Here is a 121,896-nt window from a genome sequence, read left to right on the forward strand (position 1 = left end):
CCACAGTGCTGTTGGAGGGAAATCCCACAGTGTTGTTCGGGGGTAATCACACAGTGCTGTTAGAGGGAAATCCCACTGTGCTGTTAGAGGGAAATCCCACTGTGCTGTTAGAGGGTAATCCCACAGTGCTGTTGGAGGGTAATCCCACAGTGTTGTTCGGGGGTAATCACACAGTGCTGTTAGAGGGAAATCCCACTGTGCTGTTAGAGGGAAATCCCACTGTGCTGTTAGAGGGTAATCCCACAGTGCTGTTAGAGGGTAATCCCACAGTGCTGTTAGAGGGTAATCCCACAGTGCTGTTGGTGGGTAATCCCACAGTGCTGTTGGTGGGTAATCCCACAGTGCTGTTAGAGAGTAATCCCACAGTGCTGATCGAGGGTAATCCCACAGTGCTGTTAGTGGGTAATCCCACTGTGCTGTTAGAGTGTAATCCCACTGTGCTGTTAGAGTGTAATCCCACTGTGCTGTTAGAGTGTAATCCCACAGTGCTGTTGGTGGGTAATCCCACTGTGCTGTTAGAGTGTAATCCCACAGTGCTGTTGGTGGGTAATCCCACGGTGCTGTTAGAGGGTAATCCCACAGTGCTGTTAGAGGGTAATCCCACAGTGCTGTTGGTGGGTAATCCCACGGTGCTGTTAGAGGGTAATCCCACAGTGCTGTTAGAGGGTAATCCCACAGTGCTGTTAGTGGGTAATCCCACAGTGCTGTTAGTGGGTAATCCCACAGTGCTGTTAGAGGGTAATCCCACAGTGCTGTTGGTGGGTAATCCCACTGTGCTGTTAGAGTGTAATCCCACAGTGCTGTTGGTGGGTAATCCCACTGTGCTGTTAGAGTGTAATCCCACAGTGCTGTTGGTGGGTAATCCCACGGTGCTGTTAGAGGGTAATCCCACAGTGCTGTTAGAGGGTAATCCCACAGTGCTGTTGGTGGGTAATCCCACGGTGCTGTTAGAGGGTAATCCCACAGTGCTGTTAGAGGGTAATCCCACAGTGCTGTTAGTGGGTAATCCCACAGTGCTGTTGGTGGGTAATCCCACGGTGCTGTTAGAGGGTAATCCCACAGTGCTGTTAGAGGGTAATCCCACAGTGCTGTTGGTGGGTAATCCCACGGTGCTGTTAGAGGGTAATCCCACAGTGCTGTTAGAGGGTAATCCCACAGTGCTGTTAGTGGGTAATCCCACAGTGCTGTTAGAGGGAAATCCCACGGTGCCGTTAGAGGGTAATCCCACAGTGCTGTTTGTGGGTAATCCCACAGTGTTTTGGTGGGTAATCCCACAGTGCTGTTGGAGGGTAATCCCACAGTGCTGTTGGAGGGTAATCCCACAGTGTTGTTCAGGGGTAATCCCACAGTGCTGTTGGTGGGTAATCCCACAGTGCTGTTAGAGGGTAATCCCACAGTGCTGTTGGTGGGTAATCCCACAGTGCTGTTAGAGAGTAATCCCACAGTGCTGATCGAGGGTAATCCCACAGTGCTGTTAGTGGGTAATCCCACTGTGCTGTTAGAGTGTAATCCCACAGTGCTGTTGGTGGGTAATCCCACAGTGCTGTTAGTGGGTAATCCCACAGTGCTGTTAGAGGGTACTCCCACAGTGCTGTTGGTGGGTAATCCCACAGTGCTGTTAGTGGGTAATCCCACAGTGCTGTTAGAGGGTAATCCCACAGTGCTGTTGGTGGGTAATCCCACGGTGCTGTTAGAGGGTAATCCCACAGTGCTGTTAGAGGGTAATCCCACAGTGCTGTTGGTGGGTAATCCCACAGTGCTGTTGGTGGGTAATCCCACAGTGCTGTTAGAGAGTAATCCCACAGTGCTGATCGAGGGTAATCCCACAGTGCTGTTAGTGGGTAATCCCACTGTGCTGTTAGAGTGTAATCCCACTGTGCTGTTAGAGTGTAATCCCACAGTGCTGTTGGTGGGTAATCCCACTGTGCTGTTAGAGTGTAATCCCACAGTGCTGTTGGTGGGTAATCCCACGGTGCTGTTAGAGGGTAATCCCACAGTGCTGTTAGAGGGTAATCCCACAGTGCTGTTGGTGGGTAATCCCACGGTGCTGTTAGAGGGTAATCCCACAGTGCTGTTAGAGGGTAATCCCACAGTGCTGTTAGTGGGTAATCCCACAGTGCTGTTAGTGGGTAATCCCACAGTGCTGTTAGAGGGTAATCCCACAGTGCTGTTGGTGGGTAATCCCACTGTGCTGTTAGAGTGTAATCCCACAGTGCTGTTGGTGGGTAATCCCACTGTGCTGTTAGAGTGTAATCCCACAGTGCTGTTGGTGGGTAATCCCACGGTGCTGTTAGAGGGTAATCCCACAGTGCTGTTAGAGGGTAATCCCACAGTGCTGTTGGTGGGTAATCCCACGGTGCTGTTAGAGGGTAATCCCACAGTGCTGTTAGAGGGTAATCCCACAGTGCTGTTAGTGGGTAATCCCACAGTGCTGTTGGTGGGTAATCCCACGGTGCTGTTAGAGGGTAATCCCACAGTGCTGTTAGAGGGTAATCCCACAGTGCTGTTGGTGGGTAATCCCACGGTGCTGTTAGAGGGTAATCCCACAGTGCTGTTAGAGGGTAATCCCACAGTGCTGTTAGTGGGTAATCCCACAGTGCTGTTAGTGGGTAATCCCACAGTGCTGTTAGAGGGTAATCCCACAGTGCTGTTGGTGGGTAATCCCACGGTGCTGTTAGAGGGTAATCCCACAGTGCTGTTAGAGGGTAATCCCACAGTGCTGTTAGTGGGTAATCCCACAGTGCTGTTAGTGGGTAATCCCACGGTGCTGTTAGAGGGTAATCCCACAGTGCTGTTAGAGGGTAATCCCACAGTGCTGTTGGTGGGTAATCCCACGGTGCTGTTAGAGGGTAATCCCACAGTGCTGTTAGAGGGTAATCCCACAGTGCTGTTAAAGGGTAATCCTACAGTGCTGTTAGTGGGTAATCCCACGGTGCTGTTAGAGGGTAATCCCACAGTGCTGTTAGTGGGTAATCCCACAGTGCTGTTAGTGGGTAATCCCACGGTGCTGTTAGAGGGTAATCCCACAGTGCTGTTAGAGGGTAATCCCACAGTGCTGTTAGGGGGTAATCCCACAGTGCTGTTAGTGGGTAATCCCACAGTGCTGTTAGTGGGTAATCCCACAGTGCTGTTAGTGGGTAATCCCACAGTGCTGTTAGTGGGTAATCCCACAGTGCTGTTAGTGGGTAATCCCACAGTGTTGATAGTGGGTAATCCCACAGGGCTGTTGGTGGGTAATCCCACAGTGCTGTTAGTGGGTAATCCACAGTGCTGTTAGTGGGTAATCCCACAGTGTTGATAGTGGGTAATCCCACAGGGCTGTTGGTGGGTAATCCCACAGTGCTGTTAGTGGGTAATCCCACAGTGCTGTTAGAGGGTAATCCCACAGTGCTGTTAGTGGGTAATCCCACAGTGCTGTTAGTGGGTAATCCCACAGTGCTGTTAGTGGGTAATCCCACAGTGCTGTTAGTGGGTAATCCCACAGTGTTGATAGTGGGTAATCCCACAGGGCTGTTGGTGGGTAATCCCACAGTGCTGTTAGTGGGTAATCCACAGTGCTGTTAGTGGGTAATCCCACAGTGTTGATAGTGGGTAATCCCACAGGGCTGTTGGTGGGTAATCCCACGGTGCTGTTAGAGGGTAATCCCACAGTGCTGTTAGAGGGTAATCCCACAGTGCTGTTAGTGGGTAATCCCACAGTGCTGTTAGTGGGTAATCCCACAGTGCTGTTAGAGGGTAATCCCACAGTGCTGTTGGTGGGTAATCCCACGGTGCTGTTAGAGGGTAATCCCACAGTGCTGTTAGAGGGTAATCCCACAGTGCTGTTAGTGGGTAATCCCACAGTGCTGTTAGTGGGTAATCCCACGGTGCTGTTAGAGGGTAATCCCACAGTGCTGTTAGAGGGTAATCCCACAGTGCTGTTGGTGGGTAATCCCACGGTGCTGTTAGAGGGTAATCCCACAGTGCTGTTAGAGGGTAATCCCACAGTGCTGTTAAAGGGTAATCCTACAGTGCTGTTAGTGGGTAATCCCACGGTGCTGTTAGAGGGTAATCCCACAGTGCTGTTAGTGGGTAATCCCACAGTGCTGTTAGTGGGTAATCCCACGGTGCTGTTAGAGGGTAATCCCACAGTGCTGTTAGAGGGTAATCCCACAGTGCTGTTAGGGGGTAATCCCACAGTGCTGTTAGTGGGTAATCCCACAGTGCTGTTAGTGGGTAATCCCACAGTGCTGTTAGTGGGTAATCCCACAGTGCTGTTAGTGGGTAATCCCACAGTGCTGTTAGTGGGTAATCCCACAGTGTTGATAGTGGGTAATCCCACAGGGCTGTTGGTGGGTAATCCCACAGTGCTGTTAGTGGGTAATCCACAGTGCTGTTAGTGGGTAATCCCACAGTGTTGATAGTGGGTAATCCCACAGGGCTGTTGGTGGGTAATCCCACAGTGCTGTTAGTGGGTAATCCCACAGTGCTGTTAGAGGGTAATCCCACAGTGCTGTTAGTGGGTAATCCCACAGTGCTGTTAGTGGGTAATCCCACAGTGCTGTTAGTGGGTAATCCCACAGTGCTGTTAGTGGGTAATCCCACAGTGTTGATAGTGGGTAATCCCACAGGGCTGTTGGTGGGTAATCCCACAGTGCTGTTAGTGGGTAATCCACAGTGCTGTTAGTGGGTAATCCCACAGTGTTGATAGTGGGTAATCCCACAGGGCTGTTGGTGGGTAATCACACAGTGCTGTTAGTGGGTAATCCACAGTGCTGTTAGTGGGTAATCCCACAGTGCTGTTAGAGGGTAATCCCACAGTGCTGTTAGAGGGTAATCCCACAGTGCTGTTCGGGGGTAATCCCACAGTGCTGTTGGTGGGTAATCCCACAGTGCTGTTAGAGGGTAATCCCACAGTGCTGTTAGAGGGAAATCCCAAAGTGCTGTTCGAATGTAATCCCACAGTGCTGTTGGAAGGTAATCCCACAGTCCTGTTAGGGGGTAATCCCACAGTGTTTTAGGGGTTAATCCCACAGTGCTGTTAGAGGGTAATCCCACAGTGTTTTTAGGGGGTAATCCCACAGTGCTGTCAGTGGGAAATCCCACAGTGTTTTTAGGGGGTAATCCCACAGTGCTGTTAGAGGGTAATCCCACAGTGCTGTTTGTGGGTAATCCCAAAGTGCTGTACGAATGTAATCCCACAGTGCTGTTAGAGGGTAATCCCACAGTCCTGTTAGGTGGGTAATCCCACAGTGTTTTAGGGGGTAATACCACAGTGCTGATAGTGGGTAATCCCAAAGTGTTGTTAGAGGGTAATCCCACAGTGTTTTTAGTGGGTAATACCACAGTGCTGTTAGGGGGTAATACCACAGTGCTGTTAGAGGGTAATCCCACAGTGCTGATAGTGGGTAATCCCAAAGTGTTGTTGGAGGGTAATCCCACAGTGTTTTTAGGGGGTAATACCACAGTGCTGTTAGAGGGTAATCCCACAGTGCTGTTAGAGGGTAATCCCACAGTCCTGTTAGGTGGGTAATCCCACAGTGTTTTTAGGGGGTAATCCCACAGTGCTGTTAGGGGGTAATCCCACATTGCTGTCAGTGGGTAATCCCACAGTGCTGTAATAGGTAATTCCACAGTGCTGTTCGGGGGCTTAGTCATACAGATGTGTTCAGGAGGAACGTCCAGGATTTTGTCCAATGACAATGAAGGAATGCCTGATATCTGTCCCAGTTGTTGATGGTGTTCCGGTGCTGCCTTTGTCCTGCTGGGTGGTAGATATCACGGGTTTGGGAGGTGCTGTTTAAATCACAAGGATCATCTTTGAGTTCAATTATGTTTCATTTCTAGCTGCTCTGACACTCAATCCACTCACGGCAAATGGATGCCTCCACGTGTTTGATAAAGGGACCCAAGTGATTAATCGGGACATGCAGATTATTGTCTTAGACAATCCGGAACGATTCAAATGCTGGCCCAGTGTCCTGGCATCTGAGGGATTCACCTCAGGAAGACACTACTGGGAGGTCGAAGTCGGGAATAACAATGACTGGCGTTTGGGTGTGGTAAATCATTCTGTTCCCAGGAAGGAGAACTCTAGACGGGAACCTGCAACCGGATTTTGGACAATTAAGAAGCACGTGTTCAATAAGTACTATGAAGTGATGACCTCGCCTCCTACCTCTCTGGCCCCGAAAGTGTGCTTCATGAAGCTCGGGATTTACCTCGACTATGAAGGAGGGCAGGTTTCATTTTACAATGCTGATGACATGTCTCATCTGTACACTTTCACTGACACATTCACTGAGAAACTCTACCCTATCTTCAGCACTGGCTGCAAACATCATCCACTGAAACTCATCACCATAAAGAATAGTTAATCACCAAGAAGTCAAAGACGTGCACAGGTGCTTTATATAAATCAAAAACAAGAAATGCTGGATTCACTCAGCAGGTCTGGCAGCATCTGTGGAAAGAGAAGCAGAGTTAACGTTTCGGGTCAGTGACCCTTCTTCGGAACTGACCCGAAACGTTAACTCTGCTTCCCTTTCCACAGATGCTGCCAGACCTGCTGAGTGAATCCAGCATTTCTTGTTTTTGTTTCAGATTTCCAGCATCCGCAGTATTTTGCTTTTGCTTTATATAAATGCCTTGTTCGGGTCATCACAAAAGATTTCAGAGTCAGAGTGTTAATAAAAGACAGAAACTCTTGCCCTTTCAGGACATCCCAAAGTGCTTTACAGTCAATGAAGTACTTTTTGAACTGTGGGTGCTGTTGTAATGCAGGAACTATCAGAGGAATGTATGATGGCATTAAGAGAGCTTTTGGGCCAACCATCAAGAAGATCGCACCCCTCAATTCTAAATCAGGAGACACGATCACTGACCAACGGAAACAAATGGACCACTGGGTGGAGCACTACCCAGAACTGTACTCCAGGGAGAATGTTGTCACTGAGACCGCCCTCAATGCAGCCCAGTCTCTGCCAGTCATGGATGAGCTGGACGTACAGCCAACAAAATCGGAACTCAGTGATGCCATTGATTCTCTAGCCAGCGGAAAAGCCCCTGGGAAGGACGGCATTACCCCTGAAATCATCAAGAGTGCCAAGCCTGCTATACTTTCAGCACTGTACGAACTGCTTTGCCTGTGCTGGGACGAGGGAGCAGTACCACAGGACATGCACGATGCCAATATCATCACCCTCTATAAGAACAAGGGTGACCGCGATGACTGCAACAACTACTGTGGAATCTCCCTGCTCAGCAGAGTGGGGAAAGTCTTCGCTCGAGTTGCTTTAAACAGGCTCCAGAAGCTGGCTGAGCGCGTCTACCCTGAGGCACAGTGTGGCGTTCAAGCAAAGAGATCCACCATTGACATGCTGTTCTCCCTTCGCCAGTTACAGGAGAAATGCTGCGAACAACAGATGCCCCTCTACATTGCTTTCATTGATCTCACCAAAGCTTTTGACCCCATCAGCAGACGTGGTCTCTTCAGACTACTAGAAAAGATTGGATGCCCACCAAAGCTACTAAGTATCATCACCTCATTCCATGACAATATGAAAGGCACAATTCAGCATAGCGGCGCCTCATCAGACCCCTTTCCTATCCTGAGTGGCGTGAAACAGGGCTGTGTTCTCGCACCCACACTTTTTTGGGATTTTTTTCTCCCTGATGCTCTCACATGCGTTCAAGTCTTCAGAAGAAGGAATTTTCCTCCACACAAGATTAGGTGGCAGGTTGTTCAACCTTGCCCGTCTAAGAGCGAAGACCAAAGTACGGAAAGTCCTCATCAGAGAATTCCTCTTTGCTGACGATGCTGCATTAACATCTCACACTGAAGAGTGTCTGCAGAGACTCATCGAAAGGTTTGCGGCTGCCTGCAATGAATTTGGCCTAACCATCAGCCTCAAGAAAACGAACATCATGGGACAGGACGTCAGAAATGCCCCATCCATCAATATCGGTGATCACACTCTGGAAATGGTTCAAGAGTTCACCTACCTAGGCTCAACTATCACCAGTAACCTGTCTCTCGATGCAGAATTAAACAAGCGCATGGGAAAGGCTTCCTCTGCTATGTCCAGACTGGCCAAGAGAGTGTGGCAAAATGGCGCACTGACACAGAACACAAAAGTCCGAGTGTATCAGCCTGTGTCCTCAGTACCTTGCTCTACGGCAGCGAGGCCTGGACAACGTATGTCAGTCAAGAGCGACATCTCAATTCATTCCATCTTCCCTGCCTCCGGAGAATACTTGGCATCAGGTGGCAGGACCGTATCTCCAACACAGAAGCCCTCGAGGTGGCCAACATCCCCAGCTTATACACACTACTGAGTCAGCGGCGCTTGAGATGGCTTGGCCATGTGAGCTGCATGGAAGATGGCAGGATCCCCAAGGACGCATTGTACAGCGAGCTTGCCACTGGTATCAGACCCACCGGCTGTCCATGTCTCCGCTTTAAAGATGTCTGCAAACGTGACATGAAGTCCTGTGACATTGATCACAAGTCGTGGGAGTCAGTTGCCAGCGATCACCACTGCTGGCGGGCAACCATAAAGGCGGGGCTAAAGAGTGGCGAGTTGAAGAGACTTAGCAGTTGGCAGGAAAAAAGACAGAAGCGCAAGGGGAGAGCCAACTGTGTAACAGCCCCGACAACCAATTTTATCTGCAGCACCTGTGGAAGAGTCTGTCGAACTAGAATTGGCCTTTATAGCCACTCCAGGCGCTGCTTCACAAACCACTGACCACCTCTAGGCACTTACCCATTGTCTCTCGAGACAAGGAGGCCAAAGACAAATAATTCAGGAACTGCTGCAGCCAATTTGCGCACAGCAAGCTCTCACAAACAGCATTGTGCTAATGGCCAGATAAATCTGTTCTTTTTTATTTGGCTGATGTTGTTTGGGAGCTAAATATTGGTCAAGTAACCAGGGAGAAGTCCCCCATGACAGGTATAAGAACAACTAGCTATTATCAGACCCCAGGGGTGTCTGTTATCGGGAGTCACTGCACTGTTGACGACATTTTACGGAGCAGAGTGGCATTCTCCTTGGATTCACATGGGGAAACACGGAGAGGGAGAGAATGAGGAGGAGAGGATGAGGAGGGAGACGATGGGAGGAGAGGATAGAGAGAGTGAATGTGGCAAGGGAGGAGATGGGGAGGGGGGAGCTTTGATGGAGATTAGTGAATGAGTCAACTCTAAATATAATATTCCTCGGCGTGATGTTTATTTAGCATGATGCAAATTCCAAACATAGTGTCATAAAGTCATTTATGGCACAAGAAGGAGGCCATTTGGCCCGTTGCGTCCATGCCAGCTCTTCACGGAGCAATCCAGTCAGTTCCACTCCCCAGCTCGATCCCCGTAGCCCTGCTAGTCTATTTCTCTCAAGTGCTCATCCAACTTCCTCTTGAAGTCAGTGATTGTCCCCGCTTCCGCCACGCTCGTGGGCAGAGAGTTCCAGGTCATTACCACCCGCTGCGTAAGAATGTTCTTCTTCATATTCCCCCTGAGTCTCTTGCCAAAAACCTTCAATCTGTGTCCCCTAGTCCTTGTACCATCAGTTAATGGGAACAGTTTTTCCTTGTTAAACTTATCTAAGCCTGCCATAATCATGTACACTTCTATCAAATCTCCCCTCAGTCTCCGCTGCTTCAAGGAGAACGACCCCAGATTTTCCAACCTAACTTTGTAACTAAATTCCTGCCTCCCTGGAACCATTCTGGTAAATCTACTCAGTACCCTCATAAGGACCATCACATCCTTCCTAAAGTGTGGTGACCAGAACTGGACACAATACTCCAGTTGTGGCCTAACCAGAGCTTTATAAAGGTTCAGCATAACTTCCCTGCTCTAGTACTCAATGCCTCTATTTATGAAGCCCAAAATCCCATAAGCTTTACTAACCACTCCCTCAATATGTCCTGCCACCTTCAAAGATCTATTCACATGCATCACCAGGTTCCTTTATTCCTGCGCACTCTTTAGAACTGTGCCTTTAAGTCAATATTGCCTCATCTTACCCCTTCTGTCAAAATGAATCACCTCGCACTTAGAATCATAGAGTAATACAGCACAGAAACAGGCTCTTCGGCCCAACGCGTCTGCGCCGACCATCAAGCACCTTGTCTGAGCTCATCCCCCAGGAGATATAACTGAGCCATTCACATTTAAATTAGCCCCATATCTACGCTTACATTTTTGCTTTGAGTTCTCTAAAACACCTGTTGAACATTTTGAAACTCAATTTCATATGGGACCAGAGTTACTCCTTGTATCAACCTGAAATGTATCAGACCACACTCTTCTCTGCGGAGTTGGCTTGGACACCAATTCCAAATTTACCTTATAACTATAGTATCACAACTGTGCTGATATTGTACCGATTAGGTATTGTAAATGAAGAGCTATGACTGCCAGACTAATGTGCAAACACTCACTTCAAAACTTTATACTGTATTGTATGTAAAAAATAAAGGTGCCCTTAACAAATTAGATTTTATGAAGATCTGGTTTGATGTTAATGAAAACACAGTGAGTCCTTAGTTAGTTAGTTAGAGATACAGCACTGAAACAGGCCCTTCGGCCCACTGAGTCTGTGCCGACCATCAACCACCCATTTATACTAATCCTACACTAATTCCATATTCCTACCACATCCCCACCTGTCCCTATATTTCCCTACCACCTACCATACTCGGGGCAATTTATAATGGCCAATTTACCTATCAACCTGCAAGTCTTTTTGCATGTGGGAGGAAACCGGAGCACCCGGAGGAAACCCACGCAGACACAGGGAGAACTTGCAAACTCCACACAGGCAGTACCCAGAATTGAACCCAGGTCGCTGGAGCTGTGAGGCTGCGGTGCTAACCACTGCGCCACTGTGCCGCCCCAGTCCTATCAACACGCACCAGTGTGGACTGAAGCCCTCTGCAGTGTTCAGCTTGGAAACAGATGCTCAAGACCATCAAATTAGATAAATGTTGATTCTTGTATTGACTAATGATTGAGTCTTATGGTTTTTGAAATTCACTGCAACAAACTGTCTCTTCAGACATTATTAACACAGCAGCAGCAATCTGCATTTAATTTGTAAAGCATCTCTGGATGTTTCACAGAAGAGTTACAGGACGGCATTTGTCACCAAGCCAAAGAAAGAGAGATTAGGAGAGGCGAACAGAAGCTTGGTCAAAGAGGTGGGTCTTAAAGGAAGAGCGAGAGAGAGAGATAGAGAGGGAATGCTGGAGCATAGGGTTCCAGCAGCTGAAGGTAGGGCCACCAATGGTGGAGCAAACAGGATGCGCAAGAAGCCAGAATTATTGGAAAAACAGAGTTGCTGGAAGGTTGAAGGAGGTTACAGAGATAGGGAGATTGTGAGGCCATGGAGGGATTTGAACACGAGGATGAGAACCTCAAAATTGAGGTGTTGGTGGACCGGGAATCAATGTAGTCAGTGAGTACAGGTGCAACGGCTGAACGGGACTTGGTACAAGTTAATATAGACAGCAGATTTCAGGAAGTGCAATTAATAACATAGAAAGTGTGGCAGCCAATTTGCACACAGTAAGGCCCCACAAACAGCCATCAGATTAATGAGCAGACAAACTGTTTATGGTTATTGTTCAGGGGTAAATATTGGCCAGGATATGCGGGAGAACTCCCCCGCCCTCTTTAAAGTAGTGCCATGGGATCTTTTATGTACACTGAAGAAAGCAGACAGGACCTCAGTTTAATATCTTATCTGAAAGGCAGAACCTCTGACTGTGCAGCTGTCCCTCAATACTGCAGTGGGATCGTCAACCTGGATTTTGTGCTCAAGGTGGGAATTTTATGTCGTCCCCCCCTCCCCCCCCCCGAAGAGCAGGCTGGGAGCAAGTGGGGGGGGTGCGTGTGGCGTAAAATGGAGTGGAAGGCTCAGGGGGCCCTTTCCGACCCAATCCTACCTCCTCCGCCATTTTATGCAGGAAATAGCCCGCTCGTCCCAGGCCAATCAAGCCCTTAAGTGGTCATGACGGCCACTTAAGGGCCTCCGCCACGGGGACTTGGCAGGCGAGCGCCCCAGTCCTGAGAAAAAAGCCGCCTGACAAAAGTAGGGAGTGTGCCCAATGGAGGGCCACCCCCCGATGCCCCAACCACCCCCAATGCCCAACACGCCCCCCCACCCTCCAATCGACCACCCTTGCCTCACCAGGGCCCGACCGATCACCCCAGCCGAGGCCCCAAAAACTTACCTTTTTCCGGGGCCGTCCTTCCTCTTCATGCGGAAGCTGGGTTGCAGCCTCAGTGGTGTCTGCTCTCTTCAGTGGGCACAAAAGATCCCATGGGACTAAGAGCTGCCGCCCGCTGATCAGCTGGCAGCTCCATTAGGTGGGACTACCTGCCTCAATGAGGTGGAAGTCCTGCCAACGACCAATTAAGGGCCTGGGGACTGTAAAATCCGAACTGGATCCCCAGGCCCAGCAGAGGCGGGATCGCCACCAACTTTTCGGTCGGTGGACGGCTCCCGCCTGCCATGCAAAAAATTCCGGCCCAAGTCTCTGGAATAGGTCTTAAACCCACAGCTTTCTGACTGAGTGGTGAGAATGCTACCCACGGAGACACAAGGAGACTGATGCTGATCGGGCAGCGGTTTTGAATATCTTCTCTGCTTCACTTCCGGCTTCCTTCATCCTGTATCAGGAAATGGTGCATCCCTACCTCGGGTGACCAGTAAAAGGGAGGCAGAAAAGACTGGGGGGTAGGGGGGCCACGGTGGCAAAACCGGAGCGATTCGGCAAACCATTTGGTGACCTGGGGTCTGGGGGGTTCACGTTGAGCAGACACCACTGCGAAGTGGACATGACGCAGGGTGTAAACTGGGCCTTGGAGGTGGGCGTAGCCCCTTTGGACGGACAGAAGTGTATCGAAATGGAGCAAACGATTGGAAGCTGGGCCGACGCATTGATTCACTGCGGGTCCGATGTTTGTGTACCTCTGACCTCGCCTCCTTTCCTTATCACTACACATAGGTTACTCATGATGCTCGGAGTTTGCTATGAGGGGGGAACGGGTATCACTTGACAATGTTTTTTTTATTTAATCAGTCATGGGAATTGGGCGTCACTGGCAAAGTCAGCATTTTTTGCCCATCCCTTGAGAAGGTGTTGGTTCTTTAACTGCTGCAGTCCATGTGGTGCAGGTACACTCACAGTGCCGTTGGGAAGGGAGTTCCAGGTTTTTGACCCAGCGACAGTGAAGAAATGGCGATATAGTTCCAAGTCAGGATGGTGTGTGGCAACATGTACACTTTCACTGATGCTTTCACTGAGGGACTTGATCTTTTCTTCAAAATTGACAGTAAGAGGAAGCCATTGACACTGCATATTCGATCCTTCCTGCCTGCTCAGAGTCTCACTGCCTTTGCTGCCCTTGAGGCACCTGCAGTGTGGAAGAGACTGTTGCCCACCTCCTTCTGGAATGTGCCTTCAAAAGCAGGTCTGGAAAGAGATGCAGTAGTTTTTTGTCGCGGTTCATCCCGAGCAGCTCCGTAATTCAGGAGTCTGTGCTCCAGGGACGCACACCGAGATAAACATCAACTGCTGCTGGAGGACCATCAACTCAATGAAAGACGCTCTTTGATCTTTCCGAAGCCTGCTGATATTCCAGTGCAAAGAGCTGTCCACGACCAAGTGCTGCAGACTGGCACATTCCAAGGTCCAGGGCTACGTGCTGAGGGACGCACTAAAGCTTGGGGCAGACGCCGCAAAGGCTCAATGGGGAAAGGCCTCTGTGTAAGATCTTCCTGCTATAGTGCACCAAGGGGCTGGAAACCATGTAAAACCCCTTGGGCTGTCGGCACCAGAGAATGTTTGACAGGGAATGTTAATGTGCATTGTAAATATAACCTGTAAAAGTAAATGTAGTGAGGCATCTCATGTACTGTATTGAAAGAAACTGATCTGTCGCACTTTATGTAATGTCAAATTTTGAATTATGTCATGCATTTTTGCAAATCTTATGAATGAAGTATATTTTTGGAGGGAAAAACTGACACTGATACCTCATTGAGATAAGGGACATTAATTATCAGGCCCTCTCATTGTTTTTAATGGGGAGAAAATGATACTGCTCCTCTCACAGGAATGACAAACATTATTCCCTACTTTCGCATTTTTCTCAGTCTTCCTCAATTTGCCCATTTATAAATTCCTATGTTCCCGTTTATAATGGGCATTGCCTATGTAAACATGTCACACTGTAATTGCACCCTCCTGCCAGTGGCGGCACTTTAGCTGATCAACTGTGTGTCTCCGGGTCCAGTCTGTACTGCAAATAAACCCCTCAGCTCAATAACACCTACCCCTCCAGCTGGTAAAGCTGAACATTGCCCCCAACGTTGCGGAAGAATGCGAGAGGCATCTTTATTGTTTTATGTATCAAGCAATATCTGCTTCAGTATGTTATAGGGTTCATTATTCAATAATGTGCTTTATGCATACAAAATCACATCTTCATTCAAACTCTGAGCCTCAGTCAGATGTGAGCGACACTCAAATGTGAAATAAGAACCGAAAACACTCAACAGGTGAGAAAGCATCTGTAGGGAATGAAACATCGGGACAGAGCAGGCCATTCAGCCCCTCAAGTCTCTTCTGCCATTCAATTAGACTGTCATATGAAAAGGAAGAATGTGTAGGGTTACGGGGAGAAGGCGGGGGAAAGGGAACTGAATGAATTGCTCTTTGGGAGAGCCGGTGCGTACACGATGGGCTGCATGACCTTCTTCTGCGCTGTAACGATTCTGTGAATTAGATTATGGCTGATCCGACAAAAGGGCATCAATCTGAAATGCTGGCACCGGCATTTTGCTGATGATGGCGAAACTGTCAGCATCCGCCACTGTTACCCCTCCGAAACTGACGGCAACTCCTGTGATGTTAAACCCTGAAATTCAGAACTTGTTCAGTGATTCTGCACTTCTCCAGAGGGATGCACTGTTGAGGCTCCCCCCTCCACTCCCACCTACCCACCACCGCCCCCCCACCCCCACAGACTGCAAAAATTAGAAATCACTGAACTGACAAGAACTTCCACTCTTAGGCTCTTAGTCTCCCCTTGAACGCTTGAAAAAGTTACACCTTGTTGAATGAGATGTAACTGGGCTTTTAATGGTGTACTAAGTTCAGAATTATGTCTAAACACCCTCACTAGCTCTGAAAGAGTAATTTCATATTTGTTCAATGTCATATTTCTCCATTATGATAAGAAATCACACATATTTATCAATAATTTTTAAAAACTTTTTTCTGATATTTTAGCTTCTGCCTTAATTTCCTGTTTATGGCCCAATCATTTATTTCACATTGTGTAAAAGTGGGGATAGTAGCAGAGTGGTGATGTTACTGGCCTAGTAATCCAGAGACTGATTAATGCTCAGGAGACATGAGTTCAAATCCCACCATGGTAGCTGGTGGAATTTAAATTCAATTAACTCATAAGTCTGGAGTTAAAAAGCCAGTCTCCTTAACAATAATCATGAAACTACCAGATTGCATTAAAAACCCATCTGGTTCACTAATGTCCTTTAGGAAAGGAAATCTGCTGTTCTTACCTGGTCTGGCCTACATGTAACTCCAGACCCACAGCAAATGTGATTGACTCTTAATTGCCCTCTGAAATGGCCTAACAAGTTACTCTTCAAAGGCAATTCACAGCCCAAGGACAAAAAAATTAAAAGTGAAGAGAATTAATGGTTTTATATCCTTGTTTGCTGTCTGTGAGAATACTTCAATGTGATTGGCTGCTTACCCTGCTTGATGATATCACTGCTGCTGGAAGCCTGGAGGTCCCCTTGACCTGGTACCAGATTCACATTGTTGTTGGGAAAGGGGAAATCCATGCCACAGAGATCACTAGATCTTTTTGGGTAGCTTTCTTCAAGGTCAGTGGCAAGCGCCATCACTTCACTGCTGACTGTGAATCCAGCTCGTTACCTGATATTCTGAGTGTTTCCTGCATTTTCTGCTTTTATTTAAGAGTTGCCATCCCTGGTTCCCTTTATTCTTTCTTCATATATTAGAGAAAAGAAAGACTTGCATCCTATAGCCCCTTTTACCACCTCAAAGTGCCTCCCAGTCAATGAAGGACTTTTGAAGTATTGCTGAAAATAGAGAGATGTTGTCAAAGCTTTCCGTCTTGCACTCATCAGGACAATCTGCAAGAATAGCCAATCAACCAAAGAATATGTACAAACATTGCACCTGTTTCATAGAACATAGAAAATAGGAGCAGGAGTAGGCCATTCAGCCCTTCAAGCCTGCTCCGCCATTCATTATAATCATGGCTGATCATCCAACTCAGTAATCTGTTCCCGCTTTCGCCCCATACCCTTTGATCCCTTTAGACCCAAGAGCTACATCTAACTCCTTCTTGAAAACATACAATGTTTTGGCCTCAACTGCTCTCTGTGGTAGTGAATTCCACAGGCTCACCACTCTCTGAATGAAGAAATCTCTCCTCAACTCAGTCCTGAAAGGTTTACCCTGTATCCTTATTCTGTGACCCCTGGTTCTGGACTCCCCCATCGGGAACATCCTCCCTGCATCTACCCTGTCAAGTCCTGTTAGAATTTTATAGGTTTCGATGAGATCCCCCGTCACTCTTCTGAACTCCAGCGAATATAATCCTAACTGACTCAATCTCTCCTCATACCTCAGTCCCACCATCCCAGGAATCAGTCTGGTAAACCTTCGCTGCACTCCCTCTATAGCAAGAACATCCTTCCTCAGATAAGGAGTCCAAAACTGCACACAATATTCCAGGGGTGGCCTCACCAAGGCCCTGTATAATTGCAGCAAGACATCCCTGCTCCTGTACTCGAATCCTCTCACTATGAAGGCCAACATACCATTTGCATTTTTTATCGCCTGTTGCACCTGCATGCTTACCTTCAGCAACTGGTGTCCGAGAACACCCAGGTCTCGCTGCATATTTCCCTCTCTCAGTTTATAGTCGTTCAGATAATAATCTGCCTTCCTGTTTTTGCTACCAAAGTGGATAACCTCACATTTATCCACACTATACTGCATCTGCCATGCATTAGCCCACTCACTCAACTTGTCCAAATCACCCTGAAGCCTCTGCATCCTCCTCACAACTCACCCTCCCACCCAGTTTTGTGTCATCTGCAAATTTGGAGATATTACATTTAGTTTCAGCTGAACAAAATAAGTGACAGCCATTTGCTGGTTCATTCCTCTGGGCAAGGCCCTGACCAATCAGAGTCAAGCTGCCTGGTTAAAATTTCAAACAAAGCCTGGCAGTTAACTGTCAGTCACTGTAAACTGGTGCATTCTCCATGGCAATGCCTCTACCAATCAGAGTTCACTTGCAAACCAATCAGCACTCTCTTCTCATGCAATATAAGTTATTGTTTTCCCTTACATCGGTTATTCTTGCGGATTGTCCTGATGAGTGCAAGATGAAAAGCTTCGACAACATGTCTCTATTATCAACAATACTCAAGTTCTGTACTGCTAGACAACTATTTAGTTATGAAGTGTAGTCACTGCTGTAATGCAACTTTGCTTACTTTTCCAACACTATCCAAGGAGTTTTAAATTTGTTTTTAAAGTTTTTTATCGCAGTTATCAGTTAATTATAAAGGGATAAACATTTTAACTTGCTGGTTCCAGCTTGCGCTGACTAAGCATACTATTTAACAACATAATATAGGGATAGGGTGGGGGATGCGACGATGGGGTCAGCCCCAATACAACCCATATCACACCAGTCTTCAACTGGGATTCGACCCCAGTCTCTGATCAGTCCTACTCCAATTCACCAAATCCCACCTTCACTTCCCTTCCTGATCATGCTTCAACTCTTTTTTAAAAAATAAAAATACGGTTTATTCGTAAAGTTTGTAAAAGTACATTATATAACAATTCAAATCTGACATTACATAAAGTGGAATACGGCGCAATTTCTTTCAGTACAGTGTGTGGCGCTCGAAGGTGCCTCACTACACTTAAAATTACAGGCTATATATACATCTCATGTCAAACATACAGCCCTACATACACGTGCTCCAGCCCCTCGGTATACTATGGCACGAACGCCTGGCCCAGTGGCCTTTCCCCACGTATGTTCGCATGTTCGTTCTGCCAAATGAGTTTGACAGTCTGCTTGGGGAACCATCCGACAGGATCCACCATGTTCTTTTCCCGCAGGGCCTTGAGGACATTACGTGCGGCTCACTGCCTGATGGACTTGTGGTCAGAGGTGTTTTTCTGCACAAACTTTCCCACGAGGGATAGGTGGTACGGCATGGTCCAACTGGATGGAGTGTTCCGTTGCAATGTGGCCAGACCCATCCTTCGCTACGCCGGAGACAGGTCAAACCTCAGCACGTAGTGACACCTGGAGTTTGCATACTGGAGGTCTACAGACAGCTTGATGCAGCCGCACACGAAGGTGGCCATCAGGATGAGGGTGACATTTGGTACGGTTTATTCCCCCTTTATATGGAGGTTTGACTATCATGTCCCTGTGGACACGGTCCATATTTGATCTCCAGTTAAAGCGGAAGATAGCTCGGGGTGACTGCCATGGCACAGGAGTGGTGTATGGGCCAGACCTGCACCACATACAGTAACACCAAGATGACCAGGTCCTTACCCGCAATGGAGAGGAAGCGTCGGTCCCACATGGCCAGTTTCTGTTTCACCATGGCTGTTCATCCCCTCCAGGTTTTGGCACATGCCCTGGACCTTCCAAACCATATCCCCAGCACCTTCAGGTAGTTTGACCTGACAGTGAAGGGGACAAAGGATCGGTCAGCCCAGTTCCCAAAGAACATGGCCTCGCTCTTGCCGCGATTTACTTTGGCTCCCGAGGCCAGTTCGAACTGGTCGGAGATGCTCATCAGTCTGCAAATGGACAGCAGATCCAAGCAGAAGATGGCGACGTTGTCCATGTACAGGGAGGTTTTCACCTGAGTGTCTCCGCTGCCTGGGATTGTCACCCCTCTTATACCCACGTCCTTCCTAATAGACTCAGTAAAAGGTTTAATACAGCAAACAAACAAGACAGGGGAGAGAGGACAGCCCTGTCTGACTCCAGATTTGATTGTAAAATTTGCCAATTCCCACCCATTGATTGAGACTGCACTACTGATGTTTGTGTAGAACGGTTGGATCCAATTGCAGATTCCCTCCCCAAACCTCTTTTTGGAGAGCGTGTCCATCATGTAGGAGTGCGATATCCTGTCAAAGGCCTTCTCCTGGGCCAAGCTGATGAGGCAGGTGCCCACCCTCCTATCCTGCACATAGGCGATCGTATCCCTGAGTAGCGTGAGGCTATCTGACATCTTCCTGCTGGGTACAGTACAGGACCACTAACTCACTTCCTTGCACAAACCAATAATTGGTAATCGGGCATCTTGTGCAAGGTGAACAGATACATTCGGACACTTGAGACAGCAAGGCTCCTAGTCTCTGCCACCAAAACATCCAAAAAGGTTAATGGTACACAGAATTACATAGAATATATTTATATTTATATTATATTTATATTTAGAGATACAGCACTGAAACAGGCCCTTCGGCCCACCGAGTCTGTGCCGACCAACAACCACCCATTTATACTAATCCGACATTAACCCCATATTCACAGAAACAGGCCATTTGGCCCAACCATTCCATGCCAGTGTTTCGGCTCCACTCGAGTCTTTTCCCATCCTTCCTCATCTAACTCTATCAGCATAATCCTCCATCCCTATCTCCCTCTGATGCTTATCAAGCCTCCCCTGAAATGCTATTCATTTCAACCACTCCCTCTGGTAGTGAGTTCCACATTCTCTCCAGGTGCAGAAGTTTCTTCTGAATTCCCTATTTTCTTTTTTTATTCGTTCATGGGATGTGGGCGTCGCTGGCCAGGCCAGCATTTATTGCCCATCCCTAATCGCCCTTGAGAAGGTGGTGGTGAGCTGCCTTCTTGAACCGCTGCAGTCCATGTGAGGTAGATACACCCACAGTGCTGTTGGGAAGGGAGTTCCAGGATTTTGACCCAGAAACTTTCTCCGCTGGTGGGGGTGGGAAGTGTCGGACAAGTGGACATAATCTTAAAATCGGAGTCAGGCCATTAAGGAGACAAGTTAGGAAATATTTCTTCACACGAAGGCTGGTAGAACTCTCTCCCACAAAAAGCAGTAGATGCTGGCTCAACTAATAATTTTAATCTGAGATTGATAGATGTTTGCTAGCCAAGGGTATTGAGGAATAAGGAGCCAAGGGTCCCCTGACCTGTTCTTAGGAAAGGAGCTTTCAGATTTTCCTCCTGACCAGCCTCGTTCCAATTTCATCATCTTACAGAGTGACCCCTCTATCAGCCTGAATGAATTGCATGATCAGTTTCAACAACAATTAAAACTTGCATTAATAAAGCACCATTACCATCCCAAGGCACCTCGCAGCAACGTTATCAGACAACATTTGACATCGAGCCACAAAAGGAGATATTTGGACGGGGGAAGAGGTAGGTTTCACGGAGCATCATCAACTCCACTCACTTCCTTCAAGTAAAAGGTGTCGCAATGGGGACCCACATGGGTCCTAGTTATGCCTGTCTTTTTGTGGGATATGTCGAGCATTCTTTGCTCCAGTCCTACTCAGGCCCCCTCCCCCAACTCTTTTTCCGGTACATTGATGACTGTATCGGTGCCGTTTCCTGCTCCCGCCCGGAACTGGAAAACTTTATCAACTTTGCTTCCAATTTCCACCCTTCTCTCTCCTTTACATGGTCCATCTCTGACACTTCCTTTCCCTTCCTCGACTTCTCTGTCTTCATCTCTGGGGATAGGTTGTCTACTAATATCCATTATAAGCCCACCGACTCCCACAGCTACTCGACTACACTTCTTCACACCCTACCTCCTGTAAGGACTCCATTCCATTCTCCCAGTTTCTCCGTCTCTGACGCATCTGCTCTGATGATGCTACCTTCCATAACGGTGCTTCTGATATGACCTCCTTTTTCCTCAACCGAGGATTCCCCCCCACTGTTGTTGACAGGGTCCTCAACCGTGTCCGACCCATTTCCCGCACCTCTGCCCTCAACCCTTCCCCTCGCTCCCAAAACCGTGACAGGGTTCCCCTTGTCCTCACTTTTCACCCCACCAGCCTCCATATCCAAAGGATCATCCTCCGCCATTTCCGCCACCTCCAGCGTGATGCCACTACCAAACGCATCTTCCCCTCCCTTCCCTTGTCAGCATTCTGAAGGGATTGTTCCCTCCGCGACACCCTGGTCCACGCCTCCATTACCCCACCACCTCGTCCCCGTCCCATGGCACCTTCCCCGGCAATCGCAGGAGGTGTAATACCTGCCCATTTACCTCCTCTCTCCTCACTATCCCAGGCCCCAAACACTCCTTTCAGGTGAAGCAGCGATTTACTTGTACTTCTTTCAATGTAGTATACTGTATTCGCTGCTCACAATGTGGTCTCCTCTACATTGGGGAGACCAAGCGCAGACTGGGTGACCACTTTGCGGAACACCTCCGCTCAGTCTGCAAGCAGGATCCTGAGCTTCCGGTTGCCTGCCATTTCACAACTCCCCCCTGCTCCCATGTTCACATCTCTGTCCTGGGATTGCTGCAGTGTTCCAGCAAGCTCGAGGAACAGCATCTCATTTACCGATTAGGCACACTACAGCCTGTCGGACTGAACATTGAGTTCAATAATTTCAGAGCATGACAGGCTCCATTTTACTTTCATTTTTAGTTAATTTTTCTTTTTTTCTTTTTTATATTTTTTACAATCTTTTTTTTTGCATTTATTTCATTTCATCTCAGTTTGTTCAGTTTGCTTACCCACTGTTTTTTTTCATGTTGTACTTGCTGCTGTTTAATCTTCAGTCCGTTAACACCTTATCTGTACTAATGCTTTGTCTTTCAACACACCATTAACATATTGTTTGCCTTTGCTCCATGACCTTTTGGTCAGCTATGTGGCCTTGTCCAATCTACACCTTCTCCTTTGTTATCTCTTGCCCCACCTCCACCTCACTTGCTTATAACCTGTGACATTTCTAATATTTGTCAGTTCCGAAGAAGGGTCACTGACCCGAAACGTTAACTCTGCTTCTCTTTCCACAGATGCTGCCAGACCTGCTGAGTGGTTCCAGCATTTCTTGTTTTTATATCAGTGATACTGTACCCCGGCAAGAGTCAGTGATACTGTATCCCAGCAGGAGCCAGTGATACTGTAACCCGCAGGAGCCAGTGATACTGTACCCCAGCAGGAGGTAGTGATACTGTACCCCAGCAGGAGGTAGTGATACTGTACCCCAGTAGGGGGTCAGTGATACAGTAACGCAGTAGAGACCAGTGATACTGTACCCTGGCATGAGTCAGTGATGCTGTATCCCAGCAGGAGCCACTGATACTGTAACCCGCAGGAGTCAGTGATACTGTAACCCAGCAGGAGCTAGTGATACTGTACCCCAGCAGGAGTTAGTGATACTGTACCCCAGCCGGAGTCAGTGATGCCGTACCCCAGCAGGAGGTAGCGATACTGCACCCAGCAGGAGTCAGTGATACTGTAACGCAGTAGAGGCCAGTGATACTGTACCCCAGCAGGAGTCTGTGACATTGTACACCAGCAGTAGTCAGTGATCTCATACTTCAGCAGGTGTCAGTGGTACTGTAACGCAGCAGGATCAGTGATATCATACCCCAGTAGGAAATAGTGATACTGTACCCCAGGAGGAATCAGTGATACTGTACATCAGCAGGAGGCAGTGATACCATATACCAGTAGGAGCCGGTGACACTGTACCCCAGCGAGATTCAGTGATACTGTACCCCAGCCGGTGTCACTGATACTGTACCCCAGCAGGAGTCAGTGACACAGTCTTCTTTGGCCTCCTTATCTCGAGAGACAATGGATAAGTGCCTGGAGGTGGTCAGTGGTTTGTGAAGCAGCACCTGGAGTGGCTATAAAGGTCAATTCTAGAGTGACAGGCTCTTCCACAGGTGCTGCAGAGAAATTTGTTTGTCGGGGCTGTTACACAGTTGACTCTCCCCTTGCGCCTCTGTCTTTTTTCCTGCCAACTACTAAGTCTCTTCGACTCGCCACACTTTAGCCCCGTCTTTATGGCTGCCCGCCAGCTCTGGCGAACGCTGGCAACTGACTCCCACGACTTGTGATCAATGTCACAGGATTTCATGTCGCGTTTGCAGACATCTTTAAAGCGGAGACATGGACGGCCGGTGGGTCTGATACCAGTGGCGAGCTCGCTGTACAATGTGCCTTTGGGGATCCTGCCATCTTCCATGCGGCTCACATGGCCAAGCCATCTCAAGCGCCGCTGACTCAGTAGAGTGTATAAGCTGGGGATGTTGGCCGCCTCGAGGACTTCTGTGTTGGAGATAAGGTCCTGCCACCTGATGCCAAGTATTCTCCGGAGGCAGCGAAGATGGAATGAATTGAGACGTCGCTCTTGGCTGACATACGTTGTCCAGGCCTCGCTGCCATAGAGCAAGGTACTGAGGACACAGGCCTGATACACTCGGACTTTTGTGTTCCGTGTCAGTGCACCATTTTCCCACACTCTCTTGGCCAGTCTGGACATAGCAGTGGAAGCCTTTCCCATGCGCTTGTTGATTTCTGCATCTAGAGACAGGTTACTGGTGATAGTTGAGCCTAGGTAGGTGAACTCTTGAACCACTTCCAGAGCGTGGTCGCCAATATTGATGGATGGAGCATTTCTGACGGCCTGCCCCATGATGTTCATTTTCTTGAGGCTGATAGTTAGGCCAAATTCGTTGCAGGCCGCCGCAAACTTGTCGATGAGACTCTGCAGACACTCTTCAGTGTGAGATGTTAAAGCAGCTTCGTCAGCAAAGAGGAGTTCCCTGATGAGGACTTTCCGTACTTTGGTCTTCGCTCTTAGACGGGCAAGGTTGAACAACCTGCCCCCTGATCTTGTGTGGAGGAAAATTCCTTCTTCTGAAGACCCAATGGTTAATTTCAACCTAACCCGCACATAGGGGAAGTGACAAGATCGGGGCAATGCTGGTTTTATAATCTGCCTCATTTTACTTTTCATTGAAGTCAGTGGGGAGTAATATTGGGCAAGATATAACACTGACGTTCCACCTGATCCTGTGCGATTCCCACCCGGACAGTAAAGATAAAATCACCTTCTGGTCTGTTGTACACTACTTTCACCTGCGCCCTGTTTCAGTGTAACGTGTGAATAAAAATTGCAATTCGTGCTGTATTCTTTATCAAAAGTATCTGAGCACTTTCCACGTAACTTTTGAAAAAAATTAGTATCGGGATGTGTGAGTTACTGGCCAGGCCAGTATTTATTGCCCATCCCTAATTGCCCTTGAGACGGTGGTGGCGAGCTGCCTTCTTGAACCGCTGCAGTCCATATGTAGGTACACCCATGGTGCTGTTAGGCAGGGAGTTCCAGGATTTTGAGGCAGCGACAGTGAAGGAACGGCGATATAGTTCCAAGTCAGGATGGTGTGTGACATGGAGGGGAACTTGCAGGTGGTGGTGTTCCCATGCATCTGCTGCCCTTGTCCTTCTAGGTGGTAGAGGCTGTGGGTTTGGGAGGTGCTATCGAATGATCTGATACCTAGAGCGACACAAGAAGGAAAAATATATATTTTGCCATCTTTTACTTGCTTTAACTGCTTCATGCCCATTTTAGATTCCACAATTAGTGTCAAATAACGAGGAAGGATGGGGTGGATATTCATCTTGGCAGGGTAATGCACACTGGGTGATATCACATTAGGCACCCATTATATGCTTTTCATGATTTTCAGTTCCATTGACTACAATAGAATGTAAAATCGATATGTGGCATACAAGCAGTGGCCAATTCGATAGACCGCATTTTAGATTATACCCAAGGTTAATATTACCCTCATTGACTTCAATGGAATTGTATTTTAGGTAGGGCATATAGCAGACAGCTGATGTGATATCACTTGGTTATCATTATTATCCAGTGGCGCAGTGGTTAGCACCGCAGCCTCACAGCTCCAGTGACCCGGGTTCAATTCTGGGTACTGCCTGTGTGGAGTTTGCAAGTTCTCCCTGTGTCTGCGTGGGTTTTCTCCGGGTGCTCCGGTTTCCTCCCACATGCCAAAGACTTGCAGGTTGATAGGTTAATTGGCCATTATAAATTTCCCCTAGTATAGGTAGGTGGTAGGGAAATATAGGGACAGGTGGGGATGTGGTAGGAATATGGGATTAGTGTAGGATTAGTATAAATGGGTGGTTGATGGTCGGCACAGACTCGGTGGGCTGAAGGGCCTGTTTCAGTGCCGTATCTCTAAACTAATTTCTACTGCAATGTTCCTCGGACAGTCTCAAGCAAACGGGAAAGATCAGACATGCTGCAGAAAACAAGGAACGAACACAGACGTTAGTTACGTGCACAACCATTAGGGAATGTTACCGGATCCACCATTAGACCTCAGGATGATACAGCACAGAAGGGGACCATTCGACCCATCGTGTCTGAGCCAGCTCTTTGATTGTCCAAGTTGCCCTGCTCTCTCCCCAGAGCCCTGCAAATTTTTTCCCCTTAAATCGACTAACCTTAGGCTCCTCACGACGCAAAGGGAGAATGGTTTTGCGTTTGCCTCCAATGGGATTTTACTCAGACATTAGTCTAGGCAGACTATTGGCTTCATCTAAGGTGAAAATTGTCGATTTGAGCGAGACCTCGGGGGCATATCACCCCTTACAAACGGTAGATACTGCATAGAGTGATCTCCTGGTCGAATTTCGATCGCGAAGGGTAGGTGGGAGGGGGTCGTGGTGTCAAATTGAATTTTTCCCCTAAATTAGCCTGGGTTTTTATCTGGTTTCTTGCCTCTCCCAGGAGATCACTTGGTTTCCATGGGGTGTGGAGTCTATGTATTGTGATGCACCAAGTATCACAATTGTATGGAACAGGCTGGATGGAGCAGAGGGCATTATCTTGCCTGTCAATGTGTTATGTTGTATGTTCAACTACATCCTATGACAAAGACTGACATGAATATGACAACTGGACAAAACGGCATTTAATTCACTTAAATCGATTTCTGATCAAATTCCAGCTTATTTCACTAAATTAAATAGGTTTTAATGGCCAGTTATTTACTAATCAGGTTTATGGTAGCGATGGATCAAATGGGGAGCCACAATAAAGAGGATTCTGAGTCAAGTTATAACATGAAACTGACACCACAATAAAAGGCTTCAGTGTGTAAAACTCAGTTACAATCCAGGCCTTTTTTTTTTCCAAATTATTAATGAAATAGCATGTTTGTTTTGTGTTTAGAACACAAATATAATGACCTGAATTTTGAGGCCAGTGGGAAAGGAACAGAACTCGCTGCCCATCAGGTCACCCACAGACTTATTGCAGGCTTTTCTTAGAGATCCCTTTCACCAAGGCGCCCTCTGCAGGGGATCTATGTGAACAGGGGAAGCAACAGTGGGTGGAATTTTAAGGGAACTGTGGCAATGGGCTGGGAAGCGGGAGGGTGCAGACAAAATGGTGTGGGGTGCAGTTGGTCGGCGTGCCCGATGTTATCGTGCCCCCATGCCACTTTGTCCGCAGTGGGCACTGTGGCGGACAGGAAGTCTGTTGGGAGGCCAACTGAGCCACTTAGCCAACGCCAGAGGGGCCTGCCCGGTGGTGGGACTGAGTCGAGAGCTGTCCCGACATGGCGTCCCACTATTTTACCAGCCTGCCTCTCAGCCCGTAACCTGGGGCTAGTAAAATTCCGTCAGCAGATTCTAGACCAGGAAACGTCAATTCAAATAGTTCATTCACTGCAAAATGATGCACAGAAAGTGAAATAAAAAGAAGGAAACAATGGGGAGACGGTGGTGTAGTGGTATTATCACTGGACTAATAACACAGAGACCCAGGGTATTGCTCTGGGGACATGGGGTCAAATCCCACCATGTCAGAAAATGGAGTTTGAGTTCAATTAATAAATGTGGAATTAAAAGCTAGTTTAGCGATTGTCTTAAAAACCCATCTGGTTCACTAATGCCCTTTAGGGAAGGAAATCTGCTGTCTTTACCTGGCCTGGCCTACATGTGACTCCAGACCCACAGCAATGTGGTTGACTCTTAAATGCCCTTTGGAATGGCCTGGCAAGCTACTCAGTTGTATCAAACCACGACAAAGTCAATAAGGAATGAAACCAGACAGACCACCTGGCATTGACCTAGGCACTGGAAATGACAACGGCAAACCAACCCTGAAAAGGCCTCCTTATTAACATCTGAGGGCTTGTGCCAAAGTTGGGAGAGCTGTCCCACAGACTAGTCAAACAACAGCCTGACATAGTCATACTCACGGAATCATACCTTACAGACAATGTCCCAGATACTGCCATCACCATCCCTGGGTATGTCCAAATCCAGCAAAGGTGGCGGCACAGTGGTATACAGTAGGGAGGGGGTTGCCCTGGGAGTCCTCAACATCAGCTCCAGACCCCATTAAGTCTCATGGCATCAGGTCAAACATGGACAAGGAAACCTCCTGCTGATTACCACCGACTGCCCTCCCTCAGCTGATGAATCAGTACTCCTCCATGTTGCACACCACTTGGAGGAAGCACTGAGGGTGGCAAGGGTGCAGAATGTACTCTGGGTGGGGGACTTCAATGGTCCAAGAGTGGCTTAGTAGTACCACTACTGGCAGAGTCCTAAAGGACATAGCTGCTAGACTGGGTCTGTGGCAGGTGGTGAGGGAAAAGCATACTTTGTCCCCAGCATCACAGATACTATTGCAGATACATCTGCCCACGACAGTATTGGTGGGAGTGACCACCACACAGACCTTGTGGAGACCCTCCGTCATGTTGTGTGGCACTACCACCGTGCTAAATGGAATCAAATAGATCTAACAATGCAAAACTGGGCATCCATGAGGCACTGTGGGCCGTCAGCAGCAGCAGAATTGTACTCAACCACAATCTGTAACCTCATGGCCCGGCATATCCCCCACTCTACCATTACGATCAAGCCAGGGGACCAACCCTGGTTCAATGAAGAGTGCAGGAGGGCATGCCAGGAGCAGCACCAGGCATACCTCAAAATGAGGTGTCAACCTGGTAAAGCTACAACACAGGACTACTTATGTGCCAAACAGCAAATGCAGCATGCGATAGGGTTAAGTGATCCCACAACCAATGGATCAGATTTAAGCTCTGCAGTCCTGTCACATCCACTTGTGAATAGTGTGGACAAATTAAACAACTAACTGGAGGACGTGGCTCCACACATATCCCCATCCTCAATGATGGAGGAGCCCAGCACATCAGTGCGAAAGATAAGGCTGAAGCATTTGAAATAATCTTCAGCCAGAAGTGCCAAGTTGATGATCCATCTCGGCCTCCTCCTGAAGTCCCCAGCATCACAGATACCAGACTTCAGCCAATTCAATTCACTCCGCGTGATATCAAGAAATGAATGAAAGCACTGGATACTGCAAAGGCTATGGGCCCTGGCAATATTCCGGCATTTTTGCTCCATTTTTGTTAATATGAAAGCATTTGCAGTGTCTTTATCAGAGTATAGAATACCACCTCCAGGCGCGTATCCATTGTCTCTCGAGATAAGGAGGCCCAAAAGAAAGAATCACCTTTACCAGAGGCTTGAGAAGCCTTTGTGAACAAATACCCTGCAGCTGTGGACTGCAATGACTCATTTATTCCCTCACCAGGCTATTCCAGTACAGCTACAACACTGGCATCTACCCTGCAATGTGGAAAATTGCCCAGGTATGTCCTGTACACAAAAAGCAGAACAAGTCCAACCCGGCCAATTACCGCCCCATCAGTCTACTCTCAATCATCAGTAAAGTGATGGAAGGTTCGTTCAACAATGCCATCAAGCAGCACTTGCTTAGCAATAACCTGATCAGTGATACTCAGTTTGGGTAACATCAACTCTCTCTACTACTGGCGTGCCGTGGCTGCAGTGTGGGCTATTCATAGGCTGCACAGCAACAACTCACTTTGGCTTCTTCAACACCACCACCAAGAGAAAAAGGGGTGAACTCTGCACTTTGTGTATCGGGAAGAGGGGGAAAGGGAGAACTCTGCACTTTGTGGATATGGAAGCGGGGGAAGGGGTGAACTCCGCACTTTGTGTATACGGAAGGGGGAGGGGGTGAACTCTGCACTTTGTATTTAGTGAAGAGGGGAGGGGGTGAACTCTGCACTTTGTGCATAGGGAAGAGAAAAAGGGGTGAACTCTGCACTTTGTGTATCGGGAAGGGGGGAAGGGGGTGAACTCTGCACTTTGTGTATCGGGAAGAGGGGGAAAGGGAGAACTCTGCACTTTGTGGATATGGAAGCGGGGGAAGGGGTGAACTCCGCACTTTGTGTATACGGAAGGGGGAGGGGGTGAACTCTGCACTTTGTATTTAGTGAAGAGGGGAGGGGGTGAACTCTGCACTTTGTGCATAGGGAAGAGAAAAAGGGGTGAACTCTGCACTTTGTGTATCGGGAAGGGGGGAAGGGGGTGAACTCTGCACTTTGTGTATCGGGAAGGGGGGGAAAGGGAGAACTCTGCACTTTGTGGATATGGAAGCGGGGGAAGGGGTGAACTCCGCACTTTGTCTATAGGGAATGGGGGAAGTGGTGAACTCTGCATTTTGTGTATAGGGAGGCGGGGGAAGGGGTGAACTCTGCACTTTGTGTATAGGGAAGAGAAAAAGGGGTGAACTCTGCACTTTGTGTATACGGAAGGGGGAGGGAGTGAACTCTGCATTTTGTGTATACGGAAGGGGGAGGGAGTGAACTCTGCACTTTGTGCATAGGGAAGAGAAAAGGGGGTGAACTCTGCACTTTGTGTATCGGGAAGGGGGGAAGGGGGTGAACTCTGCACTTTGTGTATCGGGAAGGGGGGGAAAGGGAGAACTCTGCACTTTGTGGATATGGAAGCGGGGGAAGGGGTGAACTCCGCACTTTGTCTATAGGGAATGGGGGAAGTGGTGAACTCTGCATTTTGTGTATAGGGAGGCGGGGGAAGGGGTGAACTCTGCACTTTGTGTATCGGGAAGGGGGGCGGGGGTGAACTCTGCACTTTGTGCATAGGGAATGGGGTGAACTCTGCATTTTGTGTATCGGGAAGGGGGGCGGGGGTGAACTCTGCACTTTGTGTATAGGGAAGAGAAAAAGGGGTGAACTCTGCATTTTGTGTATAGGGAATGGGGTGAACTCTGCACTTTGTGTATAGGGAAGAGAAAAAGGGGTGAACTCTGCACTTTGTGTATAGGGAATGGGGTGAACTCTGCATTTTGTGTATAGGGAGGCGGGGGAAGGGGTGAACTCTGCACTTTGTCTATAGGGCAGGGGGGACGGGGTGAACTCTGCATTTTGTGTATAGGGAGGCGGGCGAAAGGGTGAACTCTGCACTTTGTGTATAGGGAATGGGGTGAACTCTGCATTTTGTGTATAGGGAGGCGGGGGAAGGGGTGAACTCTGCACTTTGTCTATAGGGCAGGGGGGACGGGGTGAACTCTGCATTTTGTGTTTTGGGAAGGAGGGAAGGGGCGAACTCTGCATTTTGTGGATAGGGAAGCAGGGGGAGGGGGTGAACTCTGCATTTTGTGTATAGGGAGGCGGGGGAAGTGGTGAACTCTGCATTTTGTGTAATGGGAAGGGGTGAACTCCGCATTTTGTGTATAGGGAGGCGGGCGAAAGGGTGAACTCTGCACTTTGTCTATAGGGAATGGGGGAAGTGGTGAACTCTGCATTTTGTGTATAGGGAGGCGGGGGAAGGGGTGAACTCTGCACTTTGTCTATAGGGAATGGGGGACGGGGTGAACTCTGCATTTTGTGTTTTGGGAAGGAGGGAAGGGGCGAACTCTGCATTTTGTGTTTAGGGAAGGGGGGAAGGGGTGAACTCTGCATTTTGTGTTTAGGGAAGGGGGGAAGGGGTGAACTCTGCATTTTGTGTTTTGGGAAGGGGGGAAGGGGTGAACTCTGCATTTTGTGTTTAGGGAGGCGGGGGGAAGGGGTGAACTCTGCATTTTGTGTTTTGGGAAGGGGGGAAGGGGTGAACTCTGCATTTTGTGTTTAGGGAGGCGGGGGGAAGGGGTGAACTCTGCATTTTGTGTTTTGGGAAGGGGGGAAGGGGTGAACTCTGCATTTTGTGTTTAGGGAAAGGGGGAAGGAGTGAACTCTGCATTTTGTGTTTTGGGAAGGAGGGAAGGGGTGAACTCTGCATTTTGTGTTTTGGGAAGGGGGGAAGGGGTGAACTCTGCATTTTGTGTTTAGGGAAGGGGGGAAGGGGTGAACTCTGCATTTTGTGTTTAGGGAGGCGGGGGGAAGGGGTGAACTCTGCATTTTGTGTTTAGGGAGGCGGGGGGAAGGGGTGAACTCTGCATTTTGTGTTTTGGGAAGGAGGGAAGGGGTGAACTCTGCATTTTGTGTTTAGGGAGGCGGGGGGAAGGGGTGAACTCTGCATTTTGTGTTTAGGGAGGCGGGGGGAAGGGGTGAACTCTGCATTTTGTGTTTAGGGAGGCGGGGGGAAGGGGTGAACTCTGCATTTTGTGTTTTGGGAAGGGGGGAAGGGGTGAACTCTGCATTTTGTGTTTAGGGAGGCGGGGGGAAGGGGTGAACTCTGCATTTTGTGTTTAGGGAGGCGGGGGGAAGGGGTGAACTCTGCATTTTGTGTTTTGGGAAGGGGGGAAGGGGTGAACTCTGCATTTTGTGTTTAGGGAGGCGGTGGGAAGGGGTGAACTCTGCATTTTGTGTTTAGGGAGGCGGGGGGAAGGGGTGAACTCAGCATTTTGTGTTTAGGGAGGCGGGGGGAAGGGGTGAACTCTGCATTTTGTGTTTTGGGAAGGGGGGAAGGGGTGAACTCTGCATTTTGTGTTTAGGGAGGCGGTGGGAAGGGGTGAACTCTGCATTTTGTGTTTAGGGAGGCGGGGGGAAGGGGTGAACTCTGCATTTTGTGTTTTGGGAAGGGGGGAAGGGGTGAACTCTGCATTTTGTGTTTAGGGAGGCGGGGGGAAGGGGTGAACTCTGCATTTTGTGTTTAGGGAGGCGGGGGGAAGGGGTGAACTCTGCATTTTGTGTTTAGGGAGGCGGGGGGAAGGGGTGAACTCTGCATTTTGTGTTTAGGGAAAGGGGGAAGGGGTGAACTCTGCATTTTGTGTATAGGGAAGGAGGGAAGGGGCGAACTCTGCATTTTGTGGATAGGGAAGCAGGGGAAGGGGTGAACTCTGCATTTTGTGTATAGGGAAGCGGGGGAAGGGGTGAACTCTGCATTTTGTGTTTTGGGAAGGAGGGAAGGGGTGAACTCTGCATTTTGTGTTTTGGGAAGGGGGGAAGGGGTGAACTCTGCATTTGTGTATAGGGAGGCGGGGGGAAGGGGTGAACTCTGCATTTTGTGTTTAGGGCTGCGGGAGAAGGGGTGAACTCTGCATTTTGTGTTTCGGGCTGCGGGAGAAGGGGTGAACTCTGCATTTTGTGTTTAGGGCTGCGGGAGAAGGGGTGAACTCTGCATTTTGTGTTTAGGGCTGCGGGAGAAGGGGTGAACTCTGCATTTTGTTGAACTGTCTGCAGGGCTGGCAGACTTTTAAATTGGCACCGCCAGCTCTTCCACATTAGTCACACTGTGAATGGCATCGCCAGCACCGCTCCTGTCATTGGCGGGGGGGGGGTGGTTTCAGATGGTGGGGGCAGCCGCCGTGAATATGTAATTAGCCACCCGCCGCAGAATTGCGGCAGTGCTGCGGCACGGGTCCTACCCGGGGCGGCCGCCATTTTCTGTGCACGCCGTCACTCCCGGCAGCGGGACTACAAAATCCAGCCTGTTAAGTATAGACAGGGCTGGTTAGTGTGGGCCGTGGGTAAGGTGAGCTCCAGTTTATACATTCCTCGTCCTTGGGTTGGTTACTTTATGCTTGATCTGTTCGTCGTAATGTAACTGAATTTTATTAAATGAAATTTCTCTGCAAACACGATTATTTCTGATGTAAATCCAAAGGCATTGATTCCACAAACAAGCACTAATGTTGTCAAGATGTCCAAGCAATCTCACATTGAAAGTATCAGATGGGGCTGTAGCTGCACATCTCTTGATAGATTTCCAATGGTTGGACTGGACGTCCATTCTACAATCACACCCACCCCCTCCCCGCCCCTCACCCCCTCACCCTGATATTCATTTCCAGAGCTCCTGCCTCTCTCCCACTGGAGCTATGATACCCAGAGAACGCCTGCGGAATTTTGGGGCCATTATATTTGCTGAGCGAGGTTGAAAGACAGTCACAGAATGGGGGCAACACCAGGTATAAGGCTGGACGTTCAGAGAGGTTGAGTGTAGTCTCACGACCAGAGGAAAGGTTCGTAATTCACTTACATACAGAACAAATGCAAGGTTCTTCACTTCTTTTGATAAATACAACTGATTTGAAAATAAAATTGCCACATTTACTGAGAGAGGTCACGAGAATGGTGGGTATAGGAAGTGGAAACTCATTCTGACAGGTATCATCTGTGCCTCTGAATCTGAAGATCCTGCAGGTGCTGTTTTTTGTGCTTTTTAGGGTTTTTTTTTTAGGGGTTTCAGCGCCATTTTTACAACATTTTGCCCTTTGGGATTGGAGATTTACAGTGGTTGTTGTTTTCCTGTTGGTTGGGGTTTTAGTGCCTTTCCCATGAAAGCTTCAAGCAAAAAATGACTGCAACCAACACCAGAGCTCCAGGCAAGGGGTTGCGTAACACCATTAGGATGTTGGAGAAAGATAATGAAGAAGATGCACCCATTGACCATACCTTCTCCATCAAGAAAATTCTGATCGAATGCTGTGGATTCCAAGCTACAGACATCTTCTGCCTGCAGGACTTCCCCAACAGTGGATATTGCGACGTGACATTCAAGAATATGGTGGGATGCATCAAGTTCCTGAAGGTGTTCAAGGAGAGGGGAAACCTCCTCACAGTGGAGCCACTCTTCACGCTGCCGTCACAACGTGACCGGGTGGTGACAATCCACCTCGACAACCCCCATGTTCCTGTCGTGGATGTACCCACCTTCCTCGCCAGGTACGTCGAAGTGGCCGGCAGCAGCATTGATGTCAAGGACCCATTTGGGATTTGGACCAGCAAGCGACAGGTCAAGGTGACCTTGAAGGTCGGTGCCAATGGAGCCGTCGTCCACCCTCCTTCCAGCTTCACTATCGGGGGAAGTTGAGGCTTCTTGGTCTATGCGGGGCAGCCCAGAGTTTGTCACACCTGTGGCGAATCTGGTTAAGTGGCAGCTAACTGCAGCACAGTCGTCTGCAAGAAATTCAAGAATGAAGGCCATCAGATCAAGGACTGTAAACAGAGTAAGTGCTGCAATCTGTGTGGTGGGGCAGGCCACCTCTACAAGACCTGCCCCAAGCACTGCCTCAGTTACGCACAGGCGGCAAGTTCCAAGGAAAGGCCAGGAGAAGGAACAGTGAACATGCCTCGTGTTGCGAAGGAGACCAGCATCGCCTCCCCACAGCGAGGAAAATCCATCTGCGAAGGAGAGGAAAGGGGAGGAAACTGCACCCGGCGACCTAACACCTACCCCGTGCAGTGGTACAGTCGGATGAGTGGACCAATCTCAAAAGGAAAACCACAAAGAAAAAACCTCCAAAAACGGAACAGGTCACCACCCAAACCAGTGGCAAGAGGAGGCTACTGTCTGAGACAGACTACGGCAGCTCCTCCTCACTGGATGAGGAAGTGCCGGAACGACGGCACCTGCAAAAGAAGCGGCCAGCCCCCGGGCACTGGAAGCTGTGATGGGCCCAGCGTGCCCCAAACCCAAAACGCTGAACCCAACGACATACCCAGTGCACCCCAGCTCCGGGACACAAGAACAAAGAAGCATCTGGCGCACTCCAGCACAGGGAAGCTGGGAGCAGTGATATCTTCAAGGAGGAACAGAGGGGAAAGACACTAACAGCAGAGGACAGTCCAAGCCTTGCTGCCTACAAGAGCCCCCCGATGTCACCCCAGTAGAGCAAACCCGGCATGAGAAACCAGGAGGCACCTACAGGCAGTGGTCGCGATGGTGGTCCCACGGTCCATCGATCTGGTCTGGGGGTAATGGCTCCCGTTCCTCCAGCCTGGGTATTTTGCTGCGGGGAGGCAACTTCACCATCTCCGAAGTTAAGGAGGTGGTGGGCGGTCGCCTCCTCGTAGCAGATGTAATGTACAACAATGCTCTGCTCCAGTTAATCAACGTGTACGCCCAGGTTCAATGCAGTGAGCAGCTGACCGTCTTCCAGCAGCTTCCACTGCTGCTGGCAACGTCCAGGCTGGTCATCCTAGGTGGTGACTTCAACTGTATCATTGATGCAGCTGGACGATCCAGCAGTGACGACAGCAAACAGGACACTATGTCCAGATTCCTAATGGAAGCAGTAAAAGATGTCAATCTGCACGACTCCTTCAGCAAACCTGCAGACCGAGTGCAGCGTAGATACACCTGGTCAAGACTGGACGGGTCTGCCCGTTCCAGGATTGACTTCCTGTTTATGTCCCATGCTTTCATGATCAGATCCACCGACTTCAAGCCGGTGTTCTTCTCCAACCACTGCCTCTTACTGGCCGACTGTCACTTACAGGATGACCATCAGGTTGGCAGGGGGACATGGAAGCTCAATGTTACACTGCTAACCCCAGAGAACGTTCAGGAACTCAAAAGGGATTACAAAGGTTGGAGAACCGTGAAACCCCTCTTTGAGTCTCCAGTTCACTGGTGGGAGGCGATCAAGGAGAACATCAAGAGGTTCTTTATCTTCAAAGGTGTTCAGAGGGCGAGAGAGAGGCAGCGAAAAGAATGCAAAATCTGCTCCAGCTGCAGTCGATGGCGGTCGAGGTCAAGGAGGATCTCCAAGAGGTGAAGAGCCAGCAGGTCTCGCTCTTTGACACGGAGGCCTCCAAGATCATCTTCCAGTCCAGAGTCTGCTCCATTGAGCAGGATGAGACATGCTCGCGTTACTTCTTCCAAAGGTTACACAGAGAGAGCTCTGTGATCAGCAGCCTGAAGGAAGAGGATGGCTCGGTAACGTCTTCGCAGTCTGACATACTAAGGATCAGCAAATTCTTTTATGCTGGGCTGTATGACGTGAAGCCCACAGACAGCAGAGCCTCTCAGTCCTTCCTGTCATCTATCACAGAGGTCTTAGATGACAGCATGAGGGAGAGACTGGACAAGCCGCTAACTCTAGACGAACTGACAAACGCCGTCAGGTCCTTCGAGATGAGTAAAACTCCCGGAAGTGACGGCTTACCGGTTGAGTTGTATTCGGCTCTTTGGGACTGGATCGGCCCAGACCTGCTGTAAGTGTACAAGAGTATGCTTCTGGCCGGCAGCATGTCAGAATCCATGAGGAAAGGCATCATCATCCTCATCTACAAGCGGAAGGGGGAGAGGGTGGAAATCAGAAATTGGAGGCCCATCTCACTACTTAATGTAGACTACAAGATTCTGTCCAAAGTCAGGTCACATCAAGTCTGCTCTGGAGTTGGTGATTCACCCTGACCAGACCTGTACTGTACCCGGCAGGAGGATCTCTGACAGTCTCGCGCTACTCAGCGATACGATCGGAGGATGTGAGGGTGGACACCTGCCTCATCAGCTTGGACCAGGAAAAGGCTTTTGACAGGATATCACACACCTACATGATGGACGTGCTCTCCAAAATGGGGTTTGGGAGGGAATCTGCAATTGGATCAAACTGCTCTACACAAACATCAGTAGCGCAGTTTGAATCAATGGGTGGGAATCAGAAAGTTTCCTGATCCTATCTGGAGTCAGACAGGGCTGTCCTCTCTCCCCTGTCTTGTTTGTTTGCTGTATTGAACCCTTTGCTGAGTCCATTAGGAAGGATGCGGGCATAAGAGGGGTGACAATCCCAGGCAGTGGAGGCACTCAGGTCAAAGCCTCCCTGTACATGGATGAGGTCGCCATCTTCTGCTCGGACCCGCTGTCCGTGCGCAGACTGATGAGCATCTGCAACCAGTTCGAACTGGCCTCGGGAGCCAAAGTTAACCACGGCAAGAGTGAGGCAATGTTCTTTGGGAACTGGGCCAACCAATCCCTTGTCTACCTGAAGGTGCTGGGAATATGGTTTGGAAGGGCGGGGGCATGTGCCAAAACCTGGAAGGAGTGAGTAGCCAGGGTACACCATAAATTGAGCATGTGGGAGCAGCGATCTCTCTCCACTGTGGGTAAGAACCTAGTCATCAGGTCCGAGGTGCTCACGTTGTTGCTGTATGTGGCACAGATCTGGCCCACACCCCACTCCTGCGCCGTGGCGGTCACCCGAGCCATTTGCCGCTTTATCTGGAGATCCAAAATGGACCGTCTCCGGAGGGACATGATGTTCAAACCTCTGGATAAAGGCAGAAAAAACGAACCCAACATTGCCCTCATCCTGATGACCACCTTCGTGTGCGGCTGCATCAAGCTATGTGTAGAACCCCAGTACGCAAACTCCAGGTGTCACTACGTGCTGAGGTTCTATCTATCCCCGGTGTTGTGAAGGATGGGTCTGGTCACATTGCCGCGGAATGCTCCATCCAGTTGGACTGTGCCGTACCACTTATCCTTCGTGGAAAAGTGTCTGCAGAAAAACACCTTTGACCATACATCTATCAGGCAGTGGGCTGCACGGAATACGGGAAAAGGAGACGGTGGATCCTGTCAGATCATTCCCCGAGCAGACTGCCAAAGTCATTTAGCAGAACACCTCACCACCAGAACTTTCAAACAAGCACCAAGACGTAGCTCAGCTGGTGGTGAGAAGGGCCCTCTCCGTCAGATCCTTCCTGCACACCCAGAGTCTCACCTCCTCCGCACGTTGCCCTCGAAGTGGCTGTGGGGGGGAAGAATCTGTTGTCCACATCCTTCCGGAATGTGTCTTTGCAAAGGAGGTGTGGAAAGAGATGCAGTGGTTTTTGTCGCGGTTCATCCCAAGCAGCTCTGTAACACAGGAGTCTGTGCTCTACGGGCTGTTCCCAGGGACACACACTGAAATAAACATCAACTGCTGCTGGAGGTCCAGCAACTCGGTGATCGATGTATTTTGATCTGCCTGAAACTTGCTGGTCTTCCAGCGCAAAGAGCTGTCGACGAATGAGTGTTGCAGACTGGCACATTCCGAGGTCACCACGTGCTGAGGGACGCACTAAAGCTTGGGGCAGCCGCTGCAGAGGCTCAGTGGGGAAAGACCATTGTGTAGGGTCCTCCCACCAAAGTGAACCGAGGGTCTGGAACCCGTGTAAAACCCCTCGGGCTGTATACCCCAAAAATGGTTTTGCTGTGTAATGCAAATGTACATTGCACGTAAAATCGAATGGACAGGTTGTGACAAAACTGACGTTCTGTATTGAAGAAAACTGATTTTCTTTTGCACTTTCTGGAATGTCAGCTTGGTGCTGTTTTGTAATTGTATTTTTCCACAGATTTTTATGAATAAAGTATATTTTTGGAAAAAGAAAGATTTAAGTCCCACTCCAGAGTCTTAAGCACAGAAATCTAGGCTGACACTCCCAGTGCAGTACTGAGGGAATGCTGCACTGTCAGAGGTGCCGTCTTTCGGATGTGGTGTTAAGTCGAGGCCCCATCAAATCACAGAACGTCTAAGGCGCAGAAAGAGGTCACTTGGCCCATCGTGTCTGTGCTGGCCAAAAAGCGATCCACTTATTCTCATCCCACCTTCCAGCATTTGGTCTGTAGCCCAGCAGATTACGGCACTTGAGGTGCATATCCAGACTGCTTTTGAATGAGTTGAGGGTTTCTGCCTCAACTACCCACTTAGGCAGTGAGTTCCAGACCCCCACCACCCTCTGGGTGAAAAAGTTATCCAAAGAGAGATATACATAAACTATGCATTTTTCCATGGACTGGAGAAGATTAAGGTGTAATTAGGGCTTTGAAAGGAATTGATAGGTTAGAATCATAGAATGGTTACAACACAGGAGGCCATTCAGCCTTTTGAGTCCATGCTGGCTCTCTGCAAGAGTAACTCAGCTAGGCCCACTCCCCTCCCTCGCCCCATAGCCCTGCAAATCCTTTCTCTTGAGGTACTTATTCCCTTTTGACAGCCCCGGTTGTAGATAGAGAGACACTTTTTCTGCTGGTGGGGAGTCTAAGACAAGGGAAGACAGCCTTCAAAGGAGAGCCAGGCTAGAGCAGTTAGGAAATACGTCGTCACGCAAAGGGTGGTAGAAGTTTGGAAATCCCTCCCACAAAAAGCAGCGGATGTTCATTTAAGGAAGGATTCAGTTGCTTTGGAGGCAGTTCAGAGAAGGTTCACTCGGTTGATTCCTGGGATGAAGGAGTTGTCTATGAGGAATGGTTGAGCAGGTTGGGCCTGTAATCGTTGGCGTTTAGAAGAATGAGAGGTGATCTTATTGAGACACAGAAGATTCTGAGGGGGATTGACAGGGTAGCTGCTGAGAGGATGTTTCCCCTTGTGGGGGAAATCTAGAACTAGGGGGCACAATTTCAAATAAGGGGTCTCCCATTTACGATGGAGATGAGGAGGAATTTCTCCTCTCGGATGGTGGCTAATGTTTGGAATTCTCTTCCCCAGAGAGCAGTGGAGGCTGGATCATTGAATATATTCAAGGCTGAGGTTAGATAGATTTTTGATCGACAGGGGAGTCGAGGGTTATGGGGGGCAGGCAGGAAAGTGGAGTTGAGGCCACAATCAGATCAGCTACGATCTCATTGAATACTGGTAGCTGACCTCTGGGGCTGTAGGGCCTATTCCTGTTCATATGTTCATCTCGCGCCATACAGGGTTCCAAGCGCCTCTCTCGGCAGCTCAATCCCAGAGGAGCTACGAGCCTTTTGTTGCATATTTTCAAAGCCCCGTTGGAGGATTTGGCTGCTCATGTCAACAAACAAAGGCTTGCATTTATATAGCACCTTGCCTGCTCCCGAGACGTCCCAAAGCATTTTACAGCAAAGATGCAGTTTTTTTTTTTTGCATCGTCGTCACTGTTGTGTGAAGCACAGCTGTCCGTTAGTTCTGTGTTTTGGCTGAGGTGGCGTTTTTCGGCTGGGACATTAAGCCGGGGCCCTGTCTGCCTTCTCAGGTGGATGTAAATACTGCGAGGCACTGGTTCTCCCCGGAGTCCTGGCCAATATTTATCCCTCAACCAACATCACCAAAACAGATCACCTGACCATTATTTCCTTGATATTGGTGGGAGCTTGCTGTGCACCAATTGGCTGCTGCCTTTGCTACATTAGGGCACTTCAAAACATACCTCATTGGCTGGAAAGGGGTTTGGGGTGTGTTGAAAGATGCATTGTTAAAATGCAAGACTTTTTTTTAACATGAGAGGAATTTATCTTACTTCCTCCGGGGGCGGGAAGGTAGCTGCAAAATAATTTAAGGTACTGCCCCTTTAAATTTGTTCCCAGACCTATAAAGGCGGCAGACAGGCTTCCCATTCTGTGTTGAAAGTGACCAGTCGATGCTGGAATGGCCTCTGGTCATGAGCTTGAACCGACCTGCTCGGTCTGCCTGGATTTGTACAGGGACCCGGTGACCACAGACTGTGGCCACAGCTTTTGCCGAGGCTGCATCCTGAAATGCTGGGACAGAGTCAGAGGGCGGCTGCCCTCTTGCCCGGTGTGCAGAGCCCAGTTCGACCAGTGCAATGTCCGGCCCAACCATCTCCTGTCCGAGCAGGTGGAGAGCGTCCGGAATGCGAGCGAGAAGCCAGCGATGGCCCACCGCCAAGAGCGGGAGGAAGCCCCCGGGTTAAATTGTCCAGGATCGATTTGCTCAATGTCCCACCCCAACGAGGAGCAGAGTGAGGGTCCGACAGGAGATCTGTACCAGGTACAAGGCTTTCTCATGTTCACACTTCATTGTAAACAGGGTATAGTGTAACTGGTAGCAGTGGTAGACAGTAGCAGACAATGAGGACGTCCCAAAGCATTTTACAGTCAAATAAGTGCTTTAGAAAAATAAGTGTAAAGTTGCTGTTGGCAACCAATTTATGCACAGCAAGCTCCGCAAACAGCAATGTAATCATGACAGGGTAATATGTTTTTGTTCTGTTGATTGGGGAATAAAGATTGGCCAGGAGACTCGTGATAACTCCCCGGCTCTCCTCCGAAATAGAGCCATGGGATATTTACTGCCCATATGAGAGGGCATGCGCAGCCACAGAATAATATCTCATCTGAAAAGGGGTGCGTCTGACAGTGCAGCACTCCCTCAGTACTGCACTGGCTGCGTCAGCCCGAGGTTTGGCTCAGGTCTGTGGATTGGGTCATCAGTGATGTCCCAGCGTGGCCAGTTTTAAAATTGAATTTCATCAACTTGGTAATAATATAAAAGCAAAATACTGCAGATGCTGGAAATGGGAAATAAAAGCAACAAATGCTGGAAATACTCAGCAGGTCTGGCAGCATCTGTGGAGAGAGAAGCAGAGTTAACGTTTCAGGTCAGTGACCCTTCATCAGAACACAATCCTCCCACTGCCTCACTCTGTCCCTCCTTCCCCCAACTCCCCAATCCTCCCAATGTCTCACTCTGTCCCTCCTTCCCCCAACTCTCCAATCCTCCCACTGTCTCACTCTGTCCCTCCTTCCCCCAACTCCCCAATCCTCCCAATGTCTCACTCTGTCCCTCCTTCCCCCAACTCCCCAATCCTCCCAATGTCTCACTCTGTCCCTCCTTCCCCCAACTCCCCAATCCTCCCACTGCCTCACTCTGTCCCTCCTTCCCCCAACTCCCCATTCCTCCCACTGTCTCACTCTGTCCCTCCTTCCCCCAACTCCCCAATCCTCCCACTGTCTCACCCTGTCCCTCCTTCCCCCAACTCTCCAATCCTCCCACTGTCTCACTCTATCCCTCCTTCCCCCAACTCCCCAATCCTCCCACTGCCTCACTCTGTCCCTCCTTCCCACAACTCTCCAATCCTCCCACTGCCTCACTCTGTCCCTCCTTCCCCCAACTCCCCAATCCTCCCACTGTCTCACCTTGTCCCTCCTTCCCCCAACTCCCCAATCCTCCCACTGTCTCACCCTGTCCCTCCTTCCCCCAACTCCCCAATCCTCCCAATGTCTCACTCTGTCCTTCCTTCCCCCAACTCCCCAATCCTCCCACTGTCTCACTCTGTCCCTCCTTCCCCCAACTCCCCAATCCTCCCAATGTCTCACTCTGTCCCTCCTTCCCCCAACTCCCCAATCCTCCCAATGTCTCACTCTGTCCCTCCTTCCCCCAACTCGCCAATCCTCCCAATGTCTCACTCTGTCCCTCCTTCCCCCAACTCCCCAATCCTCCCAATGTCTCACTCTGTCCCTCCTTCCCCCAACTCCCCAATCCTCCCAATGTCTCACTCTGTCTCTCCTTCTCCCAACTCCCCAATCCTCCCAATGTCTCACTCTGTCCCTCCTTCCCCCAACTCCCCAATCCTCCCAATGTCTCACTCTGTCCCTCCTTCCCCCAACTCCCCAATCCTCCCAGTGTCTCACTCTGGTCCTCCTTCCCCCAACTCCCCAGTCCTCCCAATGTCTCACTCTGTCCCTCCTTCCCCCAACTCCCCAATCCTCCCAATGTCTCACTCTGTCCCTCCTTCCCCCAACTCCCCAATCCTCCCAATGTCTCACTCTGTCCCTCCTTCCCCCAACTCCCCAATCCTCCCAATGTCTCACTCTGTCCCTCCTTCCCCCAACTCCCCAATCCTCCCAATGTCTCACTCTGTCCCTCCTTCCCCCAACTCCCCAATCCTCCCAGTGTCTCACTCTGGTCCTCCTTCCCCCAACTCCCCAATCCTCCCAATGTCTCACTCTGGCCCTCCTTCCCCCAACTCCCCAATCCTCCCAGTGTCTCACTCTGGTCCTCCTTCCCCCAACTCCCCAATCCTCCCAGTGTCTCACTCTGGTCCTCCTTCCCCCAACTCCCCAATCCTCCCACTGTCTCACTCTGTCTCTCCTTCCCCCAACTCCCAATCCTCCCAATGTCTCACTCTGTCCCTCCTTCCCCCAACTCCCCAGTCCTCCCACTGTCTCACTGTGTCTCTCCTTCCCCCAACTCCCCAATCCTCCCAGTGTCTCACTCTGGTCCTCCTTCCCCCAACTCCCCAGTCCTCCCACTGTCTCGCCTGCTTCCTGACCTCACTCCTGAACAGCCTAGCTCTAAATTTAAGGTTAAATGAAACTATGTCCATCCACTCCACAACTGGTGGGGTTAACATAATGCTCTGGGATACCTATACCCATGCGTTAATCCGCCCTGTTCCCATCAGAATTATAACGGGAGCCTAATCGTCCAGTACTGGCAAATGTTAAATCTTGGGGCTGAAATTCCCTTTGATAGATTATCATTTGTTATAAAGACATTCATGAATGCGAGTGTTGCTGGCTAGGACAGCATTTATTGCCCATCCCTAATTGCCCTTGAGAAGATGGTGGTGAGCTGCCTTCTTGAACCGAAGCAGTCCTTGGGGTATAGGTACATCTACAGTGCTGTTAGGAAGGGAGTTCCAGCGTTTTGACCCAGTGACAGTGAAGGAACGGTGATATAGTTCCAAGTCAAGATGGTATGTGGCTTGGAGGAGAATCTGCAGGTGGTGGTGTTCCAGTGCATCTGCTGCCCTTGTCCTTCTTGTGGTAGAGTTTGTGGGTTTGGAAGGTGCTATCTAAGGAGCCCTGGTGAATTGCTGCATTGCATCTTGTCGATGGTACACACTGCTGCCACTGTGTGTCGGTGGTGAAGGGAGTGAATGTTTGTAGATGGGGTGCCAATTAAGCGGGCCGCTTTGTCCTGGATGGTGTCGAGCTTTTTGAGTGTTGTTGGAGCCGCACCCATCCAGGCAATTCATGACATGGCTTTCAATTATAATGGCCCCTGCCCAACCAAGTCAAATAATGTTCTGCGTAAACCCCTGTTGAACCGCAGCCAATTGTTTTTGTTCCAGGAAAGCTTGCAAGGAATACTGGTTGCTCTGCCGAAACAAATGGAAGACATCTTCAAAAGTCAATTCGAAGACAAGGAGAATCTAATAAAATTGAAGGTGAGGTTGGTTTGATTGTTGAGGGCCGCTCTGACATTCGTGTGACAAACAGATATTGGGCCACTGGGAAATATTCCCAACAGAGGCCGAGGGGTTATTTCAAAACTGCGGTATGACTTTGAGCGGAATTTACTGACCCTCCCCATCCAATCATCTTTTATTTTCGTGATATTGGTTGAGGGATAAATATTGGGCAGGAGACTGGGGGAGAACTCCCCATCTCCTCAGAATCGTGCTGTGGGATGTTTTATGTCTACCTGAGAAGCCGACGTGCCTCAGTTTAATCTCTGCTCCGAAAGACGGCACCTCTGACTGTGCGACGCTTCCTCAGTACTGGAATGGGAGTGTCAGCCCAGACTTTGTGCTTCAGTCTCTGGAGCGGGATGTGAACTCACAACCCACGACTCTGAGGCTAGAGTGCTGTTGACGGATATCCGTCCTTCCTCACGGACACAGGCTCAGCCACTGAAGGAGGGGGAAGGGGTAAGGGAAATCTGCCCAGCTATTTTCAATACCTCTGTCAATCTGACTCCAAGGCCGGAATTTTACAGCCCCCCCCGCCCCCCACAAAGAAGAGTGGGTTGGTGGCGCGGGGGGGGGGGGGGTAAAATGGAGTGGGAGGCTCGGGGGCGCTTCCTGAACCGCTTCCCCCTCCGTTGCCATCTTGCGTGGGGCAGGGGGCAGTGGGAAACAGCCTGCCTACCTCAGGCCAATCAAGACCCTTAAGTGGCCAATTGACATAATTTGCCCATGGCCGGTCAGGCGGACCAGGCCCGAGAAAAGCCACCTGACAAAAGCAGGCGGCTCTCTGATGGCCTGTGAGGGGTTGGGGGGTCCATCCTGGTCAGACACCCTGTGCCTGACAGAGGGCTGTCCCCAATGCCCCAGTCACCCCCAACATCCAGCACGCCCCTCGCCCCTCCAGTCGACCACCCTTGCCTCGCCGGGGCCTGACCAATCACCCCCCGGCGAGGCCCCAAAAACCTACCTTCTCCCGGGGCCGTCCCACCTCCTCTTCGCAAAGCTGGGCTGCAGTCCCAGCAGTGGCCACCACTCCCGGTGGCGCTGCTGGGCCTACGAGCTGCCGGCCCGCTGATTGGCCGGCAGCTCCATTAGGCGGGGCTTCCTGCCTCAATGAGGTGAAAGTCCCGCCTCAGACCTATTAAGGGCCTGGGGAGCGAAAAATCCAGACTGGATCCCCAGGCCAGGCGGAGGCAGGATCACCAGCGACTTTTCAGTCGGTGGACGGCTCCCGTCCGACGAGGGAAAAATTCAGCCCCAGATCTCTCAACCTGTGTCTTTCCCCCAGCCACTGCTGCCCACAGTTACACACAGTTGATCCCAAAGTAGCTGAACGACATCAGAAAAGAAAGGGGGAATGCACTTTGCAAATGCAACACTGAAACGAAGTCTGTAACAACTTACAAAAAGATCACCCGCCAGCAAAGTTAGCAGAAAGTAGCGAGAGAGAAAGCTTTCACAAATTGTCCTTCAAATATAATCCAGGAACACTCCATGAGGACTCATCGTCTCTCAATCGGGGCAACAAAATAATTTTCTGAGTTCCCTGGTTCTCTTTTGTTAATATGGCGGATGCTGGAAACCTGAAAGGAAACAGAAAGTGCCGGAAATACTCGGCACGTCAGGCAGCGATCAGTGGAGAGACAAACAGTGTTAGCGTTTCAGAAAGATGGATCTTTCCTGAGAGCGGGAAAAGGTTCGTGATGGGTTTTTTTGAGCAAGTACAGAGGCAGGGAAGTGGGGAGGGGAGGAAAGAACAATCGGGGAAGGTCGGTGATGGGATGGAAGGCAGGAGAGATTAAATGACAAAAAAAGGCGGATGGTGCAAGGCAAAAGGGAATGGTAATGGGACAAGAAACAAAAATGAGGAGGTGTAAATGGGAAAGCGGAATCATTCCCAGCGGCTGCCATCCAAAAGCAAACAAAAAAATAATGGGGGCAGAAATTGTGATCTGCTTAAGTTATGGGAGCAGGATAAGGCCATTCAGCCCCTCGAACCATCTTGGCCTCAACTCCACTTTCCTGCCTGCTCCCCATAACCCTTAACTCCCCTGGAATTCAAAAATCTGTCTGCCGCAGCCTTGAATATTTTCAATGACTTGGCTTCCTCAGCTCTCTGAGGTCAAGAATTCCAAAGATTCATGACCCTCTGAGAAGGAGAAATTCCTCTTCATCTCCATCTTAAATGGCCTACTCTTGCTCCTATTTCTTGCGTTCTTACGCCTGGAAGGAATTCTTCACGCAAAGGATTGAGGAAATCTGGAACTCTCTTCCCCCATAAAGCTGTTGAGGCCGGGGGTCAACTGAAATTGATACATTTTGTTGGGTAAGGGATACAGAACCAATTGGGTAAATGACATTGGGATACAGCCATGAACTAATTGAATGGTGGAACAGGCTCGAGGGCTGAATGGCCTATTCTTTACCTATGTTTCATAGCTGAGGCGGCCTATTAGCCCAGGGCCGCTCTTAGCACGTGGGCTTATGGGTCCTCTGTTGAGGACTAATTAACACGATCATTTTCAACTCCAGTCTGACCGAGGAAGGTCTATTTTGAGGACACATTTAAAGGACGTCCTGAGGACAGTTTGGCTACAAACTTTGACAATGTGCTCAGCTGGTTGCAAGTCACGGAGATAAAAAAATCCTCATTGCAAACAGAAAATGCGTGAGGAATGTATTTTTGTTTCAATATGTAAAAAAAAAAAGCTGGGGTGTTGTCTATTTTATTTTGATATTAATTCTTGGGATTAAGGTTGTCGCTGATCAGGCTGCTATTTATTGTCCAATCTCTAGTTGCCCTTGAGAATCTTGCAAAGTATCACATAGCCATGCCAGTGTTTGTACTCCACATGAGCCTCTTTCTGCTCTTCTTCATCTTGATCTTATTAGCGTATCTTTTTATTCCTTTCTCCCTCGTGCACTTATCTAGCTTCTCCTTAAATGCATCTGTACAATTCACCTCAACTATTTCCTGTGGTAACAAGTTCCACATTCCACACACTCAGCTGAGTCAAGAAATCGCTCCTGAATTACCTATTGGACTTATTAATTTTTTTTATATATGCTTGTGGGATGTGGGTGTCACTGGTTATGCCAGCATTTATTGCCTATCCCTAATTGCCCTTAACTGAGTGGCTTGCTGGACCATTTCAGAGTCAACCACGTTGCTGTGGGTCTGGAGTCACATGTAGGCCAGACCACGTAAGGACGACAGATTTCCTTCCCTAAAGGACATTAGTGAACTGGATGGGATTTTATAACAATCGACAATGGTTTCATGGTCATCATTAGACTAGCTTTTTAAAATTCCAGATTTATTAATTGAATTCAAATTTCACAATCTGCCGTGGTGGGATTTGAACCCATGTCCCCACAGCATTAGCCTGGGCTCTAGATTACTAGTCCAGTGAGATTACCACGACGCCACCGCATCCCCACTATCTTACTTTTATAGCTCCTAGTTCTGGTTTTTGCTGCAAGTGGAAACATCTCTATGTCTGCCCTATCAAGCCCTTTCATAATTAAAAACAAAACCTCTATTAGGTCACCTGTCAGTTTTCTCTTTTCTAGAGAAAAGACCTGCAGCCTATTCAGTCTTTCCTGATGGGCATAACCTCTCAGTTCTGGCATCATTCTAGTTAATTTTTTTGTACCTTCTCTAGTGCCTCTATGTCCTTTAATATGATGTTATGACCAACGCGGAAGGAGTGCACTGTTAATTCAGTCCCACTTCTCCACAGGTCAGTGTATATTTAAATTCTCCCCCTTACTGATATAGTCAATCATATACTCTACTTTTCCCAGAATAAAGCACACCAACCAGGTTTCTTTAATAAATAACAAAATTATCAGTTTATTATAAACCAAGTCTTAACCAATAATGAAGTAAAGCATACAAACACAACTTGCAATATTAAAGCCCCTTATTTCTTCTAGCCCCTCACACAGACACACACAAACACACTCCCACAAATATACACCAGTTAGCTGGGAAAATAAAGGGGAGTTTTGTTTATAGTTGTTACAAAGTATATAGAAGGAAAAAATCGCATAGGCTGAAAAGAAGGTATGGAAAGATGTCCTTTGTTTTGGTTAGGTGTCCCAAATGCGAATAGGTGGCTGTCACTAGGATCTTCCTACAATAGTTCCTTCCAGGCGATGTTGAAGATCAGTTTGGGTAGGCTTTCCAAGAGATGCAACTACAGAGGCGCCAAATAGGTCTTACAGCAGGAATGCAGCAACAAGGTTTTAGTTCCCACACAGTTGATATGCGAGGTTTCTTCAAACATGCAGGATTTCTTCAAATACAGGAGGAAATAGGAACCTGACATACTGGATGCAGGATTTGTTTCCAAGAGAGGGAGAGTTGAGCTGTTCTTCTTCTGGCAGGAAAAATCCAACTGTCTGTTGTCACAATTCAAAATGAAGCTAAAAACATTCCAGAAGTCAAACCTCCTGACATCTATAAATTGTGGCCCGTCACTTCTTTGTAAGCATCTCTCCAAGTCAAAAACAACCCCTGCTGGGTGATTATCCACAGCAGGTGCCTTTCAGTAATACTTGTTTACTAGCTAAATCCAGAAGACTTCTGGTGCCTTCTTTTTTTAAATAAAACACAAAGTTCAGCAACCTCTTCAAACTTCCATTTGAATCAGTGTCCATAATTCAACTATAAGTTTGTAAAACATATTTTACAGAAGAATTAGAAGCAATCTGATAACAATGGAGACCAGAACCATTCACAGTACTCTAAGTGTGGTCTAACCAAGGTTTTGTACAAGTTTAACATAACTTCTCTGCTTTTCAATTCTATCCTGTTAGGAATCCCAGCCCCAGTGCTGCATTTGCTTTTCTTATGGCCTTATTAACCTGTTGGTGGTGAGCCACTTTCTTGAACCGCTGCAGTCAGTGTGGTGAAGGCACTTCCACAGTGCTGTTAGGGCAGGAGTTCCAGGATGTTGACCCAGTGAGGTTGAAGGAACAGAGATGTGTGTCTATGATAGGAGGGTTCTGATTCTGAAGGAAACTTGGAGTCTCCATGCAGCTGCTGCCCTTGTCCTTCTAGGGGAAGGAGGTCATGGGACATTAAACCCACAGCCTCTGATTCCAAGGCATGAGTGCTACCAATAAACCACACTACATCCCACGTCCACATTGTAGTTAATTAAGGGGCAATGATGTTGCAGGTTTCAAGATACAGTCCTCTAATTAACTTAATGTTGTTTTATTCTCTAATCGAGCGAGTGAGATCACCCTTGTTGTGTTTGTCAGAATCTCTGTCTCATTCTGCAGAGAAAAGCTGACAGTTTGAGGGCGAACATTGCTTGCGAATTCGCTAAATTGCACCAGTTTCTGAACGAAGAGCAACAGGCCCTGCTACCCAAACTTGCTCAGAAGGAGGCGGCCGTGCTCAGGGAAATAGAAGAGAATGCGAGGAAAGCTTCAGCGCTGGGTGCCTCCCTGAATCAAACCATAACAGATATACAGAAGAGGCTCCGACTGCGAGAAACAGGATCACTGGAGGTATCAGTATTACTGGAGCACCAGCAAACGTCAATTGGATTAACACAGGGTCATCTTGATACATCCAGCTAATAGTTAGTTAAAGCACTGAAGTACAAGGTGTCAGCTGCAGCTCAGTAGGTAGCTCGCTTGCCTTTGAGTTAGAAGGTTGTGAGTTCAAATCCTACTGTAGAGTCTGGTGTGCCTAATTCAGGCTGGTATTCCCAGTGTAGTACTGAGGGTGTGCTGTACTGCCAGCAATGCTCTCTTCTAGATGAGGTGTTAAACCAAGGCCCCGTCTGCCTTCTCAGGCATACGTTAAAGATCCTATGGCTCTGTTTCAAAGAAGAATAGCGAGTTCTCCCTTGTGTCCTGGTTATTGTTTACAAAGTGACTCCTGACAGCGCAGCCCAGCGCCGACGTCTTCAGAGCGCACATGCACAGAACCGACTCTTGCTGTCAGTACAGTGCTGCGCATGTGTAGTCTACGTCAGCACCCGGCTTTCCAGGACTAATTCACGCATGCGTGTGAAAACGTGATCACGTACTGCAATGTCTGCTCCCCGCCTCGCCACTTCTCCTCCCTCAGCCAGTCACTCTCCACGTCACCACCACCCGCTCCCCACCTCCCCCCCCCCCCCCCCCCCCCCCCCACCATCTATCTGTGGGCCGCTCCCTCTCAGCCTCGCTGCTTTCTTCCCTCTGCTCCCCGCGCTCGCTTGCTTCTGGTCCCTGCTCTCTACGGCGATCACCACCTTTCTTCCCCACAGGAGGGAAGTGGGGGAGAGAAAGAGTGACAAGATAGGGAGGGGAGGGCGACTGCGAGCGGGACAGAGCAAGGAGTAGAAGCGGGAGGGAGCGGGAAGCAGAGGCAGAGCAGAGGGGATGAAGCGGTGAGGCCGGGAGTGAGTGGCCCACAGGTGGGGGGGGGTGGGGAAACGGTGAAGCGGGCAGCGAGTGGCCGAGGGGGGGAGACATGGCGAGGCGTGGAGCAAGCGGCGAGCAGATGGGCGCGGGAGGCAGCGGCGAAGAGAAGCACGATGGCAGGAGGGAGCAGGGTACTGTTGGGGGTGGGATGGAGGTGGCGATCGCAGCTACTGTGGCCATTTGGGTTTCATTTGGTTTTGTTTTTGTGATAAATTGAGCAGCGGCATCTTTATTACTGGCAGCTGCCTGAGACGTCACAAGACAGTGACGTATCAGTGGAAGAGGCTGCATTTGCAAGTACTCCGCCACCTAGTGGTTGCGTTGTCAGCATGCGCAGCCTATTGTTTATCCCTCAACCAACATCACTAACAAACAGACTATTTGGTCATTATCACATTGTTTGTGGGAGCTTGCTGTGCACAAATTGGTTGCCAAGATTCCTACATTACAACAGTGATTGGACATCAGAAATATTTAATTATCTACAAAGCGCTTTGGGACATACTGGGGTTGAGAATGGTGTTGTCTAAATGCAAGTTTGTCTTTCTTTTCTATAAATCCAACATCAAACATTCAAGTTTTACTTCAACAAAAAAGTGCAGAACCAATCAGCGCAAACACCAGTTCCATTATTCAAGTTTTCTGATGCGTCTCTCTGTCTCTCGCTGTCATTTTCTCGAAGCTTCCCGCTAACCCGCTGCATTTTTATTTACTTTTCAGGACATCGAGTCCATCACTGACAGGTCTGTTCCGTTTACTGGCGACATTCACAATGTAGAGTGTACACACATTCTTGTTTTACACTGCGGGACCGAGGTGAATATTGACGACTCTTAAAACACCAGGGATGGAAGAGGAGGAAATGTAACAAGATGAAGTAGTGATGATAAGCATTAAAAGCATTGAGCAAGCAGAAGGAAAGTTCTGAGGGAAGTGTGGGAGTTGCATAGATTTGGATTCCTGAGGAAGAAACAGTTAGGAACAGGAGGAGGCCATTCAGTCCCTCGAACCTGCTGCCCCACTCAATGAGAGTGGCCTGTCTGTACTTGCACTCCATTTATCTGCCTTAACTCCACATCCCTTAATACCCTCATCCAACAAAAAGCTGTCACTCTCAGTCTTGAAAGCAGCAATTGTTTGAGCGTCTGCAGCCTTTTGGGAGAGAGTTTCAGATTTCCCTCACCCTTTGTGTGAAGAAGTGCTCCCCGATTTCGCTCCTGAAAGGCCCATCTCTCATTTTAAGATCATGTGCCCTTGTTCTTAATTCACCCACCTCAGGAAATAGGGTAGATGCAGAGAAACTGTCGAATTCTTTTAACATGTTGAACGCCTCGATCAGCTCACCCCTCACTCTTCTGCACTCAAGAGAATACAAACCAAGTTAATGCCAGCTGTCCTTATAAATTAACCCTCTAAGCCCCGGTATCATTCCAGTCAGCCTGTGCTATACCACCTCCAAATCCAATATATCCTTCCGAAGGAGCAGCGGCCAGTACTGTACGCAATACTCCAGATGGGGCCTGACCAAAGCTTTCGACAACAAAGGTATCACTTCCTTCCCTTTATATTCCAGCTTCTTGAGATAAAGACCAATATTCCGTTCGCCTTTTTGATTGCTCTATGTACCTGTCTATTACCTTTAAGTGATTTGTGCACCTGGAGTCCCAAATCTCTATGCTCCTCCCTCGACAGTTCATAATTTCTCATCATTTGGAGTGGGCGATATGCTTTGATGTCAATACAGTGATGTTGCAGGGCGAAGGAGGGCCAACAAGATGATATATTTGAAGCTTGCAGGGAATACAAAAGGGCAGACCAAGAAACAGCGGGTGTGCTAGCTTCAGTGACACCGCGAGAGGCAAAGGTTGGACCTGAGATTGGATAGTATAAGGTCAGATGTAGAAGACTTGCATTTTTCTTGTCCTCTCTGAAGAGCATCAGAGAGGTGCTGCTAGAGATTGAGGCCCCAAAACTAGTGCCTTAGCAACAAACATTGATCAGTACAAATAAATCCTATTAATGAACATTTATCAGTATAAGTCATGGCCCTGTCATCTTACATTGAACGATATAAGGAAGTCTGGGGTGACCCTGATAGCGGTCTTTGAGGTTATGAAAAGGTTTGATAGGGTAGACGTAGAGAAGATGCTCCACTTGTGGCAGAGGCCATAAATTTAAGGTCATCACTAATAAATCCAATAGGAAATTTGGGGAGAGTCTTTACCCAGAGAACAACGTAAGAACTAGGAGTAGGCAATTCAGCCCCTCGAGCCTGCTCCGCCATTCAATACGATCATGGCTGATCTCATCTCGGCCTCAACTCCACTTTCCCGCCCGTTCTCCATAACCCTTCAACCCATTACTAATTAAAAAATCTATCTCCTCCTTAAATATACTCAGTGTCCTGGCATCCACCGCACTCTGGGGTAGTGAATTCCACAGACTCACGACCCTTTGAGAGAAGTAATTTTTCCTCATCTCTGTTTTAAATCTGCTCCCCCTTATCCTAAAACTATGACGTCTCATTCTAGATTGCGCCACCAGAGGAAACATCCTCTCTACGTCTACTTTGTCAATCCCCTTAATCATCTTATACACCTCAATTAGATCTCCTCTCATTCTTCTAAACTCTAGAGAGTAAAGGCCTAAGCTGCTCAATCTCTCTTCATAAGACAAACCCCTCACCCCGGAATCAGAGTGGTTAGAATGTGGAACATGCTACCACAAGGAGTGTTTGAGGTAAATAGTATAGGTGCATTTAAGAGGAAAGCTAGATAAACACATGAGAGAGAAAGGAATAGAGGGTGATAGGGTGAGATGAAGAAAGGATGGGAGGAGACTTGTGTGGAGTATAAACACCAGCATGGACCAGTTGGGCCGAATAGCCTGTTTCTATGGTGGACGTTCTATGTAATAAATAGCACGATATCAACAGACCTTGATAAGTATTTCTGGAACCCCAGTGCCCACCTGACTAGCCAGGCCCTTTAGTTATTTGAAATAAAAACAGAAAGTGCTGGAATTACTCAGCACAGTCAGGCAGCATCTGCGGAGAGAGAGAAGCAGAGTTAACGTTTCAGGTCTGTGACCTTTCGTCGAGGTTTTGATGAAAGGTCACAGACCTGAAACGTCGGCTCTGTTTCTGTCTCCACAGATGCTGCCTGACCCTGCTGAGTAATTCCAGCACTTTCTGTTTTTATTTCAGATTTCCAGCGTCTGCGGTATTTTGCTTTCCTTTAGTTATTGACACTGAGACCAGGTTCTCTCCAAAGACCTGGGTGACCCTGGTTTCCATAGTAATTATGTGGTAACTCTCAGTCCCCCACACCGCTCTTCCTGCCCCGGTCTATTTCATTTACAGGATATAATATTCAGTCCAATATTTTAAAGTTATACAAATCTGATCTTTTTTTATGAACAGAATTGTTGTCGAATCCAGCAAACCCAGCAAAGCTTTTGTTGGTCTTGATCTTAGTGAATTTGGCGGACCTTCAGAGTACAGATTGTGGAAAAGGATGCTGAGGATTCTGGATCCAGGTAAAACTATGCTTCTTGTAGAATTTTATAGCACAGAAACAGGCCATTCGACTCAACTGCTCTATGCCAGTATTCAAGTTAGGAGTTAAGTTAAGCTGATTTATGCGGGGGAACATGGCACGTTCGTTATTTTTTATACTATTACGAAGACAAGTTGTCCTGATTGAACTAAAGTGCGTTCCATCATTGCTGCTGTTCTGCATGTCCAGTTACTGTGAAATAAAGCAGCTTAACAATTCATATCTGGCCTTGTTCTATCGAGTAGTTTCTTTGTGCTTTGAAGGGTATGAGGTCAAAATGTGGACCGTCTGTTCTCTTCACAGATGCTGATTGACCTTTTGCGTGTTTCTCTCTGTGCTTTTGTTTTGGATGATAAAGCGTTGTTTTTTTTGTTATCATTTTAAGGTCTGCTGAGAGTTCGCGAGCAAATCCTAGGCTAGAGTCTCTGTTATACCTTCAAAACCTTTTATAAATCAGTGGTTAGGTTCAATCTAGAGTATTGTGCCCAGCTCTGGGAACCACAATTGAGGAAGGATGTCCAAGTCTTGGAGAGGACGTGGAGGAGATTTACTTGGGTTGAGCGACTTCAGTTTTGTGGGGGGACTAGAAAAGTTCTCCTCAGAGCCAAGAAGGTTAAGGGGAGATTTAACAGAGGTGTTCGAAATTAGGCGGGGTTTTGATTGGGTAGAAAGGGAGAAACTGTTTCTACTGGCAGGAGGGTCAGTAACCAAAGGACAAAGACTGAAGTAATTACGTCAAATTTTTACCCATTTTGTTGCATCTTACTCTACTGTCGATAGATTTTAGGTTTAAATCCAAAGGAATTAACCTCCATCTGTGCTGTACCATTTTGCAAAGTTGTGTCCCTCGAAAGCTTTTGACCTTTCATTGTCCATTTCAGTTCCAGCTCCATTGACCATGGATCCCCGATCAGCGCACCCCCTGCTCCTCTTGTCCGACGACCAGACCCAGGTGATGGTCTCCAGTGACCCCGAGCGGCAGCTTTCAGACGGCCCGGAGAGATTCAGCGACTATCCCAGCGTCCTGGGGTCGGAGGGCTTCGCCTCGGGCAGGCACTACTGGGAGGTGGAGGTTGGGGGGAACACGGCCTGGGACGTGGGAGTGGCCCGGGAGTCCGTCCGGGGCAAGGAGCTCCTCACGCTGGAGACGACAAGCGGGGTGTGGGCCGTGGCCCTGTGGTTCGGCAAGTATATGGCCCTGACCTCGCCCCGCAGTCAGCTCGCCCTGAGCGTCAAGCCCAAGAAGCTGGGTGTTTACCTGGACTATCCGGCAGGTCAGGTATCTCTGTATGACGCCGACGGAATGACCCACCTGTACACTTTCACCGACCACTTCACCGAGAGGATATATCCTTACTTCAACACTTACTGCAGCTCAGAATCACTCAAAGTGACCGCTTTACAGATTTAGCAAACAACTCTAGAGGGTGGGGCAATTTTAACAATCATTGCCGGGCACCCACTTTTCCCTGCCACTATTCCCCATCGGAGAGGAACATCGGGTGAAGTGTTGTGAGACCAGCACGTTTGCCATGGCTTTTCAGTAGACTAGGCCTTTTAGATTCCCAGTTGTTGATGTGCAGCTGCTTCAGGAGGCATTTCACCGTCTGTCGTTGTCTTGGGGTTATGGAACTCATGGGAGTCTTCTGTTGGCTGTGCTGCCTGTCTTGTAATGTATGGCAGTAGTTTGAAGGCTGTTCGGAGTGGGGAAACACTGAAATCTATTAAAGTATATAAGGCAGATATGAAAATATAACCTGTTAGAGTGCTCTTGGAGTGGAGTGGGGCAAGGCCAGTGCGAGATTTTTTATTCGCTCACAGGATGTGAGTGTCATTGGCTAGGCCAGCATTTATTGCCCATCTCTAATTGCCCGTGAGAAGGTGGTGGGGAGCTGCCTTCTTGAACTGCTGCAGTCCATGTGGGGTAGGTAGACCCACAGTGCTGTTAGGAAGGGAGTTCCAGGATTTTGACCCAGCGACAGTGAAGGAACGTCGACATAAATCCAAGTCAGGATGGCGCGTGACTTGGAGGGGAACTTGCAGGTGGTGGTGTTCCCATGCATCTGCTGCCCTTGTCCTTCTAGGTGGTAAAGGTCACGGGTTTGGAAGGTGCTGTCTAAGTGCTTTGGTGCGTTTGCTGCAGTGCATCTTGTAGATGGTACACATTGCTGCCACTGTGCGTCGGTGGTGGAGGGAGTGAATGTTTAAGGTGGTGAATGGGGTGCCAATCAGGCGGGCTGCTTTTGTCCTGGATGGTGTCGAGCCTCTTGAGTGTTGTTGGAGCTGCACTCGTCAGGTAAGTGGAGAGTATTCCATCACACCCCGGACTTGTGTCTTGTAGATGGTGGACAGGTTTTGGGGAGTCAGGAGGTGAATTACTCACCGCATTGATCACTTTGTTACCGTGTTGCATTATATCAGGTTGTATACCAACAGCTATTCCCTGTTTAACAATTATAAGCACTTTAACTTGTATTGTAGTTTCTTTCATGTGTATTAAAAAAAAATCCTTTGTACAAGCCTCTTTCCAGTCTCCAAGTATCAACCACCAAGAAATAATCAACAGACATGAACCAGGCTATAGATTCGCTATCACGTCCTTTTTCCCCCCATTATAAAAGCTAAATTTACCCCCTATTAAATTGTCGTTGATGGCCAGAAGTGTGTGTTAAAGCTCAAACATCAGGATCAGCACATCGAACAATTTAATACTATTCCCATGATCTCTATTTAAAATTATAATTTAGCGCCACGTTTTCAATGTTGCCATATTTCACTCTCAATAATTGGGATTCATTAATACATCTGAGTGTGTGTCCTATCTCTTCCCCTGCACCCCTTCGATACCAATCTTCACGTTCCGAACACCTGCATCACTGCGTCCACACATCTGGAATATATTGCCGCACATTCTGCACCCCGAACCCATAATTTTTCCAATGATGTGAGTGTTTGGGTTGGGTGCGCTCCTCGGGAATGCTGATGTGAAAATTCCCAGACCACGGGCTGTGCTGACTGTTGAAAAAGATCCACTGTCCGTTCAGCTCCTTCTAACAGACCCTGAGAGGGGGGCACCCTCTAGTGGTAGATACATAAGAGTTGCTGATGGCACCTGGACCGCCTTCTGTAGGTTTAATCATTATGGTGAACAGAAACCTGTGTGCATTACAGCAGCTTTCTATTATCTAGTTCCCTTAGCTTAAATGTGACTTTGGTACTGTGGCTTAGTTCATGACGTTATTGATTCTTAGTCTGCAGATTGTAGGTTCAAGCCCCACTCCAAAAGACGTAATCTAGGCTGACACTCCAGTGCTGTCCCGAAGGGTTGCTGCATTGTCAGAGGTGCCGTCTTTTGGATGAGGCATTTTTTTTTTGAAAAAGAAGAGCAGGGGAATTCTCCCCGGTGACCTGGCCAATATTTATCCTTCAACCACCATCCCTAAAAAAAACAGATTATCTGGTTATCACATTACCGTTTATGGGATCTTGCGTGCAAATTGGCGGCTGTGTTTCCCTGCATTACAGCTGTGCTTATGCTTCAAAAGTACTTCATTGGCTGTAAAGTGCTGTCCTGACGTCTGCAAAAATGCAAGTGCTTTTTTTCCCCCGTCCTGCTTAACGTATTTAGAGATTCTTGAATTCTAAGGATATGTTTTTCCCTTGAAATTCAAACCATTTCTTTTGAAGTTGGTATTGTCTGTCAGGCTTGATTGCACTGTGCATCAAAGCAACATTGGCATCTCGTTCTGTAACAGTAACGCCAATAGTCATTCGCTATTTATATTCGAGCTACATGCACTCAGCTGCCTTGTAAAGAAAGGGCTATATGCCTCCATCCGTTCATGCATAAATATCGGAATACCTTCCTCATTATTGCTAGACAATCCAAAGAGTATGGAATGATGAGGGCACAGTGTGGCAATGTCAATTAGCAAGGTACTTGGTTGGCCCATATGACTTGGGACAACCAAACAAAGACATATATTCTTGGGACACAAATGCCACACCAATTGCAAGCATTCTTGACTGGGATGCGGCTAACTAAATGATCATTCTGGGGGGGGGAAAAAAACCCCTTCTGCAAAGATGGCCTTTAACTTGACTAATTCTTCATCAAAGGTTTTTGTGTCTCTGATAGAAACAACAGCTTGCATTTATATAGCGCCTTTAAAGTCAAATACCCCCAAGGCACTTCACAGGAGTGTCATCAAACAGAAATTTAATGCCGAGTGCCTTAAGGAAATACTGGTGTACAAAAGCTTGGTCAAAGAGGGAGGTTTTAAGGAGAATCTTAAAGGAGGAAAGAGAGGTCGAGAGGCGGAGTGGTGTGGGGAGAGAATTCCAGTGTTCGAGCTTAGTCAGCTGAAGGCAGGGCCACCAATGGTAGATCGAAGAAAATCAGCGATGTACAAGCGGCTGGAATTAGAGGGGCGCAGAGTTCTTGGAGTGTTGTGGGGCTCGAGGACGTTACAGAGATAGGGAGGGGTGAGGTAATGGAGGGATTTGAAAATGAGGTTGGGAACCTCAAAATGGAGTCATTCAGGGACCAGAAGCTAATGTCAGTGAGCGAGCGCAGGGGGGCAATGGGTGAATGGGACATGATGGGAATTAGGATATGGGGAAGCAAAATTGTCTCGCTGACACTGAACAGTAGTTTCACTGTGGAATATGTCTCCAGGAAACCATTTTGAGTCGGAGTACCACAATTTTGAAAAGGTATTTACACGTCTAATAAGATTAAGTTGTATACATTTCCAAAGGGAAATGTGTGGTGCAGAGTTACAATGCAACCATATCATAGCTCATTCCTCAGGATCCCTTACAGCAGGGGGGGGGTTCTCAACCAGAGAGGTCTGCGAGAAGGTTACAAGCAAAATACATCCAATCAGAGTGCCCAGAGGTACCGAATGGTGAACTGAAAATCAAACAGAGGCAAGGTGACTGGTGTACCAACGGGTGGCAGCCCTGCCCCGCAGTTTTAACAGGTCCACATTGATAGGTTTCAGGGGCTGCCACCTATCGTCCTGATGGCTGACCAGGTTAGTTTCAGAATCATTGTACCCCTTCACCCTGGCTGCACCAAATGACACACCCAAGATGGTCGGTAGCGGACCCAGGGATTTCTCAGTCGGAAAGTGGTCCTCCACTTTACAGCTGTCACTCTTTTCGGCAAGGGCACAGCCACGCGGGCTCAGTACTGCCCTCCCCAGCTCAGCAAGCCCCTTCACCTGCCATTGCCCCGGAGGAGATCCGATATTCTGACCCGAACTCACCGACGGAAAGCTGGGCCGGCACACCTGTCCTGACAGGGGATCAGCTGTTTCACCCTCTTCCCTTGCTGTTCTGTGGCCAGTGCAGTCAAATAACACACGGCAACGCCAGTGCTCTCCAATGAGCCATTCCCAGAGGAAATCAGACTTTGTAACTCTGGAACAAAAACACGTCCTGCTGCAGGAATCAAGGGGAATTGGGGGTTCATTAACTGAGGTAATGACAGACCCCCACCCGCTAAAGGGCAGCACTTTCTTTCAGGCAAGCGCTTGGCTAACCATTTCGTACTTCAGAATTTGGAAATTTTTTTTTTTTTTTTGGTTAACCATTTCACACAGTTGGGGTGGGATTTTATGTAGGCTCTCGGCCATTGTCTGAAGGACCGGCGAGAGACCCCCCCCCGCCCCCGCATTACACACCAATTAGGCACTGAAGTGGACAGTAGCGGGCCTTCCTCGGGATTAAGGACCCCGGCGACGGAAGTCCCGCCTGCTGAGAACTGCTGGCCAATCAGACGCATGGAGGCGGTGGCTGCTGACGGTAATGCACCCACTGGTGGACGAGGATGGTCGAGGGACCCGGGGCACAGATGAGTCAGCGTGGGAGGGGTTTTGCGGAGTGGGGGTTGTGGTGGGGTGGATTGTAGGAGGGTTGGCAGCAAGGACTGGGGGGTTTGGCTCTCATTAGGGTCCCCTAATCAGGCACTAAGTGCCTTTTAACAAAGGATTCCCTCGCAATGCGCATGGGTTTGCTTGACGTGCTCACCATGTGGCGACAGGCCCGCCCGCCGCTGGACTAATACTGGCACTAATTGCCCACTTAAGGGCCTCAAATGGGGAGGCGGGTGGAGCAGGAAGGCTGGCCATGGGCCTTCCCACGACGGACTTGATTGGGGTGGTGCGGTCCCCACCACCGCCACCATCCCGCCTGATTAGATGCTCTCTCCGCCTCAAAACTCACCGCAGAGGACAGCATAAGATCTCACCCCCCACCTTGGCGTCTGCAGATAATGATTTTGCAGCACTTACAAACTTTTGCAGCTTTTGGTTTACCGTTCTCCTGCTTTTCGGTTACCCATTTCTCCTTTTGGACTTCGTCTACGTGCAACTTTTGACCTTTCGGTTAATGATTTCCCACTTCTTACTGATTTTTGTCAAAGATACTAACACGTCTTTTCAGAGTTGTTGCTCGGCACTAGCTACAAGTTTGACGTGAAGTAGATGAAAATAACAATTGATATATAATGCTTAATTGTCTAACTAGTGTTTATACAGAAAAAATACCCGTGTTGTGTTATGGGATTGGGGTGGGGAGGTGGGTCCTTGGAATTTTTATAACATGGGAGGGGGTTATTCTCAGAAACAAAGTGGTTGTGATCCCTTGCCTTACAACACTGATTCTATGGGACCAGTACCAAAAAGCAGAAGTTATCAAGTTTGTAGGCATCCAATTTCACATTGTGAAACGTTACAGTAAATCTGTACATTGGTGTCACATGGGAAAGCATGAACCTGAACAACAACCTTCATAGTTTTAAACTTCCCAAAGTGCTTCATAATCAACAAATTTATTCCCGATGTGACGACTGTTGTCATGGGGTCAAACGTGGCAACTAATCTGCACGCAGCAAGGTCCCACAAATGAGATCGACGACCAAAATAAAAGTAAAATACTGCAGATGCTGGAAATCTGAGATAAAACCAAGAAGTGCTGGAAATACTCAGCAGGTCTGGCAGCATCTGTGGAGATAGAAGCAAAGTTAGCGTTTCAGGTCAGTGACCTTTCATCAGAACTGGCAAAGGTTAGAAATGTAATAGGTTTTAAGCAAATAAAGTGGGGGTGGGGCAAGAGATAACAAATGGGAATCAAAGAATCATAGAAAGTTTAAGGTGTTGATAGGACAGAGGGTCACAGAGAATAACTGACAAGGAGGTCATGGGGCAAAGGCAAAGGGTGTGTTAATGGTGTGGTGAAAGACAAAGCGTTAGTGCAGAGAGGGTGTTAAATGACAGAATAATGAAAGCCCTAGCCAAAAGCACAAACATGAGAAAAAAAAAACAGTGGGCAGGCACATGGTTTAAAAAAAAGTGTAATGATGAATCAAACTAAAACAAAATGAAATAAAAAAAGGGGTGGGGCACTCATGCTCTGGAATAATTGAACTCATTGTTCAGTTCGGTAGGCTATAGCATGCCTAATTGGTAAATGAGGGAGTTCAATGACCAGTTCATGTTTCTGTGGGAGGAACATTGGCTAGAACTTTGAGAGAACTCTTCAAATTGTGTCGTAGAATCCTTGATGCCCACTTGAACAGGTAAATGGGGCTAAAAGAAGATGATGGCTCCATCAACGACTAGATTTTGTGCTCAAGTCTGGAGGTGGAAGTTGAACCCATGACCTTCCAACTCCGAGGTAACGTTGATTGATTTTTGTTGGGGAAGAGTATTAAGGGATATGGATCAATCTTGCGAATCTTCAGCGGGCCTGCCCACTGCCTTTCTCAGGATATAGTGATGCAGTGCTTATATCACTGAGCTCCTGATTTCGAGGATGTAGGCTCAAATCGCACCGTAGCAACTTGAGAACTTAAATTCGGTTTTTAAAAATCTGGAAATAAAAAGCTAGTTGTCAGTAAAAGTGATCATGAAGTTGTCGGATTGTCGCATAGACCCATCTGGTTGACTGACGTCCGTTGGGGAAGGAAAGCTGCCTTCCTTACCCAGTCTGACCAACACGTTGCTCCAATCCCACGCCAATGTGGTTGACTCTTAACTACCCCCTGAAGTGATGGAGCAAGCGACATAGTTGTATCAAATCATTCTCACAGTGGCTCAAGAAGGCAGCCCTATGTCACTTACCTGAGAGCAACTCGGGATTGGCAAAAAGGGCTAGCCTGGAATGAATTGAGCCTGTCGTTTTTCCAGCTATTAACTTTAATCATTTGGGTGAACAAAATTCAGACATTTATTCCTATCATAAGACAGCAGGAAGTGGAAAAGCTTCTCTCTGATCTCTGAACAAAAACACAATTTCTGTTTTGAACGCAGTGTTTAAGAGTGCGATTTTAAAATGAAGCCAAAAAGTGAGAGGCTAACATACGTTCAACAACAACTTTCATTTATGTGGTGACTTTAATGTCATTAAACATCCCAAGACACTTCGCAGGGGCATAATCAGACATAATTTAACACTGAGCCATGTAAGAAGGCAGGTGACCAAAAGCTTAGTCAAAGTGGTAGGTTTTTCAGGAGCAAGTTAAAGGAGAAAGGTGGCAAGGTTTAGTGAGGGAATTTCAGAGCTTAGGGTCGAGATGGCTGAAGACACGGCCACCAATGGGGGAGCTATTAAAATCAGAGATGCGCCAGAGGCCAGAATAAGATGAGCGCAGATTTCTCGGAGGATTGCGGAGCTGGAGGAGAAAGGGAGGGGCGAGGCCATGGAGGAATTCGAAAATAAGGATGAGAATTTTAAAATCAAGGCACTCGTGGCCCGGGAGCCAGGGTAGGTAAGCAACCACAGAGAGTGCTGGATGAACGGGGCTTGGTGTGAGTTAGGACATGGCAGAGTTCTGGATGAGATGACAGTTTTTTGTTCTTTTCTTGGGGATGTGAGCATCGCTGGCATTTATTGCCCATCCCTAACCGTTCTTGAGAAGGTGGTGGTGAGCTGCCTTTGAACTGCTGCAGTCCATCTGGTGTGGGTACACCCACAGTGCTGATAGGAAGGGAGTTCCAGGATTTAGACCCAGTGACAGTGAAGGAACGGTGATGTAGTTCCAAGTCAGGATGGTGTGTGGCTTGGAGGGGAACTTGCAGGTGGTGGTGTTCCCATGCATCTGCTGCCCTTGTCCTTCTAGGTGGTAGAGTTCGTGGGTTTGGAAGGTGCTGTGGAAGGAGCCTTGGTGCATTGCTGCAGTGCATCTTGTAGATGGTACACACTGCTGCCACTGTGTGTCAGTAGTGGAGGGAGTGAATGTTTAAGGTGGTGGATGGGGTGCCAATCAAGTGGGCTGCTATGTCTGGGTTGATGTGGCTTTGCACCCAGATAGATATAACACCATGTGGAATTCACGCTGAGAGTCAACGGCCAGGAATTTACCCCGAGCTGATTGCACTCCACCATCATAAATACTGTTGCTACAAGAGCTGGTCAGAGACTGGGAATTCAGCGGCGAGTAACTCACCTCCTGACTCCCCAAAGCCTGTCCACCATCTACAAGGCACAAGTCAGGAGTGTGATGGAACACTCTCCACTTGCCTGGATGGGTGCAGCTCCAACAACACTAAAGAGGCTCAACACCACTGTCGTTCCTTCACTGGCGCTGGATTTAAAATCCTGGAACTCCCTCCCGAACAGCAGTGTGGGTGTAACTACAGCACAAGTACTGAAGCAGTTCAAAGGCAGCTCACTACCACCTTCTCATGGGCAATTCGGGATGGGCAATAAATAAATGATGGCCTAGCCAGCGACGCTCACATCCCACGAACAAGTAAAAAAAAAACTCAGTGGAAGCGTGGGTTACGACAAGGTTATGGTGGCGGAGTAGGAGAAATCCAGAAGAAATTCCTGACCACTGTGGCAAGCGCTAATAGAAAATGTGCTTTACAGGGAAGTCAAAGGGTTGAGGTTGGCAGATGGGGGGTGGGGGGGTGGGGGGTGGTTGGTGGGGTTAGGGAGTGGAGGGCAAAGGGTTGAACAGACAGGGAGCAGCAGTAAGGAGCGAAGGGGGAATGAAGATGGGGATGGAGGTGGGAAAATGTTAATCAGCAACAAGGTGGGAAGGAAGCTTTTGAAGAGGCTTTTAAAAGGTTTGGAGGGCGGGCAAATGTAGCAAAGTCTTGGGAGTTAAAGTTCAGCTCTCAGACTTAGCAGCACCAACAACGACCACATAGATCGCCAGCAATCTACTATAAAACAATCAGCTTGGGGACTGGCTCTCCCTACATCATGTTGTTGCCTGCTCTGCATAGTTTACATTTTATTTCAATGGCTAAGGACATCTTTAAAACAAAGACAATCATTGTGGAATTTGAAAAGGGAGTGACGCAGTGAAAACTTGGCAACTAAACGCGCAGACGGTAACAGGTTTACATACCTGATTTTTAAATATTTAATGCTTGGGGGAGCTCAGCCATAAAGCTAGGCTATTAACGCTGGTATAGCAGGGGCAGTGCAGCCTTCTTTTGCAAAGGTTTATTACTATGTACATAGAGAGCATTATTTGCATGCATGTATTTTTGGACAATTGTACTAACATAAGACTTGTAAATGAAAAGATTTGACAGTAATGTCTGTATGAAACTTGCGTGCCCTGTCAAACCCTGCCTATGATGTTGTAGCATTTCTCCGTCAACAAAGCACAGAAGGAGGCCATTTGGCCCATCATGCCTGTGCTGGATCTTTGGGGAGAAGTTTAATATACCTGCCTGTCTGGAAACTGCCAGAGGTTGTAGAGTCAGTACAGAAGAAGGCTATTCATCCCATCGAGTCCATGCTGGCTCTCTGTTGAGAGATTGGGTGTATCGCTAGATTGACTCCCCATTGAAGTCAGTGACAAATAATGTCAGGTGGGCTGTAACACCAGCATTCCACCTCATCCCTTGGGTTTCCCACCTGGCAAGTTAGAATAAAATGATCCCCTTTTGAAAGAGCTATTTAATTAGTCCCACTCCCTTGCATCTGCCGCTTTCCTCCCCAGCCTCTCCATTGAGGGAGAGCTGCACTGTCAGAGGTGCCATCTTTCATGTAAGACGTCTTAACCAAGGCTCCGTCTACCCTCTCAGTTGGACATAAAAGGTCCCGCGACACAACTTCAAAGAAAAGCAGGGGAGTTCTCCCCAAATGTTCTGAGCCAATACTTATCCCTCTGTTTGGTCACCCCACAAACTTCTCTTTTCTAGGGAAAAGAGCCCCAGCCTGTTCAATCTTTCCTGAAAGTTATAAATGATGCAGAGGCAGAAGGTTGATTCAGCAAGTGGACCAGCAAGGAAAGGGTTAACTTTCACTGAAGCTCCACTGCCAATCTCTGCAGCCTGTAGGAGCACCCAGTTGATAGGAGAAGTGATCTTGTACTTGAGCTGGAATCGGCAACGCTTAGTAAACACATCTTCAGTTCCTCAGTTTCCTCTCAGCATGGCCACAGCTTCTGTTCTGATCTGTGGACTTCTTATCTCAATTTATGCTCCTGTAGCTTCTCCCCAGGGTAAGTACTCCACTGCCGATTTATCCTTTCTCATAGAAAGATTGATGTTGTTTATGCTGGTGTCTTAGGGTTAGAGGTTGGGTTAGGTATAGGGATAGTGGTAGGGTCAGAGTTAGGGGCAGGGTAGGGCTAGTGTCAGACAGAGCATTAATTTATGGTTAGGGTTAGAGTTAGGTTATGGTTAGGGTTATGGCTAGGGTTAGGGACAGGGTTAGGGATAAGGTTAGGGTTTGGGATAGGGTCGTGGTTAAGGTTAGGGTTAGAATTATGGTTAGCATTTGAGATAGAGTTAATGTTATGATTAGGGTTAGGGATAGAGTTAGTGTTCAGATTGTGGTTAAGATTGGGTTCAGGTTATGGTTATGGATAGGATTAGGGTTAGAGTTAGTGTTAGGTTAGGGTTAGGGATGCTGTTATGTTTTGGGTTATGGTTAGGGTTACAGTTATGGTGTGTGTTATGCTTAGGGATAGGATTAGGGTTGGGTTAGGGTTGGGGATGCGGTTAGGTTTTGGGTCATGGTTAGCGTCACGGTTATGGTGCTGGTTATGCTGCGGGTTAGATTTAGGGCGAGGGTGCTGGTTAGGATTATAGTTTGGGTTTGGAGTCCCTCACTCTGTCTCCCGACAGTGTTTCTTTTTCGAAGCTTATGAGAGCAGGATTGCTACTTAACCCTGCCGGTATCTGACAGCATTTGGGTTTAAATAACTTGTCTGAATGATTCTGCTTCCAACGGCACAGTGCCTTTTAACTGATGCATTAATCTGATTCATCACATACATTTTAAATGGATCTGAAAATGCTCCTGGCATTTAGTCCTTTTGTGAGCTTCTGGTTAGAATCGTGGTTCCCGTCGCTGCCGGACCCAGGGTTCAATTTCCCACCATGGAGTGACAGACAACTTAAAATTCTCCATTGTCACGCACCTATGCTTTACAGCTGTTGGCCGGAGATTTTCAGTGAGCTGAGTCCCCCCTCACCTCCCTGCAGTGGCGCATCGAGGGGGCTTTCAACTTTACCACAGAGCCACCACCGTTGAGAGCTGAGCAGACAGTAGCACAAGCTGAAAGATAGTCAAATAACAGTTCAGAAGGAAAGAGGCGGATCATGGGAAAGGGTGAAAGAAGACTGAAGGATAAGAGCAGAGGTATAATGCTCAGTACGATGTCAACCATGGCGCGGAATAGCACTCGCTCCCTCCCTCTGAGTCACAAGGCTGTGGGTTCCAGTCCCACTTCAGAGACGTAAGCACAAAATCCAGGCTCCCTAAGGGAATGCTGCACTGCCGGGAGGTGCCAGCTCTTGGATGGGATGTTTAACCGCGGCACTGCCTGTCCCCACAGGCGAACGCAAAAGATTCCCATGTCGATGTTCGAAGGAGAGCAGGGGCGCTCACCCTGTCCTCTTAGTCAATCTCTATCCCTCAACCAACAGCGCAGGAGAAACGAGATTATTTGGTCATTATCACGCTGCTGTACACGGGAGCTTGCTGTGTGCAAATTGGCTGCTACCTCTCCTATATTGTACTTGATAAAAGAACTCGAGTCTCTGGAGTGCAACTTGAACCCAGGACCTCTATGACTCCGAGCTGAGGGTGCTACTCACTGAGGTCACAGTGTCAGCCTTTGTTGGGTGAACAGCGGCCAGATGTTTTGGGGAAGGAGCTTTTTGTGTGTGTGTGTTTTCACATGTAACCAGTTCAATTGACGAGGGGATGAGGCGGGACTCAGAAAGTGTGCAGTAAAAACAACAGCACCCCCTCTGACTCAGCGCGGTGCCCGAAGTGGGATGGCGCCTGTCTGGCTCTTATTGAGTATCCGAGGGGGCTGGGGCTGTTATGATTGACCTGAGTCAGGCACAATCTCCTTTGATTAGCCTGAAAGAGGAAGGAACAAGCAGCGTCGCACGACAAGGCACAGATTGGGCGCTGATATGGCCCACAGCTGCCCTCCTACACCGCAGAGAGAAACATTTCAGAAACATTCTTTGTGTCAATCTTGAAAGACTTACTGGTATCAGTAATCAGATCTGCTGCATTATCGCATGCCGGCTTCTTTCTGTTTTTCTGACTCACCTTCAGCTCCCATTCATCCCAACAAGTTGTCTTTTTCTTTCCTAGAATGTGGGTGTGGCTGGTGAGGCCCAGAATTTACTGCCTGTCCCTTAGTTGCCCTGAGAAGAGGTGGAGGGCCCTTTCGGAGGGCCATGACAAGCCAATCAAGTTGCTGTGGGTTTGGAGTCTCATACAGGCCAGACTGGGACACACACGGGTCGTACATTACCTAAACGGGAGTTAATCGTCCCCTTTTACTGGCTGTGTACTGTACCTGTACAGGAGCTGACACTGAGACACACACGGGTCGTACATTACCTAAACAGGAGTGAATCGTCCCCTTTTAGTCAATCTACAGGAAATGGCATTAAGACTCACACCAAACACATTAAACAAAATCTAGAAGGATTTAATTAAATGGACCGCGATTAGAACTAAAAGTATTATTTTTTTGAAATGATGTTGCTATCAAACAGGGCAAAGGGAAATCGCATCCCAAACCGTCTCTGCTGTATTCGGGGCGAAACTCCAGCTGCCCTGTACTGTACCCCACCGGAAGAATGCACAGATCATACGATGGCTTCTGGTAAGTGTCTCTCCAGGTGGCTCTGGCTGTCGTGCATTGATATTGTTCGAAGGCTAACACTGTGCGACTCTTGCTTTACTTCTGGGACTCACTCAGTGGGTAGCTGTTACAACCAGGTGAGCAATGTCTAGTGGGTCTCTTGCTGTCTTCACCTGGTCGCATTGTAACAGGGTTTGATTTTAAACACACTGTGTTTTGAGCTCCCCCTTTGTGAATTCTTGTTCACAGTTTCCAATTATCAGGCAAATAACTGAGCACAAACAGGCTTTCTTTGGTTTAAAGCAGAAACAGGAGATTTACTGTGAGATGCACTGCGGGAGGACACCTCAGAGAGGTCATGCAGCGAGGCAATATGGGTGGAGCTCAGGAATAGGAAGGGTGCAGTCACGATGTTGGGGGTTTACTATACAGGCCTCCCAACAGCCAGCGGGAGGTAGAGGAGCAGATATGTAGACAGATTTTGGAAAGATGTAAAGGTAACAGGGTTGTAGTGGTGGGTGATTTTAACTTCCTCTATATTGACTGGGACTCACTTAGTGCGAGGGGCTTGGATGGGGCAGAATTTGTGAGGAGCATCCAGGAGGGCTTCTTGAAACAGTATGTAGATAGTTCTGGACCTGGTATTGGGGAATGAGCCCGGCCAGGTGGTCAAAGTTTCAGTGGGGGAGCATTTCGGGAGCTGTGACCATAATTCCATAAGTTTTAAGGTTTTTGTGGATAAGGATAAGAGTAGTCCTCGGGTGAAGGTGCTAAATTGGGGGAAGGCTAATTATAACAATATTAGGCAGGAACTGAAGAATTTAGATTGGGGGGCGGCTGTTTGAGGGTAAATCAACATCTGACATGTGGGAGTCTTTCAAACGTCAGCTGATTAGAATCCGGGACCAGCATGTTCCTGTGAGGAAGAAAGACAAGTTTGGCAAGTTTCGGGATGCTTGGATAACACGGAATATTGTGAGCCTAGTCAAAAAGAAAAAGGAAGCATTTGTAAGGGCTGGAAGGCTAGGAACAGATGAAGCACTTGAGGAATATAAAGACAGTAGGAAGGAACTTAAGCAAGGAGTTAGGAGGGCTAAAAGGGGTCATGAAAAGTCATTGGCAAACAGGATTAAGGAAAATCCCAAGGCTTTTTATACATATATAAAGAGCAAGAGGGTAACCAGGGAAAGAGTTGGCCCACTCAAAGACAGAGATGGGAATCTATGCGTGGAGCCAGAGGAAATGGGTGAGGTACTAAATGAGTACTTTGCATCAGTATTCACCAAGGAGAAGGACTTGGTGGATGATGAGTCGAGGGAAGGCAGTGTAGATAGTCTCAGTCATCTCATTATCAAAAAGGAGGAGGTGTTGGGCGTCTTGCAAAGCATTAAGGTAGATAAGTCCCCAGCGCCTGATGGGATCTACCTTCGAATACTGAGGGAGGCAAGGGAAGAAATTGCTGGGGCCTTGACAGAAATCTTTGCATCCTCATTGGCTACAGGTAAGGTCCCAGAGGACTGGAAAATAGCCAATGTTGTTCCTTTGTTTAAGAAGGGTGGTAAGGTTAATCCAGGAAATTATAGGCCGGTGAGCCTTACGTCAGTGGTAGGGAAACTATTAGAGAGGATTCTTCGGGACAGGATTTACTCCCATTTGGAAACAAACAAACTTATTAGCGAGAGACAGCATGGTTTTGTGAAGGGGAGGTCGTGTCTTACTAATTTGATTGAGTTTTTTAAGGAAGTGACGAAGATGATTGATGAGGGAAGGGCGGTGGATGTTGTCTATATGGACTTTAGTAAAGCCTTTGACAAGGTCCCGCATGGCAGACTGGTGCAAAAGGTGAAGTCACACGGGATCAGAGGTGAGCTGGCAAGATGGATACAGAACTGGCTCAGTCACAGAAGACAGAGGGTAACAGTGGATGGGTGTTTTTCTGAATGGAGGGATGTGTGGGGACCTTCCGCAGGGATCAGTGCTGGGACCTTTGCTGTTTGTAGTATATATAAATGATTTGGAGGAAAATGTAGCTGGTCTGATTAGTAAGTTTGCAGACGACACAAAGGTTGGTGGAGTTGCGGATAATGATGAGGATTGTCAGAGGATACAGCAGGATATAGATCGGTTGGAGACTTGGACCGAGAAATGGCAGATGGAGTTTAATCCTGACAAATGTGAGGTAATGCATTTTGGAAGGTCTAATGCAGGTGGGAGGTATACAGTAAATGGCAGAACCCTTAGGAGTATTGACAGGCAGAGAGATCTGGGCATACAGGTCCACAGGTCACTGAAAGTGGCAACACAGGTGGATAAGGTAGTCAAGAAGGCATACGACATGCTTGCCTTCATCGGTCAGGGCATAGAGTATAAAAATTGGCAAGTCATGTTGCAGCTGTACAGAACCTTGGAAACAAACAAACTTATTAGCGAGAGACAGCATGGTTTTGTGAAGGGGAGGTCGTGTCTTACTAATTTGATTGAGTTTTTTAAGGAAGTGACGAAGATGATTGATGAGGGAAGGGCGGTGGATGTTGTCTATATGGACTTTAGTAAAGCCTTTGACAAGGTCCCGCATGGCAGACTGAAGAAGTTCAGAGTTCCGAAGAAGGGTCACTGACCCGAAACGTTAACTCTGCTTCTCTTTCCACAGATGCTGCCAGACCTGCTGAGTGAATCCAGCATTTCTTGTTTTTGTACAGAACCTTAGTTAGGCCACACTTAGAATATTACGTGCAATTCTGGTCGCCACACTACCAGAAGGACGTGGAGGCTTTGGAGAGGGTACAGAGGAGGTTTACCAGGATGTTGCCTGGTCTGGAGGGCATTAGCTATGAGGAGAGGTTGGAAAAACTCGGATTGTTTTCACTGGAACGACGGAGGTGGAGGGGCGACATGATAGAGGTTTACAAAGTTATGAGTGGCATGGACAGAGTGGATAGTCAGAAGCTTTTTCCCAGGGTGGAAGAGTCAGTTACTAGGGGACATAGGTTTAAGGTGCGAGGGGCAAAGTTTAGAGGGGATGTGCGAGGCAATATTTTTACACAGAGGGTGGTGAGTGCCTGGAACTTGCTGCCAGGTGAGGTGGTGGAAGCAGATACGATAGTGACGTTTAAGAGACATCTTGACAAATATATGAATAGGAAGGGAATAGAGGGATATGGGCCCCGGAAGTGCAGAAGGTGTTAGTTTAGGCAGGCATCAAGGCTTAGAGGGCCGAATGGCCTGTTCCTGTGCTGTACTGTTCTTTGTTCTTCAGCTTAACCTTTAATATGATTCACACCTACGGATATGTGACGCGCTCACGCTAGCATGCACACGTGATATAAACACGCAGATAGGAGTAGAAAAGAGCAGGAGAAAAGATAAGTAGAGCAGTTTGAGGCAATATGTTGTTACTGTTTCTCGAGCTCACTGTAGTTCTTGATTGAAGTTATATTCTTGCATTTCATTAGGGCCCAGTAATCTTTTTAAAACTTTGTTCACGTGGCAAACCTTTCTCTCCTTGAGTTTCATGTCTTCAATGGTTTTAGTTCCCTGAGAGATGAGCAGGATGTCAGGCGGGCAGGAGATGTTTTTGCTTCAGTTCCAGAAGCACACGGCATTCTGCCCTCAAATCCCCTTTTTTGAGAGTTCAAATTCAAAAAAAACTCCCAAGTTGCCCAGCAGACTAGTCATGTGACTAGCTCCTTATATGGAACAGTCTCTTCAAAAATCCTTTGTGGGAAGTGCAAATTCTCTGCAACAGCTATAGTCATGTGACTAAAACTGGTCTGGCCACATCTGTGTATTGGGAAGCAACTGTTGGGGTCCCCATTGTTTCAACATTGTCTGGTATTATGTAAATGTCCTTCCACTCAGGGCTTGCGATTTTAAGTTTCTGTTCATGTGGCGAAATAATGTGTGCCTTAGTCTTGGCAGGTGGGGGGGGTTTGCCTGACAGTGGCAAACTTTTCGCCTCTGGATCAGAAGGTTTTGGGGTCAAGTCCCACTCGAAAGATCTGAGCCGCTTAATCTAAGCTGAGACTTTCAGTGCAGTACTGAGGGAGGGCTCCACTGTCAGAGGTGCCACCTTTCAGATGAGATGTTAAACAGAGGCTTCATCCACCCTCTCATGTGGACGTAGATGATTCCATGGCACTATTTCAAATACAAGCAGGGGAGTCCTCCCCAGTGTGCTCACCAATGTTTATCCCTCAACCAGTAACCCCCGGACACAGATTATCAGTTCGTTATCTCACTGCTGTTTGTGGGATCTTGCTATACACAAATTACTTGCTGTGTTTCCCACATTACTACACTTTAAAAAGTACTGCATTGGCTGTAAAGCTCTTTGGGGTGCCCTGAGATCGTAAAGGCGCGATACAAATGCAAGTATTTCTTACAGAACCTGGGCTGCAAATGCTGTGTGTAAAATCGGAAAAAATTCTAGTGACTCACCTGCCAACAGGCTGCTTCGTTTCTGTTTCTGGTGATGGTGTTTATGCCACTGGGGGGGATTTCAATTTGGCAGGGCTGGCAATCTGCTCTCACTGCTACACTGGAATTCCTTCCCTAAACCTCTCCGCCTCTCTCTCCTCCCTTTAGGCACCCCTTAAAACCCACCTCTTTGACCTGTCCTAATATCCCACCACGGCAGATGGTGAAATTTGAATTCAATTAATAAATCTGGAATTAAAAGCTAGTCTAAAGGTGACCATGAAACCATTGTCGATTGTTGTAAAAACCCCTCTGGTTCGCTAATTTCCTTTAGGGAAGGAAATCTGCTGTCCTTACCTGGTCTGGCCTGCATGTGACTTCAGACCCACAGCAATGTGGTTGACTCTTACATGCCCTCTGAAATGGCCTAGCAAGCCGCTCAGTTCAAGGGAAATTACAGATGGGCACAAATGCTGGCCTAGCCAGTGACGCCCACATCTCAGAACGAATACAAAAAAAAAAATCTCCTTATGTGGCACCGTGTCAAATTTTGTTTGATAATCGCTCCTGCGAAGCACCTATGGGGGAGGGGGGTTCTACTCCGTTACGGGCGCCAGACAAATGCAAGTTATCGTTGCTTTGTTGTATTCTGGTCCTTCACGCATCAAGGAAAATCACCGCGTCAGTGAGAAGGCTTTCATCATCCTTAACCTCTCCTTGCTTCTGCCTTTCTCTACCAGAAAACAAGCTCCACGGAGCAGTGGGAGAAGATCGCTGTGGTAAGGGGAGTGAAGACGCTGACCGACACGGGCCAGTTCGAGGTGCTGGGGAACGGGACGCTGCTCGTCAGATCCATGGGCATCGAGGATGAGGGAGAGTTCAAATGTCAAGTGGTGAAGAACGGCTTGGAGCACCACTCTGTGGTCAATGTCTCGGTCTTCAGTGAGTACCACTCCTCGCTTGCTCTGAAAGAAGGTGGTTGCCACTGGTACACTGAGCGCCCATTAACCGTCTCAAAACTCTGCCAATCTTTAAATACTCCCATATCCGGGAGGCTACGCTAACAAAACTGACTCTCTCCACCAAAAGCTTTGAGGCTGATGTTAAAACTGAGATGGATAGATTTTGGTTAAGCAAGGCAATCGGACAGTTATGAAACCACGGCAGGTGGATGGAGTTAAGATGTGGATCATTACCAACCGAATTGAATAGCGGATCGAGAGCCTGTTCCCATGTGCTTGTGTTGTCTTGTTCCTCTCACATTACAGCCATGATGTAAGAAGCACAGGGTGCAGTGGCTAGCGTGGCACAGTGATGCAGTGGTTAGCACCGCAGCCTCACAGCTCCAGCGACCCAGGTTCAATTCTGGGTACTGCCTGTGCGGAGTTTGCAAGTTCTCCCTGTGACTGCATGGTTTTTCGCCGGGTGCTCTGGTTTCTTCCCACAGCCAAAGACTTGCAGGTTGATAGGTAAATTGGCCATTATAAATTACCCCTAATATAGGTAGGGGGAAGGTGGTGATATGAGAGGGTAATGGGATTAATGTAAGATTAGTATAAATGGGTGGTTGATGGTCGGCACAGACTCAGTGGGCTGAAGGGCCTGTTTCAGTGCTGTATCTCTAAATAAAATAAAAATAAATAAAGCAGCTTCTCATATGGTAGATATACCCTCTCTCCTCTACCTTCTATATTCCCTCCATTGCAATTTTTCCTGTCTCTCTCTCTCATTGTTTTATTCATACAGGTATTGTCACTATTCCTCTAAGCTTTGTTCCCTTGTTCTAAATAGGAACATATGAACAGGAGGTCGGTTCACTCCTTGAGCCTATTCTCCACTGCTGTTAAATCATGACTGCTCTGTAACTCAAATCCATTTACCTGCCTTTACACCATAAGCCTTGACACCCTTACCCAATAAATACCTGTCGATCTCAGTCTTGAACATTTCAATTCAAACGCACTCATCCTCCTCCCTACCTCCTCTCACTCTGTTCAATCACTAGCTCCAGCTGTGCCGTCCTCTGATCTGCCATTGAATGACAGACCAGGCTCGAGGGGCTGAATGGCCTACTCCTGTTCCTACGTTCTCCGCGTGTAAAAAAAAAAAAAATCTCCTGCTTCCTGTTCTAAATCTCTCACATTTAATCTATGCCCCTCGTTCTAACACCCTCAATAACTGCAAACAGTCTGCTTCTATCTACTCTGTCCCATCCCTTGACAATTTGACATACCTCTATCAAATAATCTTCTATGTTCCAACCAACAGTCCCAATTTCTTTGTATTGGTACTTCCTCGTGCCAGACAGCATCCTAGAGAATCTGTGCTGTTCACTCTCTCTTGCCTCAATATCCTTCCTCTAGCGTAGAGCCCAAAACCACACAGTAGCCCAATTATTGTCTTGCTCAAGGTTTTACACTGATGCACTCTTACGTCTCGACTTTTATATTCTGTATATCTTGCCATGAATCTCAGTATTTCGTTAGCTTTTTTTAAATCTCTTTATCCACTTGCGGAGCTGCTTCTAATGTCCCATGAACCTGAACCTCCAAATTACACGAAAATAAAAGCGAAATACTGCAGATGCTGGAAATCTGAAATAAAAACCGAAAGTGCTGGAAATACTCGGCAGGTCAGGCAGCATCTGTGGAGAAAGAAGCAGAGTTACCACATTACTCAACATTCTGCCATTTAGAGTATAGTTATTACTTTTATTTAACTATAATATATCACCTCATACTTTCAGCATTGAATTCCATCTGCAACATTTTTGACCATTTCACTGGCTTATCGCTATCCCTTTGTAGCTTCCTTTCGTCCTCATAGGTAGTTTCTACGCTGGACGGATGGACAGACATATAGATAGAATGATCAGTAAATAAATAGATAAAATAATGGGTAGATAAATTGCTATCTACAACATCTGCAATGGGTTTTCTGTTGTCGTCTGTAACATTTTGGAGAACTGTGGAAGTGCTGTGGTAACTGTGACAGACTCTGTGCAGCTGAGGGCTAACATAACTATGTTCATTTGCAGAGTCTCCCACCAAACCTGAGCTGATAGAAAGCTACTTGACGTTTACCGCTGGAACACATTCTGAGGTAGTGATATTTTCAGATGGGCTGGTTTGGGATTCTGGTTGCGACAGTGAACTGCAATGTAATCGCTTGTGAATTCCTGCCTCAGTGTGGGCGAATGTTTGCAATCAGACCTACCTGTCCTATTGACAGAGCATGTAACAGGCTGCCTAGGGAGACAGTGGAAGAAGTTAGTGTTGATTCATTCGAGGGAAATTAGGGAGATTTCTTTCAGAAAGTAACATTTTGGGATATAGTACATGAGGAGTTTGAGACACGACGTATGATAAGTGTAGCAATACATTGGAGGAAGAAATAACTTTGGACCAAAGCTCTCCATCACTGGTGTTTTCCTCACCTCATGTCTCTGACTAATTGATGGATCATACGAACATATGTACGAACATATGAACATATGTACGAACATGCGAACATACAAATTAGGAGTTGGAGTAGGCCACTCATCCCTTCGTGCCTGCTCTGCCATTCAATAAACTCATGGCTGATCTGATTATTCCACATTTCCACCTACCCCCGATAACCTTCCACCCCCTTGCCTATCAAGAATCTATCTACCTCTGCCTTAAAAATATTCAAAGACTCTGCTTCCACTGCCTTTTGTGAAAGAGAGTTCCAAAGACTCACGACCCTCTGAGAGAAAAAATTTCTCCTCATCTCTGTCTTAAATGGGCAACCCCTTATTTCTAGATTTGCCCACAAGGGGAATCACCCTTTCCACATCCACCCTGTCAAGACCCCTCAGGATCTTATATGTTTCAATCAAGTTTTCTCTTACTCTTCTAAATTCCAGTGATACAAGTCTAGCCTGTCCAAACTTTCCTCATCAGACAGCCTGCCCATTCCAGTATTAGTCTAGTAAACCTTCTCTGTACTGTCTCCAACGCATTTACATCCTTCCTTAAATAAGGAGACCAGTACTGTACCAAATGTGGTCTCACCAATGTCCTGTATGACTGAAGCATAACCTCCCTACTTTTGTATTCAATTCCCCTCATGATAAACAGTAACATTCTCATAGAGAGATACAGCACTGAAACAGGCCCTTCGGCCCACCGAATCTGTGCCAACCATCAACCACCCATTTATACTAATCCTACATTAATCCCATATTCCCTACCACATCCCTCAATTCTCCTACCACCTACCTACACTAGGGGAAATTTATAATGGCCAATTTACCTATCAACCTGCAAGTCTTTGGCTGTGAGAGGAAACCGGAGCACCCGGCGGAAACCCACACAGTCACAGTCTATTAGCTTTCCTTATTACGTGCTGTAACTAACCTTTTGTAATCCATGCACGAGAACACCCAGATCCCTCTGCATCTCAGAGCTCTGCAATCTCTCACCATTTAGATAATATGCTTCTTTTTTATTCTTCCTGCCAAAGTGGGCAATTTCACACTTCCCCACATTATACTCCATTTGCCAGGTCTTTGCTCACTCACTTAATCAATCCAATATCCCTTTGTAGCCCAGTTATGTCCTCTTCTCAAGTTACTTTCCTACCTATCTTTGTGTCATCAACAAATATAGCAACCATACCTGCGGTCCCTTCATCTAAGTCATTTATAGAAATTGTAAAAAGTTGAGACCCAGCACAGATCCCTGTGGTAAAGGTGTGCAAAGGAAACCCGATCCCAGTCCGAATGCTGGAGCTGGAAGCCCGACATGACCCAGCCTGAACCCGACACGTGTCGTCGGATCCCGTCGGGGTCAGGTTGGGTACCAAGGCCTTTACATCAGTACATGGGTAAAGGCCTGCTACCCGACCTGACCCCAACAGGTCCCGACGACATGTGTCGGGTTCGGGCCAGCTCGGGTTGGACATCCGGGTCTGACATTCGGGCTTGGTCGGGTTTCCTTTGCAGACCTTTACCCTGTGGCACACCATTCGTTACATCTTGCCAACCAGAAAATGACCCATTTATGCCTACTCTCTGTTTCCTGTTAGCTAGCCAATCTTCTATCCATGCCAATATGTTACCCCCTACACCGTGAGCCTTTATTTTCTGCAATAACCTTTGATGTGGCACCTTATCAAATGCCTTCTGGAAATCTAAGTACAATACATCCACCGGTTCCCCTTTATCCACAACACATGTAACTCCCTCAAAGAACTCCAATAAGTTGGTTAAACATGATTTCCCTTTCACAAGTCCATGTTGACTCTGCCTGATTACCTTGAATTTTTCAAAATGCCCTGCTATAACGTCTTTAATAATAGCTTCTAACATTTACCCTAAGACAGATGTTAAGCTAACTAGTCTGTAGTTTCCTGCTTTCTGTCTCCCTCCCTTTTTGAATAAAGGAGTTTCATTCAGTATTTTCAAATCTAATGGAACCTTCCCCGAATCTAGGGAATTTTGGAAAATTAAAACTTAACGCATCAACTATCTCACTAGCCGCTTCTTTCAACACCCAAGGATGAAGTCCATCAAGAACCAGGAACTTGGCAGCCAACAATTTGTTCAGTACCACTTCCCTGGTGATTGTAATTTTCTTGAGTTCCTCCCTTCTATTTCCTGATTTACAGCTAATACTGAGATGCTACTTGAATTCTCAGTAGTGAAGACCAATGAAAAATATCTGTTCAATTCATCTGCCATCTCTTTATTGTCCATTATTAATTCCCCAGGCTCACTTTCGAGAGGACCAACGCTCACTTTGGAGATTGATTGTCCTGAAAGGGACATCTAAACATTTTCCCTTCGGCCAGTGGCACTGGTTGCTCAATGAGTAGCTTGGCCAGCACAGCTATTCCTACGCCCTCCCTCACTGTACCTGATCCCGAGATGCCCCCATAGTGGAGCATGCACTTGCCAGCTGAAAGCAAACTGGTTGACCTCGCCATTAGCCAATATACCTGGCAGAGGTCAGGTCTGTGACAGGTCAGTTAAATGAAGGTTGTCCATTCCCCATTTCCCCTTGGCCAACATCCTCCTCCTTAATGAGCCCAAAATGAACTCAAAAAGCACTCTTTTTATCGTTTGCTCAGCTTGCCTTCAATTTTGTGCCTCTTTTCTGCAGATTGGGAAGTGTATTGCGAAGGACGGTTATCCCGTTGGGAACATTACCTGGTATAAGAATGGCAAAGTTCTACTTGCTAATGGAAATGGTGAGAAACCTACTGGTCCAATGCTACCTTTCACTTTCAAATCTCTCCACTGTCTCACCCCTCCCTATCCAGCACTCAAACCCTCCGAGGTATTTGTGCTCCAATTCTAGCCTCTTGCTCACCTTATGTGGCTTTGTATCTGATTTTGGTTGATTAGGTTCCTGTGACGCTTTGTTTCATTAAAGGCGCTGTATAAGTGCAATGTGTTGTTGTTCACTGCTGTTAAAAGACTTGCATTTATATGGTGCCTTTCACAACCTCAAGTCCTCAATTACAGGCAATGAAGTACTTTTTGAAGTGCAATCGCTGTTGTGATGTCGTAAAAGCAGCAGCCCCAATGTGCGCACAGCAAGCTCCCACAAAGGGCAAAGTGATAATGATCAGATAATCTGTTCTTTTTAAGTGGTGTTGGTTGAGGGATATGTATTGGACCCAGGGCACTGGGGAGAACTCCTCTGCTCTTCTTCAAAATGGTGCCTCAGGATCTTTTACACTCACCTGAGAGGGCAGACTCTCTCAGAGGCAAACGTGCTACCACTAAGCCACAGCTGACACCTGAACCCTTTCAGGTTGTGGCTTTGTTAACTGCCCCGTGCTCCAGTCAATACATTTTTGCGGTGCTGAAGTTGATTGTGAGACAACACGGCTAACAGTTGAAGCCCAATTTTAGCCCACGTGGGCGCTGCACTGAGGGCAGATGCCCGAGTTTGCCTTCCACTGAGCTCAGAAGGCAATGTGGACAGGGTTTGATACAATCAAGTGCTTTGCTAGGCCACTTCAGAGGGCAGTTAAAAGTCAGCCACATTGGTGTACAACGATGGACATATATAGAGTGGACTGGGTTAGGACAAGCAGATTCCTTCCCTCAGGCACATTCGTGAGCCAGTTAAGTTTTTCTTATGACAATCCAAAGGCTTTATTTTTACCTTTACTGAGACCACTAGTTCATCTCCAGACTTTTTTTTTGTAAAGCTCAACTCTCACATGGCCATGGGTGGAGTTTGAACTCATGTTCTTTCTGACTTATTGGTCCAGTAACGTAAACACTGCACTACTGTACCCTCACAGTGACAGCCAGGTTACTGCAATTCACCTCAAGGCCATTGAGTGGTGAAAATTCTGAGAGGGCTTGACAGGGTAGATGCTGAGCGACTGTTTCCCCTGGCTGGATAGTCGAGAGCTAGTCTGAGGATAAGGGGTCGGCCATTTAGGACTGAGATGAGGAGAAATTTATGCACTCAGAGGGTTGTGAATCTTAAGGAATTCTCTACCCCAGAGTGAAGTGGATGCTCGGTCACTGTGCATATTCAAGGCTAAGATCAATAGATTTTTGGACACTATGGGAATCAAGGGATGTGGGATAGGGCGGGAAAATGGAGTTCAGATAGATGATCAGCCATGATCTTACTGAATGGCGGAGCAGGCTTGAGGGGCCGAATGGCCTACTCCTGCTCTTATTGCCTACGTTCGAAGTGGCTTCTAACTATTATTGAGTGACCTCCCCACCCACATGGTTGTCTGTTGATTTCAACTGAGTAGCAAAACTGGAGTCAATGGGAATCAGGGGGAAAACTCTCCGCTGGTTGGAGTCATACCTAGCGCAAAGGAAGATGGTTGTGGTTATTGGAGGTCAATCATCTCAGTTCCAGGACATCACTGCAGGAGTTCCTCAGGGTAGTGTCCTCGGCCCAACCATCTTCAGCTGCTTCATCGATGACCTTCCTGCAATCATAAGGTCAGAAGTGGGGATTCGCTGATGATTGCACAATGTTCAGCACCATTCGTGACTCCTCAGATACTGAAGCAGTCCGTGTAGAAATGCAGCAAGACCTGGACAATATCCAGGCTTGGGCTGATAAGTGGCAAGTAACATTCACGCCACACAAGTGCCAGGCAATGGCCACCTCCAACAAGAGAGAATCTAACTATCTGCCCTTGACATTCAACGGCATTATCATCGCTGAATCCCCCACTATCAACATCCTAGGGGCTACCATTGACCAGAAACTGAACTGGAGTAGCTATATAAATACAGTAGCTACAAGAGCAGGTCAGAGGCTAGGAATCCTGCAGCGAGTAACTCACCTCCTGACTCTCCAAGGTCTGTCCACCATCTACAAGGCACAAGTCAGGAGTGTGATGGAATACTCTTCACTTGCCTGGATGGGTGCAGCTCCAACAACACTCAAGAAGCTCAACACCATCCAGGACAAAGTATCCCGTTTGATTGGCACCCCATCTACAAACATTCACTCCCTCCACCACCGACGCACAGTGGCAGCAGTGTGTACCATCTACAAGATGCACAGCAGCAATGCACCAACGCTCCTTTGACAGCACCTTCCAAACCCGCGTCCTCTCCCGCCTGGAAGGACAAGAGCAGCAAATACATGGGTACACCACTGCCTGCAAGTTCCTCTCCAAGTCACACACCATCCTGACTTGGAACTGTATCGCCGTTCCTTCACTGTCGCTGGGTCAAAATCCTGGAACTCCCTTCCTAACAGCACTGTGGGTGTACCTACCCCACATGGGCTGCAGCGGTTCAAGAAGGCAGCTCACCACCACCTTCTCAAGGGCAATTAGGGATGGGCAATAAATGCTGGCCTGGCCAGTGACACCCACATCCCCTGAATGAATTAAAAATAAAGGCTCGGCTGTGATGCCATTCATGGTACAATAGCCTGCTGACATTCAATAGGGCAGATGTTCCTGTGCATATTGGATGGCCTGGGTGCATGGAACAGAGGGAATCCGGCAGGGAGGAATCAGACTGTAACCGACCCCATGTGTCCTCCGTCCGCTTAAGCTAGTAGGCCGATATCAGGCGGCCTCCATTCGAGGGGCTTGGAGCCCATGACTGGTTTTCCCTGTATTTGCCAGCCTGGCCAATCCAATAGCCCCATACGCTGCAGATGCCCCATTTCATCTGGCGTCAGGAGTCAGTGCCTTCAGGAATCAGTACTTGCCGGACAGGAGCAGAGAATACTGGGGCGGAACTGGCTCTGAATTGCCTCTGACTTCCATCTCAACTTTTTCGACACGCTTCCAGCAAAGTTGTGACGCTGCAGCGGCAGAAGGCCATAGAAAATTCAGTGTGCTGCAGTGTTGTTATCAGTTTTAAATCCGTCAGTAATTTTCTCCAGTTACAATGCAAGAACAGACCTGTTATCTCTGGAGTCTGTTATGTGTTGAGCCTCACTCACACGTAAGAAGCATTCTGCAGTGACTCGGTATATGGGTATTCCATATTAATATAGATGTTATCTCCACTTGCTTGATATCGAAAGGTTTGATTAACAGTCCCAGTTAAAAGAACGTCGCATTGCCTAATTCTGCTTGGCTGGGTTTAAGGAATGCACCTTGGATGCCTCGGAGTCCTATCCAGTGTGGGAAACAACAGCTTAGTTTTAAACAGCTTTAACAGCGTAAAATCTCCCAACCAAAAATTTGTGCAGTGCCTTCCAGAGCCTCGAGCTGCCCCAAAGCGTTTTACAGTCAATGAGGAACTTTGTTGAGTGGAGTCACTGTTGTCATGTCAGAAGCACGGCAGCCAATTTGCACCCAGCAAGCTCGCACAAACATCAATGTGATAAATAGCCAGATAGGCCGGAATTTTATAAGGTCTCCGGCGGCAGGGGTCGTGGTGAGGGGGGCCCGGAAAATTCTTCTGGGAGAGGCTCGCCACGACCCCCGACGCCGAGAAGGCCCTGCCGCATTTTACCGGCGGCTGCAAGGCCTCGGTGTGGCCCCGCCCCCCCGGCTGGTCGGCGCGCGGGGCCTTCATTTCAATATGGTAATGAAGGTTAATGCATGCAAATGAACTTACCTTGTCCCGGCGGCCATCCCACTCCGACATTCCGGCTGCCGGCCACAACTCCCATTCGGAGTTCCAAGGCGTGACACTGGTGGGGAGGGGGGGCAGGAGGAGTGAAATTATCAGGGCAGGGGGAGGGGGGAAAACACTTTTTATTGGCTGTGGGGATGGTGAGAAGAGGTTGAAGGGCAAATGTCACGAGGTTGGGGGGGTGGGTGGGGAGCGTTCAGGTTGGGAGTAAAGTGGTGGGAAAGGGTCTCCAGCTTTTATTTAGCTTTTTTGAGGACAATGTACTGTGATATAACTTTAAAAATTAAAATTGCTTCTAAGGGCTTGAAGCCCTTTAAATATGGCGCCAACGCCTGTGCAGTGACGCCGGACACCGTTGCCTGGGATGGTGCGGCCAGTCCCTCTACATCATCGGGGGCGGCTGCTCCGCCCCTCCATTTAAGTGAGCCCCCCGCACGAAGACCGCCGAAATCAGAGCCCGGCGCCGCAATTTGCGGCACGCTGATAAATTTCAACCCGTCGTCTGTTTGACACAAGAGTGTAAACAACCAACATCTGACACCGATACAAAAGCAAAAACTGCAGATGCTGGAAATATCAAACAAAAGCAGGAATTGTTCAGCAGGTTCACTAGCATCGGTGGAGAGAGAAACAGAGTTAACGTTTCAGGCCTGTGACCTTTCATCAGAACTGCTGAGCATTTTCTGTTTTTTATTTAACCTTTGACAGCAAGTCACATAAGGAAACATTCGGGCAAGGTCAAAAAAGTTAGATCTTCTTCTTCTTCTTTGGCCTCCTTGTCTCGAGAGACAATGGGTAAGCACCTGGATGTGGTCAGTGGTTTGTGGAGCAGCGCCTGGAGTGGCTATAAAGGCCAATTCTAGAGTGACAGACTCTTCCACAGGTGCTGCAGATAAAATTGGCTGTTACACAGTTGGCTCTCCCCTTGCGCCTCTGTCTTTTTTCCTGCCAACTGCTAAGTCTCTTCGACTCGTGACTCTTTAGCCCCGCCTTTATGGCTGCCTGCCAGCTCTGGCGAACGCTGGCAACTGACTCCCACGACTTGTGATCAGTGTCACAGGACTTCGTGTCGCGTTTGCTGACGTCTTTAAAGCGGAGACATGGACGGCCAGTGGGTCTGATACCAGTGACGAGCTCGCTGTACAATGTATCCTTGGGGATCTTCCATGCGGCTCACATGGCCAAGCCATCTCAAGCGCCGCTGACTCAGTAGTGTGTATAAGCTGGGGATGTTGGCCGCCTCGAGGACTTCTGTGTTGGAGATACGGTCCTGCCACCTGATTCCAAGGATTCTCCGGAGGCAGGGAAGATGGAATGAATTGAGACGTCGCTCTTGACTGACATACATTGTCCAGGCCTCACTGCCATAGAGCAAGGTACTGAGGACACAGTCTGGATACAGTCGGACTTTTGTGTTCCGTGTCAGTGCTCCATTTTCCCACACTCTCTTGGCCAGTCTGGACATAGTAGTGGAAGACTTTCCCATGCGCTTGTTGATTTCTGCATCGAGAGACAGGTCACTGATGATAGTTGAGCCTAGGTAGGTGAACTCTTGAACCACTTCCAGAGCGTGGTCGCCAATATTGATGGATGGAGCATTTCTGACGTCCTGCCCCATGATGTGCATTTTATTAAGGCTGATTTTTAGGCCAAATTTGTTGCAGGCAGCCATAATCCTGTCGATGAGTCTCTGCAGACACTCTTCAGTGTGGGATGTTAATGCAGCATCGTCAGCAAAGAGGAGTTCCCTGATGAGGACCTTCCGTACTTTGGTCTTCGTTCTTAGACGGGCAAGGTTGAACAACCTGCCATCTGATCTTGTGTGGAGGAAAATTCCTTCTCCTGAAGACTTGAACGCATGTGAGAGCAGCAGGGAGAAGAAGATCCCAAACAGTGTAGGTGCGAGAACACAGCCCTGTTTCACGCCACTCAGGATAGGAAAGGGGTCTGATGAGGTGCTGCTATGCTGAATTGTGCCTTTCATATAGTCATGGAATGAGGTGATGATACTTAGTAGCTTTGGTGGACATCCGATTTTTGCCAGTAGTCTGAAGAGACCACGTCTGCTGACGAGATCAAAGGCTTTGGCGAGATCAATGAAAGCAATGTAGAGGGGCATCTGTTGATTGCGGCATTTCTCCTGTAGCTGGCGATGGGAAAACAGCATGTCAATGGTGGATCTCTCTGCTCGAAAGCCACAGTGTGCCTCAGGGTAGACATGCTCAGCCAGCTTCTGGAGCCTGTTTAAAATGACTCGAGCGAAGACTGTCCCCACTATGCCGAGCAGGGAGATTCCATGGTAGTTGTTGCAGTCACCGCGGTCACCCTTGTTCTTATAGAGGGTGATGATATTGGCATTGCACATGTCCTGTGGTACTGCTCCCTCGCCCCAGCACAGGCAAAGCAGTTCGTAGAGTGCTGAAAGTATAGCAGGCTTGGCACTCTTGATTATTTCAGGAGTAATGCCGTCCTTCCCAGGGGCTTTTCCGCTGGCTAGAGAATCAATGGCATCACTGAGTTCCGATTTTGTTGGTTGTACGTCCAGCTCATCCATGACTGGCAGAGACTGGGCTGCATTGAGGGCGGTCTCAGTAACAACATTTTCCCTGGAGTACAGTTCTAGGTAGTGCGGCACCCAGTGGTCCATTTGCTTGCGTTGGTCAGTGATTGTGTCCCCTGATTTAGATTTGAGGGGGGCGATCGTCTTGATGGTTGGCCCAAAAGCTCGACTTAATGCCATCATACATTCCTCTGATGTTTCCGGTGTCAGAGGCCAGCTGAATATGACTGCATAGGTGTTGCCAGTAGTCATTTGCGCAGCGCCTGGCTGTTCTTTGTGCAGCGCTTCTGGCTGCTTTAAGTGCTACGGATGTTAACTCGTTGGGGGCTTTCTTGTAGTTCAACAGTGAAATGCTTAAGGAACGTCTTAAAGAGGGAAAGAGTGGCAGAGCAGTTTAGGGAGGGAAATCCAGAGCTTCGGACCTGGGTAGCTGAAGGCATGGCCTCCAATGGTGGAGCGATGAAAACTGGGCATGCTCAATAGGGTGGGGCTGGAGGAGGTTACAGAGATAGGGAGGGGGCGAGGCCATGGAGCAAAGGCCTGCGACATGACCCGAACCCGACGGGACCCGACGACATGTGTTGCGTTCGGGTCGGGTCGCTCTTCCGGGTCCTGTTTTCGGGCTCGGGTCAGGGCGGGTCTGGGTCGGGCCAGGTCTGGGTCCGGGTCAGACACACACACACAGTAAGTATTATATTTGGCTGTGCTAGGACGTTGAGTTTAGTAAGTGTTAAAAATTGAAAAGCCTACCTGAGCTGGGAATCTGGGACGTCAAGGAGGGAAACTCTGAGTCTGCGCGGTGAGCGAGTGAGCGTCTCTATGACGTCACCGTGCTCCTGCTGCAGCTTCCTGCAGATTCAGAGTCGGAAGGTAGGTAAAGTGAACATTGCGGTTGTCGGCTGGGGCTTGGGTCGGGTCGAGCGCAGGAAAAAATGGAGGGACTCGGGCCAGGTCGGGCTCGGGTCCGATGTGGCTCTGTCAGGTTCGGGTGGGGTTTTTTTTTTCCTGACCTGAGCAGGCTTTTACCATGGAGGGGTTTGTAAACAAAGATGAGAATTTGAAATTCGAGGTATTGGTGGATTGGGAGCCAGTGTGGGTCAGCGAGCACAGAGGCGATGGGTGAATGGGACTTGGTGAGAGGAAGGATACGGGTAGCAGAGCTCTCAAAGAGCTCACAGAACAGGACGTTGACAGCTAGGACAGTGGTACGTTAGGTGAATGGGTGTAAAGAGGAGTGTGTTACACTTGGTCTAAGCTAGGGAATGGGGGAGTGGTGGTGGTAGATGGTGGGGTTGGGGGGGGGTGGCGTTGGGGAATGAGCCCCCCTCATAATTGCAATCCAGAGACTTGCAAAGTGGGCATCAGTTGAGCAAGATAGTGGGGCTCAGTTTTATTTTACTGCCTCACCCTCTCCGCCATCATGGTGTATCAGCCAGCTGATACTCACTGTCAAGCCTGTTGCTGGTAGAACCGTACCCCAACAAGGCCCAGCCTCTTTATGTTTAATCCATTCTGGGCATGTGGGCTTCATTAGCTAGCTGCCCTAAGAAGGTGATGGTGAGCTGCGTTCTTCTTGAACCATGCTCCTCCAATGCTGATATCCTTTGTGTCAGTTTGCTACAACTGCCGGCAATGTTCTCTCTCGGGTGCGCAGCTGCAAAGCAATCTTAAAGGCACCGCGCCGTGCAACAAACAGGCCGCGCACCACAAAGAGGGAACGTTGATCATTCGGCTGCTGCAGAGGGCAGGTAAGAGTCACATTGGTGTGGGACTGGAGTCACGTGTGGGGCAGACCGGGTAAGGGTGACAAGTTAGAATCATCGAATGATGATACAGCACAGAAGGAAGCCCTTCAGCCCATCACGCATGTGCCAGCTCGTTGACTATTGGTCCTATTCCTCTTTAAAGGACATTAGTGAACCAGTTGGGTTTGTACGGATAATCTGACAGCATCATGATCACTCTTCCTGACACCAGATCTATACTTCCAGATTTTTGTTTTTCAATTCTCAAACTGGTCTTTGACTCACATTCTTCTGTATTCTGTGTCGGGGTTCTGGGTGACCAGAAACATAACCACTGCACCATACTATCCTACTTTAGCAGAGTAGGCAGACAAATAGAGGGAGCGTTTGAGAAAAAATAAAGCAATTCCTCCCATAGTATTATGTTTCCAATACAAGGCCACACCCTCCCAGAATTATGTGGGGAACGTTGATCAGAATTTGTTTCTGGAATTAAAGTATCAGGTAATCCACTATCTCTCCAACTTGTGTCTGTATAATTTAAACACTGAAAGCCAAAGGTTAGAGATTAATATGATTACCATCTTGGTACCAACTGAAGGTATCAGTTAACCCTTAACTCAATTGGGAGTTTGGTGGTAGTTGTGTTACTGGACCAGGAACGTGAGTTCAAAATCCCACGATGGCAGTTTGAGAATTTGAACTCAATTAATAAAGAGATGATAATTCTGGAAATAAAGATATGGTATCAGTAAAAGTGACCATGAAGCTGTCGGATTGTTGTTAAAAAAAAAACCCAAAAGGTTCACTGATGTTGTTTAGGGATTGAAACTGCCGTCCTTCGCAGTCAGGCCGATGTGTGAGGTCAGTCTCTCACCAATGTGGTTGCCTCTTAACTGCACTCTGAAGTGGCCTACAGGATGCTCAGTTATATCAAACCGCTACAAACAGTAAGCAGAATAAAATCAGACGGAATAAAATCAGAATAATATCATCAGAATAAAATCCTACTATCCGGTGGATGTGGTATACTTGCATTTTCAGAAGGTTTTTGATAAAGTCCCCCTACAGGAGGTTGGTTAGCAAAATTAAAGCACACGGGATAGGAGGTAATATACTGGCATGGATTAAGGATTGGTTAACAGGCAGAGAGCAGAGAGTAGGAATAAACGGGTCATTCTCGCGTTGGCAGGCTGTGACTAGTGGGGTACCGCAGGGATCAGTGCTTGGGCCACAGCTGTTCTCAATATATATCAATGATTTGGATGTGGGGACCAAATGTAGTATTTCCAAGTTTGCGGATAACACAAAACTAGGTGGGAATGTGTGTTGTGAGGAAGAGGCAAAGCAGCTTCAAGGAGATTTGGACAGACTTAGTGAGTGGGCAAGAACGTGTCAGATGGAATATAATGTGGAAAAATGTGAGGTTATCCACTTTGGTAGGAGGAATAGACGTGCAGAGTATTTCTTAAATGGCAGGAGATTAGAAAGTGTTGATGGACAAAGGGACATGGGTGTCCTCGTCAATAAGTCACTGAAAGCTAACATGCAGGTGCAGCAAGCAATTAGAAAAACTCATGGTATGTTAGCCTTTATCGCAAGAGGATTTGAATACAGGAGTAGGGAAGTCTTGCTTCAATTGCAATGAATCTTGGTTAGATCGCACCTGGAGTATTGTGTGTAATTTTGGTCCCCTTAACTTAGGAAGGATATTATTGCCACAGAGAGAGTGCAATGAAGGTTCACCAGACTTGATCCTGGGATGATGGGATTGTCCTATGAAGAGAGTTTGGGCAACCTGGGCTTGAATTCTCAAGCATATCGAAGAATAAGAGGTGATCTCATTGAAACCTACAAAATACTTAAAGGGGTAGACATGGTAGATGCAGCTAAGATGTTTCCCCTGGTTGGGGATTCTACAATAAGGGGACAAAATTTCAAAACAATGGAGGAAGTCACTTAGGACAGAGATGAGGAGAAGTTTCTTTACTCAGAGGGTTGCGAATCTTTGGAATTCTCCACCCCAGATAGCTGTGGTAGCTCAGCCATTGAGTATGTTTAAAGCAGCGATTGACACATTTCTAAATACAAATGACAGAAGTGGATATGAGGAAAGAATGGGAAAAAGGCACTGAAGTGGAAGATCAGCCATGATCATACTGAATGGCAGGGTAGGCTTGATGGGCTGAATGGCCCAATCCTGCTCCTATATTCCAATACAACATAGCCACAAATTCGGAGACATTCTCGAGAATATAGAGCTGGACTAGTTTTCAGAATACAGAGCTCAGTAACAATCTCCAGAATATAGAGCTGCACAAGTTTCCAGAATACAGAGCTCAGTAACACTCTACAGAATATAGAGCTGGTCTAGTTTCCAGAATACAGAGCTCAGTAACACTCTACAGAATATAGAGCTGGACTAGTTTTCAGAATACAGAGCTCAGTAACAATCTCCAGAATATAGAGCTGGACTAGTTTCCAGAATACAGAGCTCAGTAACACTCCACAGAATATAGAGCTGGACTAGTTTCCAGAATACAGAGCTCAGTAACACTCCACAGAATATAGAGCTGGTCTAGTTTCCAGAATACAGAGCTCAGTAACACTCCACAGAATATAGAGCTGGTCTAGTTTCCAGAATACAGAGCTCAGTAACACTCTACAGAATATAGAGCTGGACTAGTTTTCAGAATACAGAGCTCAGTAACAATCTCCAGAATATAGAGCTCAGTAACACTCTACAGAATATAGAGCTGGACTAGTTTCCAGAATACAGAGCTCAGTAACACTCTACAGAATATAGAGCTGGACTAGTTTTCAGAATACAGAGCTCAGTAACACTCTACAGAATATAGAGCTGGACAAGTTTCCAGAACACAGAGCTCAGTAACACTCTCTACAGAATATAGAGCTGGACAAGTTTCCAGAATACAGAGCTCAGTAACACTCTACAGAATATAGAGCTGGACTAGTTTCCAGAATACAGAGCTCAGTAACAATCTCCAGAATATAGAGCTGGAGAAGTTTCCAGAATACAGAGCTCAGTAACACTCTACAGAATATAGAGCTGGTCTAGTTTCCAGAATGCAGAGCTCAGTAACACTCTACAGAATATAGAGCTGGACAAGTTTCCAGAATACAGAGCTCAGTAACAACCTCCAGAATATAGAGCTGGACTAGTTTCCAGAATGCAGAGCTCAGTAACACTCTACAGAATATAGAGCTGGACAAGTTTCCAGAATACAGAGCTCAGTAACACTCTACAGAATATAGAGCTGGACTAGTTTCCAGAATACAGAGCTCAGTAACACTCTACAGAATATAGAGCTGGTCTAGTTTCCAGAATGCAGAGCTCAGTAACACTCTCCAGAATATAGAGCTGGACAAGTTTCCAGAATACAGAGCTCAGTAACACTCTACAGAATATAGAGCTGGACAAGTTTCCAGAATACAGAGCTCAGTAACACTCTACAGAATATAGAGCTGGTCTAGTTTCCAGAATACAGAGCTCAGTAACAATCTCCAGAATATAGAGCTGGACTAGTTTCCAGAATACAGAGCTCAGTAACACTCTACAGAATATAGAGCTGGACTAGTTTCCAGAATACAGAGCTCAGTAACACTCCACAGAATATAGAGCTGGTCTAGTTTCCAGAATACAGAGCTCAGTAACACTCCACAGAATATAGAGCTGGTCTAGTTTCCAGAATACAGAGCTCAGTAACACTCTACAGAATATAGAGCTGGACTAGTTTTCAGAATACAGAGCTCAGTAACAATCTCCAGAATATAGAGCTCAGTAACACTCTACAGAATATAGAGCTGGACTAGTTTCCAGAATACAGAGCTCAGTAACACTCTACAGAATATAGAGCTGGACTAGTTTTCAGAATACAGAGCTCAGTAACACTCTACAGAATATAGAGCTGGACAAGTTTCCAGAACACAGAGCTCAGTAACACTCTCTACAGAATATAGAGCTGGACAAGTTTCCAGAATACAGAGCTCAGTAACACTCTACAGAATATAGAGCTGGACTAGTTTCCAGAATACAGAGCTCAGTAACAATCTCCAGAATATAGAGCTGGAGAAGTTTCCAGAATACAGAGCTCAGTAACACTCTACAGAATATAGAGCTGGTCTAGTTTCCAGTATGCAGAGCTCAGTAACACTCTACAGAATATAGAGCTGGACAAGTTTCCAGAATACAGAGCTCAGTAACAACCTCCAGAATATAGAGCTGGACTAGTTTCCAGAATGCAGAGCTCAGTAACACTCTACAGAATATAGAGCTGGACAAGTTTCCAGAATACAGAGCTCAGTAACACTCTACAGAATATAGAGCTGGACTAGTTTCCAGAATACAGAGCTCAGTAACACTCTACAGAATATAGAGCTGGTCTAGTTTCCAGAATGCAGAGCTCAGTAACACTCTCCAGAATATAGAGCTGGACAAGTTTCCAGAATACAGAGCTCAGTAACACTCTACAGAATATAGAGCTGGACAAGTTTCCAGAATACAGAGCTCAGTAACACTCTACAGAATATAGAGCTGGTCTAGTTTCCAGAATACAGAGCTCAGTAACAATCTCCAGAATATAGAGCTGGACTAGTTTCCAGAATACAGAGCTCAGTAACACTCTACAGAATATAGAGCTGGACTAGTTTCCAGAATACAGAGCTCAGTAACACTCTACAGAATATAGAGCTGGTCAAGTTTCCAGAATACAGAGCTCAGTAACACTCTACAGAATATAGAGCTGGACTAGTTTCCAGAATATAGAGCTCAGTAACATTGTGCAGAATATAGAGCTGGACTAGTTTCCAGAATACAGAGCTCAGTAACACTCTACAGAATATAGAGCTGGACAAGTTTCCAGAATACAGAGCTCAGTAACACTCTACAGAATATAGAGCTGGTCTAGTTTCCAGAATACAGAGCTCAGTAACAATCTCCAGAATATAGAGCTGGACTAGTTTCCAGAATACAGAGCTCAGTAACACTCTACAGAATATAGAGCTGGACTAGTTTCCAGAATACAGAGCTCAGTAACACTCTACAGAATATAGAGCTGGACAGGTTTCCAGAATACAGAGCTCAGTAACACTCTACAGAATATAGAGCTGGTCTAGTTTACAGAATGCAGAGCTCAGTAACACTTTACAGAATATAGAGCTGGTCTGGTTTCCAGAATACAGAGCTCAGTAACACTCTACAGAATATAGAGCTGGACTAGTTTCCAGAATACAGAGCTCAGTAACACTCTACAGAATATAGAGCTGGACTAGTTTCCAGAATACAGAGCTCAGTAACACTCTATAGAATATAGAACTGGACAAGTTTCCAGAATACAGAGCTCAGCAATACTCTACAGAATATAGAGCTGGGCTAGTTTCCAGAATACAGAGCTCAGTAATACTCGACAGAATATAGCGCTGGACAAGTTTCCAGAATGCAGAGCTCAGTAATACTCTACAGAATATAGAGCTGGACAAGTTTCCAGAATGCAGAGCTCAGTAACACTCTACAGAATATAGAGCTGGTCTAGTTTCCAGAATACAGAGCTCAGTAACAATCTCCAGAATATAGAGCTGGACAAGTTTCCAGAATACAGAGCTCAGTAACACTCTACAGAATATAGAGCTGGACTAGTTTCCAGAATACAGAGCTCAGTAACACTCTACAGAATATAGAGCTGGACAAGTTTCCAGAATACAGAGCTCAGTAATACTCTACAGAATATAGAGCTGGTCTAGTTTCCAGAATACAGAGCTCAGTAACAATCTCCAGAATATAGAGCTGGACTAGTTTCCAGAATACAGAGCTCAGTAACACTCTACAGAATATAGAGCTGGACTAGTTTCCAGAATACAGAGCTCAGTAACAATCTCCAGAATATAGAGCTGGACAAGTTTCCAGAATACAGAGCTCAGTAACACTCTACAGAATATAGAGCTGGACTAGTTTCCAGAATACAGAGCTCAGTAACACTCTACAGAATATAGAGCTGGACAAGTTTCCAGAATACAGAGCTCAGTAACACTCTACAGAATATAGAGCTGGTCTAGTTTCCAGAATACAGAGCTCAGTAACAATCTCCAGAATATAGAGCTGGACTAGTTTCCAGAATACAGAGCTCAGTAACACTCTACAGAATATAGAGCTGGACTAGTTTCCAGAATACAGAGCTCAGTAACACTCTACAGAATATAGAGCTGGTCAAGTTTCCAGAATACAGAGCTCAGTAACACTCTACAGAATATAGAGCTGGACTAGTTTCCAGAATACAGAGCTCAGTAACACTCTACAGAATATAGAGCTGGTCTAGTTTACAGAATGCAGAGCTCAGTAACACTCTACAGGATATAGAGCTGGTCTGGTTTCCAGAATACAGAGCTCAGTCACACTCTACAGAATATAGAGCTGGTCTAGTTTACAGAATGCAGAGCTCAGTAACACTCTACAGAATATAGAGCTGGACAGGTTTCCAGAATACAGAGCTCAGTAACACTCTACAGAATATAGAGCTGGACAGGTTTCCAGAATACAGAGCTCAGTAACACTCTACAGAATATAGAGCTGGTCTAGTTTACAGAATGCAGAGCTCAGTAACACTCTACAGAATATAGAGCTGGTCTGGTTTCCAGAATACAGAGCTCAGTAACACTCTACAGAATATAGAGCTGGACTAGTTTCCAGAATACAGAGCTCAGTAACACTCTACAGAATATAAAGCTGGACTAGTTTCCAGAACACAGAGCTCAGTAACACTCTATAGAATATAGAACTGGACAAGTTTCCAGAATACAGAGCTCAGCAATACTCTACAGAATATAGAGCTGGGCTAGTTTCCAGAATACAGAGCTCAGTAATACTCGACAGAATATAGCGCTGGACAAGTTTCCAGAATGCAGAGCTCAGTAATACTCTACAGAATATAGAGCTGGACAGGTTTCCAGAATACAGAGCTCAGTAACACTCTACAGAATATAGAGCTGGTCTAGTTTCCAGAATACAGAGCTCAGTAACACTCTACAGAATATAGAGCTGGACAAGTTTCCAGAATACAGAGCTCAGTAACACTCTACAGAATATAGAGCTGGACTAGTTTCCAGAATACAGAGCTCAGTAACACTCTACAGAATATAGAGCTGGTCTAGTTTACAGAATGCAGAGCTCAGTAACACTCTACAGAATATAGAGCTGGTCTGGTTTCCAGAATACAGAGCTCAGTAACACTCTACAGAATATAGAGCTGGACTAGTTTCCAGAATACAGAGCTCAGTAACACTCTACAGAATATAGAGCTGGACTAGTTTCCAGAATACAGAGCTCAGTAACACTCTATAGAATATAGAACTGGACAAGTTTCCAGAATACAGAGCTCAGCAATACTCTACAGAATATAGAGCTGGGCTAGCTTCCAGAATACAGAGCTCAGTAATACTCTACAGAATATAGCGCTGGACAAGTTTCCAGAATACAGAGCTCAGTAATACTCTACAGAATATAGAGCTGGACTAGTTTCCAGAATACAGAGCTCAGTAACACTCTACAGAATATAGAGCTGGACTAGTTTCCAGAATACAGAGCTCAGTAACACTCTACAGAATATAGAGCTGGTCTAGTTTCCAGAATACAGAGCTCAGTAACACTCTACAGAATATAGAGCTGGACAGGTTTCCAGAATACAGAGCTCAGTAACACTCTACAGAATATAGAGCTGGTCTAGTTTACAGAATGCAGAGCTCAGTAACACTTTACAGAATATAGAGCTGGTCTGGTTTCCAGAATACAGAGCTTAGTAACACTCTACAGAATATAGAGCTGGACTAGTTTCCAGAATACAGAGCTCAGTAACACTCTACAGAATATAGAGCTGGACTAGTTTCCAGAATACAGAGCTCAGTAACACTCTATAGAATATAGAACTGGACAAGTTTCCAGAATACAGAGCTCAGCAATACTCTACAGAATATAGAGCTGGGCTAGTTTCCAGAATACAGAGCTCAGTAATACTCGACAGAATATAGCGCTGGACAAGTTTCCAGAATGCAGAGCTCAGTAATACTCTACAGAATATAGAGCTGGACAAGTTTCCAGAATACAGAGCTCAGTAACACTCTACAGAATATAGAGCTGGTCTAGTTTCCAGAATACAGAGCTCAGTAACAATCTCCAGAATATAGAGCTGGACAAGTTTCCAGAATACAGAGCTCAGTAACACTCTACAGAATATAGAGCTGGACTAGTTTCCAGAATACAGAGCTCAGTAACACTCTACAGAATATAGAGCTGGACAAGTTTCCAGAATACAGAGCTCAGTAACACTCTACAGAATATAGAGCTGGTCTAGTTTCCAGAATACAGAGCTCAGTAACAATCTCCAGAATATAGAGCTGGACTAGTTTCCAGAATACAGAGCTCAGTAACACTCTACAGAATATAGAGCTGGACTAGTTTCCAGAATACAGAGCTCAGTAACAATCTCCAGAATATAGAGCTGGACAAGTTTCCAGAATACAGAGCTCAGTAACACTCGACAGAATATAGAGCTGGACTAGTTTCCAGAATACAGAGCTCAGTAACACTCTACAGAATATAGAGCTGGACAAGTTTCCAGAATACAGAGCTCAGTAACACTCTACAGAATATAGAGCTGGTCTAGTTTCCAGAATACAGAGCTCAGTAACAATCTCCAGAATATAGAGCTGGACTAGTTTCCAGAATTCAGAGCTCAGTAACACTCTACAGAATATAGAGCTGGACTAGTTTCCAGAATACAGAGCTCAGTAACACTCTACAGAATATAGAGCTGGTCAAGTTTCCAGAATACAGAGCTCAGTAACACTCTACAGAATATAGAGCTGGACTAGTTTCCAGAATACAGAGCTCAGTAACACTCTACAGAATATAGAGCTGGTCTAGTTTACAGAATGCAGAGCTCAGTAACACTCTACAGGATATAGAGCTGGTCTGGTTTCCAGAATACAGAGCTCAGTAATACTCTACAGAATATAGAGCTGGTCTAGTTTACAGAATGCAGAGCTCAGTAACACTCTACAGAATATAGAGCTGGACAGGTTTCCAGAATACAGAGCTCAGTAACACTCTACAGAATATAGAGCTGGACAGGTTTCCAGAATACAGAGCTCAGTAACACTCTACAGAATATAGAGCTGGTCTAGTTTACAGAATGCAGAGCTCAGTAACACTCTACAGAATATAGAGCTGGTCTGGTTTCCAGAATACAGAGCTCAGTAACACTCTACAGAATATAGAGCTGGACTAGTTTCCAGAATACAGAGCTCAGTAACACTCTACAGAATATAAAGCTGGACTAGTTTCCAGAACACAGAGCTCAGTAACACTCTATAGAATATAGAACTGGACAAGTTTCCAGAATACAGAGCTCAGCAATACTCTACAGAATATAGAGCTGGGCTAGTTTCCAGAATACAGAGCTCAGTAATACTCGACAGAATATAGCGCTGGACAAGTTTCCAGAATGCAGAGCTCAGTAATACTCTACAGAATATAGAGCTGGACAAGTTTCCAGAATACAGAGCTCAGTAACACTCTACAGAATATAGAGCTGGTCTAGTTTCCAGAATACAGAGCTCAGTAACACTCTACAGAATATAGAGCTGGACAAGTTTCCAGAATACAGAGCTCAGTAACACTCTACAGAATATAGAGCTGGACTAGTTTCCAGAATACAGAGCTCAGTAACACTCTACAGAATATAGAGCTGGTCTAGTTTACAGAATGCAGAGCTCAGTAACACTCTACAGAATATAGAGCTGGTCTGGTTTCCAGAATACAGAGCTCAGTAACACTCTACAGAATATAGAGCTGGACTAGTTTCCAGAATACAGAGCTCAGTAACACTCTACAGAATATAGAGCTGGACTAGTTTCCAGAATACAGAGCTCAGTAACACTCTATAGAATATAGAACTAGACAAGTTTCCAGAATACAGAGCTCAGCAATACTCTACAGAATATAGAGCTGGGCTAGTTTCCAGAATACAGAGCTCAGTAATACTCTACAGAATATAGCGCTGGACAAGTTTCCAGAATACAGAGCTCAGTAATACTGTACAGAATATGGAGCTGGACTAGTTTCCAGAATACAGAGCTCAGTAACACTCTACAGAATATAGAGCTGGACTAGTTTCCAGAATACAGAGCTCAGTAACAATCTCCAGAATATAGAGCTGCACAAGTTACCAGAATACAGAGCTCAGTAACACTCTACAGGATATAGAGCTGACTAGTTTCCAGAATACAGAGCTCAGTAACACTCTACAGAATATAGAGCTGGTCTAGTTTCCAGAATACAGAGCTCAGTAACACTCTACAGAATATAGAGCTGGTCTAGTTTCCAGAATACAGAGCTCAGTAACACTCTACAGAATATAGAGCTGGTCTAGTTTCCAGAATACAGAGCTCAGTAATAATCTACAGAATATAGAGCTGGTCTAGTTTCCAGAATACAGAGCTCAGTAACACTCTACAGAATATAGAGCTGGTCTAGTTTCCAGAATACAGAGCTCAGTAACACTCTACAGAATATAGAGCTGGTCTAGTTTCCAGAATACAGAGCTCAGTAACACTCTACAGAATATAGAGCTGGTCTAGTTTCCAGAATACAGAGCTCAGTAACACCCTACAGAATATAGAGCTGGTCTAGTTTCCAGAATACAGAGCTCAGTAATAATCTACAGAATATAGAGCTGGTCTAGTTTCCAGAATACAGAGCTCAGTAACACTCTACAGAATATAGAGCTGGTCTAGTTTCCAGAATACAGAACTCAGTAACACTCTACAGAATATAGAGCTGGTCTAGTTTCCAGAATACAGAGCTCAGTAACACCCTACAGAATATAGAGCTGGTCTAGTTTCCAGAATACAGAGCTCAGTAACACTCTACAGAATATAGAGCTGGACTAGTTTCCAGAATACAGAGCTCAGTAACACTCTACAGAATATAGAGCTGGTCTAGTTTCCAGAATACAGAGCTCAGTAATAATCTACAGAATATAGAGCTGGTCTAGTTTCCAGAATACAGAGCTCAGTAACACTCTACAGAATATAGAGCTGGTCTAGTTTCCAGAATACAGAGCTCAGTAATAATCTACAGAATATAGAGCTGGACTAGTTTCCAGAATACAGAGCTCAGTAATAATCTACAGAATATAGAGCTGGTCTAGTTTCCAGAATACGGAGCTCAGTAACACTCTACAGAATATAGAGCTGGTCTAGTTTCCAGAATACAGAGCTCAGTAATAATCTACAGAATATAGAGCTGGTCTAGTTTCCAGAATACAGAGCTCAGTAACACTCTACAGAATATAGAGCTGGTCTAGTTTCCAGAATACAGAGCTCAGTAACACTCTACAGAATATGGAACTGGACTAGTTTCCAGAAGACAGAACTCACCGACACTGCAGATTTCAATCAGACTAAGTCAATAAAACGCCCCTTGTGCTGATCATGATTAAAGTTATGTTTGAGAATTGACTGTACTTTTGATAATTCAATGATAACCTAGTTCTTTGTGCTTTTCACCAGTACTTTCTTTGTGCCTTCAATGATTATTAAATTTTGTATCTCTATATTTCCAGAGACACAGATGAAAGTTCGTATCACGAAGAACCAGAACACCAGGCTTTACACAATAGAATCGAAACTGTATTATACACTGAGCAAGAATGACATTAATGCCAAGTTCTTTTGTGAAGTGGTTTATCCTTTCGAAGATGGTAGTGAAACGCAGAGCTCCGAACCTGTTAAAATCGATGTGTATTGTAAGTATTGACTTTTAACTGTTTGTGAATACTTGAAAACTGGTCCCATATGCGAGGTGCTTATTCTGCACCCTCTCTCACATTGTCGGACAGTGTACAAGATAAAGCTCATTGTCTGATAAGTGACTGTTCTCCCCCTTACTCCAGTCACTCTCTACTTTCATTCTTAGTTTCATCTTCTCAATACCATTACTCCTCAGGACCCTGTCTCCCACCTATTCCTCCAAACAGCGGCCAGGTCTCTGGCACTGAGCCTGGCTCAGTGGCTCAAAAGGAAAGGGCGGAGAATAGGAGAGCGATAGTGATAGGAGATTCAATGGTTAGAGGAACAGACAGGAGATTCTGTGGTCGCGAACGAGACTCCCGGATGGTATGTTGCCTCCCGGGTGCCAGGGTCAGGGATGTCTCGGATCGAGTCTACGGGATTCTTAAGGGGGAGGGGAGCAGCCAGAGGTCGTGGTACACATCGGTACCAATGACATAGCTAGGAAAAGGGATGAGGACCTGAAAAGCGAATATAGGGAGTTAGGTTGGAAGCTGAACGGCAGGACGAGCAGAGTAGTAATCTCATGATTGTTACCGGTGCCACATGCAAGTGAGGCTAGAAACAGGGAGCGAGTGCAGCTGAACACGTGGCTACAGAACTGGTGCAGGAGGGAGGGATTCAGATATGTAGATCATTGGGATACCTTCTGGGGAAGGTGGGACCTGTACAAGAAGGACGGGTTGCATCTGAACTGGAGGGGCACCAATATCCTGGGCGGGAGGTTTGCTAGAGCTCTTCGGGAGGGTTTAAACTAGTTTGGCAGGGGGATGGGAACCGGAGCTACGGATCAGTGGATGGGGTAACTGTTGAACAGGCAGATACCGAGTGCAGAGAGTCTGTGAAGAAGGTTAGACAGTTGACAGGGCAAAATTGCAGCCAGTGTGATGGGTTGAAGTGTGTCTATTTTAACGCAAGAAGTGTCAGGAATAAGGGTGATGAACTTAGAGCATGGATCAGTACTTGGAGCTACGATGTTGTGGCCATTACGGAGACTTGGATATCACAGGGGCAGGAATGGATGTTGGATTTTCCGGGGTTTAGATGTTTCAAAAGGAATAGGGAGGGAGGTAAAAGAGGTGGGGGAGTGGCATTGCTAATCAGGGATAGTATCACAGCTGGAGAAAGGGAGGTCGTCGAGGAGGGTTTGTCTACTGAGTCATTATGGGTGGAAATCAGAAACAGGAAAGGAGCAGTCACTTTGTTGGGAGTTTTCTATAGACCCCCCAATAGCAACAGAGACACGGAGAAACTGATTGGGAGGCAGATTTTGGAAAGGTGCAGAAGTAACAGGGTTGTTGTCATGGGTGACTTCAACTTCCCTAATATTGATTGGAACCTCCTTAGTGCAAATAGTCTGGATGGAGCAGTTTTTGTCAGGTGTGTCCAGGAAGGTTTCCTGACTCAATATGTAGATAAGCCGACTAGAGGGGAGGCTATGTTGGACTTGGTGCTTGGCAACGAACCAGGCCAGGTGGCAGATCTCTCGGTGGGAGAGCATTTCGGTGATAGTGATCACAACTCCCTGACCTTTACTATAGTCATGGAGAGGGCCAGGAGCAGACGGGATGGGAAAATATTTAATTGGGGGAGGGGGAATTGCTATTAGGCAAGAACTGGGGAGCATAAATTGGGAACAGATGTTCTCAGGGAAATGCACGACAGAAATGTGGAGGTTGTTTAGGGAGCACATGCTGTGACTGCTGGATAGGTTTGTCCCGATGAGGCAAAGAAGGGATGGTAGGGTGAAGGAACCTTGGATGACAAGAGATGTGGAACAGCTAGTCAAGAGGAAGAAGGAAGCTTACTTAAGGTTGAGGAAGCAAGGATCAGACAGGGCTCTAGAGGGTTACAAGGTAGGCAGGAAGGAACTGAAGAATGGACTTAGGAGAGCTAGAAGGGGACATGAAAAAGTCTTGGCGGGTAGGATTAAGGAAAATCCCAAGGCCTTCTATGCTTGTGTGAGGAACAAGAGGATGGCCAGAGTGAGGGTAGGGCCGATTAGGGATGGTGGAGGGAACTTGTGCCTGGAGTCGGAGGAGGTAGGGGAGGTCCTAAATGAATACTTTGCTTCAGTATTCACTAGTGAGAGGTACCTGGTCGTTTGTGAGGACAGCGTGGAACAGGCTGATATGCTCGAACAGGTTGAGGTTAAGAGGGAGGATGTGCTGGAAATTTTGAATGATATGAGGACAGATAAGTCCCCGGGGCCAGATGGGATATACCCAAGGATATTACGGGAAGCGAGGGAAGAGATTGCTGCGCCTTTGGCGATGATCTTTGTGTCCTCATTGTCCACTGGAGTAGTACCGGATGATTGGAGGGTGGCAAATGATGTTCCCTTGTTCAAGAAAGGGAATAGGGATAACCCTGGGAATTATAGACCAGTCAGTCTTACATCGGTAGTGGGCAAATTATTGGAGAGGATTCTGTGAGACAGGATTTATGATTATTTGGAAAAGCATGATTTGATTAGAGACAGTCAGCATGGCTTTGTGAGGGGCAGGTCATGCCTCACAAGCCTTATTGAATTCTTTGAAGATGTGACAAAACACATTGATGAGGGAAGAGCAGTGGATGTGGTGTATATGGATTTTAGCAAGGCGTTTGATAAGGTTCCCCATGGTAGGCTCATTCAGAAAGTGAGGAGGCATGGGATACAGGGAAAGTTGGCCGTCTGGATACAAAATTGGCTGGCCCATAGAAGACAAAGGGTGGTAGTAGATGGAAAGTATTCAGCATGGAGCTCGGTGACCAGTGGTGTTCCGCAGGGATCTGTTCTGGGACCTCTGCTCTTTGTGATTTTTATAAATGACTTGGATGAGGAAGTGGAAGGCTGGGTTAGCAAGTTTGCCGATGACACGAAGGTTGCTGGAGTTGTGGATAGTGTGGAAGGCTGTTGTAGGTTGCAAAGGGACATTGACAGGATGCAGAGCTGGGCTGAGAAGTGGCAGATGGAGTTGAACCTGTAAAGTGTGAAGTGATTCATTTTGGAAGGTCAAATTTGAATGCAGAATACAGGCTTAAAGACAGGATTCTTGGTAGTGTGGAGGAACAGAGGGATCTTGGGGTCCATGTCCATAGATCGCTCAAAGTTGCCACCCAAGTTGATAGGGTTGTTAAGAAGGCGTATGGTGTGTTGGCTTTCATTAACAGGGGAATTGAGTTTAAGAGCTGCGAGGTTATGCTGCAGCTCTATAAGGCCCTGGTTAGACCACACTTGGAATATTGTGTTCAGTTCTGGTCGCCTCATTATAGGAAGGATGTGGAAGCTTTAGAGAGGGTGCAGAGGAGATTTACCAGGATGCTGCCTGGACTGGAGGGCATGTCCTCCGAAGAAAGATTGAGGGAGCTAGGGCTTTTCTCATTGGAGCGAAGAAGGATGAGAGGTGACTTGATAGAGGGGTACACGATGATGAGAGGCATAGATAGAGTGGATAGTCAGAGACATTTTCCCAGGGTGGAAAGGGCTATCACCAGGGGGCATAATTTTAAGGTGATTGGAGGAAGGTTTAGGGGAGATGTCAGAGGTAGGTTCTTTACACAGAGAGTGGTGGGTGCGTGGAATGCGCTGCCAGCGGTGGTAGTTGAAGCAGATACATTAGGGGCATTTAAGCGACTCTTGGATAGGTACATGGACGATAGTAGAATGACGGGTAGGTAGTTAGTTTGATCTTCGAGTAGGTTAAAGGGTCGGCACAACATCGTGGGCCGAAGGGCCTGTACTGTTCTATGTTCTTCAAACTTCCACATATACGACCATTCTTCCACCCTGTATGTTCAGTGTGTTGAAATCAAGACTCATTGATGGCCTTCTAATCCAATTATTCATTCCTGGGGCCTCAACGCCTCACATTCTTCAGGCCGGGAAACACTTCACACAAAGTGTGATTGACACACAGAATGGACATTGGATTGAGTGGCACAGTCGAATGTCCCTGGAATCATTTAAGGAAGAGCTGGCTGCAAAGTGCTTTGGGACATCCCGAGGTCCTGAAAGGCATGATATATAAATGCAAGTCTTTCTTTCTCTTGAGCCCTAAGGAATATTTGTTTCCCCCGCCTGTGTATAGATCCAATAGAGCATGTTATGATAGAAGTGGACCCCTCCAGTGAGGTGATCAGAGAAGGTGATACCATCACCCTGAATTGTTTGGCTGACACCAACCCTTCACCAGCAGAATACCTCTGGGAAAAAGATGTAAGTTGAAACAATTCAATGGTCAAACAGTGTTGATCAACGATGGCGGTCAATTTTCTTAAAGCGTCTGGGCAGGACTCTTTTTCTGGTAATGAAGCAGCTGACTGCTCCCTCAGTGGTTGTCGGGTAGTGGGGGAGGGGGGGATTCTGACTAAGAGGTGTTCAGTCATAATCCCCACAAATGTTAGCTACACGCCATAGGCTCCTCAGTCAAGCACATGTACCAAATGCCTGAACCTGCAGCTCCTCTCTTACTGAGCAGGGGCCATAGTGTCATTACCACCGAGAAGGAGCCATTCGGCCCATCGAGTACATGCCGGTTCTCTTTACAGCAACCCATTCCCCCTGCTGTATTCCCATAGCCCTGCAAGTTTATCTGCCTCAAGTGCCCATCCCATTTTCTTTTGAAATCCTCAGATTACAATTCCAACAACAGAGCAGGTCAGAGGCTGGGAATCCTGCGGTGAGTAACTCACCTCCTGACTCCCCGAAGCCTGTCCACCATCTACAAGGCACAAGTCAGGAGTGTGATGGAATACTCTTAACTTGCCTGGTTGGGTGCAGCTCCAACAACACACAAGAAGCTCGACACCATCCAGGACAAAGCAGCCCGCTTGATTGGCACCCCATCCACAACCTTCAACATTCACTCCCTGCACCATCGACGCACAGTGGCAGCAGTGTGTACCATCTACAAGATGCACTGCAGCAACGCATCAAGGCTCCTTAGAGAGCACCTTCCAAACCCACGACCTCTACCAACTAGAAGGACAAGGGCAGCAGATGCATGGGAACACCACCACCTGCAAGTTCCCCTCCAGGTCATACACCATCCTGACTTGGAATTATATTGTCGTTCCTTCACTGTCGCTGGGTCAAAATCCTGGAACACCCTACTTAACAGCACTGTGGGTATACCTACCCCAAATGGACTGCAGCGATTCAAGAAGGCAGCTCACCACCACCTTCTCAAGGGCAATTAGGGATGGGTGATAAGTGCTGGCCTGGCCAGCGACGCCCACATCCCATGAATGAAAAGAAAATGTCATTAATAGGGTAAAACTAACGTGTTGCTTTGTTTTGCAGCTCGTAGAATCAGTAGAAATGTTGCTGTACTGATGTCAGTCTTGCAAATTAATATGCTGGTGGGTTCAGGGTGAATCTGGTCGGTTTTCAACTCACGTACTGAAGGCCCAATTGTAACCTAACCCCACCCGACAAGAGCAGGTTTTATACCCCCCCCCCCACCACCCCCCCCAGCAGATCTCACTCTCCACTGAAGTGAATGGAGTACAAAATCGGGTGGGTGTAAAACGAGCACTTGATTCCAACTCGCCCCAGTCTGGCCAGGTTAGGTTATTGACTCTGAATCCCACCACTCCTTTTTTTTTTATTTCCAAAATATACTTTATTCATAAAAATCTGTAAAAATTACATTGCCAAACAGTTTCCAAACAGCACCAAAAAATACAAACATTGCAAGGGAGATCAGTTTCCTTCAATACTGTCATGAGTTTCTTCCCAACCCTTCCGTTTCACAATTGTCATGTCAATTACAGTTTTACATTTACAGCAATTGAGAATATTAACGATACAGTTCGAGGGGTTTCCCATGGATCCAGCCCCTCAGTCCAGCTTGGTGGGGGAACCTTACACTGTGGTCTTTCCCCATTGAGCCTTTGCTGCGGCTGCCCCAAGCTTTAGTGCGTCCCTCAGCACGTAGTCCTGGACCTTGGAATGTGCCAGTCTGCAACATTCGGTGGTGGACAACTCTTTGCGCTGGAAGACCAGCAAGTTTCGGGCAGACCAAAGGGCGTCTTTCACCGAATTGATAGTCCTCCAGCAGCAGTTGATGCTTGTCTCGGTGTGCGTCCCTGGGAACAGCCCGTAGAGCACAGACTCCTGTGTTACAGAGCTGCTTGGGATGAACCTCGACAAAAACCACTGCATCTCTTTCCACACCTGCTTTGCAAAGGCACATTCCAGGAGGAGGTGGGCGACCGTCTCTTCCCCACCACAGCCAACGCGGGGGCACTGTGCGGAGGGGGCGAGACTTCGGGTGTGCATGAAGGATCTGACGGGGAGGGCCCTTCTCACCACCAGCCAAGCTACGTCTTGGTGCTTGTTTGAAAGTTCTGGTGATGAGGCATTCCGCCAAATGACTTTGACGGTCTGCTCGGGGAACCATCCGACAGGATCCACCGTTTCCTTTTCCCGTAGGGCCTTGAGGACATTCCGTGCAGACCACTGCCTGATGGACCCACCACTCCATCCCTCCCACCCTCAGTTTCTAACCCCTCCCCCAACTAAACCACAGGGGAACAGTATTGAGGAGGGGGTGGGATCTTACTTTTAACTTAACCCGCCCAACAGGAATGGGGCGGTTTGTGTCTGTTCTACACTTCCGCTCGATTTGACGCTTAAATTCGACCCAATCTCACTCTGTTCCCACTGGGAGAGTTGGACTAATCTTCCCCACCCGCCCCAGTGTTTAAAATGATGTGCTGTTCGAACTATACTAACTGTTGGATCTGGATCTCAGGGAAAGCAGCTCAGTGCCTTGGCCCAGTACATATTGCAGGCGGTGACGAAGAGGGACGAAGGAGAATACTGCTGCACTGTCTTTGACTTCGACTTCAACACAAAATCAGCTGTAAGGAAGATCCAAGTGAAAGGTAGGCGGTTCCCTCCTGTACACCAATTGCACGAGTGAAAAGAAGATTTGCATTTACAGCATGCCTTTCACAACATCAGGATATCCCCAGCACCAGTGAAATATAATGTAGCGATTGTCGAAATGGAGGAAACTTGGCAGCCAAATCGCACACAGCAAACTCCCGCAAAAAGCAATGAGATGTATCACCAGATGATCCTTTTTATTAATGCTGGTGAGGAATAAAGGTTGGCCAACTCTCTCTTCTTCTGTGGAAATTACCATGGGTTCTTTTGCATCCACCTGTGAGGGTCTTGCTTTAATGTCTGATCTGAACGACAGCAGTCCCGACAGTGCAGCACTCCCTCGGTACTGCTCAGCCTAGATTTTGTGCTCAAGTCTCTGGGGTGGGACTTGAACCTTCTGACTGAGAGGCGAGAACCGCTGAGCCACGCTTAGTCACTTGAGGCTAATCTCCGCCCCGCTATTTTAATGGTGAGCCCGCCTACTTCACACCGGTGGAGGAGTTAAACCCTCTTCCCCATCACCCCCCACCCCCCCCGTTCATGTCTGTACATGTCATCATCAAGCTAACAGAGTGGTTTTAACAACAGCAATCCACACTTAACGTAGTAAAAGGTTTTTCTCAGGACGATTGACCAGCAGAATTTGACACCGAACCACATAAAAGTGACATTAGGATAGGTGACCAAAAGCTTTGTCAAAGAGGTACGTTTTAAGGCGTGTCTTAAAGGAGGAGAGAGAGAGAGGCAGAGAGGTTTCGGGAGGGAATTCAGAGCTTAGGGCCGAGGCAGCTGAAGGCACAGCAGCCAATGGTCGAGTGATTAAAATCGGGGATGTGCAAGAGGCCAGAATTGGCAGATACTTCAGTGGGTTGTGGGGCTGGAGGAGATTACAGAGATAGGGAGGGGCGAGGGTATGGAAGGATTTGAAAACAAGGATGAGAGCTTTAAAATTGAGGTGCTGCCGGACCGCAAGCCAATGTAGGTTGACGGAGATATTATTACCTGTGATTTTCCGATTTAATTATTTTCTTTCTGTACTTTTTGCAGCAAGAGAAGACAACAATGAGTTAGATGGAGGAGGAGGTAAGCTTTCCAATGATTTATCAAGAGTTGCTCGATACTCGATCCAGTGTGGAGTGAGAACTAATTCATTGGTGTTACAAGTTAAGATCAGAACAAGGGGTAAATTTGGTGATCCTGTGCTTCAAGTGTGTGTCAGTGCCCAGGACGGGGCACAGTGCTGAAAGTCAGAACACTGTGTAGTATCATTATGGCTTCCTCTGCCTCTTTTCTCTATGTCGTTCAACATCCTTTTGGCTTTATTGACTGCTGCTCTGTGTTGGTTGGAGATATTTGACGTTGTGTCAGCTAAGGCTCCAAGATCCCTTTCAGCTCCATCCTTAGTTACTTCAGAGAATGATACAGTATAGAATGAGGTCATTCAGCCCATCATACTTGTGCCCGTTCTTTGAAAGAACAATCCAATTCTTTCCCCATAGCCCTGCAAATGTTTTCCTTTTCAAATATCTATCCAATTCCCTTTTGAAAGTTACTATTGAATCTGCTTCCACGGCCCTTTCAAGCAGCGCATTCCAGATTGTAACTCCTGCGTCACTGACCTGAAACGTTAACTTTGCTTCTCGCTCCACGGATGCTGCCAGACCTGCTAAGCATTTTCCAGCACTTTTTGTTTTTAATTCAGACTTCCAGCATCTGCAGTATTTTGCTTTTATTTTACTCCCCATAACCTTCCCTGCTCCCTGGTCTTCACTATTGAGGATACAAGTAACATACCAGTATTAGCTGTAAGTCAGAAAATGGAAGGGAGGGAGGAACTCAAGAAAACTACAATCACCAGGGAAGTGGTGCTGAACAAATTGTTGGAGCTGCGGGCTGACAAGTCCCCGGGTCCTGATGGACTTCATCCTAGGGTGTTAAAAGAAGTGGCTCGTGAGGTAGTTGATGCGTTAGTTTTAATTTTCCAAAATTCCCTAGATTCGGGGAAGGTTCTGTTAGATTGGAAAATAGCGAATGTAACTCCTTTATTCAAAAAGGGAGACAGAAAGCAGGAAACTACAGGCCAGTTAGCTTAACATTTGTCTTAGGGTTAGAAAAATTCAAGGTAATCAGGCAGAGTCAACATAACTTTGTGAAAGGGAAATCATGTTTAACTGATTTATTGGAGTTCTTTGAGGGAGTTACATGTGCTGTGGATAAAGGGGAACTGGTGGATGTATTGTACTTAGATTTCAAGAAGGCATTTGATAAGGTGCCATATCAAAGGTTATTGCTGAAAATAAAAGCTCATGGTGTAGGGGTAACATATTGGCATGGATAGAAGATTAGCTAGCTAACAGGAAACAGAGAGTAGGTATAAATGGGTCATTTTCTGGTTGGAAAGATGTACTGAGTGGTGTGCCACAGGGATCTGTGCTGGGGCCTCAACTTTTTACAATTTATATAAATGACTTGGATGAAGGGACCGAAGGTATGGTTGCTAAATTTGCTGATGACACAAAGATAGGTAGGAAAGTAACTTGTGAAGAGGACATAAGGGGGCTACAAAGGAATATAGATAGGCTAAGTGAGTGGGAAAAAATCTGGCAAATGGAGTATAATATGGGAAAGTGTGAAATTGTCCACTTTGGCAGGAAGAATAAAAAAGAAGCATATGATCTAAATAGTGAGAGATTGCAGAGCTCTGAGATGCAGAGGGATCTGGGTGTCCTAGTGCATGAATCGCAAAAGATTTGTGTACAGGTTCAGCAAGTAATTAAGAAAGCTAATAGAATGTTATCGTTTATCATGAGGAAAATTGAATACAAAAGTAGGGATTTTATGCTTCAGCTATACAGGGCATTGGTGAGACCATATCTGGAGTACTGTGTACAGTACTGGTCTCCTTATTTAAGGAAGGATGTAAATGCATTGGAGGCAGTACAGAGAAGGTTTACTAGACTAATACCTGGAATGGGTGGGCTTTCTTACGAGGAAAGATTGGACAGGCTAGGCTTGTATTGCTGGAATTTAGAAGAGTAAGAGGCAACTTAATTGAAACATATAAGATCCTGAGTGGTCTTGACAGAGTAGATGCGGAAAGGATATTTCCCGTTATGGGCAAATCTAGAACTAGGGGTCACTGTTTAAAAATAAGGGGTCGCCCATTTAAGACAGAGATGAGGAGAAATTTTTTCTCTCAGAGGGTCGTGAGTCTTTGGAATTCTCTTCCTCAAAAGGTGTTGGAAGCAATATTTTTAAGACAGAGGTAGATAGATTCTTGATAAGCAAGGGGGTGGAAGGTTATCGGGGGCCCTTCGGCCCACCGAGTCTGTGCCGACCAACAACCACCCATTTATAGCAATCCTACATTAATCCCATATTCTTTACCACATCCCCACCATTCTCCTACCACCTACCTACACTAGGGGCAATTTACAATGGCCAATTTACCTATCAAACTGCAAGTCTTTGGCTGTGGGAGGAAACCGGAGCACCCGGTGGAAACCCACGCGGTCACAGGGAGAACTTGCAAACTCCGGACAGGCAGTACCCAGAACTGAATCCGGGTCACTGGAGCTGTGAGGCTGCGGTGCTAACCACTGCGCCACTGTGCCGCCCAATCAGTTCAGCCATGAACTTATTGAATGGCGGAGCAGGCACGAAGTGCTGAGTGGCAGTCCTAATTCATATGTTCTTATACTCCCAATCCCAGCTTCTCCAGTCTCTCCACATAACAGAAATCTCTCATCCCTGGTACCATTCTGGTAAATCTCTTCTGCAACCTCTCCAAGGCCTTGACTTCCTTCCTAAGGTGTGTTGCCCAGAATTGAGCACCCTGCTGAAGCTGAGATTTAACCAGTGAATAGAGGGTTTGGCTGTAGCTTGCTTTCTTTTGTACTCTATGGCTCAACATTGGCCCGACTGTTTCAAAACCGGCTTACAGCTTTCATTGGGGCTTAGTGTGGATGCGTACCCTCAGGTGTGAGAGCAGGCCATAGAGAACTGTGCTGACTTCGGTGATGTCAGCTGAGTCACCACTGAGGGCACTAGATTGACCTTGGTGCTTCTGAGTTGGAGGGGAGGGGAGGGGTGAGCTCTAACCAGGATTCCTGGTCCTGGTACAGTGACTCCGGTTGGAACCTTGCCATGTGTGGGTGGGGGATTGAGGATAAGGTCATGATGCCCATGTGACCAAATAGCCTGCCAGTTGTTCACATGTGAGGAACAGCCAATTGTGTGAGGTATAACTCGGTGCCCTTGGAACGATACCCGTTAGAGATATTACCTTCAGGAGACAAAGGCAAACCAGGGGAAAATAGTCAGGGGAAAAATAAAATGGACTTGTACTTCTATATCAACTTTCAACAACTACAGGACATCCCAAAGTTCTTTAGAGTAAAGGCCTGCTCGGGTCTGCAAATGAAACCCGACCCGAGCCCGACAGAACCACATCCGACCCGACCTGACCCGACCCGACCACAGGAATAAAGTTGATTATATTAAAGAAGTTGTGCTCTATCTTGAATGGAATCGCTCACTGCAGACTAGTGTGGAGTGTTTCCCGCCTTGATGTCCTGGCTGTCACTGTGTCCAACGCGGCCCGACCCGACCTGAGCCCGGATGCCAGACCCGGAAGGGCGACCCGACCCGAACCCAACGCATGCCGTCGGGTCCCTTCGGGTTCGGGGCGGGTCGCCACGCTCCAGAGAGTGCTACTCACTGGAGCCACAGCAGGAAGATAGGGGAATGACGAGGGGGTTAAACTTGCCACTTCTGTGAAATTGCCTGTCCGAATGTTAGCCCTCACACAAGAGGTAAAGCAAATCAGCGTCGAATGGGGGGACGTGAGAAAGGATTTTTCTGTAACATTTTATCGTTCTCTTCCTCAACAGGTATTCCAGCCATTGCTGAAGGAAGTCATTCTGGAGGTATGAAACACGTCAGGAGAACAGGGTTTGACTTCCACTGTCCGCTTAAATCTTACCCGGGCATTAATTTCTCAATCAGAGTGAGATTAACGGACGAGCGTTTAAGGCAGTCATGTGACATTCCTCTCTCTGCCAGTTTAACAGAGGCGGTAACCTACCCCCAAGCAGATAACAGACAGAGGGCTGCCACTCAATACTGCTTATCCGTGAATGTTGCCAGCAGGAACTTATAGCCCATCATTTCTGCGATAGGATTATTTTTGTTACGGCAACATAAGATACGCAACTAAATAAACAAAGTGACAGATGGTTGTATAGGGTGGTTTAGGGTGCTCACCGTTAACAATGTGATTCAGATTGGGTGTTTCTATAATGGGTGGCTGATCTGTCATCTCCGCTGTGCCACCAGATCTTCAACATAAAAATCAGACCAGTATTTATCTGTCTACTCTGTACTCAATCCCCCTGTGCCCCAATTGGTATCCTCTATTGCCCATCTGACCTCTGTGTTGTACCCTCTCTGTCTAACTCTATCCTATTGTGTAGTCTCTATATCCCACTGGACCCCACTTTGTGCCCTCTCTATCCCACTCTACCTCACTCAGTATCCTCTATATCCCACTGAACTCCACGTTGTGCCCTCTGTATCCCATTTTACCTCACTCAGTATCGTCTTATAGGAGGGAGGGAGGTGAAGAGGGGGACAGGTTTAGAGAGACAATTCCAGAGGTGGCTTCATTTCCTGCGAGCCTCCTTTGTGTATGTCTTATTACAATTTGACATTATTGTTTGCAGATCGTCACGGAGACCCCAAACCACTGAACAGGGCTGGAATGGTTATTGGAATCATTGTGACGTTAATGCTCGTGGCTTTCTTCACCACCATAGCATATTACATGTGCTACTACAGGAAGAAGATGGAGAAGTGAGTCAACCTTTCACAGTCACCCAGTAAAGAAACACCACTCCCACACCCTGAAGCTTATGTGGAATTCCATTGAATTTATAGCACAGAGAAAGGTCTTTAGGCCCAACTGCTGGTGTTGAAGCTCCACACAATCTTCCCCTCACCCTTCTTCATCCAACCGAGCAAAAATAGTCACCAAAAGTAACATCACTATTGCTTTCAAATTCTCATTGTTGCCTTCAAATCCCTCTGTGCCCTCGACCCCTCCCTATCTCCGGAATCCCCTCCAGCTCTTACAACCTTCCGAGATAGCTGCGCTCCTCGAACTCTACCCTCTTGAGCATCCCCGATTTTGATCGCTCCACCATTGGTGGCCGTGCCTTCAGCTGCCCAGGCCCTAAGCTCTGGAATTCCCTCCCTAAACCTCTCCGCCTCTCTCTCCTCCTTTAAAACTCTCCTAAAAACCCGCTTGACCAAGCCTTTTGGCCACTAATATCGCCTTCTGTGTCTTGGTGTCAAATTTTGTCTGATAACGTTCCTGTAAAGCACCTTGGAACGTTTTACTGCGTGAAAAGCACTATCAGGACACAAGAAATAGGAGCAGGAGTAGACTTTACGGCCCCTTGTGCCTCTTCTGCCATTCGATCCACTCATGATCGATCTTTGGATTCAACTCCACTTTCCTGCCTGCTCGCCATATTCCTTGATTCCCTGAAGGATCAAAAATCTGTCTCTTTCGGCCTTGAATATACCCAATGATGGAGCATTTACTACTCTCTGGGGTAGAGAATTCCAAAGACTCACAACCCTTTGAATGAAGAAATTTCGCCTCATCTCAGTCCTAAATGAATGTCCTCTTATCCTGAGACTGCACCCCCGTGTTCTCGATTCCCCAGCCAGGGGAAACAGCCTCTCAGTGTCGACCCTGTCAAATCCCTTCAGGATCTTGTATGTTTCAATGAGATCACCTCTCATTCTTCTAAACTCCATAGAGTATAGACCCAATTTACTCAGCCTCTCATCATAGGACAACCCTCAGATCCCGGGAACTAATCTAGTGAATAAAAGCAAAATACTGCAGATGCTGGAAATCTGAAATAAAAACAGGAAGTGCTGGAAATACCTCAGCAGGTCTGGCAGCATCTGTGGAGAGAGAAGCAGAGTTAACCTTTCAGGTCAGTGACCCTTCATCAGAACAGATGCTGCCTGGCCTGCTGAGTATGTCCAACACTAATCTAGTGAACCTTCACTGTACCATGCCCCAAGTTGTTGTGGTTATATAAGAAATACGAACAAGAGTGGGCCATATGGCCCTGTGGCTAATAAAACCTGTTCCACCATTCAATAAGATCTTCTACCCCATGTCCGTTTTGCCCTTGAGTAAAGAGATTTCTCCTCAACTCAGCCTTAAATGGCCGATCCCCGTATCTGAGACTGTGACCCATAGCTCTAGACTCCAGCCAGGGGAAATCGCTTCTCAGCATCTTGTTGTAGTAGCTGGTAGAAAGTACTATTGCACTCTCCCATTCCACATCATTATATTACCCCTCCCTCCTTGACCTGCTCCCCTTTTCTCTTACAGTCACTATGTTTCAAAACTACTTCATTGGCTGGCACTAGATAAATGCAAGTCTTTCGTAGAGCACCAAAACAGGCCCTTCGGCCCAACGAGTCCGTGCCGACCATCAACCACCCATTTATACGAATCCTACATTAATCCCATTGCCCTCTCACATCCCCACCTACCCTCAATTCTCATCCCACCTACCGACACTAGAGGCAATTTACAATGGCCAATTTGCTTACCAACCCACAAGTCTTTGGCATGTGGGAGGAAACCAAAGCACCCAGCGGAAACCCACACAGTCACAGGGAGAACTTGCAAACTCCATACAGGCAGTACCCAGAACCGAACCTGGGCCACTGAGTTGTGAGGCTGCAGTGCTAACCACTGCGCCACTCTGCCACTTTTTGAACAACACCATCATATTTGAGCCTGGAGAGTGTGGGAATTGGGAGACTATTTAATCGTGAGGAACAGTACTGCGGCTGTCCTCGACCAATGCCCAACCACTCTTCGAGTGCTGCAGAAAAGTTTCAGAGACAACTGTGTCAGTGTGAGTTTAAACCAATAGATAAAAGGCGTCACACGCCAGTGCCGTGAAGAAAAGACCTGCATTTATATAGCACCTTTCACAATCTCTGGACGTCTCAAAGTGCTTTCCAGCCAATGACGTACTTTTGAAATGTTGTCACTGCTATAATACAGGAGACAATGCAGCCAATTTGCACATAGCAAGATCCCACAGTGTGATACGCGACTGGCGGATCTGTTTTTAATGATGTTGGTTGAGGGATAAATATTGTCCAGGACACCAGGGAGAACTCCTCTGCTCTTCTTCAAAATAGTGGCCATTCGACTTTTAATGTCCGCCTGAGAGGACAGACGGGGCCTCAGTTTAAGGCACTGTCTGAAAGATGGCACCTCCAACTGTGCACCACCTCCTCAGTACTGACCCTCCAACAGTGCAGCATTCCCTCAGTACTGCCACTCTGAAAGTGCAGCACCCCCTCAGTACTGATTCTCCTGCAGTGCAGCACTCTCTCAGTACTGACCCTCCAACACTGCGGCATTCCCTCAGCACTGACCCTCCGACAGTGCAGTGCTCCCTCAGTACTGCCTCTCCGACAGTGCAGTGCTCCCTCAGTACTGCCTCTCAGACAGTGCAGTGCTCCATCAGTACTGCATGGGAAGTGTCAGCCTGGATTATCTGCTAAGGTCTCTGGAGTGGGCGTGGAGCCACTTGGGGCCACTGAGCCACAGCTGATACCAAGTGTCAGTTCGCAGGTCTCACCCAGGATGACAGTTTTAGGCATTGCAACTGGCTTCAGTGCCTGGGGTAGGGAAAGCCAAAAGCAGTCTGGGCCCTCAGTCTTACTGCTCGTTCAGTGTAGCCCCACCTTCCCCAGTCTCGGGGAGTCAGCTGTGGACCAGATCAGTGCTGGCTGTGATTTATGCTGGAGTTGTATATCCTGCTGACTATAGGTCCTGAAATTACACTGGGCTTCTTCCAATCTCCTGTCGACATCTCCAGTGAGACACTGTCGGAACACTTATCGAGACGACATAAATGGCTGTGGGGAGCGGCCATGTACACCGTTTCTCTGGGGATGGGGTGAGGGGGAGGGGCAGGGGCATGTCCCACTGGTCTCTCCTCTCCCCCCCTCGCCACCCCCCTGTTCGACTCCATGCCCCCCTTGAATACACAGCAAGAGACCAGGACAAACTACTTCCCTCAACCAACATCACTAAAGACAGATGAACTGGTCAGTTATCTCACTGCTGTTTGTGGGATCTTGCTGTGCTCCATAGTGGCCGCCGGGTTTCCCTGCGTTACAGCTGCGGCCACGCCTGATTGAACTGATTCACTGTCGGGTGGCTGCTCTGGCGAATTACAGGAGGCCACCCTCAGTGCCCATTAAACCCTCCCTACCCTCGATATGGGCACGCTGCCCTGGGTGTCCCACCATAGTGGCAAAGTGATTATGTTACAGGCCTCGTAACCCTGGCAGACATGAGTTCAAATCGCACCGTGGCATATCCTGTGAATGGGTCGGAGAAAAATGAATCGACACTTTCAGCCAAGTGATGGAGGGAGAGCAGTCCCAATGTTGAGTGGGGAGCAGTCCCATTGCATGCTGGAACCCCTGTAGTACCCTGTCCAACTCATCCTTCCTCATGAGTGAGTCTTGCCATTGAGTATCAACAGGCTATTTGACTTTGGAGAGCATCACAGCAACACCTGAACCTGAACCTGACCTCACCTGCTATTCATTTATTGGCACATGTCTAACAGTGGTGGTGGTGGTGGCAGGGCGGGAATCACCAGATGGTGATCAATAGCAAGAATCCTGGGTGGTGTTTTCCTCGCTGCAGCCAATTTAACTCCTCATAGACTAGGGTTGGAACGGAGGACCTTTCCAACGTGAAAGGATTTGCATATTTCCATCTCAATGTTTGATCTACTGTGTGACACTGGTGCAGGTTAGCAATGTTTATAGATATATCCTACTGAATGGCAATGAAACAGATAGCAGGGCCTCCTCATCCACCAGTCTGGACAATGTTGGTCATCATCGCCCCTTGCTCCCGCTCTGCTTGACCAGCTGAGATCAGTTAACAGCCAGCACCGACTTAGGACCTGGGGCCTTGTGTGTAACCCACTCAGGATGGAGCCTGGGGCCTTGTGTGTAACTCAGCACAGACTCAGGATGGAGCCTGGGGCCTTGTGTGTAACTCATTCAGGATGGAGCCTGGGGCCTTGTGTGTAACCCACTCAAGATGGAGCCTGGGGCCTTGTGTGTAACCCACTCAGGATGGAGCCTGGGGCCTTGTGTGTAACCCACTCAGGATGGAGCCTGGGGCCTTGTGTGTAACCCACTCAGGATGGAGCTTGGGGCCTTGTGTGTAACCCACTCAGGCTGGAGCCCGGGGCCTTGTGTGTAACCCACTCAGGATGGAGCTTGGGGCCTTGTGTGTAACTCAGCACAGATAGAGCCTGGGGTAACTCAACTGCTTGCTACCTTACCCAGTTGAGTAATGAAACATTTTTTATAATGCTTCCAAAATTTGGCTAATATCTGTTTATTTAAGGAAACCTTTGAAAGATTTAGAGGAAAGGAATCCTATGGATCCAGGAAATGACCCATCTAGGGTTGAAAAAGTCATTGGAGAGGTGGGTCATTTTAATTCACAGCAGGATCATTGAATATTTTATTTCTTTTCAATTTCCCTGTCTTTTTCCTGCAGCATCCTTGATCATTATAGGTCCATTATTCGAGCCCCTGGCCCTGTAGTCATCATCTCTGGCCTTTTTATTTATGGTTTCTGAATTATGTTTAATCCGGACAAATGTGAGGTAATGCATTTTGGAAGGTCTAATGCAGGTGGGAGGTATACAGTAAATGGCAGAACCCTTAGGAGTATTGACAGGCAGAGAGATCTGGGCGTACAGGTCCACAGGTCACTGAAAGTGGCAACGCAGGTGGATAAGGTAGTCAAGAAGGCATACGGCATGCTTTCCTTCATCGGTCGGGGCATAGAGTATAAAAATTGGCAAGTCATGTTGCAGCTGTACAGAACCTTAGTTAGGCCACACTTAGAATATTGCGTGCAATTCTGGTCGCCACACTACCAGAAGGACGTGGAGGCTTTGGAGAGGGTACAGAGGAGGTTTACCAGGATGTTGCCTGGTCTGGAGGGCATTAGCTATGAGGAGAGGTTGGATAAACTCGGATTGTTTTCACTGGAACGACGGAGGTGGAGGGGCGACATGATAGAGGTTTACAAAGTTATGAGTGGCATGGGCAGAGTGGATAGTCAGAAGCTTTATCCCAGGGTGCAAGAGTCAGTTACTAGGGGACATAGGTTTAAGGTGCGAGGGGCAAAGTTTAGAGGAGATGTGCGAGGCAAGTTTTTTACACAGAGGGTGGTGAGTGCCTGGAACTTGCTGCCAGGGGAGGTGGTGGAAGCAGATATGATAGCGACGTTTAAGAGACATCTTGACAAATACATGAATAGGAAGGGAATAGAGGGATATGGGCCCCGGAAGTGCAGAAGGTGTTAGTTTAGGCAGGCATCAAAATCGGCGCAGGCTTGGAGGGCCGAATGACCTGTTCCTGTGCTGTACTGTTCTTTGTTCTTTGTTTGTTATGAGCAAGTTGAATGTCTCCGCGGTTTCCTTTACTTTTCTCGCTTTCCTACATCCATGATTCTCTGATGAGCTGAGCGACGGTGCGAGGCCCGGCCTGTGTCTTGGGGCCGCTAAAACCCTCCACCCTTTGAGTTGTTCGACTGGTGTACAAGTATCGACACTGACGTGCCTGTTCTTTACATGTCACAGCGTCATAACAATGCACAGAAGGGGGCCATTCGGTCCATCGAGTCCATGCTGGCCCTTTGTAGAGCAATCCAATCAGTTCCTTTCCCCTGCCCTATCCCTCTAGCCCTGCAAGTTTATGTCCCTTAAGTGCCCATCCAATTTGCTTTTGAAATCATTCAGCATCTCCGCTTCCACCACCCTCGTAGGCAGCGATTTCCAGGTCATTATCACTCACGGTGTGAAAAGGTGCTTCTTCACATCTCGCCTGTATTTCTTGCCCAAAACCTTAAATCTGTGTCCCCTACTCCATGTACCATCAGCTAATAGAATCAGTTTTTCCTTGCCAACCTTAACTAAACCTGTCATAATCTTATACACCTCTATCAAATCTCCCCTCAATTTCCTTTGATCCAAGAACAACCCAAGCTTTTCCGACCTAACCTTGTAGCTAAAATCCTCCATCCCTGGAACCATTCTGGTAAACCTCCTCTGCACCCTCTCAAGGACCCTCACATCCTTCCTGACGTGTGGTGACCAGAACTGGATGCAATCGTCCAGTTGGGTCCTAACCAGAGCTTTATAAACTTCCCTGCTTTTGTACACAACCCGAGATCCCATATGCTTCATTAACCACTCTCTTGATATGTCCTGCCACCTTCAAAGATCACTGCACGTGCACCCCCAGGTCTGTCTGTTCCTGGGCACACTTTAGAACTGTGCCATTAAGTCTATATTGCCTCTCCCTATCCCTTCTGCCAAAATGCATCACCTCACACTTCTCCATATTAAATTTCATCTCCCACTTGTCTGCCCATTATGCTAGCCTATCTATATCCTATTGCAGTTGATTTGTATCATCCTCACTGTCTCCAACTTTGATATCATCGGCAAAATTTGAAATTCTACTCTTTTCCAATCCAAGTCATTTATTTATATATATATATTATATATCTCAAAGAGGCAGTGATCTTAACACTGTCCCTTGGGGAACACCACTGTCTACTATCCTCCAGTCTGAAAAACAACCATTTTCCATGACTTGCTGTTTTCTGTCCTTCAGCCAATTTTTTAATCCAAGCGGACACTGAACCTCCTATTCCACGAGTCTCAATTTTGTTAACCAGCCTTTTGTCTGGTACTTTGTCAAATGTTCTCTTAATATCCAAATAAACAACATCCACTGCATTCCCTTCATCAATCTTCTCTGTTACTTCAGTAAAAAATTAAACTAATTTAGTCAAGCATGGTCTGTCTTTTACAAATCAGTGCTGGCTATCCTTAATTAACTCAAACCTCTCCAAGTGCCTGTTGATCTTTTCCACGATTATTGTTTCTGAAACCTTACCCACCACTGATGTTAAACTGACCGAACTGTAGTTCTGAGGAATATCCTTACACCCTTACACATTTGCCACTCTCCAATCCTCTGGAACTGCCCCATATTTAGGGAAGATTGAAAGATTATGGCAAGCCCTTCCGCTATCTCCACCCCACTTCTTTACGTAACCTGGGATGCAAGCCATCTGGACCAGGGGACTTATCGACTCTAAGCATAGCCAGCCTATCCAGTACATCCTTCCTATCAATTTTCACCCCATCCATTACCTCTAACGTCACCACTTCTACTGATATTTTGTCAGCATCCTCTTCCTGAGTAAACACTGATACAAAGGACTCATTAAGTATTCTAGCCTTGCCCTGTATCTCTAAGCATATATCACCCTCTTTGTCCCTAATAGACCCCATCCTGCCTCTTACTACCCACTTACTATTGACATACTGGTAGAAGATTTTTGAGTTGCCTTTTATTTCATTCTCATATTCTCTCATATACAGTTTTTCCTGTTAATCTTTAGTTCCATTTTACTCTGGCTAGATCCCCTCTCATTCCCATTGAAGTTAGCCCTCTTCCAATTTCGAAGTTCTACCTTTGATTGTTCCTTGCTCTTCTCTAAACCTTATGATATGATGATCACTCTTACCCAAGTGCTCCCCCACAGACACTTCGTCCCCTTGGCCCACCTCATTCCCCAGCAGCAGATCCAGAAATGCCTCCTTCCTAGTTGGGCCAAGAAAATACTAGTCGAGGAAAGTTTTCCTAACATATTTCAGAAATTCCTACCCCTCCTTACTCATTCCTCTAATATTATCCCAATTGATATCTGGGTAATTAAAGCCCCCCCAATGTCACTACTCTGTAGTTCTTGCACATCTCTGTGATTTCCCTGCAGATTTGCTCCTTTATGTCTCTCACTGTTTGGAGGTAGTTGATTTGTATCATCCTCACTGTCTTCAACTTTGATATCATCGGCAAAATCGGCCCAGTAGTGCGATCATCCCCTTTTTGCTTCTCAACTGAGCTTGGAAACTGAGGATCACCAGGGTATTGGACTGCCGGTAGCATCGCGGCCGAAGCCATTCTTCTCCCTCAACCAGCACCTGTGTGGTGCACTTTTCAACATGGCACTGACTGGCATTGCCCGAGGCTACATGGTTGAATGCATCATTGGCGTCACAGAGTGGATATTGCCTGGCCAAGGTAGCCTCCATTCAGCTCAGTTGCACTGAGTCACCAGTGGATGTCACTCTTTAACCAAGTCACCTCCAATCTCTTCCTTCCCATCCTATCTCAGTTTTACCATGTCAGCACTCTCACCTCTGAACCTCAAACCTCAGAGCCTTGAGTTTATGAACCAGGCTGACACTCCCAGTGCAGTGCTGAGGGAGCTCTACACTGTCAGAGGTGATGCCTTTCGAATGAGAGCTTAAACCGAGACCCTACCAGCTGGATGTAAAAGATCCCATGGCACTATTTTGAAGAAGAGCAGGAGAGCTCTCCCCAGTATCCTGGCTGATATTTATCCCTCAACCAACATCACGAAAACAGATGAGCTGGTCATTCTCACATTGCTGTTTGTGGGAGCTTGCTGTGCGCAAATTGGCTGCTGCAGTTCCTACATTACACAAGAACACAGGAAATAGGAGCTGAAATAGACCATATGGCCCATCGAGCCTGCTCCGCCATTCAATACGATCATGGCTGATGTTGGGCTTCAATTCCACTTTCCTGCCCGCTCCCCATATCCCTTGATTCCCTGCGAGACCAAAAATCTATCTATCCCAGCCTTAAATGTATTCAATGATGGAGCATCCACAATCCTCTGGGATAGAGAATTCCAAAGATTCACAACCCTTTGAGTGAAGTAATTTCTCCTCATCTCAGTCCTGAATGATTGATCCCTTATCCTGAGACTGTGTCCCCGTGTTCCAGATTCCCCGACCAGTAGGAACAATCTTTCAGCTTCTACCCTATCGAGCCCTTTCAGAATCTTGTATGTCTCAATTAGATCGCCTCTCATTCTTCTAAACTCCAGAGAATATCGGCCCGATTTACTCAGCCTCTCATCATAGGACAACCCCCTTATCCCAGGGACCAATCTAGTAATTCTTCACTGCACTTCTCCAGTGCAAGTATAATCTTTCTTAAATGTGGAGACCAAAACTGCACACAGTATTCCAGGTGCGTCTTACCAAAGCCCTGTACAATTTTAGTAAGACTTCTTTATTCCTCTACTCCAATCCCCTTGCAATAATGGTCAACATGCCATTTACCTTCCTAATAGCCTGCTGCACCTGCATGTTAACATTACAACAGCAACTACACTTCAAAAGTACTTCATTGCTGTAATGCGATCTGGGATGTTCTGAGATTGTGAAAGGCGCCATATAAATGCAAGTTCTTTCTTTATTTAATTTAACTCAGGAACAATGAGCTCCCAGGACGAATATCCAGCCTTCCGGACTCTCCTCTGGCAAGAATCCAGGACAACATTCAGGCATAAAGAAGTCAAAGATTGAGCAAAACCATAGGCCTTTGTTGTGTATTTTTTTATTTTGGTTTTTCAACATTTGCAGCCTTGTCATAGCAATTATCTGCCAGGCCGTCACATAGCAAGATGACCTGCTCACTGCACACTCCAGTTATTGTCGGGCTTTATTTTTTAACTTATTTTCCTTGTTGAATGACATATAAGATGGTTATTTTATAACCCGGTACTGTACCCCTCTTCATTCCGTGTCTTGTGTGTTGCTTAGTAAATGTGTTCCATAGTCTAAAGGGGGCTTTACGTTAACAACCGTTGTCTGATAATGCTGCAATCAGTTCAATTTGTCTGATGCAAGAAACGACGGTGGAGTTTTGTAAGTAGAGGCCAAGACTGACTGCTTTGTACAACATTTTAAACATTAATAAAGTTATTCCTTTTTGAAATTGGTGTTGGATGGCACGAACAAGCTTGAAATGAAAGTGTCACTGCACCCATTTTTCCATCATGTGCCAGTGAGAAATGACCATTCCAAAGTGCTAAATGAATCAAGTTCCACTTTACACCTCATGCCAATTTGTGCGGCTCCCAAAATAAAAGCAGAAAGTGCTGGTAATACTGGGCAGGTCCGGCGGCATCTGTGCAGAGAGGAACAGAGTTACCGTTTCTGGTCTGTGACTTTTCA

General features: G+C 47.3%; 1 protein-coding gene across 3 annotated transcripts; it reads left to right on the top strand.

Annotated features, from left to right (window-relative positions):
- Nucleotides 1-60,899: 60,899 nt before the first annotated feature.
- LOC137345954 (CD166 antigen-like) lies at nt 60,900-121,614 on the top strand. 3 transcript variants are annotated; one of them, XM_068009209.1, is made up of 14 exons: nt 64,289-64,407; nt 65,361-65,531; nt 68,059-68,168; nt 73,304-73,505; nt 75,601-75,665; nt 78,692-78,779; nt 98,565-98,747; nt 102,864-102,991; nt 105,534-105,666; nt 106,718-106,753; nt 110,563-110,598; nt 111,394-111,523; nt 116,160-116,241; nt 121,151-121,614. In XM_068009209.1, the coding sequence occupies exons 2-14, from the start codon at nt 65,462-65,464 to the stop codon at nt 121,157-121,159; spliced, it is 1,272 nt and encodes a 423-aa protein (XP_067865310.1). In that variant the 5' UTR covers nt 64,289-64,407; nt 65,361-65,461; the 3' UTR covers nt 121,160-121,614. The 3 variants fall into 3 exon arrangements, with proteins under 3 accessions (XP_067865311.1, XP_067865312.1, XP_067865310.1); XM_068009210.1 differs by lacking the exons at nt 64,289-64,407; nt 65,361-65,531; nt 68,059-68,168 and adding an exon at nt 60,900-61,100; XM_068009211.1 differs by lacking the exons at nt 65,361-65,531; nt 68,059-68,168 and having other exon boundaries at nt 64,288-64,407.
- Nucleotides 121,615-121,896: the final 282 nt, after the last annotated feature.

This window comes from Heterodontus francisci, chromosome 29 (assembly GCF_036365525.1).
Source record: "Heterodontus francisci isolate sHetFra1 chromosome 29, sHetFra1.hap1, whole genome shotgun sequence".
In the NCBI taxonomy this organism is placed as follows: domain Eukaryota; kingdom Metazoa; phylum Chordata; class Chondrichthyes; order Heterodontiformes; family Heterodontidae; genus Heterodontus; species Heterodontus francisci.

What these genes read in the sequence shown, in the direction of transcription:
- LOC137345954 (XM_068009209.1), top strand. Translation starts at nt 65,462, where the DNA reads ATGGCCACAGCTTCTGTTCTGATCTGTGGACTTCTTATCTCAATTTAT. An exon ending in TCCTGTAGCTTCTCCCCAGG is followed by an intron (nt 65,532 to 68,058) that starts GTAAGTACTCCA and finishes GCTATCAAACAG; the next exon opens with GGCAAAGGGAAATCGCATCC. An exon ending in TGAGTTAGATGGAGGAGGAG is followed by an intron (nt 106,754 to 110,562) that starts GTAAGCTTTCCA and finishes CTTCCTCAACAG; the next exon opens with GTATTCCAGCCATTGCTGAA.